Here is a 144,179-nt window from a genome sequence, read left to right as displayed (position 1 = left end):
TGCTGAGTATTTAAAGTAAGAAATCTATAAAATAGGAGACTACATGGACTGATTGCATGGACTCTGAAAAGCTACATTTTTTATATATGAAAATACAAAAAATTAATAAGACATAATTATTTTAAGTCAGTTTACACTTAGATCCATATTGTCTACTAGAAGAAAAACCACCTTTTTAATTCATGAAATATAAATATATGCTTAAAAATTTGTATTCAAGGATATGTGAAATTATATTATTTAATATTTATATTTTCATAACTCATCTTTAATTAGTCATCTACACTTATCAATTATTTAGGATTCCCTATGTAATTTTTTGCAAGGTGGTAAAATAATATCAAATATTATTGCTATAAATGCCTATCATAAGAACACTTCTTCTTCATGGATCATTATAAAACAAATATAAAAATTTCAGGAATAATATTATAATATACATATATATATATATATATATATATATATATATATACCCATTAACTCTTTCTTATCTTAGTACATGAAGTTTTCTTCTGCATCTTTTCGAATGAATAATGGCACACAATTTCTTCAGCTTTGAGACATTTTGAAAAATACACAAATACAGGCAAGAATGATTGAGTGGAGGCAGAAACAAAAAATAGCACTTTGTTTAGAGTAAATATAAAAAGAAATCTCTCAGCTCATAGAATAACACTGGAAGCTACACTTATTGTCCCATTTACATTTATATGAGTAAACAGAAACTCCAAATAGATACTCTAACACCAGTTGTTAACATTTTTATATTTATTCTGTGTGCTCATAAGACTGTACACTGAATTATAATGCTAATCCTTTATTTCTCACTCCCGTATTTTTCCCGAATGTATTGAGATGGGAATGTGAAAACAGTATACATTAAGAAAATACTTGAGAAGGAATCTTCATTTGTGGTTTTTAATACATCATATATATATCATCATTTCTTAATAATACAATAAAATATTCTGGGATGAAAAAATAATTGGCTAAAACCTTAAGTGATCTAGCGAACCTTATGGAACATAGAGTACAAAAGTATAGTTTAAGACACAGATGATTATTAGAAGTCAATAATAGTAGATTTGAAATAAAACAGACAGAAGATGCTCTATGTTGTTTACATCTGTGGATGTCCAGTGTTATTATATATGTAGAGATATCATTGTTTACATTTACTCTAACAAAGTGTTTTTTGTTTCTGCCCCCACTCAGCCATTCAGTCGTGTGTGTGTGTGTGTGTGTGTGTGTGTGTGTGTGTGTGTGTGTGTTTCAAAATGTCTTGAAGCTGCCTATAAGGATTGTCATGGAAACTGAGTTAAAATACGACGAGAGACATATGATTTCAGGTAGTGTGTGCTGGCTCAAACTGATACCTCTGTGTCTATTGTTCAGTTTTATCTTTCTACAGCAATGCATTTGTAATAAAACTATAACCACTTAGATTATAGTTATGTCACACTCTCTGATATGAAAGACCTGCGTTTTCTAGATACATTTGTGGGTTTGTGTAGCCCTGCCTCCCTGGTCGAGATCCATCAGCCTTGATGATCTTCTTGAAACATCTTAATGGAGACCTTTTGAAGATTACCACTGTTCTTTATTACAAGAAAGTCAATGAAATAAGAAAATGATTTGTTTTTTCTATTACCTATTTTTTTACACATACATAAAGTTCACCTAGGTCAAGTTTACCTCCTTACAATACTGATCTTGTCTTACCATCCTGATCTCTCTTCTTTTCTGACCAATGAGTCCTCCTCCTGTTTTCATATCTATTTTGACTTTGTGACCTCCTGAGTCTAACGGGGATACCCATGTAAGCACGAGTGGGAGGATCTTTAATTGAGTATGAGCTTATTAGTTATGGAACATATGTAGATGCCCATCACTTGATGAACATATAACGATTATGTAATAACACAATGGAATGTTACTCAGCCCCTAAGAAAAAGGAAACAATGAAACTTACAAGTAAATAGAACTCTGAAAACATATATCAGTGCTTTAATTCAAGCTCATAAAATTGTGTCATATCTTATTTTTCAGTGGAGTCTAGCTTTAATGCTTAAATTGTATATTTAAGTCAGTTTAACTGCAGAATCTACAAAGGTAGAGGGGTTTACTGAAAATAGAGGGCATAATAGAAAATAGATGCTATATAGGTTGAAAGGGAGAAACAGAGGAAGACATGTTAATTGGTGGAGGGGATAAGAGTATAGGGAACACTAGACTCACAGGAGACATAACACATTCTAAGATATGTGTAAAACCATATGGAGATGTAATATTTTATGTTTATTAATCCATAATTAAAAATGTAAAACTAGAAGTTCAAGAAATTGAACATCACCACCAAACCATCAGGGGAGTAGTCTTCCTCCCAGACCCATAGGATTTTAAAGAAAAATCGTAGCAGCTAGTGTGTATAGCTACTCTTTCAGTTATTGGTCAGGGAAGTTGCAGAGAGTGTCTGAACAATACAGGTATGAACATTGCTCTTGTTTTCTGAGTATGGCCTGCAGGGGAGGTACTCCAAGGAACTTCACCCATTTTTGTTTCCGAACAGGGATCTGGTATCCATAAGACGGTGTTGACCATCAGCATCTCTGTGGACTCAAGAGTGCAAAACAAATTCACTGAGTCACTACAGGACAATGTCCAGCTCAGAAAGGAGTACTGCTCCAAGTGCATACTTTTGCTCCAAAGAAGGGAGAAAGTTCTGCTGAAGAACTTAAATTGGCCACCAGCTAACAGGTCCTAGGATGCACATCTGGAAAGTCTTCAAGAAGTAGAAAGCCAGAGTCATCTGAACTCTAAGGCTTTTTGCCAGCCTTTGCATGATCCGGGCCAATGTCCAGCTCTTTGGAATCTTAGCAATAAAAGTGAAGGAAGTTGCAGAGCAAGATGTTGAAACCAAAAATGTAATGTGCTGTTGGCGTGTTGCAATAAATTTTCCAAAAAGCAAAGCTAAATAAATAAATAAGCAAATAAATAAAAATTTTAAAGGAAAAACGAAAAGAAAACCCAAAGTAAACCCCCATTCCAGAAGCTGCCACACAATTTGGTCAAAAAGATAGAGCGTAAAGAGTTCTTAATCTTGATTATTTATTCCTGAATCAGGGAGACAGAGTGATGGGTTTGGTAGAAGAAAGACTTCAAGCCATCTTAGAAAAGCTAGTAGTGTGTTGGGTTTTAAGTTGAGCTCCTTAACCCACTTGGACTTTAGTTTTATGTAGAATGATAAAGATGTGTTTATTTGTATTTTTCTATGTGTAGACATCAAGTTAGAAGAAAAAGTGGGGAAGAGCCTTGAACTCATTGGCATGAGAGACAACTTCCTGAACAGAACACCAATAGCTCAGGCTCTAAGATCTAATAAATGGGACCTTCTGAAACTGAAAAACTTCTGTAGGGCAAAGCATACTGTCAACAGAACAAAACGGCAGACTAAAGACTGGGAGACTAGGAGTCTTTACCAACCCTATATCTGGCAAAGGGCTAATATCCAAAATGCACAAAGAACTCAAAACTCAAGAAATTGAACACCACCAAACCAAACAACCCAACTAAGAAATGGGGCTCAGAGCTAAACAGAGAATTCTCAACAGAGGATTGCTAATTGTCCTTAGTCATCAGGGAAGTACAAATCAAAGGACACTGAGATTCCATTTTATATCTGTCAGAATAGCTAAGATAAAAAACTCAAGTGACAGCACATGTTGGTGACGATGTGGAGAAAAGGGAACACTCCTCCATTGCTGGTGGAAGTGCAAATTTGTAAAACCACTTTGGAAATCAATCTGGCACCTTTTCAGAAAATTGGGAATAATGCTACTGTTAAGACCCAGCTATACAACCCCTGGATTAAACAGGAAAGATGCTAAACCATACAACAAGGGCATTTGCTCAACTATGTTCATAGTAGCCTTTTTTGTAACAGCCAGAATCTGGAAACAACTTAGATGCCCCTTAATCAAAGAATGGATGAAGAAACTATGGTACATTTACACAAATGAATACTATGCAGCTATTAAAAAACAAGGAAATCTTAAAATTCACAGGCAATTGGATGGAACTAGAGACCATTATCAGGATGAGGTAACCCAGACCCAGAAAGACATGCATATTATATACTCACTTATAAGTGGATATTAGCCTAACTTAGATGTCCTCTAAGAGACTCTACATACCAGATGATCTGGACAGATACAGTGACTCAAACCAGGACCCTTGGTTAAGAGCTGCGAGTTGTATGGAAGAGACGGGGGACAGAAAGATGGGAATGGGTGTCAGAAGGTCCACAAGGAGACTATCGAGGCTGGCGGATTTGGACCCAGGGGAGCCTGCACAAACTGATGCACCAACCAAGGACATTGCAAGCGCAGAACCTAGGCCCCATGATCAGATGTGGCAGATGGACAGTTCATTCTCCACATGGAGATGTGGAAGGGAGAGCAGAGGACTGCCTCTGGCAGCAACTCTAATGTTCTTGATTTGATCACTGCCCCTTGGCAGAGAGGGCCTGTGGGAAGACGGAGGAAGGAGATGCAGGCTATCCAGATGAGACTTGATGGTCTATGGTTGATGGTGGGGGAGGAGGACCCCAATGGTCAGAAGACTAGGGGAGGGGAAGTAGGACAGAATAGGGAGGGAAGATGGGAAGAGGAAGAAAGGAGTGAGGGGATGACAATCAAGATGTAATGTAAAATAATAATAATAATAATAATAATAATAATAATAATAATAATAATAATAATAATAATGAAAAGCTAGTAGTGGAATCACTCCTTCTCTGCAGATGCTTAATAAGTAGTACAACAAAAGTACTTCAATGTTAAATGTGGTTGCCAATGAAGTTACACTGAGTAAAATACAGGAGGACTTTGGTTTCTATCATTAATTTTGTGAATATATAAGAATATATATTATGATATGTATATATATACTTATGCACATAAAAAGAAAATTTTCAGTTTTATTAAAGGGTATAAAAATGCAATGCACTTCTCATGGCACACTTCTGTATTCAGCAAAAAGCAAGAAATATCTTTTCCTTATTTTTCATGTGCAGTAGTGTTATGTAAGTTATGGGCTAATTTATCAATCTATAAATAGACAAAGTAAAACATTTTCTATAACTAACTTAGAAAACTTTTGGAGAGAAGTTTAAATATTTTTTTCTGTTCATACTTATATTGCTGAGAAATGCTAACACTCAAGGCTCAAAATATTTTTTTTATTTTTTATACATTGTTCTTAAGATATAATCACATCATTTTCCCTCTTTCATTTCCTCCCCCTATATCCACCCAAATCTCTACCTTACAACTCCTTTCTGGCCCTTCATTTTAAAATTGATATCCTCTTCATCACCAAATATATATATATATATATATATATATATATATATATATATATACATATATATATATATATCCATGTGAATATGTATGTATATGTATGCACAATAATAAAAATATCTGAGTCCATTCTTGAAATTTGTTTGTATATCATTTCAGAGATGACAATTTTGTATCAGAACACTAACTTTAGGGGTCTCATCTCCTGGAGAACTTACCTATCCCTACCTGAGCAGTGTTTAGTTGACCATATCCCTGTCCAGGGCTGTGATCCCATGAAACATCCCCTTTTGTGCCAGCTTGTCTAGTGATGTTGCCATGATTCCTCTCTATATTATGCAGCTATTTCTAAGAGAAACTGTTTTATAGGAGAAATGCTAGTATTTTGACTAAAATGTATCTCCTACTCTTCCAAGGTACTCTATGAGACATAGCTGCAATTGTGAGGAGGATCTACACATTGTATTTTCTTAAGGTTTTCTGGGATGGTCTCAATTTGATAGCAAGACAAATTATTTGATGACCTTTGTAAGTACACTTATCTGTAGGTATAGAATAAGATTTAGAATGTAGTAAGAAATTATGTTGATATAATAGTGCAGTAGCTATAGATTTTATTTAATAAGATCTTATTTAATAAGATCCATGAGATTACTAGTGCCTGGAAGTTGGCAATGTTTCTGATACAGGCATGCTTTCCCTCCTATTGAGTGAATCTTAAATTCAGTTAGACAGCATTTGGTTACCACCAATATGTGAATGACAGTAACTATACTGTTGCAGAAATTTTGTCATGCTGAGCATTGTTGTCATCCATTAATATTACATCTGGGTAAGCCTATTAACTTTTTATCTACTTGGTTGCTTGCTTAGTATTCTCTCACATTACGGAAGCTAGGCTGTAGGCAAGGCAGTTTCAGGGAAAGTATTGCTAGATTAAAGTAACTCACATGTTCTAAGTGTATTGTGACTTTAACAAGAGGAGCTAATCTTTGATGTCAAAGAGGCAAGAAGGTTAGTATCTGTAGTCTCTCTCTATATATATTATATGCTTTATACATTATACTATATATAATAATACATGTATATGGTATAATATATAATATAGTATATATTATGATGTTATTACAGTTTTGGGGCACAATTTTCTGATACTCATAAAAATAATAATATCCTAATTAATAAACCAGATATGGTAGCACATACCTTTAAATCCAGTGCTAGAGAGACAAAGGTAGGAGGATGTCTGTCAGTTCAAGGTAAACCTAGTTTAGAGAGATCCAGGACACCCAGGACTGTTTGTCATACAAACAGAGAAACCCTGCCAAAAAAAATAGTAGTTTATTGTAGAAAATGTTGTATGTTCTGATTTTTTATCAGTTTTCATAGGACTTTTAGTCATAGGCCTTCTTTTGGTCTTCCAAACAATTCCTATAGGCAAGAAGCATCGCTTTAAATGAGACATAATAGAAGACACAGAATAACTGTGAAATTAACCAGTTTACTGAGTTCACAGAGCCAGGAAGGGGCTGTCTATTTTGAGATGTTGTCTTCTTTCTGAATGTCTATTAAACAGTATACATGTCTGCTTTGCCAAAACAAAAAACAAAAAACAAAAAAACAACAACAAAAAAAAAAACCCAAAAAAACAAAACAAAACAAAACACGAAGCAGAGGTAGAATACAATAGCTTGATGAAAAAAATGACCCATCTATGGTGAACTATAAGTGTTAAACTATTATGGAGAAATATTGTGCATGAAAGAACAGAAAAACAAGGAGACAAACAAAAATCCCTGTGTTTGAAAGGGATCTGTAAGCTTTCTAGAAATCAGTGTCTGGTGGATGATTATCACACCTTCTCCAACGTGTTCTTGTGCACTTGTCTTCTCTGAGTATGGATAAATATGTTCCTGTGAAAAGTCTCTAGAACAACATGGAACTAGTAATGACAGGAACAAACGGTGATGACTTGTTGTCCAATGGAGGAGCTAAGACCCTAAAAATTTGGCTTTTTACAGTAGATGCATAGAGATTAAGGCAAGTAAGAGTTAATGTATAAAGGAAGCTCAGATGCTCAATGCCAATTCACAGCACAGCAGAACACATTCTCCATGTGATGGAGCAAGAGTTAGAGAAGCTTTTATCAGGTCCAGTGACCTCTGGAATATTTAAAAGAGATCCATTAGCAAGAACACTAAGTTTTTGGAAGAATACAGAATTCACTCTTAACATGGGAGTGAATCAAAATAGAGGAGGAGAAAAAAACGACTTCATTCTTCCTTTCTTTCCTACAATTCGCTGTTATCACAGTCCACATTCTGAAAATGTGTTGCGTAGCTTAGTGTATTGAGTTACAGAACTGAGAGAGTATTTAAAATCATTTAGATTTTTGTTTTGTTTTTATTGTTTAGATGTTGTTTCTTACTAAAGTAGCTACTATGTGTTCACTTTTAAATTATTTTATCCTTCCTCTTGGAAGCTAGACACTAATTGATCTAATAATCTCTTGCTGTAACCCCTTTTTTTTTTCCTCACAAGGGCCAATTAACCCAGTGGACTTGTAATTACCTGATTGTCACGAAAAGTAGGAAAATCTAGTGAGAATTAGCTCTTTACGTGAGAAGCAATGTAAAGAACTCCTGAAGTACACATTCATTCTGTAGCATGCATTGGAGAACGAAGGCTTATTTGAGAAGAGGGACATTTTTATGCTTTCTGATGATGTACTGTCTCTTTATAAAAGGGACAGTCCTGACTAAGAGCAGAATCAGTACTGCCATTCAATTCTATGTCTTCTTTCCTGAATGTCTTGGTATTACATCCACTCTGAATATTTAAAAGCTCTGGCCAACCCTGCTGTGAGGACTCTGGCTTTCACAAGTAAGTTTTGATTGTGAGGAATGACAAGGGGACCTAACTGCTATGCCATTATTTAATATTTTTATTGTTCACAGACATGTCCTTACTTTTTTTTTCTCCCTGCTGATTTTTATGACTAATGGCTGTGTCTCTTTCTCTGGCAACTTTTGAATAAGTCATCAACTGAATGGTTATAACTATAAGGATGTTCTTTCAACCTGCCTCACCTACTTAGAAAGCTCATAAAAATAAAACAAGATAAGGTAAAGGTCCCTGGGATTGCAAAGAATTATTTATGAAACTATCTTATCTCAAGTTGGAGTGAATTCTTGAAATTTGTGAATGTTAAACAGAAAATATAACTATAATTTCTCATAATTAACTACATAAAAGCATAATAATTTTACATTGTGTCTTTTAGCTTTGAAATGATAATGTAATTATATCATTGTCCCTTTCCCAGCCATGATGTGATAACCATAAGAGTGCTGTAAGGTGAGGCATACATTGATCATAACCAAAAGTTCCCTGACTGAACTTAAGAGTTACTCATTGAGAAGGAAGTTACGCCTAATGCTGGAAATCTATCTACCTACTCAAGAGTAGTGAGTGCATGTGTCATAAAAGAGAACATGCAGATACCATTTTTCTAAAACAGCATAATTTCTAGCTGCACTCTATTTGTCATTATACCCATAAATGTTTAGTTAGTCAAAAGTAAAAGAATACCATGTGAAAGTTCTTTGTGAAGAATTAATTTTAAAGATGAGTGAGGATTAGTCTAAATTAATTGGAGAAATTACTTAACATTTCTAAAATTCATCCTATTGATCAAACAGTCTATACCTTTTTAATATTACATTTTCAATGCCCTTTTCTTACAAATTCTACAATTGAGAAAGCAGGAGCTATGTATATATGACACTAGTAATTATACATATTCACTAAATATTTATATATATATACGTCATACCAAAAATTAAACTTGATAAATTATGAGTCTCATCATAATAACAGAACATAGCTTATAAAGGCAAGTCCAATAATGTAAGAGGAAGGCAATAGAACATAAACTGACAAAAGGCAGTAAAAGCAAGACATACTCAATCTAGCTTACTGGAGTGATGATATAGGATTAGTATACATTGAGCTAAGCCAAGAGGGAGTATGTAAGTGCCTATGCTCTGATGCATTACCGTGGTAATGTCGATTGTTGATATAGAAGATAATATATTTATGATTTCATGTATTTGAATTAAAATGAGGGATTAATATAGAAGACATTTTAAATAATGATGTTGGATAGGAAAGTGGGGCCATAACTAGGAGATGAATTTCATAATTTCATCCTGCTGTTGAGAAGGTGGTACATACCATCACTAATTATTATTTAACAGTTGTTTCTTCTCAAGTCCCTGATTGGGTTGTAACAAGATAGTTTAGTGTTGCAATTAAGCTTAGTTGTTTACGGTTAAGATGATTTTTGGTCTAAGTAGATGTTTTAAGTTGATAATGACGAACTATGATAGATATTGATTTACACTCAGAATTTTAGGCTCACCACAATAGGAAAGATGTTTTCTTCAAGGGTGCCAAACGCAAATAGCAAAAACATTATGAACAGAATATATATATAATTCCTGATTGTTTCAAGATTCTTCTCGCAGTAGGTAGTTTATTGTATATATATGTAATAATATAAGTGTATATGTAAAAATACTTAATAAAATTGTAAAAAAATCCAATTATTGGTAATTAGTTGTAATTCTCAAAGTAAAATATACTGTAGAAAGTATGAGAGTATACAAAGGAAATTGTGCAGTATTAAAAGAAAGATATCAAAAATATCACATCTACAAGGCCAGGAAGAATGGCAAGCCATGTGTAAAAAAAGATTTTCAAGTTAGGACTGTTTCATATATATTCTGTGATTGATAGTCTGAGAAATATAAGCATTAAGGCTTTCTGCAGACGGTACATACTGTTTTCTCTGTAGTGGAAGCTCTATAACACAAAACATACAGGAAGCAAATCCTCAATGAAAAGGCAACAGAACTAAGAAAAGTAAAATAATGTATACATAGTTTTCTTGTGTTGAGTTTCTCCAGAACTCAGAAAGAAAAAACAGACAATCACTACCTGCTTGAAGCCATCTGGAATTACCTTGTGAGCACCAATCTAGTCAGGATACATAATCAGACAATGTCTCAAACAAAGGCAACATTTTGAAATGGCTAGAGAGATGGTTTGACCTTTAAAATCAATGAACAAGATATTAGTTTCAAGTACTTGCAGTAGGTCGCTTACAATGACTTAAAACACCAGCTCCAGGGTATCCAGTGCACTACTCTGCATTTAATAAGAGTGTGTACATATGCACATACCCCAAAATGCATGTATATCAATAAAAATAGAACTTTTGAAAGTGATATTATAAAAAAGAACAAAATGATAGAATTTCATATGTAGAATATGGATTTGGCTCACCATTCACTTTGTAATGCTAACTGTACTAAAAACATCACATCTTAAGCCTTTTAAACAATGTTAATGAGGTATTTAAACTCATGAAATTGTATCAAGTCTCATCTGGACTTCCTGTATCCTGTTTCTGAGGCCTGCAAAAGATGCCCTTCAAGGGGAATGATCAAAGTGTAGGGGCCAGAGTCCATGACAGAAGTAATCATTACTTCCCTTATTATGGGACCCATAAAGAGACTATGCTACAAATCTACTACATCAGTTCAGAGGGTCTGGATCCTCACCATGAGTGGTCCTTATTATTTAGCTTCTTTAGGTCTGTGTGTTGTAATTCGGTTATCCTGTATTATTTGGCTAATATCTTCTTTTAGTGAGTATTTACCATGAGAGTCTTTCTGCGTCTAAGTTACATCACTCAGAATGATGATGATCATTTTTAGTTCCACTGATTTGCTTCAAATTTCAAGATTTCCTTTTATTTTTTACTAGCAGATAAGTATTCCATTGAGTAAAGGGAACACCGATTCTTTTTCTTTTTTTTTTTTCTATTTTTTTTTTAATTTGTTCATTTTACATGCTGATTGTAGCCCCCTCCCTCTTTGCCACCTGCCTTCAGGTGGGTGAATATGCTCCACAGAAATGAAATTTTCACTCATAACTATGATTTTTTGTTCCATTATTATTTCAGAAACAGCCTAAGATCCAGAGCTGAGTTCAACACATGTATCCTTAGCTCTAAGCTTACTAGTGCAACTATTTCTTATTACAAGTGAAAACTGGCAGCCAAACCAAATTTGCTAGAGCAGCAAATAGGTCTCTCCATGTCTCTGATTGCATTTTTTTCACAAGTATCTATTAGAAATTGTTCGCAAACATCAATTTGAATTCTCTTCCTGTGTAGACAATCCTTTAAAGACATGTAATATAACACTAGTTGAGTTTTAGAAAATTTAACAAACTGCAATTCTGCAAGGACATATTTCACTTAATTTTGGTAAGATTTTGATTGTTCTTCTTGAGTAAAATTCAGTACAAAGATAATCCACTTTATTTTGAATGAATAGGATGCCAGTATAGAAATGACAGTGAGTTAAGGCGGCATGAATAGGTCTTCACATACTTCTTCTTGCATTCAGACAGTCTGTGGTCTAGATATAGTAAATATGTAATTTTTTAATTTTATTGGAAACTGTGACATCCTTGCTCTCACAAAAGCCCCTTTTCTACATAGATTTATGTAGCTTCCTCAACAAAAATATACATTAGATGCTACTTCCAAAATCCTCACATAACCATTTATGAGGGAAATGGATACTGAAGCAATCTTCTTTCTCATAGGGGCAATTGTAATGATTTTGGTCAGCTTCCAGGTTAATTCTTTTTGGAATGAATTTACTTTATTTTCAGGAAAGAGGAAATAACTCAGAAGTATTTGCTGCATACATTTTTATTACCAAAATTGTATTGCACTGTGATCCACACACTAATTTTACCATATTATATTATCTCTTGTATAACCCACATTATTAAACGTCACTTTTGAAGGTATAGGCACCAAAAGGCAATGTTCCAAGTTTATAAATGTATGTGGTTTTAACTGAGATCAGATTTCTTTTCTTTTACACAATGATCTTAAGTAAACATGACAATTTGTCATAGGCAGATCAAAGTTTCAGATATATAACTTGTAATGTATTATTAACATTAGTTAAATGCATGTATACATAACATGCAATGCCACATATTCTTTCTCATGCTGGAATTTTGTATATCTTTGAAATGTGTCAAGAAATTTCAAATTCAAATAATTCAAAAATAACACATAAAATATAACAAAATAAGTAATCACACACTTGATGTAATCATTCAGTTCTCTCAGACTGTAAAGACACATTCTAAACAAGTAAGCACATTTAGTGATTTTCCTGTGATGGCTGCAATAATTAGCAGATGTTGGTGACATGAAGCTATAGAAATTTCTCATAGTTTTCAAATTAATAACAAAAATATCCCCCTCTATTGAAAACAGAATGTGAGCCAAGTAGCACTATTGGCACGAAACGTACAGAAGGCAACATATTCTATCCAGTCTCTGAAGAGCAGATGTCATTTGATGCCTTATGGTCACTGTACCTTCTGCCTTGCTCTTGTCTCTGTTCCTGTGTTTAGGTGCATAATCTACCTGTTTTCCCTTAAAGCACAGATACTGTATCAGCCTATGGAAATAATCTTTCATATCTTCTCTATCTGAAGAGTATTAAATATAGGAAGTCTATCTTCCTATAGAAGAGAAGACTCCCATGTTCCAGGGATACTGTTGTGACATACTCGACAGTAATCATTGGCCTATGATGTATTTACTTTTTCTATTAATCTAATCTTTCTTTTTGCTAGTGTTGTTCATAGAAAATTAGTTATCCTTTTATTTGCACAGTGACTTTTACTCCATGAAGATTTTTAACAGTTTGCTCACATCCTATTTTTCCTACAATGCTGCTTTGATTAATAAATTTCAAAAGAGTAAACTACTCTTATTTTCTGGGCAATCACAGAGAGAACAGATTGAGATGACAGTTGCAAAGTGATCCTCATGCCAATGGCAACTGAATCAAACCAGCAGATTCTTGAAAAATCACTGGACACCCTTCCCTCAGTGTTAGACATTGCTAATTTGACTAGAAAAAAAATCCTGTACTGTCAGCACTCTCCCCATATCTCATTTAGAGCAGGAAGTTACATATTGACCATTTGCATCCCCTCCAAAACGGTGTCACTGTTCAGTTACTCTTGCTTCTAGTTCACTCACCTTCAATGACAGCAGTGTGTTCAATATGGCATGGACAACCTACATTTGTTTGAAATGAGATAGGAGCTAATGTCACCTACACTTTATGAATCCTGAAAACTCTAAGATAATTTCAAATAGAAGTTATTCTGGAAAAACCTGACGGGCAGTGATAAAGTCCAGATATCAAGTTATTTCATGGATGCTTTGGAAAAGAGAAAATAACAGGGAAGATAAAAAAAAATAGAATTAACAAAAAATAATGAACTTGAGCCTACAGAATTTGGCTGTGATATGTTTCATAAAAATTAAACAAGATTAGAAAAATATATGTATTCACACTGTTAATCAATATTAAAGACAAGAAAGGAATTACCCATTCATATTTAACTAAAAATGTCAAACCATCTTTAATGGAAAAATTAAAACAAAAATCTGCCTTCCCCTGGTTCTTTTATAATAGTGGCACAGAACAGACAACTTTATATAACATAAATCAAAAACTTTTATAAAGTTATACAACTTAGAAAAGCTGAAGTTCAAAAGTTTGAAGTCATTTATAGCATGAAAAGTTAAATCAAGTTATATGACATGTATGATAACCTTTTGTTATATCCTCAAAGGAGAGTTATTCTCAAAGATTGATTTGTAAATTTATGAACAAAAATGAGGGTTGAGCCTAAATCCATTTTTGTATTGGTTCATCTATACTAATTTAAAGCATTATAAATATCAATAAATTCATGGTACTATGTGGTTCCCTATATAAATTGTATGTTATAAAAATATCAGATGGATTGAAAAATTGTGGTAATCTATTTCTTGTCAATAATAAAAATTCTTAAAAATAATAAATGATAAAAGTATAAATAATTTTAACATTCAAAACCAGGTAATATAATAAGACAAAGTTAAATCATAAAAAATAAAAGAAAACATTAAAATAGATAAAACAGATTTTATTATTTGCAGTGACACCTTTAAATACTTAAGTTAAAATTATTAATAATATTAAAAGTATAATTATGAGCTAACCCTTAAAAATATAATACTTCACTTTAAAGTTTTTAAAGGAAATACATATATAACATTTTGTGCACTTAACTTTGTTAAATGGGTATAGATGAATATTTTCTGTAGATACAGACTATATGCCTAAAAATAACGAAAACAGTGATTGTCCTGGGAGGGTTCACTTGCAAGGAAGTGAGAATGAAACAGGACAGATCTATGAGATTAATTTCATTTTGTTACATTATTTAAAATATAAAATTAATCTACATCACCTATTAAAAATCTCATAAGTCTACAGTGAAATTTTTTAAATGATACAAAGTGTTATTGAGGCAAATGATGTTTTGAAGAAATAGTTGATTGAAATAGTTTCATGTAATTTTCTACAAAAACTATAAGTCCTCATTTACACCTCTAAGTTTCTTGTAACTACTATAAATTATCAAAAAATATAATATGTTTATAAATATAGCATCCTTTGGTGATATTTAAAAGAAATATGTTGAGATGCCTTTGTGTTTGTATTTTTTTGCATGAAAAACAGAAAGGACGTGACAAAAAGGGGGAAGTAAAGGCCAAGTAGACTTTGAAGGAGCAGTTGATTGATGCATTTAGAGATAATGGTAGTGATCTAACTATCATGGCTAAAGGGGACAGTTGAGATTAATGAAATGCATAAAATCAGGAAGCTTTGCTCTCCAACTCATTTTCAACTTTGTTGCTCTCCTAAGAAAACTAGTTGACAAACATAAAAGTCTTTAATGATACCTATAGACGGTCCTAAAACATGCTGAAATGCAAAAGAAGAAATAAAATAGTTCATTTATTGAAAGTTATTATATTATATGCTAATTAAGCAAGTCAATATTTTTTTACTGTCAGCATCAGCAACCACTCGTTAAATGTTTAATCTGTACAGTTTAGTCATAATATCATCTTTCAAATTAATATTGAAATCTTCAAATTTTTATGTTGTATATTTGTGTCACTGGTATGAGAAATTATGTATATGATTGCTATTGAATTTTTATATGGTAGCATGTACCTGTTTCTTGGTTCCAGTTTACTGTGTGTGCTGCAATTAAAGTGGATAGTATCAACTGATTTTTAATAACTCCACTCTGTAATCTAGTGTTTAGTTTTTGTATTGTTGACACAAAAGATACCATCTAAATCAAGATAGAAATTATTTAATTAGTGGAGTCAGATGTTCACAAAACCACTAAAAAGGCAGAGTATGCAACTTAGAAAAATGCACAGAGTGAATTTTATTGTATATTAAATCATAGAAAATTATTGCTTTAAAACACAAACATCAAGTCAAAGTTGATGACAGAACAGCTTGAGTTTTTAAAATTCTGCATTCTGAATATAGAAATGTCATAATTTAAGCACATTTAAGATCACTATTTCTTTATTAACCAAAGAATGGATAAAGAAAATGTGGTACATTTACACAATGGAATGCAGATCAGCTATTAAAAACAAAGAAATCTTGAAATTTGCACTCAAAGGGATGGACCTAGAAGAGACTGTCCTGAGTGAGATAACTGAGACCCAGAAAGAGGTGCATGGTATATACTCATTTATGAGCAGAGATTAGCCACACAATTAGACTACACTACTATAGTACACTACACTACACTACACTACACTACAATACAATACAATACAATACAATACAGAAGCTAAATAACAAGGAGGACCCTAGGGAAGGTTCTTAATTCGCTTACAGAAGGACAAAGAGAATAGACCCAGGAAGCGTTTGTAGAGAAGGAATAGGATGGGAGTCTACCATAGAAGTCCTCTGAAAGACTCCACCCAGTTGGGGATCAAAGCAGATACTGAGACTCACAGCCAAACTTTGGGGTGGAGCATTGAGAGTTTTATGGAAGAATTAGGGGATAGAAGGACCTGGAAGGGATAGGAGCTCCAAAGGAGACCAATGGAGACAACAAATCTAGGCAAGGTGTTGATGTGTGTGTGTGTGTGTGTGTGTGTGTGTGTGTGTGTGTGTGTGCGTGCGTGCGTGTAAGCTGCAGAGACTGATTCACCAACCAAAGGCCACGCATGATGAGGATCTAGACCCCTTTGTCAGATGTAATCTATAAGTAGCACAGTCCTTGTGGGTCCTCTAATATGGGGAATAGCGGCTACCTCTGACAATTTTAAATAATTATAATATGTGATGCATTAGTTAAGAGGATTATATGTACAGTTCGAACCATGTCTTTTCTCTTATTAGTTGAAAAGCAATTATCATATCCTTGGTGAGAAAGAATCTGACACATGTAACATTATATTTTAAAATCCCAAAGTGAATACAATGTGCTATTTATATCAGTTAATTTACCTTAGGTCCAACATCCCACAAGGAGTGCCCTTAAAGATTTACCACTACTGTTAGGATGTTTTTAATTTTACATGATAAAATCAAGGCTCTATTTTTATTTTATTAACATAATTGTCTATGTGGAATGAAAATGTATTAGGAATTTTTGAAAAATAGCATATGCTTTTGTCTTCTGGAATAGGAAACGCATATGACATAACATAACTGGAAGACATTGCTGCTGTAATTTACAAATATCTGATTGCTGGTGTATTTTTAAAATCTACTTTATTTTTGTTTCTTATTCTTCTTTTTCCTTTCTCCACCCCAATCTCTTCCAACACTATGTAGGAGAGAAAGATTAGTGGGGAGAGGGAGCATAGTTTTCCTTAGCTATGTCCTGCTGTTTAGGGTCATAGGATTTCATGGGGAAAGTCCAATCCTTGTTTCAGGGTATCTCCTATTTCCTCTAATCACACTGCATCAACAGCAACCAGAAGTGGCAAGGGGGAAGCCCCCAGTCTCTCTCTGGGTCTGGCTCTATCCAAACTGGCAAGACCAGTCCCCCAGAGAAGGCACTTTACAGCTGACAAACATCACAATCCTCTCATGAGGGAATTACCACCTGTGAACAAACTGTAGCATCTCCCATATCCCACACCTGTGATTAAAACAAAAACAAGTTTCATGTGAACCAAAACTTACACAACATCAGATAATAGATATAGAGGGACATATTATTTTCATTTCAGATAGTAAATAAAAAAATAAATAATGCTACCTGTGGTTTTTTTTTTCAACATTTATATATGAAGTTGAGGACTGTTATTTCAAGGTCAATAAAGAATTGTGTTGGTATTTTGATAAGGATTGCATTTTGGTAAGATGAACCTTTTACTATGTTAATCCTACTTATCCATGAACATAGGAAATCTTTCCATCTTCAGATATTTTCTTCAATTTCTTTCTTCAAAGACTTGAAGTTCTTTTTGTAAAAGGCTTTCACTTGCCCCATTGGAAAGAGCCAACTCCTGTCATTATTAATGATACTCATCTGCACTTGCAGACAGGAACCTAACATAACTGTCATCTGAGAGGCTTAGTCTAGCTGCTTAGGGCAACAGACGCAGAGACCCACAGCCACAGCCACAAAACAGGCCATACTTGAAGGAGTTTTGTGGAAGAGAGGATAGAGGGAGCTGGAAGGAACAAGGACACTACAAAAGACCTACAGGATAAACTAACCTTGGCCCATGGGGACTCACAGAGACTGAACCACCAACCAAAGAATATGTATGAGCTGGACGTAGGCTCCCTACACATATGTAGCAGATGGGCAGCTTGGTCAACAAGTCAGACCCCTAATCATTGGAGTAGTGGCTGACTCTGTTAGCTACCTTGGATTCCTCTGCACAAGCTGGCCTGCTTTATCAGGTCTAAGTGGGAGAGTATGTCTTTAGTGCTGCTGTGGCTAGAGATTCCAAGGTAGGTTGGTACTCCTTGGGTGCCTGCCCTTCTGTAAGAAGGAGTGGGGAGTATAGAGGGAAGGATGCTTGAAGGTAACACTGGCTTCTTGCTGTAAAGTAATTCAATAAATAAATAATGGAGACGATTAATAATTCTAAAATTTTGTTCAAGCATTTTCATACTCATGACAATTACTAATAATATTGATAATATATTGACAAGATTGATCAGACTACCACCTATGGTAGTATAGAAAGACTAGATAACAGTATTTGGAATGATTAAAGTTTGTTACAAGGTATTCTTAATTATTCAGTCATATTTTATTATCATAATATTCAGTCTAGAGAGGTAAGAAATTGAAAGGCATATTGAGTATAATCAAGTTTCAAAATGGCTACAGCTTCTCCTTGACTTTTTATGATGTGGAACAGCTACTTTAAAGTACCCAAGACTGACACAGTATAAAATGTGATTAGATTTCAGCAATAGCTTGTGTGGATGAGAAGAGCCTAAGTGGCAAAAAGTGAACTGTATGCCAAAGTAAATGTTCATCAAAAAGAAATCCTATAAAGAGATATATCATGGTCCAGAAGTCAAAGAAAAAAATTGTTTCCAAAATATTCTAGTCTATTCGCTTTCCAGACAATGGACTAATTGTAACATGAAGTAAATCTGAAGCTTCTGTTTTTTTTTTTCTTGTCTTACTATGTTCGTCAGCTTTCCAATACTACAACTAACATTCAGAACAATACAAAGAATTATTAATTATGTTTTACAACTTTAGAGAGTCTTAGTCGACAGCAAGTTTTCCTTCTTCCTTTAAGTCCTATGACAGGCAAATAAGCATGTCATAGCAAAAGCATGTGCCAGAGTGAAAACCGTTTCCTCTATTTTAAGGAGTAAAGAAAATTATAGGACTAGATAGTGTCTTAGCATCCTCTTCAAGAGCACAAGTCTATTGACTTGAGGACCTCCAACCAGGATGTACATCCTAAGAGTCCACAAGAGTAGAGTGTCATGAGCTTAGAAGTAAGAAGTTTTCATTTGTAGTGTGGAAAACAAAAGTCAAACTGAAAACTAATGGGACACAATGTCTAACTCACCTCCCTTCTGCAGCACAGACCAAGTCAAATCCACAATATCATATTGATTCTTATACATTCTGGCTCAAATTGCTTATCTTATCACTGAGACCCAACTCTGGTTGACCCCCATCGAATTCAGCTTCACAAAATGACCATGAGTAATACAATTGAAGTATCTTTTAAATACTTCATTGTGTTTAGCATGCAAAGTTACATCTGAGAGGCATGATGTAATTAAAATACAAATAATTAAGAGAATGACTAGAGTCAAGAAAGCAAAGTCTTTCACCTGTCAAAGAACTATGTATAGTACAATATTTATTTGCTACTGGTGCATAGTTAGCTGACCAAAAAATGGAAGAAAAGCACTGTCTCTGAAGAGAAGTGTATCTTCAGTATTATCATACCTACGTGCAAATGGAAACCACCTTTGAATCTCTAAGACAAGTCTGTTATAGAAATGGCAGAACCGTGGTTGTTCAACACATTCATTCTCCTAACATAAGGGTCTTAGCTTTCCATAAACATGTTAAGACATCTGGGAAAGTAACTATAGAAAAGCAAAAGCAGCATTCAAGTTCCTGGGGCTTAATTCCATGTTTTCTGTCCTGCTATAAGTCTGTACATCATGGTAGAGATGGATGGTGAAACAGCTGCTTCCATAATTGTGGATGTCTGGGAGGAGTAGGGAAGACAAGGGAGTGGAGATGTGCTCCACTAATTAGGTCTAATCGCCAAAACTTATATCTATTCTGAAGGGCCCATTAAACTATGACCCCACTAATAGATTAGTATGTTGAAGAGTTCAAAACCCTCACGATCCTGTTAGTTCCCCAAATTTCCAATTTCTCAGGGCTGTGCTTTCAATGCATGTGTGACTTCAAGGGAAAAGTTTAAGCTCAAACCATAGCTGACTGGAAGTTGACTGAAAATGTGGTTTTCCATAGACGTTAACTTTCACTGAAAAAAAACAAAGACAAAAACAAAAAAACCAAAAAAATCTAACTTAAATATTTAGAGAATTTCCCAGAAAATGTGATTAACATATACAGAAGAAATGGACTATGATGTTTTCTCCTGAGTTGTATGGAAGATATCTTAATCTACGAACAAATTTGTAATGCAGTCTTCTGACACAGTTTACTTCTAAGGATATGTTTTTATTCTTTTCTCAAATGTTACATCCTGGCCACAGTTTCTCATTCCTCCTCTCATCTCATCCCTCCTCTCCTCCTTTCTCCCCCAGATCCACTCCTCTATCTCCTTCCAAAAAAGCTTCCAGGAACCCTGGAGTAGCAACTGAGGACATCATATTAAGTTACAACAATAATAGGCACAAACACCAATGTCAGGCCTGAGCTGGACAACCCAGGAGGAGAAAAAGGGTCCCAAGAACAAGTTGAAGAGTCAGAGACACCTCTACTTCCACTGTTAACAGTCTTACAGCTCATGTTTTCCTTACATTTACTGAAACCAAGAATAAATATGTAGGGATTGCGAGGGAGGTTTGTATTGGCTCACAGATCCAGGTTCTAGTCAATCATGACAAGAATCTCATAGGACCAACCATCCTGAGTACAGGAAAAAGAGAAAGTGATCTGTCACATGCATTCATCTGTCTCTATTCCTGACTGTGGATGGTTGGTCTTCCTAACTCAACCACATCAAAACAGCACTTCACAAACAGACAATTGATATAACTTCATACCTGTTCATACTACAGTATAAGACGTTAATCCTAAAGGTTGATCTTTTAAATTTATTTTTTCCTTTTTTATTAATTTATTCTTGTTACATCTCAATGATTATCCCATCCCTTGTATCCTCCCATTCTTCCCTCCCTCCCATTTTCCCCTTATTCCCCTTCTCTATGACTGTTCCTGAGGGGAATTACCTCCCCCTGTATATGCTCATAGGGTATCAACTCTCTTCTTGGTAACCTGCTGTCCTTCCTCTGAGTGCCACCAGGTCTCCCCCTCCAGGTTGTTATATATTGGAACATCTGCTCTCTTTCTTCCTGGCACAGATAAGCTCTCACCATGGTACAATCAGTCTGAGTCTTTCTGTACATAAGGCAGAAGATAAGCCATAATAACTCTTGTTTCACTATAAATACAGTAGAAATAAATTTCCACGAGTGTTACTATTTAATGTACACCTTTTTATTCACTTTACAGATTGAGTTATATATACATTAAATCCATTTTAACTCATAATAAAATATGGGTTTAAGAAAATATGTGGATTCTGTAGGTCTTCCTGTGGAGTGCTTGACTCCCCCAGCTCATTCATTTGTTCCACAACTCTTCTGTAGTACTCTCCAAGTCTCGCTAATGTTTGCCTTAGGGTCTTTGCATCTGTTTCCATCAGCTGCCAGGTGAAGCCTCTCATAGGAGAAGTGCTAGCATCCTGCCTATAGCCATAGCAGAATAACACTAGTAGTTTCAGGGATGGCTCCTCTCTCATAAAATGGGTCTCAAATAGAACAAGTCTATGGTTGGACATCCCCTCAATCTTTGATTCCTCTTTGATCCTGCACATCTCATAGGCAGGACAGATTGGGTTGAAGATTTGAGGATGGGTTGGTGTCCTTATCACAGCACTTGAAGTCCTTCCTAGCTACATGGAGGCTTGCGTAGACTGAACCACACATCAAAGAGCATGCACCCTAGGCCTCCTGCACACATGCTGCAGATGAACAGCTTGGTCTTCGTGTGGATCCCTGAACAACTGGTGTGGGGACTCTTATTCTGATGTCCCCCTTGGGATCCCATTCCTCTAACCAAGCTGCCATGTGTGGCCTCAGTGGGACTGGATGAGCCTGATTTTTGATGTACCAGGGTGGGTTGGCACCCATGGGAGGACTCTCCATTCCCTGGAAAGAAGAATGAGGAATGGGGGAGAGAGATGTGTGAGAGGTGAACTGGGAGAAGAGAAGCATGCTGCAATCAGGATTTAAAGTGAACAAGTAAGCAATTTTTAAAAAAGAAAATATATGGAATATATATTGAGTTACTTACAACCATCTCTAATTCCTTAAGTGGGATAAAGCCACTGGTATACATTTTCTTTTCTTAAGTCCATATCGCCACTTCATCTCCGTGGACTAGAGTTCTAACTGAAATGAGAAGAATCATCCTATTTTTATCTTCATAAAACATTGCTGTAACACTATTCATGCAACTTTGTGTTTGATATTTGGGATGGACAGCAAGTCATTCTTCCAGGATGCAATCAACAGGGAAGAGTCAAACTCCAACACTGTTTAGAATGCTGGTTTTAATGAGCAATGAGGGCACTGGGCAGAGAAAAGAACGGACATCATGAGAAGCGCAAGAGGACACTCGGGTGTCACCATGAGAAGCGCAAGAGGACACTCCGGTGTCACCGTGAGAAGCGCAAGAGGACACTTCGGTGTCACCATGAGAAGCGCAAGAGGACACTCCGGTGTCACCGTGAGAAGCGCAAGAGGACACTCCGGTGTCACCATGAGAAGCGCAAGAGGACACTCGGGTGTCACCGTGAGAAGCGCAAGAGGACACTCCGGTGTCACCATGAGAAGCGCAAGAGGACAGTCGGGTGTCACCGTGAGAAGCGCAAGAGGACACTCTGGTGTCACCCAAACCTTTGTTTCTAGTCACACCAGTGCAGACACGGGCTTTCAAAGTCTCTTTGTCTTCTGCAAAGAATGTACAGAACTTCCATTTTTCATGATGTGCTTCTTGTATTAATTCCATTACAAACACCAAAGAATGAAAAAAAAAAGTACTATGCACAGCATTTCCTTTTTAAATATCCAGTCCCCGGCCCCGATTATCAGTGGATTCTTAGTCAAGATATTTCATGTTATTGACAGCACTGAATCTAAAAGCAGAATTTTTAAATGTCTGTCAGCCACTACAATCTCTTGAAATGTTAGAAACTTCAATTGGTTTTTGTATATTACATAGGATATAAAGGACATTGAATCTCTTAGAAAATTAATAATATTAAATTATGGTCACCAGGTTTAAAGAAGTGCAAAATATTTTATTTGGTAATATTTTTAGTAAAAGTATATTGTAAAATAGAACTAATGTGTTTTCTTTTTAAATAGATTTCACTTTGTTGGTAAAATTATTGAAATTTAATATGTTGATATTAGAGTTAGTATTCCCCAAAAATAGGTACCAGGATAATTATAATAAGAAGTGCTAACTCCATTTATAATCTTATGACAGTTTGAAAATAAGTTATATTGACTTTCTCGTAAAAAATAGTCCTATTTTGACATGAACTCTAGTGCTCTCGATTTGATCGCTGCCCCTTAAGGGAGAAGCCCTGTGGGAACACAGAGGAAGGGGGTACATGCTCTCCAGATAAGACCTGATAGGCTGTGGCCAGATGGTGGGGGAGGAGGACCCCACATATCAGAGTTCATGGGTAGAAGAGGGAGGGAAGGAGAGAATGGAAATATAAGAGTGAGAGGATTATAATCAGGATGTAATTTGAATTAATAATAATAATAATAATAATAATAATAATAATAATAATAATAATAATAATAATTTTAAATAGTCCTATAATTAGCATTATCAATTTGAATTTTATAGAATAAAAATGTACTTTGGATATAATTTTATAATTTTGGTTGACAAGAAATACAATTATTGAAATTATATATATATGCATAGTATGTAATATATATAACATATAATATATGTGTATAATATATATTCTGATTGTGTCATTTGAATTCAGGTTATTTTCTTTGTTTGCACTATTTAATTATTATCACTACAATCAAAGGCATGATTGAAGATTGAATTATCACATTGTATGCAATATGTAAATATAAATTATAATATATCATTGCCTTTGACTGAAGAATCCTTATTAATTTCACCAAGTTTTATTGTATAATTATCTTATAATTATTAAAATAGAATATATTAATGAAAATGAATAAATCATAGTAATGAAACCTTATTCTTTTAGTAAAGGATATTTGCTAAAAAGATATTTCATAGGTTACCTACTATCAGGCCTCAGAATTGAGAGGGTCAAATAATCATTTTCACTAGCAGTGAAAAATATTTTTAAAAATGAGAATAAATGGAGGATTCATAAACACCATAGGTCTATTCTGGGTGTACTTTCAGGCCTTAAAGATAGACATCTTAAGGATAGCATATTCATAGCAGATCTCAGGAAACAAAACATGTTGAGAGGGCATAAGTTCCAGAAATAATTTTAAGAATAAGTCTGTAAATGTTGTTTTTGTTTCCTTTGATGAGGGGAGGAAATGAGCTATTCTCAAGCCATTTTAGTCCTTTCAAAACTTTCCCTGGCTGGTTCTAGTGTAAACTACTCTCTAAGCTGACTGATTAAACCAGCTTCTGTTGCTTCTGACTAGTTGCTCTGCCTGACCTCAAACTAATTCTTACAATATGTTTTAATCTTATGTTTCCTTCTCAGTTTCTGGCTCATTCTGACTTCACATGTATCTACTTTGCTCTCTCTGCAACCAGTCTCTGTAAAATTGTTCCAGTAAGAAACTCTCAGTAAAAAATATTTTCTCTACCTGTGCTTTTCTTTTTTTTAATGTTTTTTTATTTTATTAATTTAGTCATGTTACATCTCAATGGTTATCCTATCTCTTGTATCCTCCCATTCTTCCTTCCATCCCATTTCACCCCTACTCCCCTCCCATATGTCAGTGACTGATGGGGACCTCCTCCACCTGTATATGCTCATAGGGTATCAAGTCTCTTCTTGGTAGCCAGCTATCCTTCCTCTGGGTGCCACCAGGCCTTCCACCCAGGGCACATGTTCAAATATGGGGCACCAGCGTTCATATGAAAGTCAGTCCCCACCCTCCACTCAATGCTAGATCTGGGTGGGGTTTGAAGTTTACTGCATATATTGTCCTTGGCTGGTGTCATTGTATGAGCAGGATCCCTTGGCCCAGATCCACCCATCATAATATTCTTCTTGTATGTTTCTTTGATCCTTCTATTTCCCCATTCTCCCATGCTTCTCTCATCTAAAGTCCTAATAGGATGTCCTCCCCTCTGACCCACTTTCCTGGTAAGTGCAAACTTTCATCGGACATGCCCCTTGGGCTTGTGTCCAGATATAAGTGAGTATATACTATTTTTATACATTCTTTTTCACAAAACTTTGCTGTACCTTTCACACAATTTTAAAATGTGTCATAGACAGCATTATGATCATTAATGCTCTTGATTCATGAATTTTTATATGTGTGAGTATTCATTCAATATAAGCACATAGCACATTCTATATTCTCAAAGATAGAACATATGAAAATTCAACATTTATTACCTGTTAAAGCCACTTGAAATATGGAAACATATACATTGTAGCTAGTGCCAGATAGAGGTACATGATGTTACAATGCAAACTGTTCCAAATGAAGTGCATAAAGGTAAAATGACCAGATTTATAAATAACTATAAGGCATGATTTCTAATATGTGAGACTTTATTTTAATAACAATATTTCTGTTTTCCCTTTCCTCTCTCCTATCTCTTCTATAGTCTACTTGCCTTTCTCCTTAAAATCCAATAATAGCCTCTTCCTTTAGAACTTAGGAAAAGTGTGACTATTTGAGTAATTTGACAAATAGGATTGGTTTTTTACTTCAGAACAAACATTGCTGGTGTACAAATGCCTGTACGTCAAGTCAGTGGAGCATCTTCCTTCCTAAGGGAGAGTTTAAAGCATAAGCATGGTTCCTGCACTTTTAATCTTCCCTCCAAAATAAAGTGATGATTAGATCATTGGGAACATGTGAAAATGGGGAGACATGGAGAGAAGAACGAGTATTAATTGTGTAATGGCACAACCATGTAGCAGCAGGGAGGCTGCAGGCCGCTCTGAAGGGCAATTATCACCTCCCAGGGTGCAGTCCTTCCAGAGATGGTGTTCACCCTCAGATAAAAGGGGAGGGCCCCTCATAGGAGTTCTGTGCCAAGCAGCAAAGGTCTTTTGTTTTCAGAAGTAGTGGTTATGAATTAAGACCCACTGCTGCTCAAATAATTAGGATTTGTGGTGTTTAAGAATTACCCCTATTAGAGATGTAAAATGGTATTAATAGTGTGACTGCATGCTGAGAATTATAGAAACTCCACTTCCTAAGACAGCTGTTCAATTGTTAGAATGTACAAACTCCTATGGGGGAGGGTTGATTTGGAGTCAATCAGTGCCTGGCAAGCAAAAAACAACAATAATGGAGAGAAATAATAACCCCAAAGATATGAGAGTCCTCTTGAGCTATTGGTACAATTACAACACAATCTACATCGCCAAGGGATCACAGAATCAGAGAGAGGGAGTGAAGCTATGTTCCCGCAGAGATCTACAAAGAAAAGAATGTTTTCAAAGCAACTTTACTAGAGGAAAAAAATTTTCGGAAGAGATTGGAACCTTTAATGTGAGGTTTTTTTTTTTTTTGGAGTAACTGAAAACCAGTTATATTAATTTATCTATAAAAACACATATTGTATGTGCCATGTGAATATTAAACATTTGAAAACTTTATGTTTGAGAGTTGTACTTTGGTCAATCAATTGTCATGACAAGTTGAGGTACCACTAGATAAAGTAAATTTCAAATTATTTTTTAAAGTTAACTTTCCATGTCCTAAAATTTCTGTATACTCAACATAGCACATGAGGGGAGTGAGAACAGAAACTCAAGCATGAGGAAAGAATTAGCAAATCCCAATCGAATCTTAGAGCTGAAAGTAGAAGTGGGCACATGCCCTCATTTTTAACCCCGAAGCTATCTTCAATCGATAATCACTTTAAAGGGAACTGTACCTACCAGAATAGTGGGTAAGAGGGGAGGACATCCTATTGAAACTTTAGGTGTGAGAAGCCTGGGAGAAAGAGGAAATGGAAGGATCCAGTGGGTCCTGGAAAACTACAGGCGAGTCTGGGCCCTGGGGCCCTCCGCAAACTGTGGCAACAGCCAAGGAAAAAATAGGCAGTAAAAACCTTGAACCCCTACCCGGACTAGCCGATGGACATTCTCCACTGTTGAGTGGAGAAGGAGATCTAACTTTCACACAAACTCTGGTGCCCCATATTTGAACATGTCCCTTGGACGGAGATGCCTGGTGGCACTCAGAGGAAAGATAATAGGTCACCAAGGAGAGACTTGATACCGTATGAGCATATTCAGGGGGAGGAGATCCCCCTCAGACACAGACATAGGGGAGGGGAGTAGGGGGGGGAAGTGGGAGGAAGGGAGGGATGGGAGGATACATGGGATGGGCTAACAACTGAGATGTAATATGTATAAATTAATAAAAATGTATTTTAAAAAAAAAGGGAGTCTCCCAGGGAGTCTCTTCAGGGTAGGGTGCATTCCCAGCAGTAGAGAGCCAAGAGAAAATGACCTCAACTGCAGTTTGGAAGGTTCTTTGTCATAAAGTGTCAGTCATGGCCCTTCCTTCCTTCCTTCCTTCCTTCTTTTCTTCCATTCTTCCTTCCTTCCTTCCTTTATTTCCTTTGTTCCTCCATCCCTCCATCCTTCCTTTCCTTATCTCCTCTATCTTCCTTTCAGTCTTTCTTTCCTCCTTAACTTTATCCTACCCCCAACACATGCACTTTTAGCCTTAAAGATTCTTTGCACATATGTTATGACTTCTGGTTTTGTTTTGTGTTCCTATGGGCTTCCTTTGTGTGCAAAAAAGTGGTTCTCTGTTTTTATCTGTATTTTGTGAGGTTTCTTGGGCTCTTTTTCTTTTTTTTTATTTTGCCCTATTCTGGTGTGTTTGCTTTATTTTTATTTTATTATTTTATTTTCTTTGTTATCCCTTTAAGCTTGTTTGTTTCCTAAGGAAATACAGAAAGGGAGTGAATAAGGATACTTGAAGAGTTGCAGTAGAACGAGAAAGAGTAGTGGGAAGAAAAACTGTAATCAGGATATATATATGTATGTATGTATATATAATATTTTCAGTAAAAGAACGAAAAACAAAGCAGAAATCATGGATGAATGTCACTTCCTGGGTCACTTCTCATGAGTTTTCTTTTTCTTTTTTGAACCAGGCCCATCTTAAACAGCACAAGCCACAGTGGACCATCACAGATCAATTAGCAGTCAAGACAATACTTCACAGATATACACAACATCATCTAATCTAGGCAGTTTCGCATTTGAGATTACTTCTTTTCAACTATATCTAGTTTGTGTCAAAGTGACAAAAAACTGAAAAGCACATTAAGTTTTTTCTCTGCTGAAAAATATATTTCAGCCTCTGCAGTGTTTGGCATCTGTTAATTCAGAAAGAATTATTGTGTGTATGAGCACTTGAATTGTACAAACATTGTGAAAACTAGTTTTTCCAGTAAAATGCCTGATGAGTTGAAAACATGTTATAAAATATGAGCCTATAAAGGGAATTCAAATCAATATCCATATCTAATTTATTTGATTTGCTTTTGCCTATATCGTGAGGCAACAACCCTGTTGTACTCATTCACAGAGAAAAATACTTGATGAGTCAATGGACGGGAACTTACCTTTACAGGTAAGATTAGATTGTTTCTTGAACCAATTGTATGTAAATAAAATGATACACATATACTTGATTCAAGAGGACAATATGTGTGTGTATGTATATTACATATACGTTTGTATGTGCGGTTTGTGTCATTAACTAACATTAACAACAGGGAATTATATTTAATAAGGGCATAGCTACCTGACTTTAATTTTGCTAGTTTGAACTATCCACAGTACAATCTTTAGTAAAATTTATTTTGTTCCTCCTCTTTAGTTACAGTTGCACAAGGCCTGAAATTGACAATGTTCTGTGCCTGTGAAATTTTCAAACATTATTAACTTTAAGAAAACATTTCAGACTAATGTGGTTAGCTGCACTTACTGCTTCAAATAGAAGCAGGTTTTAGTGAATATTAGAGGGACCCTCAGGAATAACAATATAAGGATATATCTAAAATTTTCAGTCCTCAATGAAGACCATATACTCACTTAACTGTGTCCACTGTTTGTATTTCAAGATGACTAATTTGGATTACCTGATTTATATACACATGTAACATAGATATGCATATAATTTAAAAATCAAACCTACAAAGTAAATGAATAAAATTGGAAGGATAATAAAAAGAACATAGATACATCCACTTCTTAATTAGCTTTAAGTACATTTATCTGATTATAATAAGGAATCGGTCTGTTCTTGGTCTCATGAACCTGGAAACTCATAAGGAATGGGATATTTGAAAATACTGTTCTCTGTGTCAACCTAGAAATGAAGTTAAAAACCTAAGAAACAAACAAATACATTCATAAAATGGAACATTTTGTAAGTATACAAAATAAAATCACTCTTGGTCTGTTGATTCTCTATTATTAAATATAAATTTATTCATTGACTTCACAATATTCATATTTAATAGATAAAAATTTTATGCTCTAATCATTATAAAAGTAATTTTTATTCATCAGATGGAATTTTCATCTTCAAGACTACCTGCTGCATAATCTACCCTTGCTAGATCTTTCTGAACTCTCACTGGCTGGTTTAACTCAACTGTTCTCACCTCAACCCCTCTCCAAGCTGACTGGTTCAATTTGGCTTCCCTCAGCTTCTCTCTGCTGTGCCTCCTCTGCTGGAAAACTTCCTCTGAACTCCACAACCGTAACTGCTCCTGACGTAATGAGCTCAATTGAATTCCACCTGTCTTTACTGTATAGTACTGTTCAGTACTATACTGAACTGAACCTTACTGTGCTGTCTCTCAACTGTACTCCGCTCTACTACTTTCTCTACTGCACTGATTATCTCTACTCCATGATTTGTCTTCTCCATCTGTTTCTACTGTACCTTACTCCACGCCCTCAACTCTACTGCACTTCTCATAGTTATTTCTCTTTCCTGTCTATCGTCATGAGAGTTGAACTTATCACATCTCTGATTCATTCCGTCAATTACTTCTCTCATATGTCACTGTGTTTTCCCTTCAACTGGGCATCACTTTTAAACATGTGTGCTTCCTTCTGTAAACCACCTTTACCTCCATTATTTAGGATTAAAGGTGTGCAGTAAGGGCACGCCTGTGTTCAAGACGGAAGGGTTAAAGGCGGGTAATTCCAGCCACATCTTACATTCCTATGAGGTCTCTGGATGTAATTCTCACCAGAGGCAACTCCAGGCTGAATGATTTAAAATAGGTGTTGATTTATACATGAGAATGAAATGAAGCCTGCTGTGGTTTCCAAAACTGTATCACTTCTTCTTGATACCATAAGGGATACAGAATGATATCTTTACTGTATTCTGTTTTCTGTTTCTGTTTTGTTTTAAGAAAAACTTACACAGTGCATCACTACTGGTCTCAGACTCACAGCAATCTTGTGTCTTGAGTCTCCCTAGTGCTGACCTGCAAGCATGCACCATACCATCTGGTCCACGTTAAGATGGTTTTTAATATTAACTGCTGATTGAGGCAGGTATTTATCCTCTAATTGAAAAAATAGATAATAAAATATGGAATTTAGTAAAACAAATTTTAGGCTCTTTTTGCAGTTCACCATGGGAGATTTTTTTTTTACTTGTTACCTTAGGAACATAGGTAAAAATATTTGTGGATGATATTAATCATCATAGTCTCTTACTCAGGAAGCAACATAAGAGAGGAACTTTTTAATTATTTTCTATTGATTTATTTAATTGAACCCAGATATAACTTTATAGTATCATTAGGCATTTATTATATTTTTAATTTTTAGCTTCTTATTGAAAAACAGAAACTGATTATTCTGTCTTAAATTAGACTCAAGTAATTTATTTTATATTACAGGAGATGACAGGTGAGACTTTGAACTTTTAGGAGGCTGTATATTTTATATTTGAAAGTGTTTGAATTTTTAGATCCTTGGGACTTTTAAAGTTATTCTGTTTTATATTACAATATTATCATGAGAACTTGGGAATAAGAAATAAAAGGCGATGATTTAGCAGTGATGTAGCAGACAAGAGGTGAATTGTATTGGTTAGTTTTCTCAACTTAATATAAACTTTATTCATCAACTGGAAACACCCACACATCAGAGTTCCTCTAAACATTTCTATGATGCTTGCTGTCAGAGGGCTCAGCCGTTAGACATAATGCCACTCCTGAGATGTGAATCTTACTTTAAAAAGAATCAGGCTGAGTGAGTCACAACAAAAAACAAAGCAAGTCCTGGACAGCCAAGACTACACATAGAAACATTGTCTCAAAAAAACAAATTACAAAAACTTACTAATTTTAAAAATAGTAAAACAATCAAACAAAAGACAAGTATCTGGTAATATAACAACTAGTAGATAGGTTTTATTAATACTGAACTGCTTATCATGGACATAATATACATTTATATAGATAAAGTACAGCCATAGGGATAATCATTCAAACATGATTTCCACCAGTTAATCTATACATTTAAAGGAAAATGAAATGATAGAAAATTTAGGATTTTATGCAGAACCCAATATTCTCACTAAATACTAAAAGATAAAAGTTATTAAGAATAAACTGTGGTCTTACTGGGGTGGATAAGAGAATAAGGGCACCTATGGCTTTGATGACGCAGGCTAGATCCCCAATGTTGGAAAGAGAGAAACACCTTCCACTAGCTGTCTCCTGACTTTCACACATAGACTCTCTCTCTCTCTCTCTCTCTCTCTCTCTCTCTCTCTCTCTCTCTCTCTCTCTCTCTCTCTCTCTCACACACACACACACACACACATGCACACACACACACACACACACACACACACACAGAGAGAGAGAGAGAGAGAGAGAGAGAGAGAGAGAGAGAGAGAGAGAGAGAGAGAGAGAGATCACAGCATAAATATATGAATTAATTAAATGTATTTAAAAGAAAACTGTGTGAAGAAATTTAAGTTTAGTTAGATAGAATTTCTCACGACAGCTGCTTTTTTTCTTATTCTTATTCACCCTTTACCACCTGCTCTAGGCCATCTTCGGCAGCATGGACCTCTCTGTTTAGCTATAACACACACACGGTGCACGTTTTTCTTGTTGACCCGTCTTCGTTTACAGTACAGCTGTCCATCTTTAAGGCTCCCTCTCCCTTTCCCTTCAAGTGACAGCCCAGGTATCACCACCTGGGAAGCAACTCCTAAGCAGTAAATCAAAATTGCAGATATGTTATCATTCAGTTTTGCTCATATTTACCTCCACTTTATTATTAAACAGCTAAGTAGCATCAAAAAAACTCTACATATTTGCATTTTCCTATCACCCAACTAAAGTGAGAACTTCTTAAAAATATTGACAGTTTGTATTATGTATTTTTTCTTCCTTGCTACAAGTCAATATCAGTAAAATAACAACTTACAATAGAAAAGGTCTTTTGTTGTTTCATTTATAGTCCATTATAGACCATAGACTATAGAAAAAAATATGGTGGTAGGAACAAAAGATTCCTGGTCACAACACATATGACGTCAGGAAGCAAGGAGATGACACTGACCTTAAACCCACTTTACCTTTTTAATGACTTTGGGACTACAGCTCCCAAATGGTGCTAACCACATCCAGGATGGATCTTTCCACTTCAATAATCTAATCTAGAACTCAAACTACAGGACAAATGGGTAATTTATATTCCTGATCCCGCTACATGGGAATAGATCTGACTCTGGCAGAGATATGAATGTAAAGGCATAGAGAGGCCTCATGTTGGCCACAGATTCTCTGTGACTTAGTATTAGAGGCCACTCCTAGTAAGGATTGAAGGAAGATTTGCAAATGCCTTACATCGACCCTTACAGTGACCAGAAAACAAGTTGTAATTGTTCTGTGCATCCCACACACCTCATACAATTATAATATTAGAACTGTATAATGCTTATTTCCAAGGTGATTCTAAACCCTCCAAACTGAAAATCATGATTAATCACCACATATGGTTGTTGTTAATCCAGCAAGTATGGCAGCATCTGGTACATGATTTTTGTGCATGTGTGTGTGTGTGTGAGTGGGTGTGTGTGTGTATTACAACATATAAAGCATATTTAACTTATAGTATTTTACCAAATGCTATATTTTTGCTACTATTACTTCCACTCAGAATATTTTGCTTCCTAGAATGTACCTATAAAGATATAATTATAGCAAAATGCATAGTATTCAAAATAAACAGACAATAGTAAGTAAGTAGTTATTAAGTATCATGTACCTGGTCTTTCTGTTTCATATCATTTAAGTGATTTAAATCCATGGTAGTACGTCTTATCTATTGCTTTTGGTGAATAAAAATTATGTGTGTAAGGTTCTTACTATTACAAACTTTTTCTCTTAATGTTCTGGGGTTTTTGACAAATTTTATTTTATTTTTCCCTTTCTACCTGACTTCCTCATGTATCATTATTTAAAAAGAAGACAAGCATATAAGAGCTGCTGGCTTAGCATGAATGCCCATGGTACGAGAACTGAAGGAAATTAAGATATGGTCCCCAAGATTGGCACAATGACTACTCCATGCCATTACGATGAGCAATCACTTTGACTGTGTAGATAACACTCATGATGTGGTGTTTATTTAAATGTGGTTAAAATAAATTACGTGCAAAACTCAGCAAAATGTTAAAATGTGTATACATGTGTATACGTTGCTTCCACTTCCTTAAAGTACACACACACACACACACACACACACACACACACACACACACACACACACATACACACACACACCAAGAGACAATGAAAGACTAAGCTGCTCTCTAACTAAAAGTCACTAGCTGGAGAGGAGTCCCAAGAGATAAAATGCAATGAGTCCAAGCACAGTGGAACTCTCAGGGGGAAACTTTTGACTCAATTTTCCAAGAGTGGCAGAGGAAAAGAACAGAGGTCTGTCAAGTTCCAGAGAAGATCATCACAGCCAGTCCCAAGAGAACTACTAAGAGAACCGGCATTGCCTTTGTAGTTTTTAAAGCAATCCCACCCCAGGGTAATACTGCACTCAGTGCCCATTAAACTGCACCATGACCTGTTTTAAAGAAAGAAACTCAGGAAAGGCAAACGACAGCTTGAAGTCCCTGCACACAGTGTCTGCATGGACCATCTGGGGGAGAAAAAGTAGAGGAAGATTTTTTAGTTTTCAGGTCTGCTGGTGAGCTACTGTGACTAAAGGAATCTGAAAGGACAGCAGATTGGAAGAATGGAGAATACTTATGTTTTGTCTTATGGTGTTCTGGAATTCTATTTGCGAGTGCTCAAAATATTTTTATACATTACTGGCCCTTACAAAGTTAGTACTCTTTAAACTTGTCCAAGGCCTTTTTAACCTCTGGGTTTAAAGAAAAAGTAATTTGATATAATAAGATCTTCATTTGCTGAAAAAGCATTAAGGAAATTACAGAAATTACTAAGCTTAATCAAAAGTACATAAAATTTTTATTATTTCAACTTGAATGTCATAATTATTTTTTGCCATGAAAAAAGTATTATTGGTCCCCACATATTTCTTTACACAGCTGATAATATATCAAAGTAGATAGAAATGAAATTGCTAAATCTTCTAAAGCAATATAGTTTCACAAAGTTTTAAAAATTACAATGTTTAAAATTAAAATGGACATTGCTCATATTTTGGTATTTGTGTTATAAAATATCACTGTCTTGTTAAAATTTTTAGTTTTTGATATTTTGAGAGAAGAGAAACTTTTGTGTGTATAAGTGCATTTACATATTTGTGTGTGTGCTCATGGATGTATAAATGTGTGACTCTTAAAGGTACACATGTACAAGTCAGAGGTTGACTTCAATGGCACGTCATATGAACAAGTACTTTGCTTCTGTGTGTGTCTGTGTGCATGCCTGTGTGTGTGTGTGTGTGTGTGCAAAGTGTGCATGTATATGTGTGTGTGAGTGAGGGTGAGTGTGTGTATGTGGTACCTATGGAGGCCCCAAAATGTAGTGACTAATTCCCTGGAAGTGGAGCTCTGGCTAAGTGTGAGCTACCAGCCCTGTGAGTGCAGGGTAATTGAACCTGAGTCCTCTTCAAATGCAACCAGGGCACTTAGTCACCTTGAAGTATGCCTTTACCATATTGACTGGGAATGTCTTTCACTAAACCTGCAGTTCACTGATTCAGCTAGACTTAGTGGCTAGCAAGCCTAGGGCCACTGTTATGAATTCTCCACAGCTTTTGGATAAGCTTTGAACCTGCTTTAGTGATACTTGTCAATACTCCAAGTGTTTATTCTAAGCCATTTTCCCAGTCAATAATTATGTTATTAGTACTTTCAAGATTATAAGATCTGACACTGTAATGAACTAGAAACTTTTACTAATAGAAATTTACAATTAAATTTTATTTTATCATATATCTACTTTCTTTTACATAATATTTTGATTGAATATATTAATAATAAGTTTGTTTTATTTGTCAGTATAATCTTATTTTTTCTGTGTTACTTTTGTAACTCTTTGTGCCATTTCTATATAATTCATTTGATTGTCACATGAATATTCTTCTTTGTTGAAAACAGAGATTAATTTAGGAGCAACTTGAATACCCAAGGCTATAGTATTCCCTGACAATTTAAATTTTTTTCATTCTAAAGAAGAACATTCAAAATATTTTTGCATATTCACATTAGAATGACATAAAAGTGATGTGTGTGTTTCTAAACAACATAAATTTGGAAATTTAATGCATTATCTCTTTCAAAAGACATGTGTGAGTAGCTTGCCTGCATAAATATAGGTACATCATGAGTATGCCTGCAGCCCGTGGAGGCCAGGAGTGGAAATTGGAGCCTCTGGGACTGGAGATACAGAGGGTTATGAGCCAGGATGTAGGGGTCGGAGCTCAAACCTGGGTTCTCTGCACGACTAGTAAGTTCTCTAACTAAACGAACCATCTCCTCTGCTGTAATCATTAGCTTTCCAGAATCTACCATGGGTGCATCAAACCTCAATTAGCTCTTGTTCTCATATTGTCCTTATCATCAATGACATTTCTATCTTAAAATTAAGGAGAGATGAGACTTACCTGACTTTTAAAAACTAATTCATGCCCATGGAGGACAACCTCAAACCTTATTTCTTCCAACTGATCTATTTTAGAAATAAAGCAGATGTCAATATACAAAATTTCAGTTTCATACTTAATTGTAATATAGATTTTTAAACACTTGCCATTCTCTGTAAAAAAAAAAATGACTACAATCGCAAAATGGGCCACATATGGGAAAGAACCTGGGGAGGCTGAATGTACATCAGTAGAGGTAAAGTGTTTTGGAAATGATTTACAAATGATGAAAGTGTAGTTGTTTCCAATTTTATTTCTTATTCACTAGAATTGTTTGGGATGAAATGAGATCACTTCACATATCGGGCAGGTACGTTAAAAGGAGTGTCCTTTCAGCTCTTATAGCTTGCTAAAATATCCATTTATAGCATGCTTCCACCCTCATGTCAGTCTCTTCAGTCAGGAGATCAGTGACTAATCCCAGGTGTGTGTGAAGAGTTCACACAATAACAACGGCAGAGAGATTAAATCTTCTCCATAAAATATCTAAGTCACTGTTGGTTAAGGTTAGATGAATATCTTGAGACTATAAATGGTCTTTCAAAATAGAAAAAGAAAAAAAAAAAGACAAATGTGTGTAACAAAAAGTGTAAAGCAGATGGGTCTGCCTTTTTCTTCTTTAAAATTTTTATTTATTATAACTTACTCACACTACATAACTATTGTTATCCCCTGGGTTCGTATCCCTTCCCATCCTCCCTCCCTCTTCCACCCGATTCCCCTCCCCCACTGTCGGACCATAGCCTATCAGGTCTCATCCGGATGGCCTGCATCCCCTTCCTCTGTGTGGCCCTTGATCAAATCACAGGCACCAGAGTTCATATCAGAGGCAGTCTCCACTTACCCCTCTCCCAAACAACCTTGGAGAATGAGCTGTTCATATCTTAAGAGGGGCTCTAGGTTCTCTGCATGCACTGTCCTTGGTTGGTGCATCAGTTTGTGCAGGTCCTCCTGGGTTCAGGTCCACCAGCCTTGATGGTCTCCTTCCTGAACTCTGTACGTCCTTCCATCTCCCCATTCTTCCACACCACCCTCACTGATCATTTCTAGTTCCATCCATTTTCCTGAAAATTTCAAGATTTCCTTATTTATAATGGCCAAATCATATTCCGTTGTATAAATGTACCACAGTTTCTTCATTCATTTCACTTGAGGAATGCTTAGGTTGTTTCCAGATTCCGGCTATTATGAATGAAGCTGTCATGAATATAGTTAAGCAAATGTCCTTGTTGTATGGTAGAGAATCTTTCCATTTTATGCCCAGGAGTGGTATAACTGGGTATTGAGGTAGCATTATTCCCAACTTTCTGAGAAAACACGAGACTGATTTCCAAAATGGTTGTACAAGTTAGTACTCGCACCAACAATGGATGAGTTTTCCCTTTCTCAACATCCTAGCTAGCAGGTGTTGTCACTTGAATTTTTGATCTTAGCCATTCTTGTATGTATAAGATGGAATCTCAGAGTCATTTTGATTTGCATTTCCCTAATAATTAAGGAAGTTGAGCATTTCTTTAAGTGTTTCTTAGTCATTCAGGGTTCCTCAGTTGAGAATTCTGTTTAACTTTGTACACCAATTTTTAATTGGATAATTTGGTTTGGTGAAGTTAAATTTCTTTTTTAAAAAGATTTACTTATTTATTGTGTATACAAATCTCATTATAGCTGGTTGTGAGCCACCATGTGGTTGTTGGGAATTGAACTCATGACTTTTGGAAAAGCAGTCAGTGCTCTTAACCTCTGAGCCATCTCTCCAGCCCTAATTTCTTGAGTTCTTTATATATTTTAGATTTTAGCCTATTGTTGGATATAGGGTTGGTGACGGTCTTTTCCCAGTCTGTAAGCTGTTTTATTCTGTTGGCAGTGTCCATTAAGATCAATTCTCCACTTCATATGGAAAAACAGAGACCTCAGAATATCTAAAATAATCCTGTACAATAAAAGTTCTTCTTGAGGAGCCTCCACCCTTGATCTCAAGCTGTACTATAGAGCAACAGGAATAAAAACAGCATGATACTGGCATAGAATTAGGCTGGTAGATCAATGGTAACAAATTGATATCCCAGAAATTAACCCACACACATATAGACTCTTGATTTTTGACAAAAAAGACGTAACTATGAAATGGGAAAAAAACATAGCATCTTCAACAAATGGTGCTGGTCTAACTGGATGGCTATATGTTGAAAAATGCAAGTAGAGCCATAAGCCTAAACTCCATGCATAGCCTAGCAGTTTATTTCTGGTATCAACTAACATGAAGAGACATCAATACATATGGTTATACATTCCTTGAGAGCAGTTAATCACATGTTCAACCACGCTTCTGTTTCATCTAATAGGGTAAAATGTCCATTAAAGTTTAGTCAGGTAAATTGCGAAATGTTTATAAAATGAAATACTCAGTAATATAATCAACCAAATCATTGATAGATATACAATATCAGTGAATATGAAAGTTATGTTATTGAGCTAAAGAAGGTGGACAAATCCCTTTTAAATGAACTTCAGGAAATTCAAGGGAATCAAGGTAATAGTAAACATTTTTTGCTTTCCTGAAAGTTAGGTTTTGAAGGGGGAAAAGAATTTCAAAAGTAATTAAGACAATAGAGACTTGGATAACATTTTCCATTATCTTAACTTTGTTGGTGCATTCAGCATACTAGAAGCATATTATTATTTATAAATATTCATGTTAATTTTTAAAGGATGATCAATTTTGTGTTGTATTTATAAATTGTTTTGTTCATTTATCAACTGTGCCTTTAGCTATATAAAAAATGTAGAATACCTTCAGTGAAGAAAGACTATTTTGATTTACATTTACTATAGGATTCTGATGGACAGTGTTATTTTGTTAGTAAAGTGGCAGTTGCCTCTACGGTCATATGTGTTTGTCAATTTTTTCAAACAGATGTTTCATAATTCATTGTTCTTTTATGAGGTTCCAGAAACCATCAATGTAGCAGGCACCATTACCCACGAAATAGAAAACATAACATTTAACCTGCCTGTAATGAGATTTCACAAGCACATTTAATTCACATGCATAAACTTCAGAGGGGAAAACAGAATATTGCTTTCTAATAGTGTTTCTGGGAACATAAAAAAAAGTCCACATTGCTTTCTGTCATATACTTGGTTCTAAGATGCTCCTTCATAAAATAAAATAAAAAAGGAAGTGCTGATTGGTGTTCCAGTTAGAAAATGAGCCGCAATTTCTACATCAATACTCTTCCAACATTGCATGCATAATGTTCCCTAACCAAGTTGACTTCAAGACTGTCAAGTTCATACGTGATTATAATTTAAACAATTTATTTTTATGAATACTGCTTTACATGTAACAAAAATAACATCATGATAAACTGTAAGAATGTTAAAGCAGACTATGATTCTATTTGAATTTAATTATCTCTCTCAGAGAAATATTCCCTAGCAAATAAAGTGACTGTGTCTTGTCTTATTTTTGACACCATGACTTCTAACTACAACGAAAGGGCTTCTTAATTAACTACATAAACTGTTTACAAAAAGGTAAATTACAGCACTTATAATTTAAAAGGTTTTAGTGAGAATATGTAGAAAATGAAATTAACAAGATCAAATTACATAATTTGGGCACATCAGAATAAGTTAAACTTTTCACATTATTTTTTATATTTTGGGAACCTGCAAGGTTCTGCATCAGCACTGTCAAAACTCAGACTTTAGCATAAAGCCCTTTTAGAGACGACAATGTAATGTCACCGATTTTAGCAAATGCAAGGATTTTTTTTTTGTAAACTGTTGTATAAATTTACCAAATGCCAAGTTGTATTTTAAACATGTGGAGTGCTGGTATTGGATTTCATATCACCTAGGCAGCATTTCATCTTTTATTATTCATATTGAACATATATGATTAATATAGGAAAATGTCTTTCAAACGAGGCTAGAGCCAAGCCAACCTGTTTCTGAAACTCCACAGATTAGTTCTGCTTCCTAAGGGTCCGCCTTTGGCCACTGATTTCTGCAATTTGGCCTTGAGGCAGAGTCTCACATCATTCTGCATTCTATAGCTCCATCTTGTGTCATTCAGTTATTTAAAATCCTTGCCTCATTTTCTGTATGCTCAAAATTATTCTTTTGCTCTCAGAAGACACTGAAGGGTGACAAGGTGGGTTCAATGTAACTGCTTGAGCAAAACCTCTGGACAAGTGGTAACAACAGACAGATGGGGGGTGCAGCTACTGTGCCATGCACAGGATGATTGTTCTACCAAACTCCCTGGTAAACTGCTTCTTACTGAGACATTAGTTTAACCTTGAGTGTGTGTCTCCTTTGCTCCAAGATCATATATGACAAGGACCATCAGCCTAGCATTGCAGTGGCCAGCTGCTTCCATCTTCAGCTGCATGGTAAACTAATCCTTTTAGCTTGGATTCATTTTCTACAAACAAACTGATCAAGACAGTAGGTCTTCATAATTGGTGCGCTTGTCTTCAGTAGTGTCAGGTTTCATACAAAATGGCCACACTTCATTCAGGAAGTAATATTGTAAACATGGATTTTTGTTATCTTGTTGCTGGGGTTAAACGATAACTCTAACACATATTCATTTTAGGATGTATATCCTCATAGTTCTAGACAAGAGAACCCTGAATGCGGAATCTGAAAGCCACTGAAAGTATAAGGAGATGAATAGAAAAATTATTTTCTTCAGTTATCTTAAATAGTTTGTTATTGGTAATAATAAAAATTGCTATTGGCAAATTGTATCCTCTTTTTTTTTTCATAATTCTGCTCCCATTTAAAGATCGCTGCATGTATGCATTTAGTGCTTGTGCAATTTCACGACCTGTGGAGGAGATCTGATAGTCAACCTGATGGAGATGGTTTTCTCCTACCATATATGTACTGGAGAGAAGGCTGAACCCAGATTGCTAGGTGCAGCAGCCAGTGCACTTACTTACTGAGTCATCTAACCATGCTCAGTTTCTTTTTAACTGCACATAATTGTATGCGATATCTTTAAAAATCCATTCACTGACATTTATGAATATATAAAGTGATCTGCCCTTCCACATAAAAGATAGTATCACCATCACTATATCTTAGGAAGATAAATTGTAAACAATGTTTCTAATAAGCATGATCTATTATTATATTTTTCATTATTTAAAACAACTTTAAATTCAAATAAACTTTGATTATTTTCTCCTTCAAGGTCCTCCTTCTTACCTAGTCAACTTTCAGGTTATTCTCACAAAATAAACAAAACTCTCATACAACAAAAAAAAAAATTATAAATGATAAATGATCAATGGGAGTAGAGAAAAGTCTTTTAAAAAGGTGAAGCTCAGTCTTAAAAACAAAGGTTACTCTTTTTGAGAATCTAGGTTTAATTCTCAGTACCAACTGCACCGACATAACCATCTATAACTCTAGTTATGGAAAATGGCGGAATAAGGTGCCCTTTTGCAGCCTTCATGGACACGCAAGTGTGAAAGATGATATATATATCTCCATATATATGGGTATATACCTATATACCCATACCTATATACCCATACCTATATATATATATATATATATATATATATATATATATATATATATATATATATCTCCAACCAATACACACACACACACACACACACACACACACACACACACATATATATATATATATATATATATATACAACCAAATAATGAGCAGTTTCTAGATAGCATTATGGAAATATATTGACTTAAATATTCTAATAAAAATAATTAAGTCTGGTTTTGATAATTATAACAAGCATATATGTAGTATAGTATAAAATAGATCTCTCAAATTATTAATATTTCATGTATATAATATGCATCTCTACCATGCAGTATATCCATTATTATGCAGTAAAATTAAAATCCAGACACAGAAGCTATATAGGAAAGTTCATAAGCTGCTAAGAAACTGAGCCCTAACTTTAATTGGTGTCTCTTTTTCTTCCTTGTATTTACATTTCTCTCCCCATGAGACACTATATCTAAAAGTTATTCTCTAGTGTAAAAATTAGTAATATGGAGTTAATTATTTAAGATATATGCTAAAATACCCTGTGTTACAGAAAAAGAAATTGATTGTGGCTTGGAGAAAATATTAAAACATCAGTGCATAACCACATCTGTTATGGTTTTGTATGAGATTGTAATCTGTTTTACTAGGGTCTGTGTCTTTTTGCTGGCTTTGAGAAAATATGTTTTGTAAATTAATACACTAATAATAGGAACACATATCAAGAAAGTGAAAGAGTTGATCTAATAGCAAACAGAAACTGAAGTCATCAAATTAACAGCTTCCCAGGTATGCTGAGGGTTGTCAATAACCACATAATCTTGTGAAGGAAACAGTTGAGTCATTGCTAATATTGATTCAAACTGAAGCAAAAGAAGAACTAATAACTGTTCATATTTCTTCCAAATAACAGTTGTGAAGTAACAATTTGCATTTTCAAATGTAAAATTTATAGTAATACTACCATGCTTCAGTAAGGAAAATACAGCTGTAGTAATTATAACCAAAAATAACCATTGGGTTTCAGCTAGCCAAGGTTCGAGCAAAACTGCCTTGGATTTACATGTATGTATTGTATATATGTTGGTGTATATCAGTCATATTTGGACATTCATGTTAAAAAATGAATGAATAAGAGATGAAGAACACTTAATTAATGATACATATTCAACAAGACATATCTTAATCAGAATGACACTTAACGAGGGGTGTGTGACATATCAATAAATATTAATTAAATAAGTATTAACTAGTTGAAGGTGTTATGTTTAAGTTTCCTAGCTCAGAAAATGAACTGAACATTTACAGGAGTTACTTCAGCAGCGACTCTCTCCTACATTGGTCAAAAAGGCCTGAGGCTTTCCCAATTACTTGTTCCAAGAAAATGCCAAATTCACACGCCAGCACTACTATTACAAACTACTAAAATAATAAAAAATGTTTTAAATTTCTTCCTGTGTGTTGAAAGGTTAAATGCTGAGATGTCTGTTGCCATGGCGATAGTATTTTAGTTACAGCACTTGTCTTTTCTAGACGTTGTCCCTTAAAAGGTAGGAAAGAACCTCTCTAGTCTTAGCATTATGGTACACAGGTAGCTTCATTTACTACAAAAGTATTTGTTCTTTTTCTTGAGAAGCATAAAATAGTTTATTGCTCATCTTGACTGCTTTAGTGATAATAGAGGCTTTTTACTTAAGTATATCAGAAGAAAACGAATATGGACCAGTTGATCCCATTGAATTACATTAAATTCATACATTGATGTTGACAAGGATCCTCACCATTATGTTCAGCAGAGTGATAAAGACAGTGTCATTCTTCAGACCTACTCGCCAGGGTACCAGGATTGTCTCATTTCCTATCTTTCTTACTTTTTATAATGTGAAGTTTTCAAGATTAGATAGGCTTTAAAAATTAAACAACTTATTCTAATATTGAAAGGTCATAAAATGTAAAGTATTGACTTGTTAAAAATATCTTTAGGATTTTTTTTCCACTGTATTTTTTTATTTAATTAATTCATTCAGATTACAACTCAATTGTTATCCTATCACTTATAACCTCCTGTTTCTCCCTCCCTCCCGCTTTCACCCTATTCCCCTCCCCTAGGTCTATGACCAAAGGGGATTTCCTCCCCCACTATGTGGTCATAGGCTATCAAGTCTCATCTTGGTACCCTGTTCGTTCTTTCTCTGAGTGCTACCAGGCCTCCCCACCAAGAGGATATGGTCAAATGTGACTCTGACATGAACTCTGGTGCCCCATATTTGAGAAAGTATTTTCTTTTTGAATTCCAAACATTGCCTGAGGTCCAGATTAGAGATGTTGCTTTTGTCACTCTTAATTTCTTTTTTTTTCATTTAAATGGAAATTATTTAAACTTTATTGAGAAGTAACTTTCACAATGTCTTCTAGTTTCATTTTATCATAAACCAAATATCTGTATAATTTCGAGTCTTCATATCCTGGGTTTGCCTATTCTAATGTGTTTACTTTTTGGGTAAATGCTAGGATCCTTTTTAAAAATATATTCTATTTATTCATATTACATCTCAATTGTTATCCCATCCCTTGTATCCTCCCATCCCTCCCTCCCTCCCATTTCCCCTTACTTATAATTTTAATTATTAAAATTACTATGTACTATGGCTCCAATTTTCAAATGAAAATTTCATATGTGACTTAGAAGGGAAAGTAAACATCTAGAATATGGTAGTAAACAAAATCATATAAATTATGGCTTTAGCAAACTACAACAAGGCTAAGACAAACAAGACCTGTTGTATTTGTCAAGTGTTTAGAATCCTCTCCTAGTTATCATCTCAGTAAATTTATTGACTTGTGTGCCTTTGTTTTCATGGAAGTGTGTGTGTGTGTGTGTGTGTGTATGCATGTGTTTGTATGTGTGCATGTGTGTGTGCGTGTGTTTATACACATGTGTGTCCATGTACTTGTGCAGAGTAGACATCAATGTTGGTCATATTTTTCAATCATTCTATAATTTTTTGCAATTTTGGCTCTCTTGCTGAACCTAAAACATGGAGATAAGGCTGGAGCGACTAACCAGTGAGCTTTCTGGCTCTACTTTCCCAGTGCTGAGACTTTAGGAGGCCACAATCATGCAAGTGTCTTTTTTGTATGTGGTGTATACAGTGCATGGAGATCAAATGCTCATGCTTACATGACAAACACTATATATGGACAGAACCATAGGTATGTATTGGTCACCACCCCAGAGGCTTTTGTTTTGCCTCACCCCATTGTCGTGCCACTTCTGAGTAGCCATGGTAAGTAGTGCTCAGCCTGTGAAAGGCACCCAAGCTCCTCTGCTCTAATTCTCTTTAACATTCATTTATTTTCCCATATACATGGATAAGATCGATAGATTTATTTCAAATGTCTGTAAACTTGTGTTATTTCCTCACCTAAACTTAGATTTCTTTCTTTTTAAACTGGGTTTTTTTTTTGGGGGGGGGGGAGGAAAGAGGGGGAGTGTTGCTAAAAAATAACCAAAACAAACAAAAAAAATTTAATGTCAGGGCTGATTATCTCAAAACAGGAAGATTTCTCCCTTTCTAACAGTCCTTCATGCATGTTGCCACATACATGTGCTTATGAGGTTTTATGACTAATATAGATGTTATCTAATTTTCTTATCCTCACAATTCATTCTCATTCCCTTATATGGACATTCTTCCACCCTGCATTTAACCTTCCTCATTCTGTAAAAACAAAGTGTAACTGTAATATAACTGCCCTTGTTAAATAAAAGTTTTATGTTAAATTTATACTATGTATTGTTGTAATAATTATATCAGTGTATATCTTTTAGCTGAATAAATTATAAACTTCATTGCTATTAACAGAAACACTAAAGTTTAGTAAGAGAAGACAGTCACATACAGCAGTATGAGCTTGCTATTTCATTTCTGTACGTTTTCACTTATTAGCAGGAACTGCTTTGGCAAATCCTAACAATCATTTGATTACAGACAGTTTTTCTTCACATTAAAAATATAAGTATAATTAATATATTCTACATTTGCGATTGTGTGTTTTACATTTCCTGTCCGGTAAGTAAAATGAAGGGCGTGGATGGTGACGTTGAACTAACAGATGAAACTTCTGTTGTGGTGAGTGAATTATGTGGGGAAGTTTCTCGAAAAGTCTGTGAAGTAAAATAATTGCAAGTAGTTATTTGATGTAACTGGTAGTATGCCATTTGGAGCTGATTTTTATAATTTGTAGGTTGCTTTAGAGAGCCACAAGAACATCAACAACACGTTTCTTCAAAATATAGTGCGTGTACATGATTCCGAGCTCCCTCATGTGAACAATCTATCCCCGTTGAAATGTCCTCTAATTTTACATCAATAGTCTAATGATCTAGATTGCCTATTGCTTCTAGTTATCTTTTCATGTTTCATTTGGTTAAAGGGAAATTAGCTTTACATTGTGAACATGCATACTGTTAGCGAAATGTGAATTTGTGAGGGATTGTGCTGTAATTACTGAATATTGGCTCTCCATGAACATGTGGCTTCAATGTGGGAAGATCTGCCAGGGAAATTAAGTTTCTCTCCTCAGCGGTCCATCATTACAGCAACAATTGTGGAAATCAAGTGAGACGTGGAGCCATTTTTGATTGCCTTAAATGCCACATTTATTCGTGCCAGCAAGAATCTATGCTTCAATATAAATTGAAAAAGGAAAATGAAACAGTTTGTGGATGTGGACCCTCTCGGGTTGAATGTAGGTGGATCAGCTTGTACTTAACATCTGTTCAGGCTGAAAATGCAGGGAAAGTTTGATATGTTTACTCAATCGTACTGTTTCCTGGTGCCAAGGCAGAAAATCTGAAACATGTGACTTCTATTCACACCATGAGGGAGCTATTTAGAAAGGAGGTGATGATCCTGGAAGAAAATGTGGAGATACTATCTAGGATGCCAGCACAGTTGGAATTCTTTGCTGCCAGCAATCAGCAGCCCTTAAATATCAACATTGTAGGCTTTTGTTAACCAGCTTGCAGGACAACCTTGAAAAACATTTAGGAAAGAATAGAAAACAAACCTGGCGTATTTCTTAACACATCAAAAATATCAACATATAGTCTCCAATCTATTTCCATTCTGCCTCCCAACACTATACAATTAGAAAGTATTTAATACAGCTTTTTAAAATTGTTATTTTCAAAGCAAAAATGTTCCTAGAATGGTTTGCATACACTTTAGCTAACCAAACAATATTCTGATACAGAATGAAAATTGTGTGAATCCAGGTCTCCTAACAGGAGCTCTACCGACAAAGCTGATTGGCTGATCTGGTTACTAATCATCAGGGGCTGTTTTTAACCCACTTAAATACTCTTGTATTATTTACCTCTGTATAGAACCCATATCCTTGAAACAATTAGATGTATCCCATGAAATATGCAAATATGCCCCCCAGCTTTAAAAATAAGGACAGATGTCTATAACCTGTCAATGACTATGCCCCAAATGCATTTAAAAAGTGTTTTGTTTATGAGTTTATGTGTTATGTTAAAAAAAAAGTAATGAGACTAGAATTAGCCTCATGGAAAAATGACGTCTGTCTGTATATTCACCTAAACTTTGTTTCAGAATGAATCATTTCTTATTCTTTTTAAGGTAAAAATTGTGTTGCTTCAATAAGCGAGAGGCACAAAGACGACATTCTGTAAGTAATCCTCTTGGTTTATTTATATATGTATCTATACATACATACCCAAAATATTAGAATGAAGCCTTATTAAACATGCATAATTATGTTAACAGATTAAAATAAATGTTGTACTATTAATGTGTAGACTCAGTTTTCTGTGGTTGGTATTCAAAAAGTCTCCCATCCCTAAGATACTACAGTTTTGATTGGGAAGTTAAAAAAAAAAAAACAGTAGCTGCAATCAATAGAATGACTTTTTAAAAACTATATACTATTAAATATCCAGAAGAGGTCATAGGGAGAAGTAGTTTAATCTGCTATGGCAATTTTAAAAAGTGTCACAGTTGTTTTTGAACTGGATATTGAAAGATAAATGAAATTCCACCAACTAGAAAAGAAAATATAATAGGCTGAGGAAATTGCCTGGAAACATTAAAAGTCATGGAGTTCTAATAATGATCTTCAGACAGAATTCAAAGCATGTTGGATACAAGAGCATGCCATTCAGAGGACAAAACAGGAAAACATAAGAATGGAGAATCTCCTTGAGGGCTGCTGTTATCCACCTATGAAAATCCATTTTATCAAAGGAGACCATGGACTTCACTGTGGTCAGTGTGAACTTGGCTTCTCCTCTCCATCCCTTGACCTGGTATCACCAATTCCTCTTATTAACAAACCTTATGACCCCTGCTTCTATATGTGTATAGTACAGCAATATCATCCTCAATAACTTTACATAAGAGTAACTTGGGTAAGCATATTCGGATAATAAAAGAGAATTGCTTCATGAATTCCAGGTTAACTGGAAGGGCATGGATATTTAACTTTGTTATAAGGTTACAAAATGGATTGAAGAAAATTGATAGGTTGTTTATAAATAGCTAAAGACAAAATTGATCTTTCCAAGCAACATTCAAGCAATTTTTGGTAGAAATCATCTGCTTAGAATAATGAATATGCCCAAGATATCAGAGATACATTACTTACAGGAATTAAGGTCACTTAAGTTTTTTTTTTACACTTTTTAAAACTAATTCATTCATTTTACATCTCAATAATTATCCCTTCCCTTGTACCCTCCCATTCCTCCCTCTCTCCCTCCCATTTTACCCCTATTCCCCTCCCTATGACGGTTACTGAGGAGGACGTCCTCCTCCTGTGTATGCTCCTAGATTATCAAGTCTCTTCTTGGTAGCCTGCTGTCCTTCCTCTGAGTGACACTGGGCCTCCTCATCCAGGAGATGTGGTCAAATATGTGGCACCAGAGTTCACGTGAAAGTCAGTCCCCACTCTCCACTCAACTGTGGAGAATGTCCTGTCCATTAGTTAGATATGGGTCGGGATTTGATGTTTACTGCATGTATTGTCCTTGGCTGGTGCCATAGTTTGAGCAGGACCCCTGCGGCCATATCTGCCCATCATAATGTTCTTCTTGTAGGTTTCTAGGACCCTCTGGATCCTTCTATTTCCCCATTCTCTCATGCTTCACTCACCTAAAGTCCCAATAGGATGTCCTCCCCTCAGTCCCAGAAGAAGCTCCAGCACACAACAGGGACATATGCTCAACCATGTTCATAGCGGCCTTTTTCATAATAGCCAGAACATGAAAACAGCCTAAGTGTCCCTCAGTAGAAGAATGGATAAAGAAACTGTGGTACCTTTACACTATGGAATATTACTCAGCTATTAAAAATAAAGAATTCCCAAAATTTGTGGACAAATGGATTGAACTAGAAATGATCATAATGAGTGAGTTAACGCGGAAGCAGAAAGAGTCAAATGGTATAAACTCACTTATATCTGGACACTATTCCAAGGAACATGTCCCCTGAAAGTCTTAACCTAAGTTTTAAAATATATAACAAAGCAGTATTATATATCATATACAATAGATTAATATTGCAAATATTTTGATAACGTACAATAGTTAAGAAATGCAATTTATGATTTGCTTGAACATAAAATAGCCTTGAGTTTTATATGAACAAGGCTTTTAAATTTACACATATAAATATATGAATTTGGTTATGAAGCAGAAAACATTAAATATGAGTATTGGTAGAGAAAAAGTCTTGTCACGAAGTGTAGGTGTTTATTTTAAATAGACAACGGTGAAATTAATTTAAAACATTCTAATAAAGAAATTAATGGTAAAAATATTTAGAACCTATTAATTATATAAAGGCTGATTTCTCTCTTGGTACATGTTATCTGTCATTATTATAATGACAAATGGAATGTAAAGTTATTATTTTGGGAAATACTGCTACATTTAAAACTAAATCAAGTCAGAATTAAACTATAGCATTTCAGCTAAAGTATAACTTCATATTAACTTAATATTATCAACCACTATTAAACTCTGTCTTAAAATGTCTATATTATATACAGAAGGCAAAATTCTTGTAGTAAACCATAATACGTGACAATAAACTATAACAGCATTTACGATAGGGAGATGATAGTTGACTAATGTCATCAGGATTTCAACAATAGCAGCTATGTTTGTAAGTTATCAAATTTCTACATCATGTAGAGAATATATCCTTGGTAGCAAAAACATGATGTGCAGAGTGACTATCACCCACAAACACAGAAATTAATACAAGGCAGTGCAGAAGTGAAATGTTGCTTAAAGATGTATACATATGCATGGAATTTAAATGTCCTTCTCATTAAGAGGGCAATCACACCATCAAGCTAAGTACACACACTTCAAATGATAAACTGTAGTAAAAATCAAATATAAAATGTCACATTTATTTTAAACCAGTGAATGCTGTTTCTGTGAATTTGAGCCATCTGCATGTTTTAGCTTTAATTCGGAAAGTTGCTCCAAATTTAAATTTCAAATAATGCTCCAAGCAAAGAAGTCCAAAACTATATGCTATGATAATATACTGTATATCATTCAGATGTGTCTTTATATAACTAACATGGAGTATTTACATTCGGTTTATAGATGTTCTCTGGAAAGAATATATGTATACAGGTTATTTACAATTAACATGATATTGAATGCTGAGAGAATGAAAATTTAACACTAAGCATTCAAGATATTAACACAGCAATAAGCTTTGAAGTGAACAGCAGGCTTATGTACTTTTCTCACCAATACGGAATGTCATGTTTGTACTTTGTCATGATTGATCACTAAGAACTATGGGCCATCTTATAAATCCAGCAAGAACTGATGATTACAAAACACAGAGATAAGCTTGCTAGCTAGAGTCTGGCATGAAAAATGTCACCCTGAGCGAAGCACATACAGGAATAAGAAGTTATTAATATTTCTACCTGAATCTGATTTCTTTATCCACATCAGAACAAAAGATATCCCCCCAAACTCCCTGTTCTTCCATTTCAAAAATGAAGTCGAACACACTGCACTTTTCTTCAACAAACTCTACTTAAGCTTACAATATTTTGTACAGGTTATTCCTGTGCAGTTTTATACCATGGAGATTTTCACTATTTTGACAAAAATTCTGACTAATTTAAGCCCATGGCAGGAAGCAGGTTAAGGTCAGTGAAATAGCATTATCATACATTGTCTTGTTCACTTGAAGAAGAAGTGTCTGCTGATAGCCACTCTGATCACTGCCAAGCCTGTGCCTGTCAGGAAATCTCAGGTTTCCAGCCTGCTATTCAGTTCCCCTTTGTATTCAAGCAGTTATGGGATAAGTAAATGCTTTTCAGAGTAAGTCAAATTTAAGAGTATTGTCTCCATGGCATGAAAAACTTGTTTTGGTGGATAAGAACAAAACTGAAAGTGAAATGCTCACTATTGTTAGGTGGTGCAGATTTCTGCATCTGACCATCTTATGGATGTTGGCACGAAGCTCTACCTAATTCATCTACACAATGGGGATAGGAAATTGAGTCCTTCACCCACAAATTCTGTGTTCAGATCAAACTGTATACATTTTAATAAAGTGCATTTGAAGTAATAATTTATGATCACATGGTTCTAACTTTGTAGGATTTTAGATGCTAAGTTTAATATATTAGTGATGCTATTCTTCAACTGTTAGCTAAAAGAGTTTCTATAAAATCCACAGATGCTCATTAATTGATATAAACTTTCACTAGTCAACCAACAACTTGCCAATATATTATGATATGTGAAAAGCTTTATGATCAGTATATTAAAATCTCATTCATCAATGCATCGATGTGATCAAAATACCAAACAATTTAGACCAGGAAATATTGATTTTGGTTCATGGATTCAGAGCATAAGCATTGTGAAGTAGTTCAATTCCCAAGGCCACAAGCATGTTCTCAGTATGGGAAGCAGAAAGATGAGATCACGAAATGAGTCAGAGATGGCATAGAGTCCTCAATGGTCCATGACAGAGATTCACAATAATCAGTAATCACCAACAAATACTCAAATAGAATTTCTTCCAGATGATCTTGCCATACCAATAATCTGGTGAAATTTAAGTCTCTAACTGCTTCTGTGCAGATAAACAACTAGCGAAATGATATTACAAAGTATAAACCAATAAGTATTTTGGGATAAATACAGACAAAAATGCTACAGCAATATAGTATAATGAAACTATCAAACTTTTCCCTTATACTATTTTCTCAATAAGTGAGTCAAAGATATCAAACCTCATTATCTATATTTTTCTTCTTGGTGGAATTATAAAATAATAAAATGGACTATGAGAAGATGGTGAATCATATTTTCTCTTTTTACAACTCAGGCTTTAATATAAACATTGTTCATAGGAACTCACAGAAACTAAATGTACAGTCAAGGATCCTGTATTGTTCTTCGATAGGTCCTCTGCATATATGTTTTGGTTGTGTAGCTTGGTGTTCTTATGGAACTTCTAAAAGTGGGAGTAGGTGGTGTCTCTGACTCTTTTGCCTGCTCTTGGGACACTTATCTCTTGGAGTAACCAATAAATATTGTATTTTCTGGCTATGAAAAGGTGCGTCCTTAATTGTTATTTGAAACAATGAGGCTAGCAGGACACGTAAATATCACATCTTCACTTGCCTTTAAAAGTAAGACAAGCTGCCATGGGAAAGGTATCAGTCCCAGCCTATTAGTTGAATTAGGAATGTGGCTTTGCACACAAATAAATGCTAGTCACCAGAATGGGGCAGGAAATAGGATGGTACTTCTGGGCAAATAGAAATACTTAGAGACACAGGGAGACTCAAGGAGAAAAGTACCGATGCAGAAGGAGACATGTAGAGCTGGGAGGTAGGCAGTGAGAACTACATGGAGAGACAGAGTACTGGAGAAGTTGGGCTAAGTAATTCATAGCTAGCTGACAGACTGGTCCAGCAAAAATGTCTATAGGCTTAAACTATATAGATGTCTCTGTATCACAATGAAACCTTAAGCAGGATCCGCAACAACCTGTCAATATTTTTCCTCTCACTGGATTGCATTATCCAGCCTTGATATGAGGTTTCTGCCTATACTTATTATAACTTCTATTTCTATATCCAAAGGACGTCCCTGGGAAACCTGCTCTTCCTGAATGGAAACGGAGGAGTGGAACTGAGGGATGGGAAGGTTGGGAACAGGGAGGAGTGACGGAAGGGAAACTATAGTCAGGATGTTGTAGTTGACAAAATAATTAATAAAATACTCTTAATTACAAAAGCATTAATCTTCCATATGCAACCTTTCTTAGAGTGGGTTATTGTATTATCTCCTGTCCTGGTTCATTTGCCTGTGCCACTTATATGAGTGTCAATAGCTGCTTCTTGGAAAATGTCACCTTCTGAAACTTTGTAATTACAATCTAAGACAGTTAGATTGTGTGCCATTGTACTCTTTGGTAATTGCCTAATTCTCGTCATACGAGACAATCATTTGCAAACATAGAATCTTCTGAAAATTTGTATTTCAGAACACACACACACACACACACACACCTCCTAAATTTAACATGTTTATTCCTTGCATTTCTAACCAACAGCTTTTAAGTAGATTCTTCTTTCACACAATACATTGCAACAACAGTTTTTCCTTCCTTTCATTACCACTTCCCAGTTCCCCACAACACCTCCCTCCTATCATGGATCCACTCTTCCCTCATCTGTGTTCAGATCAAACTGTATACATTTTAATACAGTACATTTGAAGTAATAATTTATGATCACATGGTTCTAACTTCATAGGGTTTTAGATGCTAAGTTTACTATATTGGTGATACTATTCTTCAACTGTTAGCTAAATACATTTCTATAAAATCCAAGTCTCTTTCCTTCAGAAAGAACAGGTCTCTGAGAGAAAATAACCAAGGATAAAATGATGAAATACAATAAAATAAGACCAGGGCCCTCACATGGAAGCTGGACAAGGCAACCCAGCTGTATGAAAGGAGTCTTAAGAACAGGCAATAGAGTAGCAGAAACACCAACACTCACAGTTAATATTCTGTCAAAAGCATCAAACTAATAGCTACAATATATAAGCAGAAGACCTGGCTCAAACCCTTGCTTGCTGCTTCAGTTGATTTAGTGGGCTATGTTCTGTTGACACCTTCCATCCCTTCTGACTCCTTATGATCTTTCTGTCCCACCCTTCCACCCGATTTACAAACTCTAAGGGGAGAGACTCTATGGAAATCTCCAAATTAGATTCTTTCTGTGCATATCTGGCTGTGGTTCTCTGCACTCACTCCCATTTGCTGCCACTGAAAGCCTCTCTGAATGACTGGACAAAGTACCAATCTATGAGTATAGCAAAATATCATTAGAAATAATTTCATTGTTTTTTTAGTCCAGTCATACTTGTTGGTTCTATAGTAACCCTATGGATAATTCTGGTTCCTGGCCATCCACACAGTGTTAGGCATGGACTACCTCTCCTAGAGTGATCCTCAATTTAAATCAGACATTGTTTGGCCACTTCTGCAAATTCTGTACCATCATTTCCCCAGTACAATTTTCAGGCAGTAGGGCCACTGGTTTTGTATCAATTTTGTGTCTGTGTTTCTCTTTTAGTAGCCTACAGAATACCTTCCCACACCAAAGACTAGAACAGAGGGATGAAGGCTCCATGTAGGTAGCTGGACATCTCTACAGTCAGTGAACTGTGCAGATGTTGCCTTCAGTAACAGGACACGATTATTTTGTGGAGAGCATCCCCCTGTCCTAGCATAAACCTGGGCAGTTTGAAGATATCCATGGGACCCGCTTAGTCAAAGCCAAAAACAACTCAGTCCTACCACTGGAAACTTTGAAACTTGTCTAGCTACAAGAGATGGCCAGGTGAGACTCATTATTTTCCATTATAAGGCGTCTTCACTAGATTCATCCTTATGTATTCCAGCAAATTTCTGCTGCACTAGGTTTACCAACAACCTCCACAAATGTCCCTCCAATTCCAGCTGTCTCTCCTTGTACTCTCTTTCTTTGCCTTCCTCCTGTCTTGATCCTTCAAGTTCCTGTCTCCATTGGACCCCAGTAGACCCCCAAAATCTATTCTATATCCACTTGGCAGGTAGGTCCTTGTGTACCCCTAGAACCATCCTTTTTAGCTAAACTTTCTGAATATAGGGATTGTAATTTGATTATCATTCTTTTAATGGCTAATATCTACTTATAAGTAAATATATACTGTATTTCTCTTTCTGGGTCTGGATTACCTCACTATACATTTTTTTTGTCTAGTTGTGTTCATTTCTCCACAGATATCATAATGTGATATATTTTAGACAGCTGACTAATACTCTCATATATATATATATTTACATAGTATTCATTCTTATATTGAGAGGCTAATAGGTTCTTATTGTTATTATGAATAAATCTACAGTGAACATGGTTGAACAAGTGTCCTTGTGGTAAGGTGGAGTGCCTAAGACTGAGTAGAGATATCATGAATGTTTACTTTTATATGAATAATCACTTTTAGAAAATCATTACATTTTCATAATCCCTGATAGTATTTTCCATTTATTGAACATTTATGCTTGTAAGTTACTGTATATAAAATTACCACTATGTTCTTCTATGCTATTGAAAGTGAACTAGAAAACTAAGCTAGAGGTAATATGAATACATTATTTTATGAGAAATGAACATTTAAACAACTATTTTAATGACATGACTTCAAAAATAATTATATCTTTTTGTTGTTTAAGATTCATTAACATGTCTTTTATGGATTTAGTACCTGTGCTGGTTAGTTTTTAGTCAACTTGAAAAAACTAAATTTATTATGGAAGAAATAATATCAATAAAAATAATCCCATGTCAAATGAGGTTATAGGGAGGTCTGTTGAGTATTGTTTTTGTTGTTTTGTTTTATTTCATTTTTATTTTTGGTTACTGATTGCTGTGGTAAACATAAGCCACTGTTAGCTGTGCTGCTGTGAGTAGATGGTACTGGTTGTACCTTCTATGTGTAATTCTTTGTTATGTTTTGTTTTGCTTTCTTTTATTTTTGTCTTTCTTTCTTTCTTTCTAATGCATATTTGTTTGGGTTTTGTTTGTTTTCCTGTTTGCTTTCTATCCACTAATTCTAGAAAGAGGGTCTAGTTTCACATAATACATGGTCTTTGGATGGTGAATCAGTCTCTGTATTGTAATGTGGTTATCCTGTTTGTTTATAAGTGAGAATATACCATACATGTATTTCTGGGTCTGGATTACCTCACTCAGGATGATCTTTTCTAGTTCCATCCAATATATCCTTGTTTATAATAACTGAGTACTATTCCATTGTGTAAATGCACCAAAATTTCTTCATCCATTCTTCATTTGAAGGATATCTAGATTGTTTCCAGATTCTGTTTATTATGAATAAAACTATTATGAACACAGTTGAACACATGTCCTTGTTGTATGGTGGACACAATTTGAGTATGTATATATATATGCTAAGGAGGGGTATGGCTGGGTCTTGAGGTAGAGATATTCCCAGTTTCCTGAGAAAGTGTCAGACTGATTTTCAAAGTGGTTGTACAAGTTTGCATTCTCACCAGCAATGGAGGAGTGTTCCCTTTCTCAAAGTCCTCTCCAGAATGTGCTGTCATTTGAGTCAATGATCTTAGCCATTAGGATAGATGTAAGAGGGAAACTCAGAGTCATTTTTATTTACATTTCCCTGATGACTAGGGTTGTTGAGCATTTATTTAAGTGTTTCTCAGCAATTCGATATTCCTCTGTTGAGAATTCTCTGATTAGCTCTGAACTCCATTCATTACTTGGGTTATGTGCTTTGGTGGTGTTTATTTTGTTGAATTCTTTATCCATTTTGCATATTAGCCCTTTGTTGGATGTAGGGTTGGTGAAGCTCTTTCCCCAGTCTTAGACTGTTCTTCTGTTCTGTTAACAGTGTCCTTTTCCATAGAAAGCTTCTCAGTTTCATGAGATCAAATTTAATAATTGTTGATCGTAGAGCCTGAGGGAGACATAGAACATCGAACTGAATAGGCTAGGAAATGGCAAAGAGCTGTGGAAGGCATGGGAGGGAAATTCATGATCTGAAGATATTGTATGAAAACCAATTTTTCAGCACAAAATTTGGTATTAAAAGAAGAGCAGAAATGAAGGCACATTCAGAGGTTCAAGGAATGCTGTTAAAGACTTGTATGTATATTCAAAACATCTGCTATGTAAGCAATGGACAACGAGGAACAAGGTAATACAGAACTCATTGCTCTATGGTTCTAAATCAGTTTTATTTCCAGAGTCTTAAGTACTGCCTTGAGTACCTGCCTTGGTGTCCAGGAGGAGCCTTTGAGTAGACCTGTCAGCCAAATGAACACTTTTCTCCTTAAGTTGTTTCTGTCATCGTGTTTATCGCAGTAATATAAAACAAACTAGAACAAATATGAGGCACCAGAGTATGTGAGAAAGTCATATCCCACTCTTCACTCAACTGTGGAGAATGTTCCGACCATTGGCTAGATCTGGGTAGGGGTTTAAAGTTTACAGCCTGTATTGTCCTTGGCTGGTGCCTTAGTTTGAGCGGGACCCCTGGGCCCAAATCTGCCTATCATAATGTTCTACTTGTAGGTTTCTAGGACCCTCTGGATCCTTCTACTTTGCTATTTCTCCCATGCTTGTCTCATCTAGAGTCCCAATAGGATGTCCTCCCCACTGTCCCAGTTTCCTGGTACTCGAACCATTTTCCCTGGAGGGGCAGACCTGGCGTCACTCAGAGGAAGGACAGCAGGTTACCAAGAAGAGACTTGATACCCTATGAGCGTATACAGGGGGAGGAAATCTTCCCTCAGGAACTGTCATAGGGGAGATGAATAAGAGAAAAATGAGAGGGAGGGAAGAATGGGAGGAGACAAGGGATGAGATAACCATTGCGATGTAACAAGAACAAATTAATAAAATAATATATATCTTGGAAAAAAACAAACTAGAACAGAAACATACTAAAATGATAAGGTTATCAGTTGATCACTACATTTAAAATTACAGCTGACAATAAACCATCTTAATATTCATAGTATATAGAAAACCTTTCTAGAGAATACCACCCAAATGGTTCAATCGGTGTCAATATTAAAATTAAATAAGCACAGTGTTCTTTAAAATAGTTATATGGAACTTTTTATTAGGCAATATAGGTGAATAAATATTGAGAAAGGCAAGCAGCAAGAAAATATCACAAAGAAACAATCATAAAATGTATAATGTCAAATAAATGGGAGAAAGTAAAATACACATACACACACATAAATAATATACTTGAAACAGTATAGGAGAATTTAGAGTATTCAGTACATACTAGACTGTTAAGTTAATAATATATCTTTTAGTTCACTGATAATGAATTATTTCAGAAATGGCCAATGTCTCAGTAATTTTTAAGGTCATGTGAATATACAATTCTGACATAAATGAGGCATAATCATGAATCATGTGCAAGTTTTATATAATTCCATATCCTTATAATATTATTATTAAATTAGGAAAAACAGTATTGCTTTTATTGCTTAAGTTTTTCTTTTTGTCAAACAAAGTCCAAGGTCCATAGAATATAGACTTTTAGACAAGGATTGTATTTTTTAAATAGATAGAATTGGTAAAAATGAATAAAGGTTTTGATTTGACACTCCATATCGGTCACGGCCTGAAAAGTTATGACTGACAGCTTGCTTCAGGCCCCTGAGACAAATCTTTAGAAGGAGGTTACTGTCCGAAATCAGAGTTCAAGGAAAAGGCCTGGAAGAGTGCAGGAGTAATACCTCAGAGGGTACCAAACGCTGCCAGGGTCAAATTAAAATCAATCCATTGCTTTATAGGCAACTTGTGTGGCAAACGAAAGGCCAGGCTTCTGTGATTTTTTTTCCACACAGTCAAGTTGAGATATTTTTATAAATTGTACATAGAAGAGTGCAATTCTTATGAAACTAACACACAAGTTGTCAATCTATCTCCAATTTCTGAAATGTTTTCACTCTCTTCCTAGATCTTACAGTATTCATTGTATCATGCAGTTGGAACTGCATAAAGATATCATTGACTTTAACAGTAAGGTTTCTTTGTCATGTCCCAGCAGTGTTTATACTGAACATCCCAGATGTGTTAGTGTATGTACTGAAAATAGTTTTATAACTATGCACCAATGAAAATAAATGGTTTGCTGTGTTGTTGCTATGAAGTTTTATTGGAAAAAGTGGTAAAGACATAGTTTTCTTTTCTTTTCTTTTCTTTCTTTCTTTTTTTTTTTTTTTTTTTTTTTTTTGAGACATGGTTTTCCTTTCTGTTGCTCTTCATGTCCTGGACTCACTTTGTAGACCAGGAAGAGTACAGAAAATTGTTATGACAACAACTATTAGTTTCTATATTTTTTTGAAATATTACTTACATAAAAATACAATATTTACAACTAATTATGTTTGTGAAATGCACATTTTAGATTTAGGATCATGTTATTTTCATTTCAGATATTAACTTCCAGATTTACCTAAGAGCTACACAAAGTGCCATGTCAAAGCATGGCAAGCATCCATTTCTCTCTATATGTTATTGCTAGAAACACTGGAGAAAAAATTTATTCCCTTGATACATAAAGATGGTTTGATTAAATTAAATAAATCAAAATTATTTCTTAAGTAAATGTTTTGCATTTTGAATAATTACACAACTTATTCTATCATATTTTAGACAATAGCAAGTGCAAATTGAAAAGCATTATATTATTTATCCAACAACATTAGTTATGGTATCAAGAACAAATAAATCATTCACATATTTTTAATAATATAAAATAATCTTTTTATTCAAATATCTTTGTATCTACACTTATAAAGTATGTTTCTGAATCCAATTTTAATCAACAGAAGAGAGTGGAGCCTTTAGAATACTAAAAATATAACTACCTAGGTCACCGTGACGCACAAGGTTACATTGGTTCAGCCTTTTTTTCAAGATCTCCTTCATGAGCAGCAGTATCTTATACAATAAAAAGTATAGATGAGCATTCACAAGAAGCTTCCTTTCCACTGTTAATGAGTCGCTTGTTTATATCACCTTGTGCTTGTCTTAAGATGCCTAGCCATATGTTGTGCACTTTTGTATTGGCTGTATTTTGTATTGGCTGTATTGGCTACAGATGTTTAAACAAAATGTCATAAGAACATTTCTGTTTTTAATTATTTTTGCTATAACTTTATTTTTACGTGTATGGTTAATTTTGTTGCATGCATGGCAATGTCACATGTATGTCTGGTGCCAACCTGGACAAATAAATGCTTCCATATCCTTCAGAATTGGTGTAACAGACACTTGTGAGCCACCACATTGGTGCTAAGAATCAAAACTGCATCCTCTAGAAGAAAAGCCAGTTCTTTTAAGCTCTGAGCATCTCTCCAGCCTGACATTATTATTTTAATGGCCATACAATACTGTAACTGTGGGGCTTAATGATACAAATTACAAAGATAAATAGAAAATAAATTAATGGAAAGAATATTTTAAAAAGGGAAGGCAGTGAATTAATTAGAAGTTGGAAAATACTTAAAATATAAAATTAATATATAAAAAAATACTTGGAGTCATATTTCTTCTAAATTGAAAATAACCACTGTATATTTCTCCAGGCAATATAATGTGTTATTGTCTATAAAATTTTAGTTTATTCTGCTGTGTTTTTACACAGAGATTCTAATGCATATTTATTATTACAATCTGTAGTGCTTCATGCATTATTTAATTCCACTAAAGATACTGAGCAATCTTATTCTAAGGACAGTATCTTATTCCACCCTGTCTATAACAAAGTGGAGGAAATATAAACAGTTTATCATCAGATAGGCATCATGGACTACATTGCCCTTTGTTTTAGATTTAGAGGAAGTTCTTAGCGGCTGTTCTACACTGAAAGGCAGATGGGCAATGATATAAAAGTTTTAAAAATTATCTGATACTTTTTGATATTATTCATCTCCCCCTTCCTTTTCCTCCCTCCATACACTGCCATAAACCATTTCTTGCTTTCTTTCAAATTTATGGACTCTTTCAAATTAATATTTGTTACCTAAATATATGTATCTATACATAGATACACATTCTTAAATATATCCTTCTTAGTCGTTATGTTTTTAGGGCTGACATTTGGCATTAAATTCTGTTACAACATACCTGAGTATCCACTAGAATTTTTAGGGTCGGTTTAATGCTTCATGGTCTTTCCCTAGTTGGCTTTAACATGTTCATTTGCATCATCCTTAGTTCATCTCCTGTTTAGGCAGTCATGTTAATGAAGCTTTGTGGGTGTGGCTTCTGACATCCGTAGGAGACACTATCTCATAAACAGATTCCTGATCCTCTAGCTTTACAATATTTCCACTTAATTATTTAAATTTCCTGAATTTCATGAAAATCTTAGGGCTAAAGTAGTCCCAAAGTTTCTTCTTAATAATAGAATATATAAAAATACATCCTATTAATAAAAATATTAATCTCTTTCCTTCATTAAGGATGTGATTATACACCATCAAAATATATGATACTGGTAATTCAGTATGTCACTGTATTTAAAGATAGGGACTTTAAGAAATGGAAGAAAAATAAGGTCATGTGACTCAACCTTAATTATACATAATAAGTACCATTATAGCAGATTATGACATAAAGACAAAAGAAGGCCCAGAAGATGGCTTTCTATGAGCCAAGGATGGCGTCTAATGAAAACAGACTCATCAATAGCTTGGTCTCATGTTTCTACTATCTCTGTCTGTATGTAATAAAATTCTATTGTTGAAGCCAATGTGCTCTTGTGAGGTTTAGAAAAACTAAATTAATATACATATTGGAACTAGAAATCATCCTAATGTGCAGTGTGACCTGGCTGCATAGATCTTCCCTAGAGTGTTAAATGTACCAACATGTGTATTCTACAGGATTATGTCAAGATTCAAGAGGAAAGAGATAAAGCAAAAGAACTTTAAATATCTTTAACTAAACTTGATTTCAAACGTAATGTTTCCATTTGAAAACCAATGATAAAACTAGTAAGAAATGAGCATGGAAGGAAAAGGGAGGAAATCAAAGCTAGGACAGAAGCAATCCATGCAAAATGAGAAGACCAGTAAAAATCATTTGTAAAGATTTCAGAAGGGTAAGGAATATTGTTACCTGTGCAGACAAAAAGAGGAAATGAAGAACATCCATGATAAATCATCAACAAGGACCTTTCCAGAAAGTTTTCTACAAACTTTATCAAATCTGTGTCATGCCAATAATGTTATTTCAGAATAGATTCTTCCTCTTTGAGCTCCATGCACTAGCTTTACTGCACTGCTCTTATTCCCCAAGCTGCTATTTTCTCTGATTATTTTGCAGTTCTGGATTGAAAAATGGTAAAATGTTTGGGTTTTGAAGCAGTGCATTGAATACAATACCTTACTCAATAAAAAGTTAAATTACACCATCTTCGAAGGTCAACAGGAATATCCAGGAAGCCCTTGACCAAACTAAAATATCCAAACTGTATTCCTACAGTGATTTTATGACAAACACCACTATATTTCACAAGATTTTCCATTTCTTCAGAAAAACATTTTAATTTATGAATGTTTCAAGAATGTCTTAATAAGCTACAACCCATAAAGAATAAAGTGAGACAAGTTACAGTCTACATCTTACCAAAAGGTACTTTGTTTCTAAACTTCACTCCCATATAAACATTTCTGTAAGTTTACATTACCTAGCTTTATCTACTCATAAAATGTGAAATAGTTTCCACCTACTCACTTCACAGGATATTGTGAAAATTAATGAAGTAATATGTATAAAGCTGCAGAAGCCTTTAAATAGCACCATAAAATGAGTGTTTTATCTCAGTAGGTGGGTCCCATTTTTTTGTAACTACTTTCAATATAGAAATAGAGGAGATAATGAATAGATAGGTGGATAGGAAAGCAGATAAGGGGAAGTTAATGGAAAGGAGAGAAAATATAATAAATGATAATAAACATAAGTAAGTTCTAATATTAATGGAGTTATAATTTTGAATTTCTGCACATACACAATTTTTAAGTATTTAGAAACTTTCACCATTTGAAGCTTTCTGTTTTTTCCTTGGACTTCATAGATGACTTTAAAAAATACAAGTTAATTTTCATGAGTCAGATAAGTTATTATTTTCCTCTACCACTTGATGAAGCAGTTTCTTATAATGAAAACTTTCATCAAAACCTACAAATTTCAATATTTTTATCAAAAAGTCTCAGTTCTAATGTACTTTATATTTTTCTACTTAGCAATCTTTAATGTTTCTGCTCTACAAAATTCCTTCTAAATTCATAGATATGAGAATTTCAAATAACATATAACTAAATTGGCTTCAAGCTTTATGTTTAGTAAGAGATAGAGTAGCAACCAAACGAATGGGTGGCAAGTTATGTCAAAATTCCCAAAATGGAACAGAGCTTCTATGCAAGGTAGGATGTGCGGTGAGGTGATCTGAGCTAACCACCTACTGTCCCAGCACAGGTCTAAGAAGATGCTTCCACTATCATGAAAAATGTTGAAAATTCAAAGAAGATGTTAGCGAGATCCAGGTCTTACTAAATCTCCTCAATTTTAAGGGCACTCATCCTTCCAGGAAACCCCATGGAACTATCATGGGGCATTTGCATATGTACAACGACGCATAGAGATTGTGATACTTTACAGTATGCCCATCCCTCAAAATAATTGGACATTAAAGTTATGTGCCCCTCAACTTGTAACAAGCCCGAATCCAACATTTCCTCTAAATTTCCTGAAAAAGAAATACGAAAAGAGCAGTGCTTTCAAACTGAAGAAGATATGAATGTCTACTTGTGGGGCAGGGACTCTTCCAGGGGAAGCATCAGTATGCACCATCAGCTGTACGTGACAGACTCTCCCAGACCAGAAATTTCCTTAAAAGAGTGTCAAAGTGTGCCATCCAGGATGGGATCAGCTGTGTCCTTTAGCTGCCCTTCATAAGATGCCTGTCCTCTCACAGTGATCTCACAACCATATTTTTCTTGGGCCAAGTGTGGAAGAAAACAGGAAAAGACTTTGTTGGGCTCTTACAGCTGTAGGAATCTTAAATCGAAATAATACAGATCAATGGAATAATGAATTTAATCTTAAATTTAGGTTTCTTAATTTACAGGAATATATATGTTCTTATTTAAATGAGTCCTTGTATGGACATTATATAGACTTATGGGACCATTTAGAATCTCAGTACAGTGAGATGGTCACATGATTGCCTCACGTGGTTGTAATTTTATTCAGAGACAATGAGAGTTATGTCTACCAGGAGTTTTGAATATGAAGTACTAAAATTGAATCGTCATTTATTTTGTGCCCAAGATCCCATCACATTCATATTATGGGTTGTATGAGATCCCTACTACATATTATATTTTGGATGCAAATTAGGAAATTGCTAGAGTAATGAAAACACTAAGACAGTTTCATTTATTAAATAAAAGGGTATCATCAAAATAGCTATGATTCCAAAATTTCTTATATTATTTACTGATATACATCATGTGCTATATATTTCATGTTTTCAGTTATTTTTATTTTTTGTTAAATACACCACACATATATGAGTATGTATGCTTTTATATTTTTCTTCTAGTTAACCCTTTACTTTGAAAGATCAGTTAGTGCTTGAAAATACTCCTTTTGAGCATACTTTTTTCCCCAAGTGTCCTCGAACTGTCCTTGTAGACCAAGCTAGCCTAGAACTCACAGAGATCTGCTTGCCTCTGCCTCCTGAGTACTGAGATTAAAGCCAAGTGCCGCCATGGCCAGCCATTAAATTTTTGTTTAAAATCTGATTTAAATTTTTTATTTTGTACTTATATTCCAAATAATGTATACTTTTAGGTTATTTCTACATATTGTTATCTTTCTGAAACTGTTAATGTATTTTGTGACCAATGACATAAATCTTCTTGATGTATCCAATCCTGCCAGGGGTTCATATAGCTGCTCACATCTCCATAACACTGCTTATGGATAAAACTATTTCAGTAGCCTTCTAGAAGTTTCAAAGACCTCAAAGTTTCAAAGATATGAAAGCAAGAGGAAAATGGCTCCATTGTACCTGGTAAGTGAATATTCTTGGAACACATAGATATTGATTGTAATACATGTGAAAGAATCAAGATATAAGCAAATTTCTGCATATAATTTTAGGTATCGATACATAAATAAATCAAAGATTCAATACTATGCATTAGAGAAGCAAAGATTTCACATCAAATGTCTAACTATTATTTGCAAAATCTGACATCACTGGTGCCCAAAATTATGCTTCTTCCCATATACTTGGCTATGAGCTGTCTCTGATAACTTAGCAGCCACCATCTTCATTCTATTAAATAGACATTTCATCTGTTGTAGACTCAGTTTTCTTAACCAAAAATATTTTATTAACAACTTATTGCCCGAGCCTACATCAATTATAACCTGAATTACCAAAACAATAGGAAATGAAGATTAATTGATACAACAACAAATCCTTAAGGATATCAGTCCCGAGGAACAATTCTCCGGCCGCAGCCGCAGGATTTCTTCCACTGGAACTGGGGGTAACAAGACCTCAGAGCCTCAGCAGGAGCCAGAGCTCTGAAGCCTTCCCTTGAGCTGTTTTCTCTAGGAGCATCTTGAAGGGCAGCGATGAACAGCCAAATCTATCCCAAGTCTTCAATCCTCCCCGCCGCCAGTTCTGGGCTCATTTATTTATCTCCTCCCAGAATCTGTTCATGGGATCTTTTTCATCTGGTAGCAATTAACCTCCTGCACCAGGTGGTTGCTCTTCTAGTGAATTAACATCACCTGTTCTCTCACTAGACCACTTGATCCCATACTTGAGATCCTAAAGAACAGGTTTCTCTCCTTCAATCTGTAGTCTTCAGCATTGACCTTCCTATTTTCTTTGTTTGGAAAGTGAAGAGAGGTCTATTCAATGTGACTATATCAGCTTAGGTTTGAGGTTCTTTGCTTATTTTTGCTCACCAAACAGCATCTGTTTAGTTCAACCCAGTTTATGGAGACTGGACCTTTCTACTTCTTCTGTGTTCTAGACTGGTCATCAGTTACCAAAAGGCTGGCCCTCTGCAACTGCTGAAGGTTGGTGACTCCATGGGAGCAAGTGCATTCAGTGAGAATTGAGAGATGAAAAATATCTCTTAAAAGAGCACACATGGACTGGAGCTAAGTCTACTACTCATATGTAACTGTGGGTCCCCTAACAAGGGAGCCGGAGATTTCCATGACATAGAGTCTGTTGCCTGCTTTTGTGGGTCTACATTAGTTGACTCTGTTGGTCTTCCTGTATTCTGTTCTTATATAAAGTATTCTATATATGTTAAAGCTACTTTTAGTTGTTAAATAAAGCCCTCTGTTTTCTTCTTCAAAAAAAGAAAAAAGAAAAAGAAAAATATCTCTTAACCAGTGGTATTTTCTTTCTTATACCCAACAGTTCTTCTGAGGGCACTAGACTGCAGTACATTCCTAGATAGTATCCTGAAAGACATGGCACCTACACACCTTTCTTTGAATAGAAGGCCACCTTACAAAAGAAGTTGCTTTTTTGCTTGTTGTCTTCATGAAGAGTGATGCAAAGAAATCTTAGTAATTGTATTCACTTTGTCTCAGATGGTGTTTTGTAATAAATCATGGCTTATACATTCAGTCACATCAAACACAAACTCATTGGGAACCCATTTTCTTCATGTGCTGTGATAATTGATTAATGTTTCACTATAAAAGATATTTTTAATATAACCAAGTATGGTTATTTATACACAAGTAGGCAAAGAACAGTGAGCTGGTCATAGGGAAACTTACCTACTGAAGTTCTTTTAGTGGGGAAGAAGCTCTGAATATATCAGGTGACTAAAGCATGGCAGACATGACAGGTCCAGGTCCTCAGCCTGGCTTTTCTTTTTGACTGAAGAAGTATAAACTTCCATGGCCATATTAATTTGGCACTAGCATTCTTTTCTACTAAAATTGAATCATATCACACATATGAATATTTTTCTGTGAGATTAAAAATCCACTTTCAAAGTGGCATATGAAAAAAGTGGTTTTCAAAAGATCATAATTTCTAACAACATGGTTATGAAGTTAAGCCTAGATAGTAGTATGAAAAGGGTACTATAAACCTGGCCAAGAGCTTATGACTGGGTAAGTTGATAATAAGATAATGTTATTCTTGAAATAGCAAGGAAGTGAGAAAATGTGTTTTACAGTATACGCTGTTTGCTCAAGACATTCACTTTCCATATATGAGATTCATTTATTTTTAATAGTCACTAGGTGGTGATTTGGGGGCCAAAAGGCACAGTGTCTAGTTATTAGTGTAGTTTTATGATCTATTAAATCTGTGGTTCATAATGGAATGTAGAATTATCTGGGGAAATTAGCAATATGGGCTTTGCAAAAAGTCAGGTTTTTTAAGGTTGACTGAATATACAATCCAGAGGCAGATAACATGGTGTTCATCAAATGCCGTTTGAATAACAGTCATAATTATTAAAATCTCCCTACATTTTCACTAAATTCTTCTCTTTATGGCATGTGAACTTTTCTTTTTGATCAGTAAGAATTCTGTAGCATAGCTATAGAAAATGTTTGTCTCATTAAAATTTAGCCTACTGCAAGTTTGGAGGATTCTAAGTGTATGTATAATTTTATTTCCGCTGGGTGATTTTTGTAATGTGTATGAGCCATTCTCTCTAATGGAAAGTGCAATAGTAAGGTACTTTAAATAGGCATTAATCCTCAAAATACATCAGCAAGTTAGGTAAGCAACATGAAGCGTGGAGCCATAACAAGCATTATCCATATTCATCCACCTTCACAGCTGCAGAGCCAGAAATTGCACATCATGAACAAAGGACATATTCAGGAGAAATAGAAGATACATTTGGCATATTTCCTTTTGGAATATTAAGCTAAATAGAGGAAAACCAAAAATGCATTTTTGAAAAAGAAACAATACGTTAAAATAAAGGAACACAAAGCCATATAAAATGATCATTATGTAAGAAAGAAATAAGATAACCAGATAAAGACTTTGAGGCAAAAAGATGAACCACCTTCAATTTTTTTTCAGAAAAGTGCCTTTTCCTTCCACAACTGACAAATTAACGTCTTGTTGCTGAATGAGACAACTCAGAAATTCATTTGGGTGGATATATAACATAAATAAAAACAGAAATCTAAAGAACAACAAAAGCAATCTTATATAGTGCTATTTTGGCAAATTAATAATCCTATGCATGCAGAGATCACAAGAACAGTACAATGTTAACTCATTAAATTGTCTAAGAAGATGTTCAGTTAGTGATTATCCAGGTGACTATTGTTCAGTCTTGTCTTTATCATGCCCTGTAGCACTGCTCATGTTAATTTGGATTTTCACTTATGGACTACTAGATGCAATTATTTATCAACTATATTAAAGTAAATGTAAAATATTGTAATTCATATTTTCAACACAAACTTTGAATCTATTAATGCATTTTAAAATAAACTAAAATATTATAGTGGGCATATCAACATTCTAAATTCTTATGAAAATATAGGTATATCAATTAAAAATAACTTATTTCTGATATCTTATGTGTATTAACAAATACCTATTTTGTTCATTTGAGGGCAACTTTTCTACTATTCTTTAATTTTCATTACTGAAAGGAATTGAATAACTGAAAAGAAGAAAAACCTCACCAAATACATTGAATGTGATTGGCTTCAGTATTATAGGATAGAATCACACTTCAAAATACCATTATAAAATATCATCCATATTAAAAAATGATCAGTGTAAAATCAATGGTCAACTATGCACTGCAGTTGTACAATTTGAGAGTTGATTATGTCAATATCCCACATTGAGTTTTTCCCTTGAAAAATTAATGAATGTATTAACAGTTTTTTTCTTCAGTTTTATTCACTTTTGAGAGTATACAATATGTTGTGGCATAAAAATGTGACTCTTAAATAGAGGAACTAATAAAAAATGCATACATTTATTCTTGGATGGATTTTTAGAAGATGATTGGTCATGGAAAAAAAAGCCACCAAGTTCGAAGGACATTGCTGAGTTCTCATTTGAAGTGTCACCAACTTAACTGGGCTTAATTAGAGAGACTGCATCAAATACAGACAGTGATAAGTGGCTACAGGAGGATGTACCTGCCATCTTCAAGATTATAAGATGTGAAATAGAGCCATGGATGTGTCTTCAGTCTTATGTGAGAAAAGAACTTGTCGGATGCTATATTGATTTCTTCTGATTTTACATTTGCAAAATTGGTTGGTAAGACACATAGAGGAGACTTCAAACAGTGTTTGGTAAGGACTGACCATATCTGTCTCCAAATGCTGAAATGCTGGACAGTCAAATTGCCAAGTAAATTATGATACAAGGTATTTTAAAAATAATATTTAGAATCTTGGCTTTTCCTTCGCATTCATTATGTCTCTCATGGGAAAAAACAGAACACCTACAATCTATTTAATAAAAGCCCGTTTAAAAAAAAAACTTAAATTTATTTTTTAAATTTTACTCACTTTACATGCCAATCATAGGCCACTCCCTAGTCTCCTTCCAGTTCCACTCTCTCCCTCTTTCCCCCTATGCCCTTCCCCTAGTCAACAGAGAGGGGAAGCCCTTCTCCCCTATCATCTGGCCACAGCCTACAAGGTCTCATCAGGACTTCCTTGCATCCTCTCCTCTGTGGTACAGTAAAGCACCTCACTAAGCGGAAGTGATTAAAGAGGAGGCAACAAGAGTCCATGGCAGGGAGGACGCATGCTCTCCTTACTAGCGGATGCCTATCGAGACCAAGATGCCTATCTGCTATATCTGAGCAGGGGGCATAGGTCCTCCCTGATACATGGTCCTTGTTTGGTGCATCAGTTTGAAGCGGCTCCGCGTGCTCAAAATTTTTTTTTTTCTTTTGACTCTGCTAGGCTTCTTTTGGGACTCCTGTCTGTCCCTTCCAGGTCCTTCTAATTCCCAGCTCTTCCAAAAGACACCCTTCCCTCGAGCCAAAGTTTGTCTGTGAGACTCCACTTCTGCTTCCACGCCCTGCTGGGTGGAGTCTTTAAGAAGACGTCTATGATAGGCTACCGTCCTCTTCCCTCTTTTCAACAGCTTGCAATGTCTATTCTATCTGCCCTTCCGGATGAGAATTATGCATCCTCTCCAGAGTCCTCCTTGTTATATCGCTTCCTCAGGCCTGTGAATTGTACTATGATTATCGTAGAAGCCCATTTACCTGAAGTTGACTCCAACCATTCCAAATCTTCAGAATTCAATCACTCTGTAAAAGCTGCATTTCTTACTCTTCAACCTTAATCTGGAACATTTTTGCTTTTTCTCGTTGAATTTCTGACTATCTAGTTATCCTTGAGATCACTCTGATAAATATTTTGGAATGACATTCCAAACAGCATTCCAGCTGACAAAGTGCAACAATCATTAGATGCTTTAAAGTCAGAAATGAGCATCTGTGGTCCATAGTGATACATTACTGATTGAAACTTTGTGGATAGTTGATTGCATGGCAATGAATTCAGAGATAGCCAGAAGCCTACTTCCCACTAACTGTCCCTCAAAAAAGGCTTTTATTGTGGAGTCAGCATACAGATTGGAAGAAATTTGTATCAGGAAGAATATAGGAAATCATTGGAAAATCAGTCTTTCCTGAGTATCCAGAGCTCTGGGCTATTAACCATATCCAAATTCTTCCTTCAGATAAGAGAGAAAATGAGTGAGCTGCCAGGAGTTGTTTGCCAAAAGCAAAAAAAACCAAGAGATGTAAGTAGCTAGATTGTCTATAGTTGAAAGGCTTGATATAGAAAATGTAGTATATGCTTATTATAAATGATGACTAAGTAACAAAAATGAAAGAAATCCTGCCATATAACACAACATTGAAATAATGTGAGGCTATTATTCTATGTGATGTAAGACAGTATTAAAGAGTTAAGTACTGTACCATTCCTTTATCTGGGGCATATAAATAGGTCATTCATAAGAACAGAAGAATTTGGAGTATCAGATTGGAGGAAGTTGATAAAATGTGAAAATTATTCATTGCATACAAACGATCAATCTGAGAATACAAAAAGGTAATCACATAAGATTTATTTCAGAATAATTATATTATGATTAATGGTATAAATTGTACACTTAGAACATAAGATGAAGGCTGCGAGGATGCCTCAGTGCTTTCCTAGAAGGTCTGAGCAGCTGAGTTGGAATAGCTTGAAAGTCTCTGTTTCCATTTGTTTTTGTCCTTTACACAGAGTCAGGAAAATCACAGGAAGCTCACAAGCAATCTAGTAACTAACTGCAAAAACAACTTCTGCCTCAAGCAAGATAGAAAGTGAGAACTGACACCAAAAATTGTCCTTTCACCTCCATATCAATGCTCAAATGTAGAAATGCACACCCAATAATCATGCTATTTTTATGCATGCAAATTTTATGTTAATAATTTTAACATATACATATGTAGTACTTTTACCTGTTTTTATGATTAAAGATATACTTATGTACTTAAATCATAACATCTTATGTTCTCTAAGACATTATGTCCCCCGACTTCTATCTTCCCTCAATTTTATGACAGTGCCAGTAATAAATAACCAAGGTGATAGTTTTTCAAATTTAGTTGATTAGATGACATATCAAAGAGATTTTCTCCAATGCCTGTGAAATAATATTTTTAAAACTGAGAGAATTGGGGACAAAGAGCAAAATAAATAAGTAATTAGATTACTTGCTGTGAAAATCTAGAATTTATTAAGAAATGTGTTACTTTGTAGTTCTGTGCACAGTCTTCTCTCTGTGTCTCTGCCTCTCTGCTGCTCCCACCACTGAGTGTGCGTATGTGAGTGTGTGTGTGTGTGTGTGTGTGTGTGTGTGTGTGTATGAGTGTGTGTGTGTGTGTGAGTGTGTGTGTGTGTGTCTGTGTCTGTGTCTGTGTTAATTTATGGGTGATTTATGTGTGTATATATATAATTTGTGTGTGTGTTCATGTGTGTGTGTGTGGTGTGTGTGAGAGGGAGAGAGAGAGAGAGACTCAAAATTTCACAATATATGGTTTTAACCATTACAAAATTAATAATGTATGTTTTAATTTATATTTGTTTAAATATTTGGAAATTGAGAAAGCCATTTAGTGGAAGGCTGGTATCCCTTGGGAGTCATTCTCATTTACATGTTCCCTTCATTTTTCAGATCATTTGAGATGCTAATTACAAATTACTTTTGATTGTGCTGATGACCCAGGTAGTGACACTGCTGAAAGAACTCACCATCTGAATAATCCCTTCTGTAAGGAGCATTGCTTACTAAGGAAATCTAAAGGAGGCCTTAGGAATAGAGGAATGCAGAGACTATGTATGTTGAATTAGTGAGCATACTTTTAAATACATTGAAAACGTAAATAAATACTCTGTTTAGAAGAATAAATATATAGTTATGCTTATATAATATATAATATAATATAAATATATAATATAAAACCAAGCCTATATAATATATATACATACATATATGTATATTCCACTATTACTACATTCTAAACCATATTAAAATATCCAAATATTTGCATAGATAAAAGACAATTAAAACTGTCCTTTATAATATTTTTATATTTTTAGATCAATTGGGGCTAATTAATAAATAGAAATCACAGCATATCAAACTGTGGTTTCAGGATTCTGGGATTAATTCCATAATTAATATTTCTATTTTCTTAGTCCCACATTACTCCCAAAATTGTAGTTTGATCCTATAGTCCCTGCAATAGGACTGAGTATTATACTCAGCCCCTACATATGACTTTCTTATATGAACTCAGACAGCAACTAGAACTGGGAAAATACTACCTATTAAACAAAAACTCCCTAGCTGAAACAGCATTTCATAGGTTTGTCTTTGTGCCCCACTCATACTGGCTTAACATCTAACCTCCCTGGTACCTACTGTGATTGTTTCGTGTTTTCTACTTCTCAATATGACAAGGAACCATTCAAAACCAACAATAGGTGAGCAGATGTCCAATAAGTCCTTCAGAACACTGGGCTTGGGAAAAGAGAAGCCTCTTCCCTCCTTCCCTTCCATCATTTTAATATAGAGAACAGAGAAACAAAGCAAGCAGCTCACGGTGCTGTCATCTCTCTCCAGTTCAGTGAAGGCACATATTTTCCAGGTTTCCTGGCTGTGCATTAATGAGGGAATTGTCAAAGAGGAAGAAAAAGTGAGTTCATGGTTCTCAGTTCCATATGTCAGCTCTTCAGCTACCAACCCATTTCATTATGGCTTCTCGGAAATGTGTGCCACTCATTATTCAATGGTAATTTGAAGAGCATTTATGATTTTACTGCATAATCTCATTGACCCTCCCCAGCAATATTCATTAATATTTTGGGCAAGGATTTTCCTGTCTAATAGTGTCCTACAGCTTCCCCTCTCCTCAAGTAGACTTATGCTGGCCACAAGCCATGTCTAATTATTTCTCATTACTTTCTCTCTTTTTTCAGCATGTTCTTACTGTGTGGAGCTTTGCCAATTGCTGACAAAGCCAAATGCGAAAGAAAGAGGAAGCCACTTTGATGATTAATCTGCTTCAACAGCTGGGTGGTACCACTCTAAGCTCTCCTGGAGTCTGTTTATTGCCAAAGATGTACCCGCTGTCTGAGATGTTTAACATATGATACCACTGTGGTGGCCATTTTTGTTTACTAACTCCCATGCTTCAGATGATCCACAAGGAGACAACAAGAAAGAGACACACCAACTTATTAAGTGTACTTATAAAGAAAGGCTTCTTCCTGAAGTTTTGAGCTCTGTACGTCCTATCATGTTATGAAAATGGAAAGGACTGGTTATTTCTATTTTTCAATACTATGTTTTTATTTTTAGAAATTAAAACATAACTGCATCATTTTGTATTGGTGTTATACTTGTTTAGGTGTGTTTATGCAGCTGTGTTGTTGAGATATCATATGTATAGCTACCCTGAAGTTTCTAGGAGACACATTTCTGGGTACATTTCCTGATTTTCTGGCTCTTAAAATGGTCCCCACCCTATGCCCAGGAGTTCTGAGCTTTATGTGCAGGAGTTGTATAATTATATAACTGTTTTGTCTAACCACATCAATAGCAATAATATCTTGGTGTTATGTCATGCCTGGGTTTAGTGAAGTCATGGATCTTAAAGACTTCAAAAATCTCTAGTGTAGTAACCCAGAATAACAGACAGTTATTCATCCAGGGAAATATATTGGATAATTTCGGTGCCGGATAAATGTAAGTGGATCACACCAAAAATTGCCCACCTGATGTCTCTGCTAGGAAAACATCTATTTCATACATAAGGTAAAGTTTAATAATAATGAAGCTAAGACTGACGAGGAATAGAAAAGCTTAAAAATAAATCATACCTTTATACTTAGCATTTCAAAGAAAAGATAAGCTGCTCCTTTAAAGTTTTGGAATAAATTCACAGTAAGCATGATTCTAATAAATACCTTTGTTGAAACTAGATTTCAGAATGAAGAGGACAAAAAAGACAGAAAACAGAATAAGAAGAGTTGGCTTTAGAAAGCCTGGTGTAAACCACCACAGAATCTTGTTACTGTAACTTAGGAGTGCATTCTAACCAAGCTGATTGCACTCAGTTTATAATACAACAGGCTACCAGAGGCTAGGCGGAAAATGTAGGGCTGGAAGGGTAAAGATCATTTGCGCCTTTTGGGTTCTAGGTCACGCAGCTATAATAGATAACTAATTATGTGCATACTGTTCCTAAGATATAGGAAAGGGGAATTTGATCGATCTTCCATTTAGGAACTGTCAACATTTTAAGGTGTTGTATATGCAGACTAACCTGGGTAGATCTCTTTCAAAAAATGCTATAAGGAAAGAGAGGACCCAAGTATCAGGTCAGTTCTCCCATTTCTTACCACAGTATCTGCTTCATGGAACCTACTCCCCAGCAACATGAAAGGTATAGTTCAACGTCCGGAGTTGGCCTCGCTTCCACATCCAGAGGGCCAGTGCAGGCACTGCTTGCTTCCGGGAAGACCTCAAGATCAAAGGTCTCCTTTCTTGTTCAGGACAGACTTAGAGAAGTTAGCCTGAGGCTCGAGCGCTAGGCCAGGGGGTGGGAAGAATTTTCCATTGAGTGTTACAGTCAGCTCGCTCTTTTAGAATGGCATTGGTGGTATCGACAACAGTGGAGACTCTGGAGCTCCAAAAGCCCCATGATGTCATCAATAGTGTTAGAGCTCCTCGGCTAGGATGCTGTGTAAGCACTGCAGAGGATGCAGGCTGAAGCTGTACACCAGACAGAAGGCAGGTCCAGCGAGACACATGCCCAGCCGGTGCTTCACCAGACGGCAGCCACGATGGAGGGGGCCTCAGTGGCTGCCAAGTCAGCTCTACCATCACTGCCTTGACTGCCTTTATTGGAGTCTCGCGTGGAGTTTCATTTGGTCATGGGGGAGGATTGGCGGGACCAGGAGAGGGCAAGAAAGCCTTCATTTGTGAACTGAGGATTTATAAGTCTTGGGCAGTGAGGAGGTTTGTTAGTGAACGTATCTGATTCCTTAAGGCTAGAGGTTCCAGGATACTTGATTCACATGCAGTGGAACAGTACACCACTTACATGCAGTAGCCAGGGGTCCTATCACAAGAAAGAGAACACAGTACTTGATTATTCTGTGTGTTGGGGAAGAACTTCCAGGTACAATTAAAGATCATTTTCTGAAGGCTATGATCTCCATAGCATAGAGTGGGGTATTTTCAAGAATCCCCAGGTGCTTGCTGAACAGGTTCCAACAGAAAAGAGTTGCGCCTATAATCTTCCCTGCTGGCCATGTGATGCTTCTTAGGGTTTCTAGATGTGAGAGAGGACCCCAATGAGAAAAGGAGTGCCATAGCTGTACAGCTCAAAGGTTATCCTGGAAAGGCCTGATTTCGACTTCTCCAGCAGAGCATAACGGAAAGGAAGTAGGCCACCGAACTCAGTATCACAGCACAATAAATAACGGAGCAGATATGTCAGAAAAGCAAATATAGCCAGTGATCATTAAATATTTAGGGACCCATGAGGATTTTGTCATTCTCTCAATGTGTACAATATGGATATTTTTTAAGAAACAATATCTGCAAAACTTTAAAATCAATAATAAAATACAAAACAATTTGATCTGACAATGTTAGCGTTCATTAGAAAAGAAAGCAAATTTACTCAAAATGCCAACTGAAAGTTTGTAACTTATTCAAAAGAAATGAAAATGTAGATCTTTAATTATGAATAGGTCTCTACAAAATTTTCACAGTTCTGTGTTAACCTGTTTACCGATATTTCCATTGCCTCTGTCTTGCTTACATATTCACTTCTAAGAAAGAATGTTTCACAAAAGACTTCCCGGAATTCTTGCTCTTACAAACTTTCTGTCCCTTCTTCTTCATTGTTCTATGAATAGATGAACTGTGAAGCTGTGATGTGTGTGTCTACACACACACACACACACACACACACACACACACATACACATTTGGTTGGCTAATAATCTGTTGATCATATCTAGCTGAATTTTGCTTAGATAGTCTCCATTTACTATGAAGAGAGGCATCTTTTATGAGGGGTTGTAACTATATTTATGTAAAAAGTGATTATCCTACAAAGTTGTAGCTTTGACTCAAGAAACTAAATTTGTGTGTGTGTGTGTGTGTGTGTGTGTGTGTGTATACATACATACATACATACATACATACATACATACACACATACACACATAAGAGTAACAAATAATAGAAAAAGTTATCAACTTGAGAGTGGCTCCATGAGAAGTCATCAAGGGAGAGTGGCTAAGAGGATCTAGTGGAGAAAAAGGAAAAGATAAAATTCTATTCAATTAAACACTTAAAGTAAATAAGTAAAAAGAGGTGAAATAAGTATTTAATCATCAAAAGGCCCATTTCAACTTAGAAACAATAAACATGGTAACATAATTTAAAATGCCTGTCTCATTGTTGCAAAGATTTCACTTCGACTGAGAGAATAGTATATGTGAGAATTCTCATGAACTGTGTGTTTTTGAAGAGTTTATTTTGTTTGGATTATGCTTTCAGCTACAAAAGTTATGATACTGAATTCATAAAAATGCATGAGAAAAAGCATTTCAGTAGGTTATCATTATATCACATTTCCAAAACTCATTTAAGGATTATGCCATATTTTCAAAACATGTAAGAAATTTGCTTGTAATATTATAATTGTACATTTGCTTTTGCAAAATGAAATCTCTTGGAATATAATTAAATGCATAACAATTTATACATAAAGTTTGGGATCTGCAATAAGTAAAACTCTATTGAAACTTTAAGACTATCTTTGTGATAATACCAGACTCTAAATCATTTCAATTCTAGGATGCTTATAAAGAAATATTAATGTTTAATCTTACTTGGAAAACTGTGAGTGTATTATGTTTCAGGTACTCTACCTACAATAATTTAGAATTTATATCTCTTCAATTGCTGTATGTTGAAATTGATTTATAGCACTTTTTTTGCATTTTATTGCATTTAATAGAAATGCTTTTCATTTCTCAGCTGAGCACCAGTTTCTTAACATTTTAAATTAAAAGTATTTTTCCCCAGAGTGAACATTTCCTATTATTCCTTATAATCTTTCAAGTCACTGAAACAAAAGAATGCATGTACTAAATACTGGAATAATTAACCAAAGAAACACAAGAGCTTATTATTAAAATTTGTGGGAACAGATATTTAATAGTATACAAAGTTTATACTATCAGCTGATCCTCTCTGAAGCACTATACAGGGTCAGAATAGCACATGAGATTAATAACTTGTAAGCTAGCATATTTTATTTATAGCTACTCCCACCTCACTTCCAAACTCTGATATGCAGATGCTATATATCTCTAAAATGATAAATGCAAAAGCTAGAGGAAACAGGACTGAGTTTTAGGATGATGTCTTGACATTAGTCCATGCTCCTGTGGTACCCATTAGCCAAGTGCCATCCTTCCTTCAGGATTGAAGTCTTATTTCACCATGTAATTATTTATATGTGTTTAATAAATTATGTCCTCTTCAGTTTCTCTGGATGAAATTCCCCTTAGTTTTGGCAATGAGAGTTTAGGTATGATATGTCAGGATTGACACATAGCTTATCTTAAAATAAGATAAAAATCATTTCTTATATCACAACTCAAGATCATGACTTAAGCCACTATCCTTGGGCTATCTGGAATATGCAGTCAGTGACAGCATTGTCAAGCCAGAATATTTCCACAACCAGAAATGAAGAAAATAAGATATAAAATTGAAATAGTAGCATAAGTAAAAAGAAATGTAATTTCCTTATAACTTCCCAGTTCCTTGTACCAAAATAGGCCTTAGCAAACATTTAAATAAAAAAATATAAATGAATTTGTAAAGATATTAAACTATTTTATGCTCTTAAAAACTATAAGAAAAGCATGCCGGAATCTCTGTATGCTGAGGAAGTTTCTGATATATTTAAGATAAGTATTATATTCGTATCAGCTTTCTACATCAGGAGTAAGTAAAATAGTATGTCTTAGGTTGTTGACTCCACAACCATGCCCTCGCTGCAAGAGTCACCTTAAAAGTCACAGTTTTAAATCCAATCATAATCATGTTGTAAACAATAAACGCATTATAGACCACTTCATTGGATAACTCAATAGTCTGGCTTCTAATTGTTTAACTTTTCCTCTCCATCTTCTTTTACAACCTTGAAAAATATTTATATATTATAGAATAAAAGAAACATTATACCAAGCCAGCTAAATGAAATAGTCTTGTTCAAGACTTCAGGGATTAATATGCAGCCATTTTACTTTTTAATGGTCTAGAAAAGTTTAAGGTGACCATGCTCTTGGTATTAGCTAATTATCTATTATCCAAAATTTTTCTCCATATCCTCATGCAAGGGAGATAGAGGTATTATCTTGAATTTCTTCAAGATCATGTTTTAAAAGATAGCTTCCAGTGGCTTTTGAGAGATTTTTCTAGATTAGGGATAATTTACATCTCAAAGAAGGAAAAATGATTAACAATAGCACACTAACTAAAGTAAGCTAACTAAAAGAAAAGGGAAATTGCAGCCAGTGATTAGGAAGCAACCTGCCTAAGGTATTTTCAAGCTAAGAGGAAGTTAAAAGTTCTTGTTCAAGGGTCTGACTATCTTTGATAAAGGAAAAATCACTAAATGCCAGAAAATATCCTGAAAGCAGTCATATTTCATCTTCATTTTTTCCTTCCTCTCCGTATTAGTGAATGTAGTTTTAACTGTCTTTCTCCTCAGCTGTATTTTTAAGAATACAACGGAATCTTCATAATAAATAGTTACTCTCTTTTATTAATTAGTTGAAAAATTATGGTCATAAAAATGGAAATAAGTTTGTATAAATATCATATTTAAAAATCTTTCTAACAGTTCTCATAAGATATGATGAAATCCAAATTCCTCACCCACATAGACTGAGTCCAAAATTTTGTTTGCTTATACATTTCATTTTACTAAAGAGAATTACATTTTAAAATGACTTTTAATTTCTTTGTATTTGTACATTGAGATTTCATGCAAGATGTTTTTATTACATCCACATCCCTCCTCTGTCTTTGCCCATACCCTTATTTCCTTTCCTACCAACCCTCTTTATACCCTTTCAAAAAAATTAACCCATTAGAATAAATTTGTGCTTTTCACATATTCTTCTGTGTGTAATCTTCTACTGGGGAGAGATCAACTTAATCATGAAAGTTTTCTTGTAGAAAATAATCTCTCTTTTTTAAGGATTATGAATAGCTCTATGCATGGTGTGGGATTTCATGCCCAGTGATCTCTCCATGTTGGCATCTATGAAGACATGGGCTTCCTTGTGCTTTATGTATACTACTCCAACTATTGTAACATATACATATATGTTCAGCAATCCTGTCTTAGCCATAATAATAATAATACAGTTTTCTTATACTCATGAATTGCCCTGGTCCTTACCCATGTTTTGTTCCCTAAACAAAATTATGTATTCAGTATAGGGTTGACCATTTTGTAGTAACCTATTCTCTACCCTTTGGCCAGTTTGTGGATTTCTGCATTAATCACTTTTACTCCAAATAGAAACTTCTCTAATGAGGAATAAAAGAGACGCTAGTCTATGTGTATAAAGATGTGTATAAGTCATCAGGAGTCAATATAATACTTTCCTTTTTAGCAGAACCACAGTAGTGGGCTTTCCCCTAGGGCCCATATTCTTCTTATTCATAGGTTTGGGCCCTGATAATGGTGTTAGATATGAGGTTCATCTTGTAAAATGGGACAAAAATCTAAGCAGAAAGTGTTTGCTTACTCCTATGATGTTCTGCTGCCGGCTACTGTACCAGGCATGTCTTCCCAGTTAGCCATTCTCTAGGTCCTAGGCTAACAGCTGGGTAAGATGAAGACTACTGACCGCATGCTTAGTCTCTTCTACCACTATAAAAGCCATCAAGTAGGGATACACTTCAAATTTTACTTTTATTTTTGAGAATTTCATAAATCTATACAATGTCTCTTCATCAAATCCATTTACATCTTTCACTCATTTTACTGTTGTTGTTTTTTTTCTGATGAACTTATACCAAGATGTCCTCCTTACTAAGCCTTTAAATTAATTCTTTCTTTGTAAATAAAGTATGTTTGCTTAGTATAAACTAAGTTATTCTTTCCTTTCTCCAAACAAACTTGTATAATCTCAATTATAGTTTTCTTATAAACATCATTAAAAATCTTGGGCAACACAAAGCCAGATACTCAAGTAGATATTGTGTCTGTCAACATTCCTGTAAGAAATACTTGAGAAACACTCACTAGAGAAAACAGATCTAATTCTGTGCCATAGCTTAAGAATTTTTGGTCTATGGTTAGTTGGTTCCACTGTTAAGGATCTGTAGTAAAGAAGAAGCTCATGAAAATGCAAGTTGCATAAAAGAATAAAGCTGTTCACCACAATGTCTGAGGATCTAAATAGAAGTGATTGTGTATCTATGACTCTTTTTTTTTTTTTGAGAGGTATAGGTAAAATTTATTACTGACACACCAGAAGTCCCAATTGTTGATAGGTCAGGGTCTCTCAGCACTCGGGAGGCAAAGGACCATATCTATGATTCTTTTAGGGGCTGCATCATTGGTGACTCAAACATGTCACCATATTCTATCTCTCAAAGTTTCTACAATTGCAAATTGTGCCAAGGCATATGGACCAAGTTTTATGAGGCATTCCGTGTCAAAGGTATAGCACAGAGCCACTGAACATGTAATGTAATGTTGATACCATAATTCTAACTGCATTCACTTCTTTCTCAAGGGTCCTTAACTGTTAACTCTGGCAGTATTGCTCAAAATTTAAAGTACAGTGATTTCACTAAGTTTCAAGTCAGCTAATACACAAGCCACTGTAAAACTAAACTGAAAATTTTCATGTTTTAAAGCTATTAGTGTGGGAGAAGTAAAGCATAAACATTGACACTAAAAGAAAATAATAAAGGGGCCAAAGTACTGATTCACTGTTAAGGGCACTGGTTTATTTTCCAGAAGACCTGGGATCAATGCACACAGAAGCTTATAACTGTTGTTAAATCCAGTTCCAATGCATCCAACAGCCTCCTCTCTACTCCTGAAGCACAGACATGCAGATTATAAACCAACATATATACAGACAAAACTCTCATGCACATGAAGCAAAATTAAACTAAGTTAAACATTAAAACAATAGGCAAATATAATGGAATCAGCATACTAATACCAGAGTAAAATCCAGTGTTACTATGTCCTTAGTCTCATGTTGGCATGCAGTTGGTATTTTCAATGTCTTGCAGTCTACACTGCCAGTTATTTTACACTCTTACACCTTCATGGTTCATGTTGATAGAGACTCCTTCTAAAGGCAGCATGATGAGCAGCCTCTGAAGGTTTCCTTTATCGTTTTGACAGTACTGTTTCTAAGTCTAGTTAGCTATCTTGAGTGGCCAAATCACATAGATGGTGCCCATACAGACTCCTGCTGTGAGCTGGACTCTTGCCTACTTGAACCATAGCTATGACAGCCTTGGAGTTATTTGCCCACTAAATACTTAACAAACAGCTCACCGGACATTTTCAGGTTGGGAAGTTATCCTAGAGCTCCTTCAGAAAGATGTTGACCTAGAAAATATTGGAAGCAATACTTGATTTCTACAACTCTGTCTATGAAGAATGTCACACATTTATGGGACACCTCACAGGCATCTTTCAAGTCACCCTAATCAAGGCTCTTGTCTCCTTTCTCATGTTGCTAATATCTTTAGTATATGCATACTCTCTGATGAACTTTCAAACACATCAATTTTACACCTAGGTTGAAAAATTGTCAAGTTTTTTGCTTTAATTTTTGTATGCTCCCAACTTCTACTTTGGTCAGTGTTCCATGAAGTTCCAGTTTTCACATTAAACAGCATTAACCTATTCTTTAGTGTCTGCACGTCCATCAGTGTTCTTATCTTCCATTATTATCTCTAAGTGTTCTTAACTTTCTTTCTTTCTTTCCTTTTGTACACACTTCTGGGTTCAAGAATGTGTTTTAAATGTATTCTAAAATGCCATAGCAATTTTCCCAGGTACCATCACATGACTTAGCAAATACATGAAAACAAAGGTTATGAAGAAATTGCACTTTTAGTCCATATTTTCCTCACTAGCAAACAACTAATGTACTCTGTACCCCGCATGTGATAAATTATTTTTGATTAAATGCTAGAAACAGAAGAACTGAGGAAGCATTGAATACATCATTTACTATTGCTAATTATGAAATGCACCTACAATCTGAAGAGGTGGTGAATCTTTTCTAACATGCCAAACTTTTGCTGTTTAAGGCACATACATGTCAACTACCTATTGCTATATTTGTTGGATACTATACTATAAATTATATGAACAACTTCATTTCTTCTAGTTTTTAATGTCTTGATGTTTTAGAACAAGTCAAAATGTACAAAAAACAACTCCTCACTTTTCTTATGTGTACATTATGGAAATATTTTTCAGTTTCAAATTAAGGAATAATTTTCTGGATGTAATACCAGTAGAAAGATTTATTTGAAAAGTCAAATTAGTCTCATTCTGAAATACACTCTCTGCTGTAATTAATAAAGTATTATTTTATAAATGCAAGCCATTTACAGAATATTGTTGGCAAGTCACTTCCTACTGCTGCAATGTATACCAAGGTCAGGGGAATTACAATCTGCAATTGTGAGGATGTAAAGTTAATTAATTAATTTAAAAAATGTACCATAATGACCAGGTTGCTTTTTAAATACTAATTTTTTGACTAAATTGATAATTAATTTGAATACAGCTTGTCTATATATTATATCTACACCACATATACAAAGGAAAATTTGGACCAAAATATAGTAGCGTACTCATATTTTATAAATGTACAAATGCATATGCAAGAAAATGAAGTGACACTTGAAATATGCCACAAATCACAAACTAACTGGAAAGAATTAATTTTTACTAAAGACTTGTTCCAGATTTTAAATAAGATAATTCATTTTCTCCTTTACTCTCATAAATTTAAAAAGTATAAACATCATCTTTTATTCTCTTTGGCTTGCATTGACTCAGCCTTCACTGATTCTCCTGGAGTCACCACTAATTAGTTTTATTTCAGTTGGAGACATTTAATGAGACTCTTTGACCGTAAATTAGCCTACACCAAATGACAATCCAAATTATGTGGCATCTTTTTTTTTTACTGCCAGTCACTCACATATAACTGAAACAATAAATATATATTAGACAATACTTTTACTATGATCTAAAAAAACAAATGAGTACCTTTGCACCTGAAAAAGCTAAATTATTATTTTAGATGAAGCTCTTCCTGACTTCCTCTGCCACGCAGTGCAGCTAGCTGCTTGTGCATACATACAGGATCACAAAATGCATTCCTCATCACTCCCTACCCCACTCAGTGGAATAGAGTTTACATATGAACTATTAATAATTAAATTATAGTTCCAGGCTGGGACTCATCATACTGAGTCCTTTTCCTTTCAAATTGGCATGAGGCCAATTTGAGTGCTTAATAAGTCAGCAGAGAACGAGCGAAGTGACTCATAAAAGAGCCTCAAAACCTCCACTCAGCTTTTCAAAGCCTAATGATTTATGAATGAACTATATTCTCCTTGCATAGAAAGACATTAAACCACCAGCCTTTTAATAAATGCAAACTCAAAATCAGATAGTAAAAAAACATAGTAAAAATAAATTGATGATCCTTTAATTAGCCATATAAATATTATCTCATAGATAAAAATAAGTGTGAACTTACATTCTAAATATTTGCTTAAATTGAAAAAATAATGAAATTACAAATGACATCCATGTAAGTAGAAACATAAAAGAGATAATAACAAAAATGATAAATAGCATTAACATTTTTAGTATTATTATAATAAATTTAGTTTGGAAAATGTTATGTTAATTATCTTATTGTGTTTGTATAATATGAAATTCAGTTTTTATTTACCTCTATATCCAGTTAATCAGAGCTTCCTGAAAGAAATTGGTGGAATCACAAATTAAGCAGTGCTAACTAATAAAGTACATTAAAAAATCTTCAAGCCAATTTAAATTACAAATGTAATTTTTATATTTTAGACTAATATTAATTGTAATGAATGCAAGCCAAATATTTTTATTCATATCATGTTTGTGTATATACTCAGGAATTAAAATTGAGACGTTGTAAATGTCAAATTGAATCAAGTCCATGGAAGAATTTCATTTTCTAAACAATGAGCCAATATTCCCCATTATTCTATTCACTTTCAAAATATAAAAACAAAATCAGGTTATTCTCTGAGTATACAATATGTTTATACTATAAAAATATTTCCTGCTATGGGTCATAAAACTTATGAATCTTTTATAACTCTCCATTGAATATCTGGAATACTTTTCCTAGCATTTTTTTAAACAAAGTCATACTTTGCAAACCTGAGGTTTGGTTATAATAAAATATACTTAAATTATGTACTCCACATCTTTTTTTCCTTGAAATTCTTTGTTTCCATCTTGCATAGAATCTGTACAAGACTCAGTCTCATAATGTACATATTGTCAATTTATTATGTTTCATGTATTATTTTCATTCCTGTATGGAATCACTCCTACTATCTCCCTTTGTTGTTGATTGTTTGCCTGATTCTCTTTATTTTTGTTTTCACATTCACTTCCAGTAAAAGACATTGCTTTTTACCATGCTCCATAACAAGACTTCAACTTCAGACTCTGTCACTAATTAACAGAAGCTTGGAAGTAATAGAATGTGGCTATTCAACACTTGTGAAGTATAAACAGAGCTAATATTTTGTACAAGGTTTAAATCCATTATTTTCCAGATATAGGAATGCAAAATGATAATATAGCTTCAATAATCATGAAAGTATATGATAATAAAATAAAAGGTAACCTCTGTGTGGTGGTGCTCTCAGCCTTATGTGTATCACAAAGGATCACAAGACAGCACAAATGCAATGCTGTGAAAATAAAAACAACAATTACTTAATTGGCACCAGTCAACCTTGAAAATAAATATATAAATACAGTTATACAGACTCAACAGTTTATATTTTGGAATATATGTGCATATAAAATACATACTTGCATGCAATGACAGTTGATGAAAAAGAGGTTATGAATTTTAATGACAGAGAGGAGAGATATATGGGAGAGTGTGAAAGAAAGAAGGAAAGAGAAGGAAGAAATGTAATGAAAATACAATATCAAATAAAAGCATTTGCATGGTCAGTAATTTAGACTTTCATTAAAACTGATGCTTATTTGCTAATAAAGGTAAGAGAATGGTAGTTGAATCTTACATATATACTCTCCTATTTTCAGAAACAGATGGTTATTGTTCAATTTTTCTGCTTTTAGTCTTTATTGAGTGTACTATACAGTTACACTTAACCAGTAAGTAAATAATTTTCAAGATATACAGCATATGGTTCCTCTGGGTGGGTAACAGCTGAGAGAACGAAGGAGATGATATCCCGTGCCATTCTATTACAGAAAGTCAATAGGAAGCACTTGCAGATTCTGCACTTGCAGATGAGACTTCCTGCACTTCCTCCAGCATCTAAGACACGGATCCCTGTTATCACCTGGGTGGGCTGAGGACTGAAGCCAAGCTGGGGAACTGCATGGAAATGGGGAGACACAAGGGTCCAGTGCTGGACCAAGAGCTGTATGCACGGACAGGTGTTAATGAAAAGTATGAATTCTCTAGCTGAAGAATAAAGGAAACAGAGACCCTAAAAGGCAGAAAGCAAGGGTTTGCAGCAGAGCATTCTCAGGATACATGCAATGCTCTGGGTGCAGTTACAGTGGGTTGAGTAGGCATCCATTGGTCAGCAAGGGGCATGGGAGCAATGATGCTATCCTGTTCAAAGAACAGTGTCCTAGGAGACTCTTAGACTACAGGAGGAGAAGGGCATGGAGAGGAGCCAAGATTTTCTCCTCTGGGCCAAATCAGCCTTCCCATGTGGCCCAAATCAAGAGGCACAGAAACTGGGATGTTGTAATAAAAAAATAAGATATACACTTATAAAAGAAAAAAAGCAAAGCATCTTATGAGAAATCTGAAGACGAGAAAGCCATTCAATCAGACTGGCTAATAGTTACCAACATCTGTGATAAAACTTTTCAAAGACTTTCAAATTAAACAGATTTTTAATAGTCTTTGGACTTAATAGATTGTTCGATTTACCAAATACAAAAAAAAAAAACCATCTTGAAGTTGGATATGACAATCTGAAGGAGAAAATGAGACCCAATAGCAGGTAAAAGAATCAGAGATCCATATGTTCTCATAGTCAGGGGTCCCATAAAAAGTCTAAGCTAATGTCTCTAATATGTACGCAGAGGACTTAGTGCATGTAGGACCTATGCTTACTGCCTTCGTGTCTGTGACTCTAATGTAGTGCCCCTACATTCTACACTCCATGGTGTGGAAAGGTGCTCTGCGGGCTCCCATACTAATAGAGCTGTTAACACCAAATGTTTGAACTACAGTGTCTCCTGCCTGAAAAATATATTTGCACAATTGTGGCACAGAACTTGTGAGAGTAGCCAGCCAATAGGGTTTACTTAAAGCTCACTCCATAAGAAGGAACTCTGACACTGCTAGGGTAAATGACAGGTAGAGACTAGCTAGCACATGGACCTAGGCTAAAACCAAACAGCACTGGCCGAAATACACTAACTCCTAATGATATTCTGCTATGTTCATAGATCAGTGCCTCATCCAATCATCTCAGAGGAGCCTTCTCCAACAGCAGAACAGAACGCATGCCTAGACCCACTGTGAGACATTATGTGGAGAGAGAGAGAGAGAGAGAGAGAGAGAGAGAGAGAGAGAGAGAGAGAGGAGGAAGAAGAAGAAGAAGAAGAAGAAGAAGAAGAAGAAGAAGAAGAAGAAGAAGAAGAAGAAGAAGAAGAAGAAGAAGAAGAAGAAGAAGAAGAAGTCATAGAGAAAACACAGTTTTCCGAATTAGTACGATGTAAGCTTTGGGATTGGTCTGCTGCATCGTCTCCTGCGGGGCCACCCACATTCTATCTGTTCTCAGATCTGCCCCTGACTTCATGCTGTTATCTTGAACTGAGGACGGTTCCTGTGACTGGCAGACAGTACCAAGGCATGGCCACAGTCATTCTGATGATCAAAGGGCTCCAATTGCAGAGTTCTTCACCCGTCAGAATGATCGATCCTCTTAGCGCCTTGCTTATGGCCTCAGTGGGGAAAGGCTTTTCATATCTGTCGTCTGGTGTACCTTCGTAGAATTTTTTCTTGGCTTTACTCTTTTATTTATTAATTTTTTATTATTCTCTGACATATTACATCCTGACTGAAATTTCCATTCCCTCTCCTCACTCCACTTTCCTCCCCTGGAACACCATCCACCCCTCTGCCCTGCTTGGAAAAGAGAAGATCTCCCAGGAACATCATCAACCAAACACAGCATAACAAGCTACAGTAAGACGAGACATAAACCGTCACTTCAAGACTGGATAAGGCAACGCAGTAAGAGAACAGGGGTCTCCTAGGGCAGCCCCTGCTCCCACAAGGACACCAAGCTACTCAGCGATAATATATAAGCAGAGGACCTGGGTCAGACCTCTACAGGATCCTGATCTTCACAAGTTCCCATGAGTGACAGTCAGTTGATTGTGCGGGTTGTGTTTTCTTCTCCTGGTATGTTCCTGAGCCCTCAATCTCTGATTCTTTCTCCTTCTCCTCAGCAGGACACCCTGAGCACTGTCTTATGTTTCTCTATGGTACTCTGCACCTACGCCTTTCAGTTGCTGGATGAAGTCTGTCAAGGTGACCCAACCATTAAAAGCTAAGCTCACCACAGTCATAGGGGAGGGGAGTAGGGCTAAAGCGGGAGGGAGGGAGGAATGGGAGGATACAAGGAATGGGATAACTATTGAGATGTAAAATGAATGAATTAAAAAAAAAAGCTAAGCTCACAAACAAAAATATGTTTATTTTACTTTGTAGAGGAATGCTATATTAAAGTTCTTGTAAAATTGAAAGGTAGGTATAGTAAATTTAAAAATATATATTTGCATCCAGATAAATAAGATTATAAAGACAAAAATATGCATGATTAATTAGTCTATTATTGAGCATATCTTACAATATGCATGTAAATATGATTTTTTTGTTTCACGTATTTTAAAAACAATCCATAGCTTCCATGTCCATTTCTCTTTCCATTTTTCATACAAATTAAAATATTTAACCCTTGGAGCCCTGTTAGTATTTGGACTTCCCTTCCACCCCACCCCGTCTCAAAAAGCAACATTACAATTGACATTATACCTCCTAGTGTAAATGAATGTACTCAGAGTGAGGACATTCATAATGTGCTGCTAGCACCCTTTATATTTGCCTTTAATAGTAACTCCTTCGACTACATATCTTCACATGCTTATATAATTTTTGCATTTGATTGCCACAGTTATTTTTTCCCTGTAAGCCTTGAAGAGGAAAAATTGTACTTCCAAGAAACCATTTGAATCATTACCTTTTTTTGCCTTCAATTCACTGTCACAAATTCTAAGTAATAGGAAAATGTTGCTCCAAATATAAACGACATCAGTTACATGCCAAGAGGTAAATTCTAAGAAGGAATCCTCTATAAAAACCCCTGCAGACAGGACATGCATATGCATGAAGTCCTCAGATTTACACCAATTTAAAAAAAAAGAAAAAGAAAGAAAGAAAAGGAGAGAGACAAAAACTTTTCTTATTAAGCCCCTCCATTTTAAGTCACATCTCTGTCACTTGGGGACCAGTGTATCTAAAGGGTGATACACCCCCTTAGCTCCTCGGCCTAGGCTGATTGCAAAACTCTCTGGTGGAAAATTAGGTATTTGGAAGAGTGCATCCACTGTGTATTGAAGAGGCACCCTAGAACTCAGAAGCATTTATGTGGTCTCCTAGCACTCACTTGCTTCAAATTGGGTTTAAGATACCCTGGTATTTGATTTGTTGGTGGTTTTAATAAAGCAATAGAAAGTTCATCAGTGAACGATTTTTTCTTTTAATTTCTGACATTTAAAAAATTGCATTATTTCTCTTTTCTTTTTCTTTCCTCCAAATCTTCCCATATACAGCTCTTTGTGTGTGTGTATGTACGTATATATGTATATATATATATATATATATATATATATATATATATATATATATATATACACACACACACATATATGTGTATATTCCTAAATGCATAGATACAACCTGATCACCTTTATGAAATTACCTGTATGTATGTTTTCAGGGAAAATTATTGCAAAACCATTCCACTGTTTATGTCATGTTTGGAAATGAACATTGACAATATTTAAATCTAGTTAAAGTCAATGGATACAATTTGAAAATAATGCCCTAATATCCTGAGAAAGTCAAGTTCAGGATCCTACAGAAGTTTAGTCCCTTCCTTTAAGCCACAGAACAAGACAGGGAGCTTCTGCAACTCAAACTGCCAAGCAAAAGGCAGTGACAAAGGAGCAGGAGGAATTATGTAAATAAGGACAAAGAAGCACAAAAAGACCTGAGCCCTTCCAGCATCTTCCACAGGCTGAAGTTCTGAGGATTAGCATTTGGTGGCTAAAGAACATTGGTACTCAGAAAAGTTTTAATTTTTGACCTAGAAAAAACAAGTTTTCCTATTCTGAAATATGTGCAAATGAAGCCAGCAGCTCTGTTTATGCTACAGCTTATTAAAGATGCAAATTAAAAATAACGAAAAGCGGAAAGATTTGCTTAACCTTTGACAAGTGTAAATCTTTAATCTGATCTTAATTTGAACTTTCTTAATTTGCTTTAAGTTCCATAACACTCTGAACTTGAGAAGTGTTAAAAGTACCTTTCGTGGTCAAGTATGGCATGTTGAAATTGATAGAAGAAGGTTAATTTGAAATCCAGTCAGAAAATTACTTTATATTGCACAACCTATATCTGCTTTAGTGAGAAAGTGACATAATGCAAATGCCTCAGAGGAAAAATTCTACTGAATTAAAAGCAAGATTAATGTGCTTGGAAATGGATTTGCATTCAACTGTAAAACAATGCCATTATGCTAACTTCTTTTTTTCCTGTAGAATAACCAGTTATTTCTGAAGTCTCTATGACTAAATTTGGTTATGTAATGTAAAATGTTTTTGAGAATGTTAAAAAATTCATTGCAAGGTATTATGTATAAAAATGTTTTAAAATATGCGTTTATTTATTCTTTGAGGATTTCATACATGTACAAGATGCATTTTCAGCATATCTGTCCTACCAGATTAGTGATGCTTTCCTCGCTCACAGAGAAAATTCTTCTTGCAGTGGACTGTGGATAATAGGGAATCAGAACTGGCCAGAGTGAAAGTAATGCTGGAGTGTGGCATGCTCAGCGCTAAATCAAAAATCACCATCACAAACTCTCCCCCTCAAGCTCAGGGAAGAGCACAGAAGAGTGTGGAGAGGGTCTAAGAGCCAGAGGTCCAGAGGACTGCTCTAGGACGTGAGAGGGCTGTTACACTGGTGAACTGGCTACAGCTGACCTTGCCTTCACAGAGCTGCACAAGATCATGTGAGGCAATAATCGGGATTGGATGAACAAGGATTCCAGAAATCCATACCAAGTAAGGAACCTTGGTAAATAAATGCTGCTGAAGTATGGAGAATCAGTGTCCTTCCAGCATATGAACCGTCCATGTTTTCTTCAGGCTCCCTGTGTGCATATGAACAAACACTCAATAGATGTAGTGAGTTTTCAAACAAATAGTAGAACGTTAAATTAGAAAGGAAACAAAAGAAAGTGATGGATGAATTTTATTGTTTGTCTATATTTTACTTTTTTTTTGGTTGTTGTTGGTTATTTTTGTTGTTTGTTTGTTTGTTGTGAGACAAGGTTTCACATTGTACAAATCTGGATGTCTTGGAACTCACTTTGTAGAAGACCAGGCTAGCCTTGAACACGCAGAGATCTGCCTGCCTGTGCACCACTACTACTGGCTTGTATGTTTGTTTTTACCATATTCAATAAACATAAATTTACCAGGTCACATTAAAACGTTTAAAGTACATAATGCTTGTACTAATCAAAAGAAGTGTGAGAATCTCTATAGATTTCATAACTAGTTAAAAAAAAACAACAGCTTTTATATGCTAGTTCTCCAAGAGTGCACATAGAACCTAATGTGTATCCAGCTATCAAGAGAATATCAAAGACTTATGAAACAGTAGGGTGAACATATGAAGCTTCTCTTTTCACTGGAGAGTTTAGCATTCATGAAGGGGTAAACTTAAGCAGGCAGAAAACCAAACTCAGTAAGAAAACAAGCATCAATTAATGACAAATAATGGACACATAAAAAATATTTTAAAGAAACACACACCAATGAGCTTGAAGTCACAGGGATATGTAACTTTCATTTCATGAAGGTAAAGTGAAGGAAACAACAGAATGAGCTCCAAACTCATAACACAAAGAAAACTAAAAATTTCCCAAAACTTGGAGATTAACCAACAAGTATATTGATAGAACAGCAAAAAGAAACTCACATTATATCTGAAAAAAAAAAAAAAACAAACTCAATTTGTTAAGTCAGCGTGCTACACAATATCTGCTGCATTATAGAACAAGAAGAACAGTAAAGAAAAAGGCCAGGTGTTGACAAAATTATAAAGGAGGTGATAATTGATAAACTGAGTGTTGATGAAATTAAGAGCTGGACTCAATCCATTTAGGACTGCAGTGACAAATTCAATAAAATCCCCATCTTTATTGTTCTAGCAACTGATTATAAAATGCAACATCATGGGGGAGCTACATTGTTATTAGTGCATTTTGAACTATGACTGATAGCAAATTAGATGGTTCAATATAACAACTAAAAATCACACACTCACACACACACACACACACACACATACACACACATATCACAGTGTTCACATGAACAGAATGAGACCTTATGGATCATGTACATCTATGATCCATTGTGAGATGTGTTGTATATATAGGAAGAAACAACATTTACTTGGAAATACTGGCTTCTCTCAATTTTGCTGGAAACTAAAACCAAAGTTTACTGATTAATACAAAATCATTTTAATATAAATATCAAAGTCCTTCATTTTACAAACTGTCACATATCTATCATACAGGTAGATACTACTCAACTAAAAATTGCATGAAACATTAAAGGCAGGAAAAATATTTGCAAATATCTTACTGAATAAAAATAGGTTAATTCATAAATACAGTGACGAATTTGAAGAAATAAGGTATACTAATAGATTTATTGAAATATATGCCAAATAATGAATCTTATAAAGTATTCTTTCTTAAAATTGATACTCAACCATTGTAGAATTTTGGTTAAAAAAAAAAAAGCAATGATTAATGGTTGTCTAACCTCTACCTGACTCGAAAATGCTAAAGTCCTAAGCCAGTACAACTAGAAACCTAGTAAGTTGCCACGGGTATGAGATAGACCATAAATTTAGGAAAAGAGGGATCACAGAATACAGATTTTAAAGGCTACAAGACATGTGAAGTTAGGTTGAAAGAAAGAGGATGAAAGCAAGCAAGCTTTAGGGAACAGATGAAACAATGCCCTCAGACAATGACAAATGGAGAGGCGGATGGAAGCAAGGCACAGAGGGGGGAGGGGGTGCAGGGAATATATAGAACATTCCTGTAAAAGGTCAGTTTAACCTTCACTTCAACGTCTAACTCAATTTTCTGGATACATTTTGTCTTATTAACTCTGTTTTCTCTGACTACAGCAAGAACAAGTTCATGGCGCTTAGAAGCACACTGTATGGAAAGATGTGAGAAAGCCTCCTAGGTTTTCTTACCACCATGGCAAACTAATTAAAGCTGTAGTTCAAGGATACTCTCAGCCTAATGTGGCTTACGGTGTGGGATCATTGGTATATTACAGGGAAGCTAACTATAACCATCTTCCTTCATTCCAAGGTCAACAGACGAGACAATGAGGGAAACACTCATGGCTGATAAAAAGGATTTCCTTGAATCCCAACCCAGCTGTTACTTGAGCCCTTCCTTATGTGAACACCACAGCACCTAAAAGTCTGGCTGTACATCTGATAAAGCCTACTTACATTTCATTGGCAGTGCAAGCATCTGGGAACAAGAGTAAGGCTGATAATGCTAATTATTGAGCCCAAATTTGTTTCATTTGCATTTTGATAGTTTTAGAAATTAGAAATCAATCATGACCATTAACTTTGTGTTAAACATATTCTGCCCCACAAAATTTGTAATTGTGAGCCGTGTTTCATCAGTGCCAAGCACATACCTCACATTTCACATTGGTACATATTCAATGTTATACCACTCAGTGGCACAGATTATACAATTAACCCCAGTATATTAGAGGGCACTTGGGATCCTGAGGCACAAGTAGTCAACCAGTAATGAGCCTAAGGTTGTATTACTTCTCGTTATTGTGTGTGTCAGTATTTCAAATATTTTAAAGAGGTGGTTCCTCTTGACAGATTTTTTTGGTATCTTAAATATATATATATATATATATATATATATATATATATATATATATGAAAAATTTTATATAAGAAAAACAAACACAAAAATTTCTTTATCTTGAGCAACTACAGCAGAAGTGTTTTATTTCATGTTTCATCCCACTAATAAAAAGTAATAAGCAGAACAGTAGTGGGTCTAGACCCTGAAGTGTATGGACCAGCACATATCACTGATATAAAGTGAGGCTCAGGAGAGTGGAGAACAGTGCCAGCAACAATGCATACACTCCTGTGTTCCCAGCGGCCCGACTTGCCCTCACACTTCTTTTTTGCCTCCCAGGGAATGACAGCTTCAGTGGAAACTGAAATGTTTCAAACAAATTCTAAAATAAACCTCAAACACTTGTTTAGGAGACTCAAGTGATTTAAGTAAGATGTGACAATGGATGAAAAACTTGCTCTTCAGAGTGGCATCATTCCTCTACAAGAGCTATTTAAAAGTTTACTTTCATGTCTGGAAGTTACATTCTCAGTTTTGAGTTATTGAATCAAGGCTGTCAAATCCTGGTTTACTATTCAGGCTCATACACAAGGTAATATGACCCAGACACAACCCAATTAATTTTCAAGGAAAATCCATTTGATTTTTAAACCTATCTTGCTCTTAGGAACTTTATGTAGGTGTATGCTTGTGCATGAGCCTTTCATGTGTGTGTGTGCCTGTGGGCCCAATTATATGAGCAAGGTGTTTGTTCTATTTTCTTAGTTCCACTGAAAAAATTCCTTTTCTTTCCATTATATTTCATGTTTTAGCCCACTAATCTAAGGTTACTCTGTGGTCACAGTGCAAATCTATTTGGTAATTTTGACAATTTACCAAACCTGAACATATTACATATATTTCTCCTGCATTAGCTCAACTAAGTACTTAGAAAAATGGCCTTAAAATAGAATAGCTGGAAAAGCTGTGCAATCACCAGCAAATGATATCAATTTTGTAAGGTGTGAAAGTGAGTTGAGTACAGAGGTAACAGTGTCTAGCTGAAAAATAATGGGAAAGTCTCACTGCTGTGCCCTTCCTTTCACAGGGTGTCAACTCTACTTATGCACAATGTAATTATATTGATCATCAATTGTTAATCTTCTATCAGCTACTTGTTGCCCTCCTATGCAGCTTCATGTAAGAGCCATGAATGAAGCTATTACCCATGGATTTGTCATTTCTAGGTGATGGTCAACCACTTGGAGCTGAAGTAATATGAGAGTCATCAGCCATTTGTACTCTCACCTGAAAATTGTCTTGGAAAATGCTAATGGTGATGCTCAATAAAAGTAAATCTGAACAATCTGATGCAATTTATTTCTGCAAAGCACTTTTCCTTGGACCATCAATGATCTGTTTTGAGTATAGAAGAAGCAACGTTAGATCCATTCATATAAATCATGTGACCTATACTTTTTGATAGTATATAAATCATATAGTATTTTAATATATCATATAGTCTTTTAAAACCAAGGAGAAAATGAGCCACAAAATAATTCTGTGACCTCAGTTACTTTTAGTTTCACTGAATAAAGCTGCACAAATGAAAGCATTCATTAAAATAAACAAATTAAAATTTTTCTGGTTATTTATTTCAACATTTATCCTATGTACTATGAGTTACTTAAGGGGTTCTAAGTCTAACACAGTCTTCTTTTTTGTGGCTAATAAAAAGATATATTTCTCTTAACATACATCTTTCATTATTTTTTATTTTTATTTATTGATTTTTTTTATGTTGGTGGGACACGGTTTTTCTGTGTAGCCTTGGCTGTCCTGGACTTGCTTCGTAGACCAGGCTGGCCTCGAACTCACAGTGATCCATCTGCCTCTACCTCCTGAGTGCTGGGATTAAAGGCATGCACCACTATGCCCAGAGTTCATTTTTTAATATAACCTACAACATTATATTAACGCTTTATTCAAAAAACTATACTTCTTCCAAAGTCTTATTTTTAAACCATTCCTATCACTGAAATAAATAGAACTGATTCATAAAATAAAGCACAAATAATCACTATCAAAGAAATCATGCACACTGTCAGCCTGATATGCATACCCAACACCACCATCAAACAAAACACTATGTCATCCTGAAATACCATGTTCCGCTGTAGGAAGCCTGTAGGTCTACCAGCTATAAGCAACATTTGCACTGAATTTTAATTTTATATATAAGTGCTATCATTTCTAGAAGTATATATCAATTGAAACGTTTGAGGACACTTTTCATTAGTTTTTCTCAGACATCAAAAATATTTTTGAGAATCCCTCCATGTTCTTAACGAAATAATATTAATTATGCCTGGGTAGTAAAACAAGCTTGGTTAAAACACAAATCTCTCTTTTTACTTTTACAATAGGCAAAGATGCCTTAAACAGTTCAATGCATTGACAGATTTTGAATGTTCTACTGGAAGAATTGGTTGGTTAGTTGTGAGTTACTGATCTCTAAGCCATGCAGCCACCATGTTGGGGAAACTAACTGTCCTCTTTCAAAAACAGGAGCATAGCCGCCAGCCTTGTTGACTATTCACACCTCATCAGGGGTGGTTTGAGAGGCTCACAGGATCCTCACCCAGCATCCAGCCAATCCCACCCAGTTGTTTTACACAACTTGCCATTTATTGCATGTAGCCTCAGGGAGACCAGGGAAGACGGATTCAATTGATGCGGTTACAGGCAATTTATCATTCCTGCTGAGTAACGAATATCCAGGTGGAGCCTATTGGCGGGCACCCAAACATACATAAGTAATCCCACGTCTGGGCTCTGTAAGGAAACTCAATAAACTCAAACATGAGCTATTTGGTAAGGCTGAACATTCCTAGGCTTAAAACGACACAACATACTAAGGCATTGAATACTGTAGGTCGCTGTAACATAAAGGCAAGCATTTGTGTATCTAAATATAGTTGGAAACAGGAACATTAGGTCATAAAATATCCAAAGGATATTTAGGCAGGGCACTTACCTGAGTGGAAGTGGTAGAAGCAGAATCCACATTGATTAATAGAGTTTAAAGTGACATCAGGGTCAATCCTTTAAGTACTGTAGACTTATTATCCTCCTGCAGAGAAGATAAACATAATTCATTTTTCTGCAATTTTATTGTTTTAACATATATATTTACTTTATTACACATGATTGAAACAAACTACATACAGCAGGGAGAACCATGAGAAAAACATGAGTTGTATAAATGTTACATTCCTAGTGATTTGGTTATTTGTATTTGTTAAACTTGAAGTAAACATCTTTCCTATGTTGTTGGTTCTAAATTTCTGAATGAAATTCAATATCTATCCTACCTCATCTCTATTAACTTAAATCCTTTATCTTGCTCTAGAAAGATCTTATCCCCTAGCCAACTAAATTGATTGTAAAACTAAATTATCTGGTCTTCAACACCCCTCAGACTAGAGAAGAAATGATACTTAAATTCCTGAGTGAACCAGCAGTGTAAGTTAGCAGCTTGCAGAATGAACAAAACAAGAGAGACAGTTTACTGCCTGAACAGTCACCCAACGCTCTCTATAATGATGGAGCCTCATCTTTGGCCTTCTAGCCCAATACCTGTGCCAAACTTATTCACAAGGAAAGATCTATTGAGGACTTGCTTAACCTGACTTGGCAGAGTTTGGCCATCAACTCTGCCTGCATCTAAGCTTGACCATTTTAGGCAGAATTCTGTCTGTGGTAGAAATGAGGACATTCCAGTGGGTTGTTTGCCACATTTGAAGCCAACTGCACAAGGAGGTTCTTTAATGTTCATCGTCTTCTTTGAGGTTGACTAGGTGTTGTCAAAAGTTATTTTGTCTTCTTGTCAAAGAGTCTTTAGAATAATAAAAGCATCTTTAAATGTTTTTCTGTAATTTTAAGTCACATTTTTACTTTTAGAGGCTGTTTGACAAATTTGAAATGCCACAGAGGAAAATGCACAATCATCTGATATAATATTTTATACGATGACTCTATAGCTTCTGTAACTTTTTAAAAATGTGTATGATGCTCTTTGATTTTTAAAAAATTTGTTAATTTTTTTTAGTGAAAGCATAGATGCACACATTATTCTAGGATTATGCAGGGTTAAGGTCCCAGTTTGAATGTTGTTCTAGGTCATAACATGCTGGAGCTACATCTCCTGTAACAGCAGCAACAACAACAACAACAACAACAACAACAACAACAACAACAAAAAGCCTTTTTGAAAGATTTTCCTCGAGCTCTTTTCCAGTAAACTTTTTTTTTTACAATAGATGGAGGTTTATTTTCATAAGTCCCAATACACAGCCATTATACCTTTTTGAGGAGAGGATACACATAGATTGCTCACTTAAATTTCTATTCTTTTTATTGCCTATTTCAACATCAATAGGTAACATATTGAATAAAGTAACAAAGAGATATCCAGAAATTACACACTATGAATAGAATTCTCCTATTCTCTAATTTTTCAAAACACTTAGTCTAGTTTACATGTCTAGTATATTCTGATAATTTGAGTATACACCCTAACCATCCTAATCACCTTACTAATTTTTTATTTCACTGGTACCATACATCTATTGATCAATAAATATTGCAATAAATTTATCATAACTGGATTATAAAAATAAATGGGGTATGTGTCTGTATCTGTCTTATTTTCTGTTCTACCTGTGCAGCTTTTGCTGATTCAGTAATTTGTTTGTAAATAAATTCTAAGTAAGGACTATCTCAAGCTAACATTCCTTCCTGGGATCCTTCAGTGTTGTCATGATGGATGTGTGCCATCTTGTACTTCTGGCAATGTTTGCGTAAGGATGTCACCATTCTTTTCTAAATATGCACACACTTCATCAACTTTCTGGTATCTCTTTATTTCCTTTGACACATTTATAAGGTGAGGAAAGCCAGTAATTCAATCAATTATTAAAACGGCATTGCTGGGAAGATATTCATGTTGGCATGAATAAGAGTAAGTTATAAAAGGAAACTATCCTGGAAACCTAGATGAATCTTTCAGGTATATGTTTCTTTTGTTGATTCTGATTCTTAAACTATACTACATTTCATACAAGAGGAGGTAAATGAAATATATACATTTAAAGAGATTGCATTATAAGAAAGAAGGCGGACATTAGATAAATTGAATCTTTACATATGAAGGAGCACAGGCATCTTTTACTCTAAAGCAATGACGATCTTCATTAAAATTGTTGACGATTGAGCTGGTCACATAGCCATGATTTTTTGGTGGTTGTTGTTGTTGTTGTTTGCAGTCGTGTATGATTCCATGCAAGGTTTCTGGGTTAGTCAGCTTCAAGATCTTGGTAATCTAGGAAGGTTCAGCTGTGGACTCCCTCTTTTGGTTTGGCCCTCACCAAGGTGGAGCAGTCACAACTAATGGGAATAGTTGTCGGGACTCACAGTCAAACATTAGGCAGAGATGGGGAACATCGTGGAGGTGGGGAGGAGCTTTAGAAGACTCGAGGTGGGGCCGGGCGTGGTGGCGCACGCCTTTAATCCCAGCACTCGGGAGGCAGAGGCAGGCGGATTGCTGTGAGTTCGAGGCCAGCCAGGTCTTCAAAGTGAGTCCAGGATGGCCAAGGCTACACAGAGAAACCCTGTCTTGAAAAACCAAAAAAAAAAAAAAAAAAAAAAAAAAGAAGAAGACTCCAGGTGGTCTAGGACACCATGAGAACTGGTCCAATGGAATCAACTAAGCTGGGCGCAAAGGGCCTTATAGAGAGTGAACCACCAATCAGGGAGCCTGTATACGTCTGACCTAGGTCCCCAGAATATGTGTTATAATTGTGTAGTTTGTCGCTCTTGAGGAATGCCTAACACTAGCAGTGGGGGTGTCTCTGACTCCTTTGCCAGCTCTTAGGTCCCTTTCCGTCCACCTGATTGCCGTTCCCAGCCCGATATGAGGGTTCCTGCCTAGTCTTACAGTGGCTTACTAAGCCATGCTCGGTGGATCCTCCTGGGAAAGTTGGAGGAGCAGATCTGTAGAGACGAAAGGAGTGGGGCAAGAGAAGTGTAGGGAGGCAAGGCTGTGTTAGGGATGCAATGCCTGAGAGAATAAAAAGAACAAATGAACCTGTTGAGGAGTATTCTTGCTTTTTGCTTCCACAGCAAACTTTATTTAACAAGCTCTTTTGCTATGCAAACATTTCTAAAACTATAATTTGAATACAGACACACATTATAAAGGTCTAAAAGAGCAAACTTTGTTTTCAAGTTGGTGTTTGAACCTCAACTTTCAGAGAGAATACATAGACATTGCAAATTTATTTTCATTGCTACCGTTCATAATGCCTTGGAAACTTTCTTCTTCTTATATTCTGATATGCACCCTCAAAAGAAAGGATGTTCCTTTTATATCCTAAGCTTTCCAAATTCTATTGATTTTCCTTAGGAAAATTCACATTGTTTAAGTGTATAAAGAGGAATAAATCAAGTGCCTCTTCCATAATAAACAAGCAAACAAATATAAATAATGAAATGTATCCCAAAGTAACAAACAAGTAAAAAAGATCACTACCATTAATTACAGGAAGCTATTAATATTTTTTGCTCTTGACTACTTTCTCTTTTGTTTGAAAACTCTATTGTGTCTTTATTCATATTTTCCCAAACAATAACAAATTATTACATTTACAATGACCTTGAATAACATCTTTAACATTACCAATCATGTTTAGCATATATTTACATTATTCCAGTACAAATATGTGTGGAATATTCTGCTAAATTTTTACAATGTCAACTAAAGAGATTTTCAACAAATATTACTAAATTCACCTTATATAAATTTTAATAACATTTCAAGGAAGATAACATGCATGTTCTTAAGCATGCTTTATGTTTTCTTTAGGTGTGTATTTTTTCAGAAGTTCATCTTTAGTAGTCAGTTATCAAAATTTTTAGAATTCATTCAACACACAGCACTTTATCTTATATGTGATATGTGACAAAGCAATATTCTTAAGATACCTAACTTGCGCTGACTCAGTTAAAACACTTAATATGTAACTATGACATGACTAACATTCACAGAAAAATTGAAGATCGAGAAGAAATTTTAAAAATTGCTCTGCATATAATGTTCTTAGATTGGTTTGCCTTGCTATATTAGAATAAATAAGCTTGTAACTTTTCAAGAACATAAACGAATGGCTCACAATGGTGGATCTTGACAGTCTTTGCCTTTATATCAATCTTTTGTCTGAGCTGTCCTGGGATGGAAGACTGAATGATAACATGAGTCACACGGGAAGGAGGTAAGAGGCTAAATCAACATGTGTAAGGATGTATCTTCTGTGATAGAAAACCCACTCTTAGAGGAAGACACTTAGTAGGGAGGAACACAATCTCGTAGGGCAAGCCCATTCCTGCAGGGAGAAGCCCTGTACTGCGGAGGAAGCCAGACTCTGAGGAGGAATTTGGTCCAGTGGTGATAAAATTAATCTACTTATAGCTAAAGCCCTCACTAAACTATTTCCTCTTAAAGTCCATAGCCTCTTTAAGCAATTGTATTTATGGTTAATTTTCTAACATATGGAACCTAGGGAGCATACATAGTGAGAAAATATTAAAAGTATTTTCAACTGAGTCTTGTAAGTACTTAGTAAATGCACTGTAAATAGTGTTTAGGAAACAGAGGAAGCAGTAAATAAATAGCTTAATATAATTAGTGCATTCTCTTTAAGTAGACATATTTTCCTTGCTAAACCTTAAGTTAAATAGAAATATTTTAAAACTTTAGAGAACATAAATTTAATTATACTATAAATAGCCCGAGTTCAGCTGGGCATGGTAGCACACATTTGCAATCTCAGCACAAGGAATTTGTAGGCAGGAAAAACAGGTGCTTAAAGTCTGATTTGACTATGCAATGAGTACAAAGACTCCTTGGGCTACATGTAGAAAGTACTTCAAACAAAATTCAATGAAAGCTCAATTTGAACAACAAAAAAAGTGATGTTGTTTATTGAAGTTTGCTTTAAAGAGAAAGCATGGAAGGGACAACGCAGAAAATATTAAATATAAAATTTGTCACTAATCAATTTTTGACATTTTATCCTGGTATGTATGATCCATGATTAGTGCATAATCAAACTGCTTTATGTATGTCACTTAACCTTTCATATGAATATAACTTTATCTATCAGATCATAACGAAAAACAGTAATTTGAGTAGTAGTATACTCACTAAATCTCAGAATTTTATAACTAATGTCATGATAGAGAATTCTATTGGCTACATAACCATGCCTCAAAAGATAACTAAAGGATAAGAAACAAGATCTAACCTATGCCATGCATATATATATAGAATATCTCATTTTCTCAAGGAAAATACAAATTCACACAATGATAGCATGCAATGCAAAATACATATTTTCCAAAGAATGATATCGAACTGTATAACAACTTCTTTCAGAAGCAGATATCTAAAAATCAATGCAACAGAATCAAAAGTGAAAATATTAGTGAAGGTAAGCAAATACTATTTGGAAATTGATATAGGATTAGAGAGCATAACAATAAACTCAAGTAAAAATATATTCTTTAAAGTTTAATTGTTTATGATTCCATGTTGAGGAATATATTATGAAAAACAAAATGACCAGAAAACTCACCTTTTCAAATTTCATGGAAAAATATTAGGAAATAATAAAAACTTATATATACAAATTATGATGTGATAAAAGAAAAGAAAAGATATTGTAAATGAGTTTGGAAGTATTAATGTCTGCAAACCTCCAAGCCTCTTAGAAAGATGTATTTTAAAGGTAAAAAAACTGAAGGTATATAAAATGTAGTACTGAAATCAAAATTTCAATGAAAAAGCCAAAGTATTGAAGATCACTTTTATATATACAACAATATTTATATGAAAAATAACTTATATCTTGATTTATCATATTATGTTGGTGTTTATAAATAAACGAATAAAATATTTTTCATACTTAGTGTAGAATCTAACAAACTGAGATACATATATATAAATATATATTTCATTTATATATGGGCATATATGAAAGCTCAGCATAAAGATACTCATGACTAACATTTCTTAAAGCTGTCCAAGCAAAAATTACTTCTAAATATTAGGACAATAAACAAACTGACAAATTGAAAGCAAGGATGACTCTACATAAAAACATGTTTTAAATATTTTTACTTTATGGTTATTTAATGTATGATTAATATATTTATGTGTATGTATGTATGTATGTATGTATGTGTGTGTGTATATATGTATGTATGTGTGTATGTATGTATGTATGTATGTACGTATGGGTGCTGGTATGTGCTCATCAATGCAAGTGCTTTGGGAAAGCAGAAAAGTGTTTCATATATCCTAGAAATGGAGCTGCAGGCAGTTGTGAGATGTCCAGCACAGGTGCTGTGAACCAAAGTCAGATCCTCCACCAGAGCAACAAGAGAAACACTCTCAAGTGCTGAGCTGTCAATCAAGTTATCTCCCTTCATTGTATCTCATTTCTGTCTCAAATGAATTAAGAAATTGATATACTGTATATATAGAAATTAAACATGTACTAAATATTTTGTCTTATGTGTTCCGCTCTAAAAAGTATTATTGGAACATAATCTTTTAATTATTGAGTTAATTATTTTACTGTGGACTTCTATTGAAGGGGGGGAGAGAGAGAGAGAGAGAGAGAGAGAGAGAGAGAGAGAGAGAGAGAGAGAGAGAGAGAGAGAGGAAGAGATAGTGGGAGTGAGAAAGAGAGACAGAGACAGAGAAGCAAACAGAACACAAGCATGTAATTATTTCTATTCTCCTAAGACAGTGCAACAAGCAGGAATCTAGAAATTCTTTGTATAGGTATATTTCTGTTCCTCAGACTTTCTTAAAAAGTGCACCCCACCTTCTCTGGCACCCAGATGTATGTTCCACTGCTTACTCTGAGGATATATTCAACACTACAGAGGAAGATGTGATTCTAAATTCAGAAAAATCTCATACTACACACATTTCTGACAACTTAACATCAGATTAATGTAAATAGCACTGTCATTTCCTTAACTTTCTGTATATGTACATCTCAAATAGTAGCACAATGGGTTTTTGATATGCTTTCCATTATTTCATTAATATTTGTCTCTAGTTTACAAATAGCTGCTAAAAATTGTTTATATTATTTGTACCCTCATATCACTATCAATTCCAATTCCTGAGCATTTATAAAATGCAAATTACTTCTATATTCCAACTCACTGCTATTCATTTGTGTCACAAAAGTGTAATCTTTGAAATATAAAGTCATACCTGTACTCTTAAAACCACCATTTATTAGGCTCCAGAGTTTGTTCAGCTGTGAAGAGCACTGTTTGTTCTTCCATAGGTCTCAGTTAGGATTTTGAGCACTCATACAGTCACCTACAAGAGTCCCTAGTGTCAGGTGATACAACTCCCCCTTCTGTACTCCATGCGTACCAGTTACACAAGTGATAAACAGACATACACCAGAACACCTACATTCATTAAAAAAAAAGGAATAAAAAATAAAAGCAATTTAATTTAATTTTTAACCTTTCCCTTAATTTTCAAAAATTTATAGAAAAAATATGAACTATTGGGGTAAAATTAAAGAACACAATAAAAGAGAGTGCATTCATGTAAGAGAAGAAAGGAAGGAAATGAGAAGAAAACAAATAAAGTGAGAGTAAAGGAACCATTAAAAAAAGAGGTAAAGATATCCAGGCATTGCTTCAGCCATTCACCTCTGAAGTAATAAGCAGAAATATAACAGTCAACAATATTATGAAACTCAATTCCCTCACAAGCTTCTTTAGTCTCACAAGCACACTCTTTGAGTGCTTTATTTGGTAGCAATTCGCCTATATTATTGTGTTCATATCATTAATAACCCGTAATTCGTTTTGAGTGGTATCTCATAAACACACTATGTGAATAATTAATTGGGTATTACACTGTTGTTATTCTACACAGTCTATTAGCCTTCATTGACTCCATAAAAATCCCATTTTATTTTTCTTTACAACACGAGCCCTTCTACCTTCCTATTTATTTCATTTAACACCACGGTGTTAATTCTCAGGAGACCTAGTTTTTCTGTAGCAACTGTAAAAAGCCCACCTTTGTTTATCTAGAGCAAAACATTCATATACAATGAATGCACTGAGTCTATAATATAACAACAATAATTTTTTATCTTTCTTAGCTTGAAACTGAGTTGTAAGTGACTATCATCATAGTCAGTCTATTTGTCTATTGTGACATTTGTGATAACAGACATTACTTATAAATGTGGATACAGACACATTCATACACACACACATACATATGAAGGGAGGGAGACGAAGACCGAGAGAGAGAGAGAGAGAGAGAGAGAGAGAGAGAGAGAGAGAGAGAGAGAGAGAGAGAGAGAGAGAGAGAGAATATAGTAAATATTATAGGAAGTTTTTTCCATGCACCATTTTGGCATTCTGAATATAAATGTAAGCAAATCAGGAATGTGGCATACATTTATAAACTAATTAGTAATTCAGTGAAAGAGAAAGAGTTGAATGATGTGGACTTGCAACCATTTAATCACTTCCCCAGAAACTATAGAAAAAAAGGATGAGCTTTTTACTTGGATAAGGCATTAATTTCAATAGAACTCAATGTGACTATTTGGTATTTGTACCTTGCTAAAACAGGGCTTATGGAAGTTAAGTACATCACAATTTCAGTCATTCTAATAACTCTGGACTAATGTTTAGAAAAGTTATCAGTAATTAAAACAATTCTGTTTATAACGTTCAAGTAAGAGAAAGACTATGGATTAGATAGTATAAAATAAGAGTCAAAGGACAAATACATTAAATTGTCTTTCTAGATGGAGTTAGTATGTGTAGATGTTTCTGTATGTGGATGGTTGCTTAAAATAAATATTTGTTCAACAACAGAGACAAGATGATTTCTCAGGGATGCTGTCAGTTGTTGTCAACAGCATGCACGTGAGAGTCTGTATGCAGTAGAAGTCCAGCCAGCCCTTTTCCAAAAGGGAGAGTAGTTATCACCACTAAACAGTCCTAGCTTTTCAGCAGTGGTGAAAAGATTGATCATTATCAAGGTGCTCAGCTTAAAAGTGGCAAACTGGACACATGGGCCTCTTTTGAGTATTTGGTTTAACATTCTATTCAGTCATCAGATGTGAACAATTATGGTGCCTCATATAATTCCACTACCTATAAGAAAAGTAGCTTTTCAGTGAAAGATGGAAGGCAATAAATACCTCATACCTGTGGAATGTATTGTTCATTTCATACTTCAGATTTAGCTGATGGAGTTAGCTCATAAAGAAATTATGATGTTTCAGATATTACTCCTTTGCAGCTTTTCTGACATGCTCCAGGACATGGCACATGTTCTGACCAAGTTGGTACTGCCTTCCTCCAACACATCATTATGTAATAAAACTGATTGAAAATCCAGTGGTATATTTATTATTCTTTTTAAATAATTTCTTTCCAAAATGTTTGCCTTTTGCATCAGAAACTTGATTTTATACTTTAGTAGTTACGGAAGTTATGTTTCCAGCTTGAGACAGTACTATTAGCTTGAAGATGAGATTCACTTGGTGTTTTACATATTCATGACTGAAAAAGGACAGGCATTATGGTCTCAGGACGTTGAGATCCACTCAATACCAAGAACAGCACACAAGTAAACACCACAAGTAAGAAGTCTGGGTAGAAGGAAAATAGACCTGGAGTGTACTTCCTATTCTGCTAATGGCCAGTGTGAAACGGTGTGACCTGCTCCATGTCTGTACAGAAGCTCAAACAAGTCTCTGTATTGAGCTTAGTGTCATAAAGGGCTCAGCCAGGGAATTGGCTGTAGAAATGAGACATTGCCAAGACCCACCAGTCAACTGCATTATATGTATGTTCCGTGTTCTTTCCATTCTTTATAACAGAGATGGAACCATAAATAGGAAATCGATAAATGTCATTATGCAATCTAGTTGGAGGAATTGGACAAAGTCCTGTATTTTTTTTTTTTCTTTGAAACAGGGAGGAAAATGTTTTGAGCCAGGTGTAGCTGTGTGTTGTGGATAATAAAAATTATTTTAGAAATTACTTTTTCAGTAAAAAGATGAATTTGAATTTGGTAGGAAAATGGAATAAAGCAGTGTTATAGTTTTAATGTTGGCTCAGAGATTTACACATTTTTTGGAAACATTTTACTAACTTTCTACATGGTTGTATTAGTGAAAGAAAGGAGATATTACTATTACATTCTATTACAAGACTCAGGAAATCCACTTGTTTCTAACAACCTAACCACAATCAAAATATATGACAACATAGAAAACCTAATAGAATTGGTTTATTTAATTGTAATTTTGCCTCCAAAGAACTCCTATTTTGCCCTTAGATTCTTGGAGCAGACATTTGAACCATGCGACAACCTACTATTAATGACGTCTTCCTTACCTCCAATACTCTTAATTGGGGGCTCTGGGTCATGCAATATCAGCTTATCTCTCAAAAGTGACATAAGCCTCATAGTAAACAGGAAATGTTCACAACCATGCCTGCGCATATTAATCGATGCCTTCTGGGTCAGCAGTCCTCTGAATATATTGCCACATCTTGATGACAAGCAGTTACAACAGTGCCATGAGGGAATATTTCTGTCTTCTCTGTCATCTCTCTCTTCTTTATCTTTGGGAACACAGTAGTTCCTAACTGTGATGCTTACAGTCAGTCAGTGGGTTATTTATAAGTTCCTGATTAATTATCAAAGTTGAAGATCATGTTAGGGACTTTTACATTTGTATGAGAATTGATCGAAGGAACAATATCCTCGGGTTAATAATATTGTTTTGCATTTCCACTGTTTCTATAAAAAAAAGTTTGTTACTGCTTTCTGTTTATTCCTGTGAGTGTTCAGCTTTTTTCCTTTATGGATTCTAATGCTTCTGTTCTCTCTTGTTGTTCATGATGGTGAGAGCTTTTGTTCAATGCTCGTTTTGCTGTGGTTCACTAGCTTTGAAGTAGATGAAGTTACATTTTCAGCAAAGTTGAGGTAGTTCCATCCATTTGTAACACAGTTCATATACTTTTTTTCTATTTATTTAGAGATTGTTAGTAAATGCATTAGATCACTTGGATAAATTTTTAAAAATAATATTCCCTTATTATTTAAGATTTATTTCATGCATTTGTGTGTTTTTCTGTGAGAACGTGTGTAGTGATCTCAGATGGAAAACGGCATCAAATCTCCTGGACGTGTAATTTTTGCAGTCTATACGTTACCTGATGAGCTTTATTCAGCAACAAACCATCTTTTTTCTTTTTGTTTTTAAATGCATGGCTTATTTACTTACTTGTTTAATGTTTTATTTTGTAAAGCAGCAACAGAGAAAGACCAAGTACATACAAAGGCATGCTCAAAACAGTTACACCTGATTCTTGAAACACAAATATCTAGCTGTGCATATACTCTTTCAGACAATTGTTATGTAATTTAATGATAAGTCACCACCTACAAGGCTAATAGTTTGCAGCTTCAGGGAGAATCTTTAAGAGTTTCAACTTCAGAGTGTCATTTAGCATCTAAATGTTCAATATTTATTTTTACATAAGTATGCCTAATTTTGTAGGTGTTATTAAATGCATTACTATAATTAGTATTAATAACACATACTGTGGTGTTCTTTGCATAGGATTATCTCATGATTAGCCCGTAAAATAATGTAACTCATGTTTTCAAGTCTCTTTAATATAAAGATTCCGCTTGATATAATTTGGCAATTTTATGATAAATCTAGTGTCCATTAATCATCATGACTCTTTAATCCAGCAATTTAAAAAATATATTTCATTTTTTGTGTATAAGCGTTGGCCTGTATGTATATAAGTGCACCACTGCTGTGTCTTATACCCACCAACATAGGCTAGAAGAGGCAGTTAGATGCTTTCTAGCTGCAATTTCAAGTGGCACTCAGCCACCTTGTATGAGCTAGGAAGTGAACCCAGAAGTCTACAAGAGAAGGAAGTGCTTTTAACTACTGAGCCATCTCTTTGGTTCAAATCAAGCTATTTTAAACATTGTAATATAGCAAAGTTTTCACTAGAAGTTAGAGTAAAGTAAAATACTGGATTGCTTTATCAAACAATTACTATCTATTTTACAGTCTGAAGGAAAAACTCTAATAGCCGAGCTCCCAAGCAAATATTTGGAAAGCAGCACATTCCCAATAATAAAACTGATAATTGTGCTTTTCCACACAGCTGTAATTGAATAAATCTAATTGCCTGTTCTGCTTAACTTTAATACTGGGTTTCAAACTGTTGTACAGACAGGAAAGCAACATCAGAGGAATTACTCTAGTGTTACTTTCCTTCCTACGTACTAGTTTGAAGCCAGGCAATAAAGCTAAATGGAAAACGCTGTATACTTGATTTTCAATTATAGCAAAGGCAGGGAGCCACAATTATCTCTTTCATTACCATGAAGCTGTTCATTGCTGCCTGGGCAAATCTCCTCACTACTGCTATGTGAAGATGCTGTGACTCTTCAAGTGAAGAGCACTGGAAATCAAAGGTTAAAAGCAAGGGACTAAATTAAAGATATAGTATATTATAATGTGAAATGTACCATTAAAAGGATAAAAATATTTTAACTGTATAATTCACCTCCAGAAGCTCTGTAGGGAATGGGGAAGCTTTGACAAATTTATTATTTCCTGTTCAAACTTTAGTAGTGTTTTGTTATTTCAGTTCAGCTACACATAATTTTAAGACATTGGCAGGCAAGATGGCTCAGGAGATAAAGGCAGTGTCTACCAAGCCTGGGGAACTTTGGAATGGTCGTGGTGGAAGGAAAGAACTGATTCCTACAGAATGTTCCCTGACATGAACATGCATGTTGCAGAGTAGACACACACACACACACACACACACACACACACACACACACACACACACACACACTAAATAAATACATGTACAAATATTATTATTTTCAAATCTTCAAACAGTGATTATTGAAGTATTTCTATTTCAATGTTTATAATATTATTTAGATAATAATACTATGTTTATATTGTATTCACAAATATTCCTCAAAATTGCATGTAAGAAGTTCTAGTTAGCTTATGCTAGGCTTTTCCCCCACTGTCAATCCCAATAACATTTATCATGAATTATTTTTTCTTCCTTATTTTTACATCAGATTAACTTTTTTGAGAGTTCCCTACTCTAATGCTAAAGTATTATGTGCTTGTTTTTACTCAGGCTGCTAAAAATGTATAACATATGCTCAGTGGTATAAACAACAACCAGAACCATAGAGCTCACCTCCTATTGCTAGTGAGGGGAAGTATAAAATCAGTGCACAACCAGGATGCTATTTAGGTGCACATTCTTTCTATGCCACGCAGATGAAAAGTCCCCATCTCCTTTTTTTGTTTTTTGTATTTTGAGGTTTTTTTGTGGTTGTGGTTGTTGTTGTTGCTTCCTGGGTAGAGAAGAGTTTTGGCTTCTTTATGTCTTTTTAAGAACACTGATTATTTTTTAAAATGTTTAACAAATGCTAGCAAGACTCTAACATATAACTTTCCTGTGACACAAATATTCGTTTAATAATTAACACTTAATGATATCAATATACTGGTTATAAACTTAGGGCAACAGCTTTTATGTTAAATAAGCTAAGTAAAAACAAAAAGAATATTAGAAAGGTAATTAAAAACCACTATGAGTTCCTTTATACATTTTAAATTATAATTTTATGTCTATATGTGTTTGACTCCATATTTGTATGCATAACTCTCGTGGTCAGTGTCCATGGAGGTCATAAGAAGGTGCCATATTGCCTGCAATTGATGATACAGAGAGCTGGGAGTTGCCAGTGCTTGTGAAAGAGGCCTGAGACACCATGCCTGGCTCTGTTGTCTGGGTGGGAAGGAAGATGCAAGAGGCTGGCTGGTGATGGATGTGACTATCAGATAATAAATCAAAGAAACAAGGCTCTCATTGGATTCCTAGTACTATATCCACTGGTATTTAAGTTCTGAACAAGTGAGGATCCCACAACATCTGTCAAGGCTTCTTTCTTAGTTGAAAGAAGGAGGCAGGAAAACAACAACAGCTCAGAAGGAAGAACTGTCAGTTTTCTTCACGAGAACTCCATTTCTTAACTGATCATCTAAAACTTCTAGTCTCATTATAAGACTTCTTCATACAGTCTTGACAGATCTTGTGGGGATCCTCATGTGTCTATAGAATATTAAATAAATAAATAAATAAATAAATAAATGAATAAATAAATAAATACGAACAAACATATCTTTAGGGGACAATAATAATATAAATAAAGAGTTAAAGTGAAAGTATCAAAATAAGACAATGGAAAAAAGGAGAAGAAAAAGATCCTGAGAAGGGAAAAAGAATGAGGAAAACACATGGCAAATCATCTGTTTGGACTCTCAGGTATCCCGCAGGACAATAAATTAGAAGCCATAATAGACATCAAAGGAACTGTGGAGTTAAAAAAATTGTACAAATAAAAAAATTATATAGATATGTACATACATTTACACATACTATGGCAGGTTTTTATTATTAAGAATTCTTTTAACTACCCTTTGTTTTTGTGTTTCCATATGAAGCTGATGCTTATTTTTTTTCAAAATCTATAAAGAATTGTGTTGGAATTTTAGTAGAATTGCATTGAGTTTGCTATTGCTTTCAGTCACATAGGCGTTTTTACTACATTAATCCTGTCAATGCCTGTCTATGGAATGTTTTGAAATTTCTTTCTTCAAAGTCTTGGAAGTTTTCGAGGTGGAGTTAGGTATACTATTATATCATCTTCAAAAACCAATACCTTGACTTTTTTCTGTCCAACCTGTATGTGTCCCCTAGACTCTTTCAGTTGTCTGTTCGATCTAGTTAAAACTGCAATTACTATCTTTAATAGATATGAAGAAATTGGCTAACCTTGTATTGTTTTTCATGTTACTGTAATTGTTTCTTTCCATTTAGTTTGACATTTATTTATAAGCTTGCTGTGAATTGCGTTCATCATGTTTAGATATGTTCCTTTTTTCCCTAGTCTTTCCAGTACTTTCTTCATGTAGAGGCATTAGATTTTATAAAAAGACCTTTCTGTATCTAATGAGATGACTATGTCTATTCTCTTCAGTTTGTTTATAAAGTGGTTTACATTAACTGATTTTTATATATTGAATCATCCCTGCATTTCTAGGATGAAACCTACTTGATCATGGTGGATGATCTTTTAAAAATGTTCTTGCCTTGTGTTTGCAAGCATTTTGTTGAGCAATTTTGCATCTAAGTTCATAAATTAATTCGGTCAGTAATTTTATTTCATTGCTGGGTCTTTACTTGATTTGGTTATCACAATAAGTTTGTCCTTCCAAATTAAATTGAGAAATATTTTTTCTGTTAAATGAACTTGAGAGTACAGGCAATAAATCTAGAAAGTTAGGTAGAAATTTGCACTGAAACAATGTGGCCCTAGGCTTTTTTGTTGTTGTTGTTTGTCTATTTGTTTGCATGCTAGACTTTTAATTACTGCTTCTATTTTACCGGAGTTATAGATCTGTTTAAATTGTTTACTTCATCTCAATCTAAGTTTAGTAAGTGGTATGTATTGAGAAAATTGTCCATTATTTTAGAATTTTCCAGTTTTTCCAAATACAGGTTTTATTTTATGTCCTTTTCATTCTCCTAATTTTCTTGCTGTCTGATATTATATCTCTCTTTTCATTTCTGATTTTTATTTTCTTCACATTTAGTAATTTGGGTAAGGCTTTGTCTATCTTGTTAATTTTCTCAAAGAACGAACTCTTTTTTTTTCATTTATTTCTTATATCATTTTTTTCTATTTTATTAATTTCAGCTCCAAGTGTAATTATTTCTTGCTGTCTATTGCTTTCATGGGTGATTTCTTCTTTTTGTACGAGAGCTTACGAATGTTTTCCTTAGTTAATAATTTCATATCTTTCCATGTGCTTTTTGTAGGCACTTAGTGCTATGAACTTGTAGAACAATTCCCATTGTGTCTCATAAGTTTGTGTATGTTCTGTGTCCATGTTCACTCAACTCTAGAAAGTCTTTAATTTCGTTCTTGAACCATTTACCATTCACTTGTAAGGTGCTCGTTTTTTTATGTATTTGTGAGCTTTTTGTTAGTTCTCTTGCAGTCGACATCCTGCAAAATGTTATGTTGATTTTTTTGTTTCTGTTGAGATTTGATTTGTGTTCCCAAGTGTATGGTAAATTGTGAAGAACTTTCCATGATGTGATGATAAGAAGTTATCTTCCTTTGAGTTTGGATGAAATGTTCTGTAAATATCTGTTAGGCTATTTGGTTTATAATGACAGATCCAATATTTCTCTGTTTTGTTTTGTTTTGTTTTGTTTTTGTTTTGTTGTTGTTGTTGTTGTTGTTTTTGCTTTTGTTTTTTTGGGTTTTTTTTGGTCTGGATGACCTATCTGTGGTGAGGAATTGAAATCTCCCACTATCAACACATAAAGATTAGCAGGTGATTTATGCTGTAGTAGTATTTCCTAATGTGTTTGATGCACAGATACTAAGAATACCAATGTTCCTGATCTGTCAATTTTCACTGAGTATTTTGTCTCCTTTATCTCTTCAGATTAGTTTCCACTTGAAGTCCATTTCGTCAGATATTAAAATGGCTACACCTGCTTGTGTCCATTTGCATGGAATACCAGTTTTCATACTTTTACCCTGAAGTGGAATCTATTCTTGATATTAAAGTGTGTTTCTTGGGCACAGGAGGACTGACCCTAATTTCAAGTTCACTCTCTTAATCTTGTCTTTTTATTTGTAAATTGAGACCAGTGACATTGAGAGTTAACAGTGAGCAGTGTTTATTGATTTCTGTTATTTTTTGTTACAGTGGACGTTTCTCTCATCTTTGGATTTACTGGTTTGAAATTACTTATTCTTTGTGTTTTCTTGTGTGTGGTCGCAGTTTTCCTTTAGGTTCTAGTGTTCCTTCTAGCTCTTGTAGGGCTGAATCTGTAGAGAGATCTTGCTTAAATTTGGTCTTATCATGAGGTGTCTTTCTTTCTATATGGGTTCTTACTGAAAATTTTGCTAGGTGTAGTAGGCCAGGTTGGCTTCTCTGCTTTTTAGTCTGTAGAAAATCTGTCCAGGCCCATCTGGGTCCTACAGTCTCAAATGAGAAGTCAGAGTTTTTTCTAATTGTTCTGTCTTTGTATGTTACATATTCTTTTTTCTTTGCATCTTTCAAAAACCTTTTTGTTCTGTATGGTTAGTGTTTTGTTTATTGTGTCCTGTCCTGAGGGAACTTTCTTTCCTAAGCAGTATACTGGAGTTGTGTTAGGAGATTTTTCTGCTATGGTTTTATTGATAATAATTTCTGTTTCTTTGATCTGAGTTTCTTCTCATTCCTCTATTCTTCGTATTCATATTTTGTATTGTCATCATGTTCTCAATTTACTGCATGTTTTGGCATTTCAAAAAAAGATTTAAATGTTTCTTTGACTGACTTATCTATCTCTTCTATTGCATCTTCAATGTCTGGGAATCTATTTCCCATCTCTTGTATTCTATTGGTAAGGTTTGCCTCTGAGGCTCCCGGACAAATTTCCCTCACTTTGTGATTTCTTTACCTATTCTTTTTACAAAATTGAGTCTGGAATCATTTTATTGACTTTCTTCCAAAATTTGTTTTGTCATAGATTCCTTTAAGAGATTGAATAATTTCCTCTTTAAGGAACTCGTTCATATTTATAAAGGACATAAGGATATTTCAAAGTCTTTTTTTTTTTTTTTTTTTTTTTTTTGCCTCAGGTATGTTGAAATGATCAGGACCTACTATGGCAGAGTTACTGGGCTCTGGTGTAGATGTTGTTCTGGCTGTTATTGATTGTGGGGGTTTTGTTTGTTTGTTTGTCTGTTTTTGTCTAGCGTCTAGGTATTGGGTTTGAGAAGATTGCAATTATCAGTATTGATATTTCTTCTTTGTTGGTTGGGTTTTTTGTTCCTTTTTTATTTTTTATTTATTAATTGTTCATTTTAGGTCTTGGTCATAACACCTTTCCCCCTCCCCTCGTCTCATCCTCCCTCCTTATTTTCCCCACCCTCGTTGGTTGCCTCTTTCACTCCTCCCATGGAGCTCCTGTCCCCTCTGGGTCCTTTATACTTTCCCCAACTCTTCCGTAAGACTCCCTGTGCTCCGTTCAATGTTTGGCTATGGGTCTCTTCATAAGCTTCCGGCATCATCTGCTGCGTGGAACCACTCAGAAGGCTGCCATGCAAGCTCCCATCTGCAAGCACAGCACAGTACTCTTGGTAGTGTCAGTGGTAGGCTGTCTCTTATGGTGGGTCTCAGGTTGGGTTAGGCACCAACTGGACATTTCCTCAATCTCTGCTCCGTCCCTTTCCCTGAGCATCCTATAAGTAGGGCGAGTCCTGGGTCGAAGTTTCAATGGGTGGGTTGGTGCTTCTCTCCTTCCCCTGGGAGTCCTGCCTAGTTAGAGGGTCCTCTACAGTCTCCAGGAGTCTCAGCTAGGGTCACCATCATATCCTCCCTGGAGCCTACCCTGTCATAGTTCTCAAGCTTGTCAGAGCAGCCCCTGCCCAAGGTTTCTTTTCTCTCACAAGCCGCCTGTCTTCCCTCCCGACTCGCTCAAGTCTGATATCAACTCTCATTTCTCTCCGTGCGCTCTTCTTACCATGTTCCCTCTCTTTAAAATTCACTGGTTCTTAGGAGAGTGTGTTGACTATGATTGGCCTGGTAGAATATTCATTTTGGGTTCTGGTAAGCGTGGCTACTGGGAAATCTGGGTAAAATACGTGTCTTGTTATTGGAAGCTGGTACTTAGAATGGGGACAGGCACGGAATGGGGTGGGGCCTGCGGAGCTTTGGGGTGGGGGCCGGGCAAAAGCAAGGTGTTCTTCTAGGAACTGCTTAGCCCACAGGGAGCAGAATATGAAGAGAAGGAGTAACATGTGGTCTGCTACAGATCTAGCGATGTGACTGCGGTATTGAACTTGGAAGAAAGAAGGAGAAATTAAGATATGGAGCTTGCCTACGAGTTTTGATGGCCTATTTGCTTCTCTGGCAGGCTTGGCTTGTTAGTTCCCAGATAATGCCTACGGGAGTTGAGGGTCTCAGTGAGTCAGGAGGAAGGTTAGAGGAGAAGATCCATGTAGTCTACTAAACATAGAGGCAGAGCAAAGGGGAGGGCTACAGGGCTGTGGCTGAGACTGCGGGATTGGATTTAGAAGCGAAGAGAGGGAAGTGGGGATCCCAGGCAGATAAGCTCCCAGATTCCCTCGACAGAGTAGACTGCAGGTCACCAGGGAATCTTTTTAATTTTTTTAAAAGTAGATTACATAGAATCAAGCTAGAATCTATCTTTTTATTATCTATCTATTTATCTATCTATCATCTTATATATAATATATTAATATGTGTGTGAAAGAAAGCAATAAAACATCTTTTGATTACATTAATCAAGAAATTGCCCAATATATAATTAGCTGAACCAAAGAGCAACAGCCTGTTCAGTAGACAAAACAGAAACAGTCAATTGAATTTTGATTAAAAAAAAAAAGGCAAAGTAATTTGATAGGAAAAGGATAGTGACATGTAGGAAAGCTATTGATATTAGCAGATATCCATATGGAAACAGTGGCAGCATCAGGTAAGATTGTTACTTTTATGTTTAATAATATAAGATATAAGACAGACAAGAAGAGAATAAGATATAATAAGGTACCAGGCAGCAGATGTTATGTTATAGAGGAGTTTATTAAATGAGGATAGAGAGAGAAGGAGAGGAGGGAGGGGTACCCCAGAGGAAGGGAGAACCAGAGCCAAAGCCACAGGAAAAGAGAAGGGAGACACAGGAAGAGTAAGAGGGGGAGGTGAGGTAGGACAATCCTTTTATATAGCCCCAGGCAGGTCCATGCCTCCATGGCAGGTAGGCAATGACATCACAAGTAGGCAGACTGAAGGAGAATTGGAAGAGTTAACATACATCAAAGGCAGATTAGTTTGCACTGGGCACAGATCTAATTATAAATGATAATTTTGCATACATCATGGAAGCAAGTGGGTAAACCAAAGAGTGCTAAAGTAGTAAAGACAAAGCAGAAGACTTTCTATTTTAAAGTATGATACAAAATTAAAAAGAGTTTTACATTAATCTGATTAGTTAGCTAACTGAATTATTCTAATTGACGCTGCTGCAATTAGAGTGATTTTTAAATATTCTTAGAGAAAATGTGTATTACCAGCTCACATGAAAATTACATCAACATAACAATATTTGGATACACTCACACACAAGTGAACACACAAGCAGGGTGTGGAGGGAAGGAGAGAGAGAGAGAGAGAGAGAGAGAGAGAGAGAGAGAGAGAGAGAGAGAGAGAATGAACATAAATGTTAAAAGACAGGTATAAGGACTTCTTATCCTAATAAGCACTTAATGCATATTTATTTTAAAAAGTGATTTGAGAGGTCTAAATCTCAAATCCATTTTTATCTCTAAAAGTTATAAAACAGTGTAAAATGGAATTAAAGTAAAATAAAAAATTAAAATTTAGAATTTATTTTTGTTTTCTACTGATGTGGCTTATAAACCTAGTCTATTAGTTATGTATCCTACTCAAGGATACATTATGAAAGATAGTACATAGGTTTTCTATCTTTATATAATAATACAACTATAAAACAATCATATTTTATAAATTTAGGCAAGTGTAGGATATACTAAATATACTAAATATTCCATGTAAATAGAAAACCTTCAAGTAACAAAAGGTACATAGTTGTAAAAACAATCAATTTTTCAAATCTTATTATCTTAATGGTTGTACTCTTTATCAGCATTAGGATGCTTACATAACTATATGTAAACAGCATTAACTGTTTACATAAATTGACACCAGGAATATAAAGTAAATAGAGGCCAGTATCACCACTAGTAAGTTTATCTCTGTTAGTTTGATTTCTATACCAAGGTATTAAAAATTAAACTTATTTTGCATCATATACAAAATTCTAGACCAGTGAAATAAAAATCACCTTGTGAGTAACAATTTGAATTCCAAGGAAAGAACTAAATAGTCAGTAAAGAAAAAGTGCTTATGTGTATATTGGGAGTAGCCAAACTTGCTATTCTTAAATATACTGGTGTAGAGGTGGCAAACCAATCATGAGAGGTTGCCTGGTTTGAAATCTCCCCTTTTAGGTCAGTCCTACTGTTGATGTCTACCAACCATTGTGAACACAACAATCCTTTTTTTTTTTTTTTTTTAAATTCTGACCTACAACACCAAGAAAAAGAAATCCACCAACCTCTGTGGAACTGCACGTTGTAAGCTTGGAAGAATGCATAGTGCTTATGCAGCCAGGTGCACACAACAGGAAGGAGTTAAGATGGAGCCATCAGAAAGATAACAGCCGCGACTTGATGAGTCCTTGTTATTTTAAGACACACCTGCTCCAAGTCAGCAGGATTTCTGAAGAAAATAAGAAGTGTGTTGGATGTATCCCAAGGCGCATAAAAGATTGAATTCGATTCTGTCTAGCTGATGTTTGGAAATTTACAGCAGTGCTGACTGGGCTAAATGTCTTTCTTACTAAATTCCAGAAGACACAGTGTTGCTTTTGTCAAGGAAAAAATCACATTACCAACCTTGGTTAAAAATGCATTTCCTCCTTCCAGACTTTCTTTCCACTATTCCTCTCGAGACCCAATGTTGGACGTCACCAAGTGGAAACATTCACTATTTATAAGGAAAGATGGATGTTATTTCACTACATCAGCTTTAATTGATGAATAACACAGTTCTAATTCTTTCCCCAAACCGTTAATATTAAACAGGAAAAAGGAGTAGGGCAAGACCTACTAGTAGAGTAGTTACTTTCTTGTACAGGAGTTCCCAAGTCAAGTCAAGGCCAGCTGCAATAAGCAGACACATAGGAACAAAAGCGAGATGCTGATGAAACAATTGTTTCCCTTTTGTTGTAATTGTTGTAGTTAAATTATCATCAGGGCCTAATAATGTTTATTATTAGGCCTATAATTATTATTATGGCAGTTTTTTCTAACTTGCTAACAATCAGTCAAGACACAGGCACCTGTTATATTTTAAAATAGCCTTAGTTATCCTGGGGCAGAGCCGATATTAATCCCCTAAACTACCTCTCATAGTGAGGCAGGTATGGAATACCTGTCCCAATCCCATGCCAACTAGTTTTAATAATTTCTATCAAGCTACCTCCCATGCATAACCCCAAATATCCCATTTGCTCTGCCCAGATATGATGGCCTTTTATTGGTCAAATAGATTAGGATCTTAGGCAAGGTAGGTCCCAGAGACAGCAGGAAGTAATTAGCATCAAAATACATCAGACCAACCTCCAGCATGTAATTTTTCATTATTTACTTAATTGTATCCAGAGACACTTCACCAATCTTACTATCCTATAAGGCAATAAAGACTTGTTAGTATTTTCATGTGGAATATTGTAGTGCACACATGGAAATTTAAACAAATGACTAGCAAATTTGAGAAATTTTAAATGAAATAATCCATGGTTTTTCCCAATATGTTTCAAATTAAATGTTTTCTTCATTCTTTCATATCTGATAATGTCCATAGAAAATGGTCAGATTTAAAGTGTCAGAAAATATAATTCAATTCAAAGGTCTTCACAGGATTATTTATATCTGTAAGGTTTATTAGAAAAACAATAAAAGCATTTTTAATTACTGGTGAAATGTGAAATTATATGGTGACATGGAATATAACAAAAAAAGTGAAGTGAAATTCATCTGACAAGTTTGAATGATAAAATGTTATTTTGCCTCCCCTATTTGTTTTTAATATAAGATAGAAATTCATTAAGCAAAGAAAACATCATTATCAATAAACACAATCAACTTCATGCTTTTAAATGGCTGTTTTCAGAACAAGTTCATGCTATAAATGTCTGTTGTCAGAACACCAGCAATAACAATGTAGGCAAATTGGTCTGGGTCCTCAGACTATTGTCCCACCTTCTCTCTAAAGGGAAGGCAGTTTCACCTGGTGCACATTCATGGCTTCAACTGTTTAGTACGATGACAATTTCTGTATAAAATATCCAAATGGCAGACTTAAAATGTGAGTAAGAAGAGAGATCTCTTAAAATATTTTTAATAATTTTCATTGAGTAAATCCAATCATTTAATTCATTTTTGGCAAAGGCTTTGGCCATGCACAGAAAACAGAGATTTAAGACATCAAATTCATGGTGTTTTCTTGCTACTGTTGCTGCTTATTGTGACTCCAGTAGAAATAATAGTAAAGTCTACTTCCTAAGTGTTGAGGTTGAAAAAGAGTAATGAATTTTGCTCAGAACCTGGAATACGAACTGGAAAACCAACATCTGAAGATTCATGTTGGTTCTTATGAAGAAATGAAAACGATATTTAATGGATGAAACATTTCTCCAGCCCTAAAGTCTCACCACAATGATTGCCAAAACATGAGGTGAACAAAGATAAAGCCAACACATATGCCGAGTTAAACATAAAAGCCCACAAGAGCTCGACCTTGCACAAGAAAACTACAGGTAACTAGTACTTGCTGAAAGCCAGAGAAGAGCACATCAGTTGGAAGTCTGAAACTAAATGATTAGCCCTGAAGACATACCTACAACTAGCTTCATACTGACTGAGCAGATTATAATAAGAAATATTTATGTTATACACATATGCATATGACAACAATTAATAACAAAAAGAGGCCAAGAATTTGAGAGAAAAGAAAGAAGGATGCATGGAAATATTTCAAATATTTAATATACATAAAAGATAAAATGATTAATGCAACAATAAAAGCCAATTATATGCAATAATTGAAATTTTACAATATAAATATAATCCATCTACATAGTATATATGAGGCTTATTCTAATGTGGAATGATGAATCAAGTCAAATGAAATTTTTTTCTATTTTCTATTTTTAAGTATTTTAAGATTTTACATGTTAAAAATTTGTCATTAATGGTAATATCAATCCAAAAATTCTTTAATAACAAGTGAACATTTATCCTATATTGTGTGACCACTATAGAGTCCTCTTCCATTGGTGCTATCAATAAATAATAATAATACACAATGCAATTAATGTATTTTGATTATTTATGTAATATTGTAGATCATTGAATCTCATAATCTCAGCTGCTGTAGGTGGATATTAGGTGTTAAAAAGCAAATATATGATCAGCTTGATGAGAATGAGATGAACACGGAGCTGGGTCTTACATCAGAACCAGAAAATATGCAGAAATATAAGTTTACTGCTGAAAATAATTATCTCTAAAGTACTAGTTCTTTTCCTTGTCTTCATTTCTTAAGAATTGGAAATCCAGATGACATTGAACATATTCAAATGCTTACTGTTCCTGTGTATTGTAAAATTTATCAGGCACCATTCTGAAATATATGATTACAATGCATGTTCATATAGATGATTACATTTAACTATTCCAGTGAAGATCAGGGATTCACAAAATACATCCATGATCTGAGTCCAGCTTATGATTTGTCCATGTAAGTACAGTTTTAGAATCACAATTAATAGCTTATATTGTCTTTATTGCCATAATAATAGAATTCATTGGCACCGCTTACTATACAGTCAAAAATAAATAAAAATAAAAAGTTATGCTTAAGAGAGGAAATCTAGCTTTGACTCTGGTTGGTTATTTCTATGTGTTATAGAGTATGTAATTTCAGAAAAATCAGCATAATAGGATGAAATGAGACAAATATGTAGGTATGCATTGTCCATGCATAGATTTCCTGGGATTTACCTAAATTAAGCTAAAAAAAAGTTTACATGATCATATGCTGTGTTTATTTGGAGATAGAATTGAGCTTCAGAATTTATGTATTGTTCTGCTTTTAAGATAGATACTATCCTTGAGTTCTCAGTGACTTACTCATTTGTTTGATTGTCTTCCTGCCTTCCTAATCTTTGCTTCCTCCCTTCCTAATCTAGTTTCTTTGCTGTTGCTATGGTAATATACTTTACCAAAGCAACTTAAGGTAAGAAAGTGTTTATTCTGTATAAAATCCAACTCAAAGTCTGTCACTGAGGAGAGTTATGGGAAGAAGTTGAGAAAGGAGGTTGTAGTCCTGTCTGTCTGCTATTGCACACTGTGTTACCTCCAATGATTTTATAGACAAAGAATACCATCAGCAAACATAGACGTTACTCACAAGGCAGATCATACCCCACTATTTTTATTAAGGAATTCAAGATAATCAGCCTAGGGTTGGTCTTGACCACAATGGGCTGAGCTTCCTTAAGTCAATTAGCAATCAAGACAGCCCCCACAGACATACCTAAGGACTAATCTATTCTAGACAATTCCACAACCGAGAGTTTTAACAAATTGATAGTTAAAATAACCAAGACATTTTACCTCTTGTCAATTTGACACAGAAACTCATCACTTTAAAACTATAATCTCTCATTTCTTGTTGCACAAATCTCATGTTAATATCATAATGTAAATAATAATCTATATTGCAAAAGTAACATGATACAGAATCAAAACATGTTATAGGCTTTCTATATTCAATAAGTATTATAAAATAAATTATTATTTCAAAAGAGAAGAAGTGAAGTACAGAAATAATCACATAAACCAGACATCAGTATAAATCAGAATTCTGTAGCTCAGTGGCTGGCATTGGGGAATCATAATAGAATCTTCTGGATTTAAAAGGTTAGGAATTTCTCCAGCTGTGCCATCCATAGTACACAAGTGTACATCTTAGAATTAGGACAACGCTGCCTCATAATTCTATCACAAGTCCTTCAGTGGTGCCCCACAAATGGTCTTGACACCTTCAACAACTTGAGGCTCTTTATTGTATCTGAAGCTGCTAACCCATCAACAGTGGGATTTCTTAGCCTCCGCAGGATTTCATAGCAGATAAAGTGTCAGGATTCAGTTTCTCTTCAGGACCCATTCAGTGTTTCATCTTTTCTGCCTACAAAATCACTACCTCATGGCTGATGTTTGCACACTGCCAATTTAGGTTTCCAAGTCAATATCTTGCCTTGCCCACTTGATCAGCTTCTCTGAGCTGACTTTGAGAAAATGCTTTTTATCATTCCAATAAAGGATAGAAATTTGCAAAGCAGTAGTGCTGATCTCTTATTAATCACATCTGAATTTTCAGACTCTACCTGATCATCATCTTAATGCCCTGATGAAGCACAGGAGGCTTCACACTGCTGATGCTGAGCTCTTTGGCAGTACAGTGGTTTATTCACTCCCAAGGTGATTAGCACATAGAGATTCCTCACCCAAAGTATCATTGAGATTTCCTTAAGTACTGAATTTTTTTTAATAAGAAAAAAAATTTTTATTAGGAAGTACTGAATTTTTTTCTTTATATCTGGAACCTCTCAAGCCAGGTCTTCATAGTCCACACTGCTGTCAGAAACCATGTCTTCCAACTCCCCACAACAATGGCTTATTACATCCCTAGTACTCAGTGGCTTATCCAGACAAAAGTGTCAAAATATTCCACTTTCTTTCCTCAAATAACTTCCCAAGACACAGAAACAATATGTTTTTTTCACAACAGTGTTATACCCTTGGTAACAATTGTTCTCTGTGTTACTGTAATAAAACATTCTATTGAAATAATGTTAGAGAAGAGAACTCAAGACAACAACATGCAGACAGGCAGGCTTGGCATTCCATACTGATTACACAGTGTTATCTCTGACTAAATTCATAGCCAATAATTATTACAGAAATCATGAAAGAAGCTAGTGCTAGCTGACTCATGGACACATCCTTACACTAACTTCTTTTTTCTTAAACAGTGAAGATCCTAAGGATGCTATTGCACACGTTGTGTTCTCCTATATCATTTACAGTGATCAAGGCAAATCTCACAGGGATTAGACATTGATGTAGACATTTCTTCAACTGAGGATGAAGAAATTAACCTGAAAAGTTAATCTAAGTTTGTAAATGTTATTTAAAGGTAACTATCACACTTTCTCTTCTCCTTTCTGCTATAAAGAAAAGACTGTTCCTTTTTTATCTAAATCCATTCCATCTGCTCTTAGTTGATTCTTTACCCCAAACTTTTATTCTTTAATTTGTGGGGGTTTTCACACATATTACTTGAGTGTGAAAAAAGCCCACAATAGCATTTTTCACTTCCATTTCAGTTAAAAGCTGATAATAGTAGCATGGCATCTGTCACATGCAATATCCTCACAGCATTGAGGGCAAATTCCAATAATTAGAATGTCTGCTATCAAATGCTACAGGGCTATACCAAATGCCTATTTTGTTGGTTTTCTTTTCCTTCTTTAATTTTTAAATTATTTTTGTACATATATTTATATTATTACACATATATACATTAGATTATCTATGGCAAGAAGAACAATGACACAATCAGGAATTATATAGATGTCACATTCTTAGTTTTTGGATATTTGTATTTAACAGCCTAGAAGAAGACATCTTTCTTTTCGTGGTGCATCTAAATTTCTGAATGTAAATAAATCTCCATCACATATTGTCATTATCAATTTAGAACACCTATATAGACCTAAAATCATCTTAACCCCTAAACAATTAAGCTTCATTGCAAAACTAAGCTACCTGGTCTTCAACTCCATCAGAGACTTGAGACAGAGTAAACTTGATTATCTGAGTATGCCAGGAGTGCAGCTTAGTAGTTTTCCAAAGGAAAAGATGACAGCAACAGTTTTCTACCTGAATAGTCAAAAAAAATACTCTAAAGCATTGGAACATCTTCAGCCTTCTGGCCCAATATATCTGACAGACATATTTGTGAGGCAGGAACTATTGAGAACTTGCTTACTCTGTCCTGGCAGAGTTTGGCCATTGACTCTGCCTGCAACCAAGCTTGCCATTTTTTTAGGTAGAATTCTGTGGGTGGTAGAAATGCTTGTGAGAAACTATATGCTTTCAGAACAAAAGAACCAGACACTGACATTGGATCAGACCTGACAGGATGCATTCCTCACTGCATACTGGACATTGACATCCTGTTTGGAGAAAGTAATTGAAAAGAAAGAAGGCAGAATATAAAAATGTACAGGGAATATAGAACAAAAAGTAGATTAGTGTAACTACTTCTCAACTTAGTGCCTCAACTGTCACTCCCAAGATATTTTTAATTCACTGATACAGAATTTTGTATATAGATGCAAAATAAGTTCTAGATACAGTGGTAGAGAATTCAGATGTCAGATTATTCTTCACACACACAATATATATACATATATGTATACTTTAATATGAGTTATTGTACCCATATAACTCAATTATAATACAAGGTTTATTTTCAATGCTTTGAAAGTGCTACCAAGCTTTTTAGGAGAAATAAGTTATACAAATTAAATGTTAGGAGATTAAATCATGGTCATGTTAATTGCTAGTCTACTTTTATCACAAGAATATACATCTTAGGTACAGCAGATACATATGACACTATAGAGAGACAAGGTCTTCAAAAGCCCCAGAAACATTCAGAATATGGCATTTAAAATGTTTTTATTACTTTAAAGATTCATTGACAATGAGACAGGTTAACTCCTGGCAACACCCAACCTACTCAAAGAAGACGATGAACATCAAAGAACCTCCTTATGGAGATGGCTTCAAATGTGGCAAACTAGCCACTGGCAAAATGTCCTCATTTCTATTCTGTTAGGTTTTATGAAGCCACAGGTTTCTTGTCTCTCCCTTTGTTGATACTGATGCTCAGTTTCCTTTAAGAATTTCTTACAACTCTCTGTTCATGCCATAATATAAGTGTTCACAATGCTCAGCAATTGAAATATTTTTGTTAAGTTTTTTTTTTGTTTTTTGTTTTTTGTTTTTTTATTAATTTATTCTTGTTACATCTCAATGGTTATCCCTTCCCTTGTATCCTCCCGTTCTTCCCTCCCTCCCATTTTCCCCTTACTCCCCTCCCCTATGACTGTTCCTGAGGGGGATTACCTCCCCCTCTATATGTTCATAGGGTATCAAGTCTCTTCTTGGTAACCTGCTGTCCTTCCTCTGAGTGCCATCAGGTCTCCCCCTCCAGGGGACATGGTCAAAGGTGAGGCACCAGAGTATGTGAGAAAGTAATATCCCACTCTCCACTCTACTGTGGAGAGTGTTCCGTCCATTGGCTAGATCTGGGTAGGGGTTTAAGGTTTACCGCCTGTATTGTCCTTGGCTGGTGCCTTAGTTTGAGCGGGACCCCTATGCCCAAATCTGCCTATCATAATGTTCTACTTGTAGGCTTCTAGGACCCTCTGGGTCCTTCTACTTTGCCTTTCTCCCATGATTCTCTCATCTAGAATCCCACTAGAATGTCCTCTCCTCTGTCTCAGTTTCCTGGTAAGTGAAGGCTTTCGTGGGACATGCCCCTTGGGCTAATATGCAGATATAAGTGAGTATATACCATTTGAGTCTTTCTGCTTCTGGGTTAACTCACTCATTATGATCATTTCTAGCTCAATCCATTTATCCACAAATTTCGGGAAGTCCTTGTTTTTAATAGCTGAATAGTATTCCATAGTGTATATGTACCACAGTTTCTTTATCCATTCTTCTATTGAGGGACACTTCGGCTGTTTCCATGTTCTGGCTATTATGAATAAGGCTGCTATGAACATGGTTGAGCAAATTTTCTTGTTGTGTGCTGGAGCATCTTCTGGATATATTCCAAGGAGTGGAATAGCTGGGTCTTGAGGAAGCCCTATTCCCATTTTTCTGAGATAGCACCAGATAGATTTCCAAAGTGGTTGTACTAGTTTGCATTCCCACCAGCAATGAAGGAGTGTTCCTCTCTCCCCACATCCTCGCCAGCATGTGGTGTCGCTTGAATTTTTGATCTTAGCCATTCTGATGGGTGTAAGATGGAATCTCAGAGTTGTTTTGATTTGCATTTCCCTGATGACTAAGGAGGTTGAGCATTTCTTTAAGTGTTTCTCAGCCATTTGATATTCCTCTGTTGAGAATTCTCTGTTTAGTTCCATGCCCCATTTCTCGATTGGGTTATTTGGTTTGGTGGTATTTAATTTCTTGAGTTCCTTATATATTTTGGATATTAGACCTTTGTCAGACTTAGGGTTGGTGAAGATCTTTTCCCAGTCTGTAGACTGTCGCTTTGTTCTCTTTACAGTGTCTCCTGCCTTACAGAAGCTTCTCAGCCTCATGAGGTCCCATTTATTAATTGTTGACATTAATGTCTGGGCTGTTGGTGTTCTGTTCAGGAAGTTGTCTCCTGTGCCAATATGTTCCAAGCTCTTTCCCATTTTTTCTTCTAAGTGACTTAGTGTCTCTGGTTTTATGTTGAGGTCTTTAATCCACTTGGATTTGAGTTTTGTACAAGGTGACAAATATGGGTCCAGTTGCATTTTTTTACACATAGACATCCAGTTAGACCAGCACCATTTGTTGAAGATGCTATCCCTTTTCCATCGAATGGATTTAGCTTCTTTGTCAAAAATCAAATGACCATATGTGTGTGGATTCATATCCGGGTCTTCGATTCGATTCCACTGATCAACCAGCCTGTTGCTGTGCCAGTACCATGCTGTTTTAATTACTATTGCTTTATAGTACAGTTTGAGATCAGGTATGGAGACTCCTCCAGAGCACCTTTTATTGTACAAGATTGTTTTAGCTATTCTGGGTTTTTTGTTTTTCCATATGAAGTTCAGAATTGAACTTTCAATGTCTTTAAAAAATTGTGTAGGTATTTTGATAGGGATTGCATTGAATCTGTAGATTGCTTTTGGTAGGATGGCCATTTTTATTATGTTAATTCTCCCTATCCATGAGCAAGGTAGATCCTTCCATCTTCTCATGTCATCTTCAATCTCTTTCTTTAGGGTTTTGAAATTTTTTTCAAACAGGTCCTTCACTTGCTTAGTTAGAGTAACTCCTTTGTTAAGTTTTGTAGGTATTTTACTGATCATTGTTGTTTAAAAAACATGATACACTACTGTGTATTTTATGCCACACCTTCTAAAGAACAGATTTAAAAATTTAAGTGCATATTTCTGTGTATCCACTTAATCATTTTACAGGAATCTCAAAATTATCTGTTCTAGTTTAGAGGACAGAGAGATGACTTAGTTATTTAAAACACTTCTTGCTCCTGCAGCAGACCCTGGTTTAGTTCTTAGAACACATATAGCTGTTCATAAGCACTTTAACTCTAATTTCAGAGGATCTTGATGCTTTCTTCTAACTTCCATGAATTCCAGCAAGCACATGACACAAATATAAATGATAGCAAAAGATTCAGACAAATAAATTACATAAATAAATGTTTAAAATTTTACAAAATAACTCAAGGTGTAATGTTGTTATAGCCTTTTTACAGTTACATCTTCTTTGTCATGTGTGAAATGCTCAAACACAGACAGTGACACTGCTTTCTACATAAACCTAAAACAAGTGCATTCCAAACACAGTATTAGGACTCCATAAAATTATCATTTTAGTAATTCATCGTAAATAGAAATAAAACCATTTCCTAAGTTGATATACTCATGTTTATGGGATAAAACTATTTCTAAGCAAGTGAAAACAGAAAGAACTAAAATTTTAGGTTTACAAAATTATAAACTCAGAGGTCAATCAGTTGGCTCCATATCCGTACAGCCCTAAATGAAACAGTCAATGAGTATTTGTCCAAAACACATAATTTTTACATTAAAGTTAAGACATCAGTTAATTTTCATAAAGATGATTACGTGTTCTCTAGTTGTATACTTATATATTTTGTAATAATTCTATGGGATATATTCATAAGCTTAATGAAATATTGAGAGTGTCTCTATAATAAGGAATGTGTATTACATCATGATATATATGTAGATGTATTTAGAGATTTTAACACTTATATTTGCCAGTGTTTTAGAAAATGCAATGATATATTTATATATCTGAGAATATTTAGAGAGCTATAATTTAAGGTAAGCATCACTTACTAGTATATTTCCTTGTACATTCTAACTACTTTCCTTGAAAGAATTACCTGAGGCAGTATTTTTCTTGATTTTTAGTTTTCATTTTTAAAGTTGATAGAGTTGTGATAAAAATAATCTTAAGAATCATGTACCTATTTTTTACTATATTTCATAATAAAATCATTCTCAGGACTGATGAGTCAATTTTGTCTTTGTAAATCATTGATGTGCAAGCAGGACATGAGTTCAATTACTAGAAATCCACAGAAGCATCCACTGTGAAAACATACACATAAAATCCCAGTGCTAGTGAGATAGGAGGATTCCTGAGATTGTTGGTCAGTCATTTTATACAAATCTGGGAACACCACATTCAGTGAGAAACCCTGTATCAAACCGTAGCTAATATTAAATGGAGAGCGGTTAAGGAAGACACAGGGTATCACTCTTTAAAGCAACAGCCACACATATGCACAAACACACACACACACACACACACACACACACACACACACACAGAAAGTCTCATAAATACAAAGTATTTTTGTATCAGTTAATACTTCTATATGATAGAAATGCAGATATGACTAAGATTTCAAAATCATTTGACACTAGAACCTGCAACATTTTAGGTTATGGAAATAAAATTGCACAACGTGACTTCCATTAGGCTTAAAATAGTAGCAAACTAGGGAAGGAAACTTTGTATGGGTTTTGCCACACAGCATGAGCAAGTATAATTCTCTGAAGATCCGATTTTCTGTTGAGATCTAAAGTAAGTAAATGACACACACACACACACACACACACACACACACACACACACACACACATGAGTTTGAATAGAGGCAGCACTCTTGCAGCAAGCAGTAAATGGTACAACTTGCGGAAGAGAAGAGACAAGACTATCTATAGTTGTGGCCTCAACAACTGAACGATGGAGAGCTGCCCAAAAGGCAACCGAAGACATAGGCAGGAAATAAATTATATTATTATTATGTTCCAATTAAATCATGTTAGCCGTTTCAAATAAACAAGATGCTTATGGTTGTTTAGTTTTGGAATTATTTTGAGACTCCTAATAGTGGGAGTGGTGGTGTCCTGCCTCTTTTGCCTGATCCCATTACCCCTTTCCTCCTGGTGAGTTATCTCACCCATTTCTGGCATGAGAGGTTATTCCTAGTCTTTTTGTACTTTGTCACCCCATGTTCTAATGATATCCCCAGATGTCTGATCTTTTCTGAAGGAAAACAGAGAAGCAGTGGATCTGAGGAGAGATGAGGTTTGGGGAGACCTGGGAGGGCTAGAGGGAGGAAGAAACGGCAACTGGAATGTATTGTGTGAGAAAAGAATGAGTACAAAGGAAACAAAATAGAATGCTGATCTAGCTTAAAATTAAAGACAGCAGCAACTGGAAAATGTAGAACTCAAAGAGCTACTACTATTTATTTTCTCAGTCATGAGCTTACCTTGGAAGATAGTGACCTACAGAGCTTCCCTCCTCTCCCTGAATAGTAATTATTCATATTGTAGATTGCAAGGGAGTGGCAATTGTCTCAGGCATGCTATTTATAACTTCTGATCCCATCATTTTAGAAGTACTCTTTGGTAATATAGACTCTTCTGCATCTGAAAACAACAACAGCTTCAGGTCCTGGGTACATAGGCAAACATAGCCAAATGCGGTCTGGTTAAGCCATATACTATTTTGGTCCAGAACTCCTGTCTCTTCTTAATTAATAAACATACCAACTTGTTTAAAGAACTCTGTCCTTTTTCCTTCGCTCTGACAATGGATTTTATTTTCTGTGAGAGATTAAATATCCCTTGACTGTGGTATCAGGTGTAGATATATTGATAAAAGACAAAGAAAGAAGTGCTTTGAGTACAAGGCTGTTGTATGTTGGTAAATTTGCCTCTCCTTACAGAGGCTGTTTGGTGCAACATTTTGTAGAATGTTCTTTCAAGTTGTAGCAAATTTCGGAAGAAACCTATTTGGTTTCTATTCTTATTGGTAACAAAATTGTGATGTCTTTGTTCTTGCAACCTCTACCCATTTTTGCATGGATTGTCTTTCCCATGTCTTGCATCAAATCCTTCTAGTTCCGTTTCCAGTTAGGTTACTTTCCTGCTGCTGTGGCATGCTTGATTTTCTTCTGTCAAAAGAGGTTTCCGTCATCCCAGCCTCTTCGCACATTGCCTGCTTTGTGTGCTTATATTCACTCAAACTGTTATTTAGGGATTCAGCTTACAAGATTATGATTAAATCTTGTTCAATATATCAATCTTTATCATACTTCTTTTATGAAAAAAATATTCTAAGTTTATACCTCTGTTTTCAAGGATAGTAAAACGGCTAGGGTATAGGAACCATCCAAATCAAATGGCCTGCTGTAGTTTCGCCAAGCTTGCCAAAACTCTATAATGTAATAAAGGAGAGTATGTACTAATCAAGTTACTTTATTGATCTAAAATCATACCTAAACTAAAGAGCATAATACCGGTCTACAGAAACACAGACTAAATGCAATTAGACAGTCAGGCATAGTTATTGATGCTGTTAACGACTCAACTGCTTCATCTCTGACAATTGCTTTATGAGTATTAAGTGGAAAGCAAAACAGCAAAGAGTTCAAAGGAATCCTGCTGTTCTTTCCTTCAAGTGCAGCTTATGATCACTCTTATACATCTTTGTATCTACTCATCTTATGTTCCAGCTTGTTATATCATTTATTCCAAGTCCTTGATTTTTTTCCTTAGTTGAGTCGTACATAAGCTTTTATCAAATATCTTGCTGAGGTCGAGGTAAAAGTCTCCCACTGTCTTTGCCTCATTAACTTCCTTCCTCACAATAAACACATGTTCAGAACACTCAGAGGCTTTGAATAAGTTCACATACAATATCTGCAAATGGTGTTTTTTAGTTTCCCCATTTAAGAAACCTGCATACAGCTAGTACTTAACAAGAAAACTTAACATCCTAAGAAACAACTAATTTCACAAATGATTTGATTTTTTATGGCGATTTTGGTTTTTGCTTTTTTTATTTTCTTTGTTTTATTTTGTTTTCAGTTGGTGTAACATACATTCGTTCCTTTGTCCATTTGGGTTCAAGACTAAGAGAAAGCATCATGGTTCAATATTTCACAACTTATAGTTAATCCTCTCCTATGCACAGAGAGCTGATCTATGTACCTTTATAGGTCATTTTGCTACCTGCCTCTTTATCCCACTTCAAATAATATGACTAGGGTATTGACATATTGCCCTAAATTTATTCAGAGTCTACGGATCCCTTCTCCAGCTTGTGTCACCCAATAGCCACATTCACCTTGCTAGTACTTTTTTGGACTTTCTATGACTGTGACATTTGTACAAATGTATTATGAAATGTTTGCAAAATTCTTCTGAGCTTTACAAGGAAAGCAAATGTGATTGGCTACTCCAAGTTGTTCCCTAATATAACACACATACACCTTGTAAATATGGAAGAAATTTCTAATTTCTCTTTTCAAATGCTATACTCTTTGACATCAAGAGATGTTTCACAGGCAAGATCCTGCTCTTGGTTTAGCCATTAATAAAAGTACTAAAGCTTTCAGTTGGCTTATTTAGCATGGTTGTCCATAACTGTCTTGTGTGAGTTATTTCACAAACACTGACAATTGTTTAATTTGTGTTTTTTTCTTTGTCCTGATCTTCCTCCAAAAGTAATTTTAATTCTTAAATTCAACACATATTCCCTTGCTACACACATTCTCTGGTTGAACCTATTCATTACTGACTGGCTAAGGAGCCATTCTTTTCTCTGAAACGCATGGTCCCCTTTGGCCTAGGCATTCTGAACTTGACTTTTCAAAGCACTGTTATGTTCAAAATCTGTATTTTTATGCCGTAATTGTCTACACTTCCCTCATCATTTTATTTTTAATTAATTGTACTCTTCTACCTACTGTCCAGTTCACAAAAGTGAGAGCTATAGGGACATCTACATATTTTTCCCAATAAATTAGCCAAATCATCCCGACTGTAATGTTATGAAGTTTCCAATTTAGTTATTTATCTTGGAATTTCTAATATTTATGTTTTCATGTAATAAAAAGAGTCATACTAAGTATCATCACCATCAATGGCTTTCTGACAGCCATCTGCACACAGTAGATAAAATAATCAACTTCACATCTTTTAGTATTTTTGAACTTTTTTGAGATTCTAATATACATCTACCATTTTCCCATTCCCCTAAACCCAGCCATATACATCTCATTGCTTATTTTGAAATATATGGCCTCTGGTTCTATTAATTATTGATGGACATTTATAAACATGGCCTTCTCAGTCTCTATGATGTTAATTGTGTCTATATTTTCAGGAATGATGGGTTGGTACTAGATCACAAATTGGTAGAATATACCTTGAGGAAGATGAACCATTCCTTAGTTGCCTATAGTTCTTTGGGTAGAGTTGAGGCCTTCTTGGCCTTTCACTTGGCCATTCACTTTATCTGTTTATAGGTGTTGGCACTGTTCAGCACATATTTAGACAGTCTTATTGATAAGAGTTTAACCATATAACTTCTGACATTATTGGGAGATATATTGTTACAGGAAACCTCCTAATTCTCTTATTTTACAATCTGTCTACCTTTTCTTCCACAGTTTTCCCTCTCCCTTGGAGAAGGTATAGGTATATCCATTGGGACTAGATTCTACAACTCTAAATTTTGATCACCTGTGTCTGTTCTAAAATTTTATTCACAATGATATCTGTCTGTTGCAAGAGAAGCTTCCTTAAAGAAGAATGAAGATTATACTTATCTGTGGTAATATTTAGAATGTAGGTAGGGGTTATCTTGGATTAGTAAAGTGTTGGTTGTAGGTTCTTTTCCAAGATCCATTATTTCATTAGGAGTGGGTAGTTAGCTTGGTTCCCTATACCAAACATGAAAGATCCTTAGTTCTTATTTCAAAGATGCTGTAAAACACAAAGTTCTGTGAGTCACTCCTACAGCCTTGGTGTTATTGTGATATGCTGGTCATTGTGTGGTTTTTAGGCATGTTTGCAAGGTGGGGCTGTTCGCTGCTTCCCTCCTTTGGAAGCTCTTATGATATCTTATAGTACCATGTAAGCTAGTGCTTAGAAAGGAGGCTTTCAGGTCAGTTCCAGATTGGGAACTTTTGGGATCCTTGTATGAAAAAACTGAATGGTGTTTTCAGCATTAGGGACTTAATTGTACCTCTGGGGCAACAGTTTTATAGCAGTAGGTCATATGTTATGGGAATCTCCTAGATATACTTAACCAACAATTCAAACCAGAGACTCTCATGACTAGTGTTGGGATTTTATTAAGAGGTATTTAGTTCTTGGGGAATGTTTATCAGCAGTCCAAATGAGAAAACTATATGTATATGTGCACATAAAATATTTACAGTCTATTTTTATGTAATTATATATGTTATAAATATACCATATATTATATACCATATGGCATATATACTATATTTATATGTGTGTATAATATGTATGTGTATAGTATATGTATGTATACATAGTGTATCTATATTTTTATATAAAATATACTATATTATATTTATACACAGATAATCTTTTTTAATTTTAAATTAAATAGTTTATAGTAGGACTCCTTATTATTTCAGACATCTTTGCTGTTATTTGAAGCTCCTTCTCCTCTCTAATAGAGACCCTTTTTTACCCATTTCTCCAATCAGATTACATATATCTTTATACTGTGAAAGATTTTCTAGATTAATGTTTGATGTGTTAGGGCTCAGTGCTTAGTCTGTGGTGGCAATCCTAATAAGCTTGTGGTCCAGAATCCTATCAGAAGCAGCAGTAAAGAAGCCAGCATAGAGCATCTGTCCAGTGTCTCTGCTTCAGTCTTGCCTCTAGATTCCTGCCTTGAGTGAATGTTGTGCTTCGGTTTGATGATAGACTACAGTAACACAGGAGCCAAAATAAACCTTTCATATGTAAGTCGGTTTGGGCCAGTATATTACATCAGTAACAAAAAGAAAAAAGGAAAAAATGAGGAAAACATTTTAAAAATGGTCATTGTCATATATATTTTATTGAAAGATATGTAAATAAATTATACATCAAGCAAAATTGTATAGTATTAACAATCAGATTCTTGTTTCTTATTTGTGAAAATAAGAACATTGATGTGGGACACAAAGCCCTATCTCTAGTATCTTTATTTCTTTCTATAAATCATTGTTCAGAACCTTGAGCCAATTTACTATTAGTTTCATTGATCTTTCCAACTGACATTACAAGACTGTAAAGAATTTTGTCAAAAGCTTTCTGAACATCTAAGTTTAAAATCCCCTTTAACTCCCTTCCACATTTGTCTACCTAGAGCGAAGTCCCTGTAGAATTTTACAAAAGTAGTGAGTGACTCCTTTTATTCTCTGAATGTGTGTTGTTGGCTCTTAATCAAGCTGAGCTTTTCAAAGCCATCCTCCTTAGATCTCTAAAAATAGTTTCTTTAAGTTTCAAACATAAGAGAAGTTAAAAGAAACTTGCTGAGATACCAGAGACTGATTCTAAGATTGGATTCAGTTAATATTTTGTTTTTCTCATAGATCCGAAGGATGTTCCTTTAAGTGAAAAACCTCAAATATTGCTTGTCCTCTTATTTAAATATTTAAAGTTTAAATTTATCCTCAATGTCCTATGAATTAGTTTCTATACTGTTATAGTTTTACTATCTGATGATGATTAGGATTTTGTATCACCAAGATGATCAGTCTCTTGCAAATATTCTAAATTCTGACAGACTTTAAAGATGTGTGTAAAAGAAACATCACTATTTTTACAATTGTTTTAATATGCTACTTACCATTCTTTGGGAATTCAATACATTTATTTTCCATATTAAATACACAGTTATGGGAACTTATGAAAATGTTTTAAAATATCTGTTAAATATATAAGACTCTTGGTTAAAATGATGAAGGCCTCAGTTTCACCACAGAAACAGAAGCAATCTAAAGATACCTCAGAAAATGGATCAGGATGAAAGGGTGAAGGTGATAAAATCACAATGAATACCTGTGCTCAAGATAATACTTTTCTTAGTCACATCGGTAAAAATGAATTTACAAGATTTTTTACGCAAGACTATATATAAATGGGATATATATATCCCATTTTTATCTTTGTCCATGAATCTGATTCATCTGATCACACTGAGACAGCTTCATTCCCCTTCTACACTCAAGATTATTCTAACATATTTAACAATTTGTTAAAAAAATGAAACTTCTATTGAAATTATTTGAATATATATATATATATATATATATATATATGTCTCTCTTTTCTTTCAAATCTGATGATGACACTTAAACTGAAATTTTCTTTTAATAGTGAGTTTTATATTGAAAAGCTTGAGCTTTTCATTTTTCTTAAGCCAGTGGTAAGCAGCTAAGTCATGTGGACCAACCATGAAGGGTGAACCAACATAAACAACCATCTTGGACATCATAAGACTGGATATTCTCAGCAAGAAAAATGTTAAAGTACATTATCTAATAAAGAAAATATTTTACTCTATCCACACAGCCCAGTTTTTCCAAAAGGAGATAAAAAGATTTACTTAAATCAAAGTTAGAGCTTTGGAAGGATTGCTAAACTTAGTGCCCATAGGCTCACTGATTTTCAAGAAAGGCTTCAGATGATCCACACACTTGCTAAAACTGAATGTATGATACTGTATCCATTACTCTTTCTGAACTTTTATGTAATTTTGTTTGTCTAATATGCACACTATCTCTTCTATCTATCATATTTATTAATTATAAAATATCTATTATAAGTACAAAACTCTTATGAAGCTTATTTTGTAATATGTAAACACAAACTACCAATTTTATTTATTCTTATTTAGATAACTTTAGATACATAGAATTTAAATATAGTGTGTGCCCCAAAAATAAGAATAGTATGTTTATATATATATAATTCTTCCTTGTTCCTGTTATAAAATTCTAATTTTCTATTTTTTTATCCTATTAACTTTAACAACTAAACTTAGGGTCTGCCCTTGTCCACCATTTTTTTCTATTTTTATTTGTTTTTTATTAATTTATTCTTGTTACATCTCAATGGTTATCCCCTCTTTTGTATCCTCCCATTCTTCCCTCCCTCCCATTTTCCTCTTACTCCCCTCCCCTATGACTGTTCCTGAGGGGGACTTCCTCCCCTGTATATGCTCATAGGGTATCAAGTCTCTTCTTGGTATCCTGCTATCCTTCCTCTAAGTGCCACCAGGCCTCCCCATCCAGGGGACATGGTCTAGTTTTAAAATTAAGTTTAAAAATAACTGTCTTCAGTTATCACTCTATTGATTAAGTGATATTATATCACAATCAGAAAGGAAAATGTTAGCAATCTGGCTCTTTCATGAGAATGTTGGCAGACTGTCTGCTAAGCTCCAGGAGTTTTTTTTTTTTTTTCTGTGTTTGGTTTTGTTTTTGATTTTGGTTTTGGCTTTGTTTTTGTTTTTTAAAATCATTTGCCATTCCCATAAGCAAATAGTTTACTAACCAAGAAGAAAGGAAACAATAACAATATTAATGAATACACTAAAATGCACATAAGAATTTTCACTGAAGATAATCTGATGTGGAGTATTCAGAACAAACAAGTCTGCTGGTTATTATATTAGCAAAAAAGACTAAAAATAACAAAAGTATCCTGTGCTGTCTATCAAAGCTGGAAACTGAGACTCAGTACCTGAGAGTGATAAGATGCATTCTACTGTCTAGGGGTGAATGCTTAATACTGATGTAATCGTCTTCAGCTGCTAACTCTCTTCTCAGGACATATGCAACAGACAACTACTGTACCGTATTTGAGAAAATTTAATGTTATCCACACTTAGAATTTTTTTTAACATACATACAGATTGGGTATCTGATAGCGATCTCGTGTTTAACTGAAAACAGAGCAACCGGGAACACACTACAAAGTAGTATATTCATCACTCATGACTCAACTGACAACAGATTTTCCTCATTATGAATCTAAATCCATGTCACTACTATTTCTTAATTAGGCCTTAGGATGTGTCATGCTTATGCCAATTTATATAAACCCACAAAATATCTAGGTAGTAGTAAGCATTGTTTTCTCATTAATCCGGTCTTTCTAGAAGACATTCTAATTTATATACTGCCTTAAACTATGCTATAATGAATAAAGCAAGAAGCAAGAATATTATCCATATTTCATGAACATAAGTTGCATAATAATAACATGACACTGCACTACTTTAATCCATAACCTATGACTCTGCAAGAAGGCATCATCCATGTTTAGCTGATGTTTTGACCAAGTGATCTATAACGTATGATTTCTTTACTGTACTTACTTGGCCATGAGTATGTGTGGAAATTTGAAACAAATTGATACTTAAACTTCAGTTAATGTTCATGGAGTCCAGATGGAATGACAGGATAAAAATGCATGCGCGCGCACACACACACACACACACACACACACACACACACACACACGATAATTTATGAAATTTGAAGACATCATGCTGCTGAAATAAGCTATGCAAGAAAATTCACGTGTGGTATTACATTGCTTATATGTAAAATATAAGAACATAAATCTTACAGAACATGAAAGTAGAGTAGTAGTTAGCATATATTAAGGAAGAAATAATATGCAATAATGAGATGTTTTGAGGTTTGGTACAAAATAAATATTTGAGATCGTGAATATGTAGCTACTCTGATATGATCATTGCAGAGTGCATTCGTGCATACAAAGGTCATATCAAACTCCAATATAAATCCTATGATAATTAAAAATGTTTAAAATACATTTTTATTCAGTTCTCCTATTTCAAAAGGAAATAATTCAACCAGGAAGAAAATATATTTAATATGCTCAGGGAAAAACCTTACAGTACAAATATACATTTATAAAATTTCATTCAAAGTTAACATAGAGACATGCATGTGGACACACATATCTGATATAATGAAAATATGATATTTTTGAACATTAGTAACTGTTGTAAAATTCTGAATTAAAATGTTCTGGAAATTATGCAATTTAAATAACCAAAATTGATATGATTTATATCTCAATATGAATGTTAAAAATCAACAAATATATATGAAAAAAATTATTAGAAATACTCCTTTACATAAATTTTGACAACATATGCTTGAACAGAAGAAAAATGTTATAGACAAGAAATGTGGTGCCACCTGAAGAAACCAAGATCTGTAAAAATATTATAGATTATTTTTCATAATTTATATAAACATCCTTGCATAAAGTAGCAATGATAAGAGTGTAATATTTATAACCTTATCAACACTTGAAATAAAGGTCAAGAGCATCCAATAGGATGTGAGTGATTAGATTTACTGTCTTCATAAAATGCTGGTAGTGCATGAACTATGATAATGTTTTTGGCAGATGCAGAATCTCTGAAAATACTTCGTACAGCTCTCAAAAAAAATCACTCAATATATAACTTCAAGAAATGAAGAAATAAAACACATAAAAGTAGGTTACAAGCCGTAGAGTAAGGTCATTGGGGATGTATTTGCTTAGCGATTCCAGAACTTGGCATTGATACCCAGGACTTCAAACAGCAGAAGCAGATCATAACATGAAATCATACACAATACGCACAAAAGAGCACAGAAAATGTTAGTTCATAGTTGCAAAGTTAGTACAATTTAATACCTAAGGAATCAACAATAATTTAAAATAAAACCTAGCTAATATTGTTCAAAGAGACTGGAAATTCAGGTAATTAATAAACAAACTGTCATTAACATTATAATAAGGCATCTTTAAATCATTTAAGCAAAACTTTATATAACAATTGCGCATTAAATGGTACTAATGTCAACACTAATTACTCAATAATTTATTAAATGACAGGATGATTTCATTGTCTTACGTTCCAGGTTAATTATGAAATGTCATGATTCATAGAAGTAACAGTAACAGGATTTTGGAGTACTGATGTATTATGTAATGGGAAAATTTTAATAAGTATTGTAAACAATTTAATAAATGAATGAATATTGATTGTCACTGTAAATTCTGTTATGGTATCAGCTCAGCTTTGTGATAAAACTAAAATCCCTTTCAATGATATAAGCCTCAGTTTAATAATACTCTATAGTACATTGCATAATTGCTTAGTGTTTAATTTATTAATCTCTTCATTCTTTCTTACTTCCATGTTAACACAACTGATAAACTCTATCATTATGTAACCAACAATACTGTTTTTAAGATATGCCAATTAAACTCAGTTTCCTTTGAAAATTTATTCAAATTAAAAGGTGTGTACAGGTTTTATAAGAAAGTTAAATATAGTTTTAAATAAACAAAATAACATAGAACACATGTGGTCATAATATGATTACTGGATGAATTAGTGGTGCATTTGATGATGAGTTTTGTTTTCAATGTAAAAATGTCTGACTCAGCTGTTTTAGAAATATTTAGTGTTGGGGGATGGTCTGATGTATTTTGATGCTAATTACTGCTTGTTGTCTGACCCAACTTTTGCTTAATAAAGAGCCATCTCACCTGGGCAGGGCAGGTGATAAATGGGGCTGGGAGAGAGAGAGAGAGAGAGAGAGAGAGAGAGAGAGAGAGAGAGAGAGAGAGAGAGAGAGAGAGAGAGAGAGAGAGAGAGAGAGGAATTCTGGGAAGAAGAGAATCTGCAACAAGAGAAAGGAGAGAATCCTGAAGTGAAGAGAGGAAGGGCACCATGGGTTAGCTGGAGGAGAAGCACATGGTCGGCAGCGTGGATGGAGAATCCAGCCCAGATGAAAACCATTAGCAAGTATTTGGGATTATGGATGGGAGGTAGTTTGATAGAAATTATTGGAAGCAGATGGCATGGGATTGAGGCAGGGATCCCATGCCTGCCCCACTATGGGAGGTAGTTTAGAGGATTGATATCTGCCCTGCCCCAGGGTAACTAAGGCTATTTTAAAGTATACAAGTGTCTGTGTCTTAATGATCTCTAGCTAGGCCTACAAATAATATAAATAATACATGTAAATTAAAAACAACAATTTAGGTTAACACCAGAGTGATGGCTCAGAGGTTAAGAGCACTAGTTCCTTTTCCACAGGACCTGGCTTCAATTCTCAGCCCCCACAAAGTGCTTAACAACTGTTTCATTAAATTTATCTATTTATTTATTTATTTTTGTTTTCACTTCACACTTCACAATCATAGCATTCTCCTTTTTCTCTTCCTTGCTCCTCCCTCCTCCCTTCTCTCCCTTCCCTGCACCCTTTATTTCCTTAGAGAATAGAAGTCCCAACCCAATCCACCTCAGCACATCAGAGTCACGTCAGTACAGAGCTCTTCCTTGTCCACTGAGTTAAAGCAAGCTAGCTCGGTCAGGGCAACGTGTTCCAAAGCAAGCAAGAGAGTCCATTTCATAGAGAGCACCAACTAAACTTATTAGGGGATCCAGATAAAGATCAACTTGCCCATTGGTTACATATGTGTAAGGGGCCTAGGTCTAGCCCATTAGTGCTCTTTGGTTGGTGGTTGGTGCTTACAGATGTGGTTCACCACTGTTAATAACTCCAGTTCCAGGGGATTTAAAAACCTCTTCAGCCTCTGTGAGCACTATTTATATGAATGCTACACAGACACATAGCAGGAAAGCACTTATACCTATACAGTTATAAAATAAAAATTTCAGAGGAGAAATAATTTGTGTGTGTTACACACTTATGTTTGTAGGTAAGGGGTGTGATTAAAGTGTGTGGTTATGCATGTGGATGAGAGAGGTTAATGTCTAGTATCTTTCTGTAGTTATTCTTCATAATTATTTATTGAGACAGGGTCTCATATTGAACCTGAATTTTATCAGTTCACTTATACTGATTTTCATTTTTTTATTAAATATTTTTTTTATTTTTTACATATATATTTATATTACTCCACATATGTACAATAAACCACCTACAGCAAGAAACTATGAAACAATCAAGAATTATATATATGTTACATTCTTAGTGTTTTGGCTATTTGTATTTGGCAACCTTGAAGAAAATATCATTCCTACCTTGGTGTATCTAAAATTCTAAATGTAAATTAATATCTAACATATATCATCATTATCAACTTAAAACATCTATCTAGACCTAAAACATCTTAACCGCTAAACAACTAAGAATAATTATAAAATTAAACAATTGGTATTGAACCCCAATACAAGACTTGAGAAGGAATAAACTTGATCACCTGAGTATACCAGGTACACAGATTAATAGCTTTCCAAATGAAATGATGACAGAGACAGTTTGCTACCTGAGCTGTCACCCAAGACTCTTTATAAGTTGGAGTGTCATCTTCAGCTTTCTGACCCAATGTATTTGACAGACATATTTGTGAGGCAGGAACTATTGAGGACTTGCTTACCTGTCTTAACAGAGTTTGACCATCAACTTGGCCTGCATCCAAGCTTGCTCATTGATAGGCAGAAATGTATCTGCAGTAGAAATAAGGACATTTTGCCCAGTGGCTTGTTTGCCACATTTGAAGCCATCTCCATAAGGAAGTTCTTTGATGTTCATCATCCTCTTTGAGGTAAGCTCGGTGTTGCCAGGAGTTAACCTGTCTCATTGTCTATGAATCTTTAAAGTAATAAAAAACATTTTAAAATGCCATGTTCTATATGTCTCTGAGGGTTTTGAAGACCTTCTCTAACTATTTTACCTTATCTCTCTATAGATTCATATCTACCTCTTACACCTAAGATTTATATTCTTGTTCTAGAACTAGACTAATAATTGATATGACCATGATTTGATCAACTAACAATTAACTTGTATAACTTATTTATCCTAAACAGCATGCATACAACACATACCACTTTTATTTTATGGGAACTAAATATACATTTAAAAAATCAGTGTGTTTATATGGTAACATTCCCTTGACGGAAACTTAATTTTTATTTCAATGTTCATCATTTGGCAATAGATTCTGAGTTAGGGGTGTATCTGTGTCTATTTCTCTTTCCAGCTCTAGGACCCCATCTCACGCAGATTCTTGCATGAACTGTGTAAAGTGCCAGAATTTCTCTGAATTCATATGTGCCAAGCCGTTGTCTCTAGATGGCCTTGATTCCCTGGTGTCCTCCGTCTCATCTGGCTCTTGTACTCTTTCCATTTCCTTTCTGCAGAATTCCCTGAGCCTTGATATTTGATGAATACATCCCATTTAGGGCTGAGAGTTGCCAGGTCTCCCACTCTATGAATATTTTCTGGCTGTAGGGCTCTGCAGTTTTTCCCATCTGCTGCAAAAAGCTTCTCTGATAATGGCTTAACAAGACAAGGATCTAGGAGTCGCAGAATGCCATTAAGAATCATCTTATTGATATCTTTTTGTTTTTGTTTTTGTTTTTTGTTTTTTTGAGACAGGGTTTCTCTGTGTAGCCTTGGCTGTCCTGAACTCGCTTTGTAGACCAGGCTGGCCTTGAACTCACAGCGATCCGCCTGCCTCTGCCTCCCGAGTGCTGGGACTAAAGGCGTGTGCCACCACGATATCTTTCTTTAGCAGAACAGCCATATTTAGCTCCCCCTTGGTCTGAGTATAAATAAAATTAGTACTATATTCTACATCTTTCATAGCCAGGACCAAAATGATTAATTTATAGTCCTTT

The sequence above is a fragment of the Acomys minous genome (genome assembly GCF_964271855.1).
Source record: "Acomys minous genome assembly, chromosome: 10".
NCBI lineage: Eukaryota > Metazoa > Chordata > Mammalia > Rodentia > Muridae > Acomys > Acomys minous.
This window is presented reverse-complemented; position numbering follows the sequence as displayed.